At 33.8% G+C, this 120,987-nt stretch overlaps 7 protein-coding genes across 18 annotated transcripts; 5 read left to right on the plus strand and 2 right to left on the minus strand.

The window, feature by feature from the left end:
• Positions 1-257: 257 nt before the first annotated feature.
• Positions 258-50,142, plus strand: LOC108568734 (muscle calcium channel subunit alpha-1). Of its 2 annotated transcripts, XM_017929974.1 has the most exons (29): positions 259-617; positions 15,808-16,096; positions 39,244-39,349; positions 39,423-39,562; positions 39,629-39,735; positions 39,807-39,959; positions 40,014-40,207; positions 40,266-40,369; positions 40,439-40,848; positions 40,913-40,986; positions 41,049-41,200; positions 41,260-41,470; positions 41,523-41,643; positions 41,731-41,935; positions 42,195-42,328; positions 42,739-42,865; positions 43,204-43,333; positions 43,598-43,761; positions 43,960-44,050; positions 44,172-44,279; positions 45,836-45,888; positions 45,951-46,569; positions 46,628-46,711; positions 46,778-46,972; positions 47,029-47,283; positions 47,338-48,003; positions 48,134-48,456; positions 48,830-49,122; positions 49,584-50,142. In XM_017929974.1, exons 1-29 carry the CDS (start codon positions 593-595, stop codon positions 49,904-49,906), a joined length of 5,856 nt encoding a protein of 1,951 aa, XP_017785463.1. In that variant the 5' UTR covers positions 259-592; the 3' UTR covers positions 49,907-50,142. The 2 variants fall into 2 exon arrangements, with proteins under 2 accessions (XP_017785461.1, XP_017785463.1); XM_017929972.1 differs by having other exon boundaries at positions 258-617; positions 39,807-40,207.
• A 2,932-nt stretch (positions 50,143-53,074) lies between these two features.
• On the plus strand, positions 53,075-55,986 carry LOC108568736 (protein trapped in endoderm-1). Its single transcript, XM_017929978.1, has 5 exons — positions 53,075-53,472; positions 53,540-53,786; positions 54,389-54,491; positions 54,584-54,786; positions 55,362-55,986. Exons 1-5 carry the CDS (start codon positions 53,382-53,384, stop codon positions 55,747-55,749), a joined length of 1,032 nt encoding a protein of 343 aa, XP_017785467.1. The 5' UTR covers positions 53,075-53,381; the 3' UTR covers positions 55,750-55,986.
• Positions 55,987-61,705: 5,719 nt separating this feature from the next.
• On the plus strand, positions 61,706-67,993 carry LOC108568735 (RNA-binding protein 5-like). Of its 3 annotated transcripts, none has more exons than XM_017929975.1 (10): positions 61,706-62,450; positions 62,749-63,046; positions 63,185-63,308; positions 63,383-63,452; positions 63,566-63,639; positions 64,056-64,178; positions 64,235-64,349; positions 64,414-64,650; positions 66,093-66,467; positions 66,527-67,993. In XM_017929975.1, the coding sequence occupies exons 1-10, from the start codon at positions 62,309-62,311 to the stop codon at positions 67,603-67,605; spliced, it is 2,637 nt and encodes an 878-aa protein (XP_017785464.1). In that variant the 5' UTR covers positions 61,706-62,308; the 3' UTR covers positions 67,606-67,993. The 3 variants fall into 3 exon arrangements, with proteins under 3 accessions (XP_017785464.1, XP_017785465.1, XP_017785466.1); XM_017929976.1 differs by having other exon boundaries at positions 61,706-62,692; positions 66,527-67,605; XM_017929977.1 differs by lacking the exon at positions 61,706-62,450 and having other exon boundaries at positions 62,960-63,046; positions 63,099-63,308.
• A 4-nt stretch (positions 67,994-67,997) lies between these two features.
• LOC108568724 (cytosolic carboxypeptidase 6-like) lies at positions 67,998-69,990 on the minus strand. The gene is made up of 7 exons (XM_017929960.1): positions 69,769-69,990; positions 69,415-69,640; positions 69,224-69,350; positions 68,936-69,162; positions 68,781-68,872; positions 68,503-68,726; positions 67,998-68,419 (listed from the first exon to the last, which is right to left on the minus strand). The coding sequence occupies exons 1-7, from the start codon at positions 69,837-69,839 to the stop codon at positions 67,998-68,000; spliced, it is 1,389 nt and encodes a 462-aa protein (XP_017785449.1). The 5' UTR covers positions 69,840-69,990.
• A 1,203-nt stretch (positions 69,991-71,193) lies between these two features.
• LOC108568737 (ELAV-like protein 3) lies at positions 71,194-94,740 on the plus strand. 9 transcript variants are annotated; one of them, XM_017929986.1, is made up of 8 exons: positions 81,825-81,938; positions 82,039-82,222; positions 84,962-85,235; positions 87,008-87,147; positions 87,694-87,847; positions 88,672-88,710; positions 93,199-93,430; positions 93,539-94,740. In XM_017929986.1, exons 3-8 carry the CDS (start codon positions 85,034-85,036, stop codon positions 93,861-93,863), a joined length of 1,092 nt encoding a protein of 363 aa, XP_017785475.1. In that variant the 5' UTR covers positions 81,825-81,938; positions 82,039-82,222; positions 84,962-85,033; the 3' UTR covers positions 93,864-94,740. The 9 variants fall into 9 exon arrangements, with proteins under 9 accessions (XP_017785469.1, XP_017785471.1, XP_017785473.1 ...); XM_017929980.1 differs by lacking the exons at positions 81,825-81,938; positions 82,039-82,222 and adding an exon at positions 71,194-71,268 and having other exon boundaries at positions 93,211-93,430; XM_017929979.1 differs by lacking the exons at positions 81,825-81,938; positions 82,039-82,222 and adding an exon at positions 71,203-71,268.
• Positions 71,289-76,872, minus strand: LOC108568738 (cytosolic carboxypeptidase 6-like). Its single transcript, XM_017929989.1, has 2 exons — positions 76,281-76,872; positions 71,289-71,672 (listed from the first exon to the last, which is right to left on the minus strand). The coding sequence occupies exons 1-2, from the start codon at positions 76,297-76,299 to the stop codon at positions 71,416-71,418; spliced, it is 276 nt and encodes a 91-aa protein (XP_017785478.1). The 5' UTR covers positions 76,300-76,872; the 3' UTR covers positions 71,289-71,415.
• Positions 94,741-105,998: 11,258 nt separating the features above from the next.
• Positions 105,999-116,612, plus strand: LOC108568751 (nipped-B-like protein). Its single transcript, XM_017930023.1, has 16 exons — positions 105,999-106,947; positions 107,007-107,175; positions 107,237-107,715; positions 108,332-109,170; positions 109,226-109,457; positions 109,518-109,732; positions 109,798-110,049; positions 110,778-111,179; positions 111,236-111,784; positions 111,850-113,493; positions 113,561-113,872; positions 113,937-114,083; positions 114,147-114,370; positions 114,476-114,650; positions 114,750-114,932; positions 114,998-116,612. Exons 1-16 carry the CDS (start codon positions 106,884-106,886, stop codon positions 115,190-115,192), a joined length of 6,081 nt encoding a protein of 2,026 aa, XP_017785512.1. The 5' UTR covers positions 105,999-106,883; the 3' UTR covers positions 115,193-116,612.
• The last annotated feature ends 4,375 nt before the right edge of the window (positions 116,613-120,987 follow it).

Consider the following 120,987-nt stretch of genomic DNA (forward strand, 5'->3'; position numbering starts at 1 on the left):
CGAGGGCAAAGCAATAACAAATTGTAATGATGATGATAGTAATAATAAAAATAGAATGATATTTATTTTTTGAAAATTGAATGAAATTGATGAGATTTCGCTTGAATTTGAATGGTTTTTGGAGGAGTAAAGTATGTCCGCTCGGGAGGAGATCCGAAAACGGAATGGTTAAGTGCAGGAAGGCGCGGATAGATGGCGTCTCTGGCAGCGACGCGACGCCCGCGCCGTCCGCAGATTGCGATGCGGGTGGAGTATTTATTCCGATCGGGCAACCGCCTCCAACATTCCGCCACCGGCACTCTATCCGCCAACTACCGCCTCCTCGCACAATGCCTGAGTGAGACAGAGACAGACATACCGGCGAAAGGGAGTGTGAAATAGAGGGAGGGAGAGAGACGGACGCATAGGGAGCAGAGGAATCTAGAGAACCGTTCCACCGTGATCGCACTATTTTTGACTGAAAACTTTCCTGAAGAGCAACAATAACTTTACCAGTGCTTACTGTTGTGATGTCAGTGTCTAGATATGGAGAAAGAATGTGCTGCGGATGGCTTGCCCTCTCTAAAACCAACTAACTTTATTCAAGTTTATTATGGATCCAAGCCTTTACTGTCCCGGTGAGAAAAACATCGAAATTCAAACCAAATTATTTTTTGTTTTACAAAATTTTAAATAAATAAATAAACCTTATTTCCATTATAATTTAAAAGCCTAAGAAAAAAACAGTTGTTTTTAAGTATATGAGAAAACTTTTCAATTAAGTTTTATTAATTAAATAAAATATGCAATTATGCAAAATACGAAAAAAATATAATTGCAAAAATTCAAAATTGAAAAACACTGTTTTTTTTGTTTATATTTAAAATATGAATCTTTGCACTTTTCACCTTCTCGCATTCACCTGTATTTTCCTATTTTATAAAAAAAAATATTATTAGTATTTTGAATTTTTTCTATTCTTGTATATATATATATATATAAATATTTTATATTCATTGAGTAATTTCTGATGTTGTTTTTCGACCCAGTTTATCGTATTTTATTTTGGCGGTTTTTTTTTTTGTTTGAATGAAGAAAGTTGTATAAATATTTGTATTATGTGTGGGTTGTTAGATTTTTAAGTTTTTGCGAGGGTATTTCGTGTGTGCGGATGGAGAGACGCGGCGTCGCGACGCCCCCACCGCCACCCACACTGCACTCACACTCGTACCGTAACCGGCCGCCCCCTTGTCCCGCCGAGGAGCAGCGCCCCTCCCCCTCAAGAACCCATCCATTCATATTTTAATGTTTGATTGATTTGAATATATAGGACAAATCACACAAGAGTATAACCACGCCCTTGGGCGATCGATATTGTGGCATGTAGGTTACTATATGTCCTTTGAAGATACTGACTCTACTGACTATTCAGCCGTGCTCTATGCCACCCCCTTCTTTTGACAACAAAGGCATTGCCTATTTAAATCCACAAAGCACTTTAACCTTTATATCTTGCAAGGGAAGCGCACACACTCTCACACACACGCGGAGAATTCATGCCCCCCTCCTTTTCTACTAAAATGTAGTTTCACCCCCCCGAAAAATAAACAGACGGTGGTTATCACCTTCGAAGTCCTGGAAGTAGCTCCTAATTGGCGATCTTCCTTTGCTAAAAAACACGCTCTAATTGATATTTATTCAGGGACCGCACCCCCGGACACCACCTCGTGCATAAAGACTAATTACCTAGTATGTACGGCTCGTAATTATTCCTGTCTGAATCGGCAATTATTACATCGATCCGAACCACAACACAACCCCCTACGCACACCCCTTTGCATCAACAACAACCTCCGCCGCCGCCACCCCCGAAAATAAAAATGCTTAATGGCCAGATGTTGCGGAACATCGCTAATCATTTGATTGGCAACAATTTTGATGTCCATCGCCGGAAAGAAAACATAGCAAATTTCCCCCCTATTGATCCCATTTACAATTAAAAACAACACACTCATCGATTGCTCCTATCAAGTTTCTTCAGTCATCGACTTGTTTTTCTTCCAGAATTTCACCTTCGATAGTTTCATAATCTTGTTTACATTCCACTCGTATTCGTCCATCTCCACCCCAATTTTATCCAATTTTCTACAAAAATAATAATATTCTAGTTACCTTACATTTTAAATATAACTAGCATCATTTTTATAAAAAAAAATGATCATTTAAATTTAATTACTCTTAAATACATAATTCGAATACATTTCCGGGCGAATTGTGTAAATAAAATCAAGTTTTATGAATATTTTATTTTATTTTATTTATTCGTAATTTGATATCATAAAGTTTTCAAAGTTGTTAAAAGTTTTTATCAGTGAGTATAATACGCGTTAATTAACAAAGAAAGAGGATACTCCCTGAAACAACAAACTTTAAAGGGTTGTTTTTAAATAATTGAATTTCTGTAGAATATAATTAGGTTACCTTTAAAAAAACAATATCTTATTATTTCTCGATTAAAAGAGATTTCAATTCATACACTTTTCAAAGTTTATTGAAAACTTTGCTTGAGAATACAACGCACCTAATTTAATAAAGAAATATAATAAAACATTGTTGTTGCAGGAATCAATAAATTGAATATCGCAGGGAAAAACATCAGTTACATATGATGAAATAAATTGTTCAAAGTATAGTAAAATGAATACAGTAAAATCTTAAAAAAAAAATCGCACAAAAAAAAATTAAAATTTTTATTAATATAACTTTGTATACATTACATAAACTTTTTTATGCGGTGAATAGGTGGATAGATTTACGAAATAAAGGCTGCACATATGCACACTGATAGAAAACATTACAATGGTGACAATGCGGTTGGAATTGGTACGGTTTCATATACCGCACAAAAACAGATTTTAACTGTATTTAAATACGTTTATAAATTTATTTATTTAATTATGAAAAACAAATCAATTAATTGAATAAATGAATTTTATATAATTGAAATTGGATATTATTTCATTAAACATTATTGTATTATTATTAATTATATTTAGACGAAATGCAATGTTTTCATAATTTAATAAAGAAAATACAAAATTTTTCAATTTTTATTTAAAAATTGCTGAAGTAAATTGTAGAAAATTGTAATAAAAAAAAAATTGAATTACTGAAAATAGATAAGAATTACATAAGTAAATTAAAATCGTTTGATTTTTATTCGAAATATACCGAAAGTAAACGTATAAATATTTAATTTGTTAATTGCAAATCGAAATTACACTGTGTACATCATTAATTATTTCATTAATACCTAAACGAACACACAACATAATTCATTCATATTGCTTCCTGTTTCATTGATTTCCACCCAATTTTGTAACAGAAATTGTATGAAAACTAGAGTTTCTGTGATTCGTTCACTTATACTTTCTAGAGTTGTTAAAAGTTTGTTTTTTTTATTGTGAAAAAAAATGGTATAAAGGCTACGAACTTTCAAGGGTTGTTAACAAAAAAAAACTGCACTTGAAATCCTCATGCAATTTAAACCACAAAATACGAGAAAACAATATGATTTAAACAAAGCACGTATTCGGATCGCATTATTTATTTAAATGGAAATACGGAACAATATCAACCTGCAAATACACCAGATCAGTTAGAAACATACAGAACTCACGTACTTTTAAGCCCCGGGGTAAATTCAATTTATGGCGCACAATGTACACACGAAATAATATAATTTCGGAATATGCATTCACAAATTCCCCGAAATTTAATGATAATCAAATTATTGGTTCAACTATTATTTTTATTTTTTGTGATTTAATTCAATTATAATATTTTAACAACTTGATAATATTCAGATAATATTACAATTATTACGTATGCGTACATTTCATAATTACGCTTATTGAAATATAATGCGTTGTTGATAAAACAACGTAATGTACTACTAATGTAATTGATAGTTAATGTACTCGAAATGTAAACTTTCATTGTTAATGAATACAGATAATTAATGAAATTTTACGAAAAATATTAACGAAATTTAAGATAGAAATAATTTATTATTTTTTTGTAATGGTCCAATTAAGGAAACATTTGTATAAAATAATTAATTTAAAGTATTTAAATAATAATTGTATGAATGAATGGAAGTTGCAACAATTAATAAAATAGTTGGGACAAACTTGATATTAATTGAGTATAAATAGTTACAATGTATTTAATTGAAATTGAATTGGAATGCACGCATATCAGTGTTAGTTAATATACGAAATAATGAATAATGCCGTTAATGAATTGACTGTGAAAACGGAGAATTGATTCGAAGCGAACGTGAATTCGTGTATGCACATATTAATTCGCAAATCGTCCTCGGAAAATGATATAATTATTAATAGTCGTAATTATTTCAATTGCGAAATATACATGTTCTAAATTATTCAATTTTATATCAAATCCAGTATTTTCACCTTAAGTTTTACTTAATATTCACTATAAACATGATATAAAATTATAAAAAGTAAATTCTCACAATGTTAATTAAATTATTCAAATAAATATGAACAAAAATATTGATTAATTAAATTGTCCAAATAATTAGATTTTATAACAAAATCTGGATCTTAATAAATATGTTTTCCAAAAATTATGTTTTACAAACAAATATTGACAATTTTTTTTTATATAAAATTAGTATATTTATTTTCAAGTTTCAGTGCTCAAGAAATACTACACGTATGGCGCCGCGCTGCTTACTTGGGCGTAAAATGGTTTATGCTATTTGCTAAAAGGCTATGACCGAAGTGTTTCTAAATGCACTTGCATAATATTCGCTTGTTTTATTTACATCCTCTGCGGTTTATATCCGACGGCTTTGTTAATCTATAACATTGTGCCATGAAATTGCTTCATAAAATCCCTTTCGCACTTAAAACCGCGAAATATTACCGACTATATAGGGTAATGTCAGTGTCAATTCCATTACTCACGAAGACTGAAATCATGTAGCCTTTAATAAATTACAAATGCATTTCGAATTTGTACTAATAAACACGCAATTACCGACATTAAGTTTTATGGTCCTTTTATATGGATACTCTATATATATTTGTATTAACGTATTTTCTTTGTAATATACAAAGCTATTGTCGCATCCCACCCTAAAAGCACTTATTTTTCAGTAAACTCTGAGCTTTCGAAGGCAAGGTGAAACTTACCAAGGTCATTTATTTCGTAGTTCGCTTGACTGTTCTTTGATGTATTGCCTTATATTTCCTGTCTCTACTAATAAATTATCCAATATTTTTCAATATTATTCAATTACTTATAGCAATTCAGTTTATATTGGAAATTACGTAACACGAAAAAACTTAAGCCAGTATTTTATTATTATTTTCATTTACAATCATAAAATTTAATGAAGAAAAAAATTGAACCGAAATTAACCGTTATTAAAATTTCGTTCCGGTTTAGATTTTTCAATCGAGCAATTTTGCGTTCCGGTTACAGTTAAGGTTCTGTTAAAAATTCCGGTTAATTTCGATTCAACTCTGCTTACAATAGAATATAAAATAAAAAGTGTAGTTTTTAAAGACAAATACTTTCTAGTTTTCAAAATTAATTTTTGTTTCAATGTTGTCCAATTTGATGAAAATTTAAATTGTTGAAATATAATAAAATTATTTGAAAAATTAAGTTTATTCAAAATTAATAATAATAAAAATAACAAGTAATTTTTGTTGTTAATTTTACTAATTGTATTTTACGTTTAAGAACTTTATGTATTAAAATCAAATTGTTAAGAAAGTAATAATGAATACTAAAATGTTTTAAAATTTATCTATTTTTTTTTATTTTTGTAAAAGTTTTTTTTTCTTACGTTCTTTATTGAGAATTACATAAAACGTAAAAACAAAGGTGAAAATTACGTCTTATGACGTGACTCATAGCTTTTTAGCTTTGTTCCCTTTATAAGTATAAGTAAATACATTCATATTTTTTTAGCTAGAGGAAAAATCGTGTCCTTTGTTTGACGAGGCTCAAGCATGTTCGTCATTATTATTACATTTCGTTACAAAATAAAAAATATATATATAATGGAAATAGTACGTATAGACACGAAACTAACTCAATTCATTTGCACGAATGACAAAGGTAATACAAGGACCTATTGATTGTATTTCTACTTTTTGTTGAAGTTTTTTTTTGGTTATAACAATAAACTAGCGTGTATTAAAGTTTATTATTATAACCTAAGAATATTTTTTTTCATGTTTACAGTAAATATTGGTTAGTTTATTTTTATAACGCAAGAAGAAAATTCTTTGTGTAGAAATATTTCATGTTTATAATAAATATTGTTGTTGTTTTGGAATCCGTTGAAAATACGTTGAAGAAAAAGAAAATATATCACAATGTTTTCCCGGCGAATAATGTATATGTGTTTTAAAGTTTTATCGGTCGACGAAGCATGCAGTAGGAATACGCCTCGATAAATCAGGTGGATGCATCGAGAAGAAGCGATTTTTCCGCGCCAATTAATAACCGCAGATCGTCTCTTGCTCCGGCAACTTCCGGTTTTGGGCGGAAAACCGAAAGCCTCAGTGGTTGAACAGCATCAAACATTGAACGGAAACACGTCGGGCGGTTGCAGAACAGAACTTCGTTCGGATTACATTCAAATCGAATAAAATCTAATTAGACCTCAGCTAATTTTAGTTGTAAGCCTCTGCGGAAACACTAATATACGAAGTACTCGCACCAGGAATCACCAAATTAGTGGTTCTCTGTTGCTAGTCGGAAGCCAAATTATGCCGAAACTTGTGCCCTTTTAGCTTTGTTTCAACGTTTGGTTAATGCTTTTCCTTGATTACTATTGATTTTCTAAACCAATTTGCATTTACTTTATATTAGATTACGTATACACCAATACCTCGCTTCGGTTTCGAACAGTACGGATTCACTGTAGTACGGTTTAAAAATTTCAAAACAAATTACATTTTCATCGATCAAAATAAAAATAAATCTACACAAAATTATTTTTTTTATATTAAATACATTTTCCCAATAATTGAATATTATAACAAAATTTGTATTTTTTTACATTAAGCTTTTCGTTTTACTTAATCTTCACCATAAAAATGATATAAAAAGCAAAGTTAATTGAATTTTTCAAATAAATTAAAAAAAAAACATATACATAAATGACTAATAATTTTTATATGGTTTTAAAGTCCTCGATTTGTCCGGTTTCAAACAGAGAAGGATACTGGCGAAACCTATGAGAGTTACCCGCACTATGAGAGTTAGTAATAAAATAAATAAACAATAATTTTATAATTAAATTCATGGTTGTTATTTGTAAAATAATTATTTTTTTTAAATGTCGTCTAGACTCGAGACGGAATTTGTGTGTTTTACTACGTTCCATTCATTAAATTCATTGGGTATTCCTATTTACTAGAAATGCAGCCGAGACAGAATTAATATATGCAGTTTTTTGTTCCTTATCGCTATTATTTTGATAGATTATCAATAGATTATAAATTTATCAAATGTATATTTCATCAATGAATGAATGAATTTAAATTAGTTAGTCGCGTTACTTAATTTGATTAATGTAAATTAAGTTAATTACTATAATTAAATACATTAATTATTATTGATACATTTAAACTTAAAAGTTTTCTACAATAATTCGAATCTAAATTAATAATTAATGATTTCATTCTTTTTCGATAGCTTATTTCAATTTTGTAAAGGGCTATTGAATTGCTCTAAAGTCTTTGTTAAGGGCACAATGAAATATTTTATTAGTAAATTTATTTCAAATGAAAATGACCGAACGGTCGAAAGTAAATGCGTTTTGATTTATATTTTGAGCTGGCGCTCCATTTGCGGTTGAAAAATAAATGAAAAATTTCACGTTTTGGTTAGGCTCAACTGAAAACTGAAAAAAAATGTTGTTTTTGCACTCGCCAGGAATTAGTTTTATTAATTGTGCACGGATGCGATGATTCTCGTAATCGCATGTAAATAACAAAAATTGATGCACGAAAATAAAATTTGAAAAAAAAAGAATAATATAATAAAAATGAACGAGTTCAAGTAAACGCAATACGTCAGTATTAATATTGCAGTATATTGTGTTTTCCTCTTGGCTGAAATATTCAAATGTTCCGAAGCAAACTTTATTCCCCGCTGAGTTTGATACACGCAAGTTTTGCAGCCCTATCTCTGGCCTCGTAATTTCGCCCTTCCCCCAGGATGAAAAACTTCGGTGATGAAACATAATAATAAAAAAAAAATAGAGAAAATTTCAAACTAAAATATTCAATATATCGTGTTTCCGTATTGAAGTGCTTCAATTTGCAACTTCCGCTAATTATTTTTCCATTGTCGGTTCGAGAAAATGGGTTTCATAATAAATAGACGATAAAATTCAGGTAATCTATGGGCGTTTAATTGCCACTTGTCCGCTATTAAAGTCGATCGTTTCAGGCTGGAAATAATTAATAAGAGGGGTGCCATTAAAGTTGCATGCACAGGTGGAATTGATTCGTCGCAGTTCTGATTCAAGATCGATTTATGACTGCCGGAAATAGACGTTCGCAGCTATTTAGTGCAGAGAAATCACAGAAATAGCCGCAATCTAAACATATTTAACCAATGCAATCACCCTTTATTTTTATCTCAATTTTCTTTCTTTCATCACAAGTGTTCTCTAATGCATTGATAATTTTCTTTATTAATATAGATTAAACTATATCCTTACATAATTATCATTGAATTCAATGATAATTTATAGTATCTAACATTAACAAATATTGTAATTTAATCAAAAGAAAATTTAATTATAACATCTAATTATGTGAAATCTATACTGTCCAATATTCTCCATACACATCAATCCTATCTTTGTATTTCCTATATAAAGGTTTGAGAACTGACGGTTTAATATAAAGACGATTAGTTTGTTTTGGACATTATTAATTTGATTTAAAAAATAATTAATTAATTTTCAGTTAAAATAATTTAATGTTATTTCAATTTGCTCGAGTGTTTTACGTCCTTGCAGGTTAATCTGCCTCACAGTTTCATAACTAATTATCTAATTTTGAAGTTTGTTCAATATGAACATACAGTACATTACTTGTTGATTAACGATGGGCGAAAATTTACTACGCGCCGGCAACTTTCCTTCACGTGTATGTGTATATTCAAGCGTTTCAGAACTGAAGTTGCGAGCCTGTTATGCAATTAATTAATTACTTTTGCATGTACACCTTTTGTTTATGCTAGATTAGCATTTGGACTGTTTACAATAAAATAAAATAATTTCTCATTTTGTCCGTAAATTTATAAATATTTTTTATTGTTAAATACGCAATTATTTCACATGATTCCATTTTTTATTCAAATTTTAGAAGATGCACAAATAATGCTGAAAGATATTATTTTTATTTTATTTGAACATGGTAAATTGTCACAATTGAAACATCTGAAACAGATTTAATGTATTTACAGTAAAAGTTTACGTTTTTAATGTACTTATTAAACTGTTACAATTGCAGAAATTGGCATGTTGTAGGAATTAATATAAACACACAAACAGATTGAATGAGTGAATTAAAACGCGACGGACTTTAAATTGAAATAACGTTGCAGAATGCATTAGCGAAATGGCGAAAAAGTGTAATATTTACATTGCAAAAAATGCAGCGTTATTAATGGTTTAAACATACAATTTTAAACTATTTTATCCATCGTATTTTCCCTAGAAAAATATAAAAAAATTGTTAGTAAATATTTACAATAAAATTCAATTACAATTTATTTTACAAAAAGTAAAAATTTACAATAAAGAAATTTTGGAGATTTTTTTCAATAAAATTCCAAAAAAATATCTAATTCAATTTAGTTCTGTAATTTACATTTATATAAAAATTTAAAAAAAATCACAGAAATTAGTAAATAAATAATAAAACTTGAAACTTTTAGATTACTTTAGTTTTCTAATATTAATATTTATTACAACAAACATAATGCAAACTTGACAAAATTACATAATAAGAAACTTAAGGATAAGAATAGGTCTTTCTGCCCTTATTTTTCTATAATTATTTGTTAATATAAAACATAGAAATAAAAAAATGATTTATGGAATTCGATATTTCATGGATGTTATTAAAAAGAATGAAAAAAATAACGAAAAAATAAACGGTATGTTGGATTTCATAACATTTTCCATGTGCGTAGGCGTAATTTAAATAGCACAAGTAACGAACGAAAAATCGGGTAGATATGTTTTTTTTAGTTGTTATTTCTCGTTTAATTTTTTGTCTCGTTTCATTTGATACACTGCGTGGGTGAGTTTAATTAAATGCATCTGATTTCCGAATTTTACTGCCAATACTAATTGCGTTCCAAAGGTTGAAGAGGATGAAATATAATCGTATCGTTATGTTTTATAAACTGAAACGCACTGGTTTATAGTTCGGTGAAATTGCTATTTTTTCACTCTTCATTGCCAATAATAGCCATGAAAACGAATAAAGGGATGCTGTTTTTGTGCGAAAAATGTATTCCAATCATTAAAATGTACTTTTTTTTTTTATAAATGTACTAAAACAAAAATGCATTCATTAAAATGGAAAATATATTGAAAATAAAAAAAATATTTTAATTGATTATTAAATCAATGCTGCGGGAATTCAGTTGACAACAAAATTTGATAAAATACATAAATTAGTAATTATATTTTTTTATAGTTTAATATGAATTTTACGTAATAAGTATATGAGATATAGAGTAGTGATTATTTTAAAAATAATTGGGGGTCGCAGATAAATTGATAACAGACGGGACGGTATTTTTTTCTACATATATATATATAAACTAAAGAGTTTGGGGAGTCCTTTAAATTTTTTAAGTACAAAAGCGGGTCGCTTACCAAAACGTTTGAGAAACACTGGTATAGAGAAAAAAAAGTTGTTGGAAAGTGGTTTAAATTTTCAATTGAGTTGGAAATCAATTAGAATTTGCCGCGGGGACAAGCGAGTCGGACAAATGGGTTTTTGAAGAATGCGAAAGAAATGGAAGTAAGGAGAACTAGAAATAGGAAAAGACAGGGATAATTTACGAGGAGGAAGGAGCGCCGTGGATTTTTATGGCGCTTCATCTTCGGAAATTTATTTATTTTAATATGTGGGGGGATTAAGTTCGTGCCTTGGGAGATGTTATTACACGCAACTATTGATTTTCCAGTCGGATGTCTAACGAGATTCAGGATGCGAAAAGTCCTTTCGGAAAATAGGGAGTCGAGCAACGGAAAAAATAATATATAAATGTCCAAAAAGAAACACAACAAACAAAAAATATGTACGAACTCACATTAATTAAGTTTTCGTTTTCCTTGATTAAATATTGTTGCTTGTTCTGGAGTTGCTCGAGGATTATATAATATTTTTTTGCTTTGCGTAAAATGGGGAGGAAAACTGGATTTACTCCACTGAGGATGTACGATGTTAAATACAATAATGAGACTGCGATGTTTTTTTCCATTAAATAAAGCTGCTCCAATGCCATATTTATTTTGTTTTTCATCATAAGTTCAAGGGCAGAAACAATAACAGGAATGAACGAACTAAAAGAAAGATAATAAAACAAAATTTATATAAAAAAAAAATATGGAGAGTGTGGGAACGACGTGCGGCTTATTTGACAAAGCTATGTATTCCGGTTTAAAATAGATTTCGCTCGAAATCGATGAGTGTTTAGCTTCGTACACGGTTCATCCTATTTTCAAATATAATGGAATAGATTCCATGTACTCCACATTGAAGCATCCGAATGGATCCCAAAGGACCTTGCTCAAAATCAATCGCATTTTGTCCCAAATAGAATTAAACACTTCTGGAATCAGGTTTGCGCATTGATTTTCCCGCTAGTTGATGTTCACGTAATACGCGAGAAGAAGAGGAGTATAAAAAAATATGAGAAGTGAAATAAAGTGCAAATGCATGGAAAACCTTGAAGCCGCAAATCGATATTTTATATATATATATTTAAAATAAAATCCACGTCGATCTTAATTAAAGAAAGCGAAACTCCGGAAATAGTATAATTGGTAATGAAATATTTAATTATGCTGTTTTTTCGGGGAATCGATGCTGCATAGTTGGAATTATAAATGTCGAATTTCATTAAAATAATCCTTGAATGTATTTATTGAAATTTCTTTGGTTTTTGGTTGTAGATGTAAAAAGGAAATTGTTATTCAGTTGGTTTGCGTCACCGTCGAATGGTTCAAGGAATGTAAGTTTCCTTTTTATGCCGGATGACCCGTGCAAATTGAATTTTCCGATTCGATTAGTGCGAATGGAAACGTTTCGTTACCGTATAAAAGTATTGCGACTGGAATGCGGATATATATATAAAATAAGGTAATACGTTTGCTTTTCAACGAAAATAGATATATTTTCTAAAGCAATGTAAATCTAATTTTATAAATATACAGCGGAACCTCGCTTAACGAGAATTTCCTGATTTTTTCTCGTATAATGAAACAATTTTCCCCATATAAACTAATATAAAATACGATAATGCGTTAACTTCGTCTCGATTTTGGCTTTTTATTCGGAGACATACAAGAGTTATTAAATTTTCCCCAAAAAAATCACAAATAACAAAAATAAAATATCTACACAAATTTTGAAAATGATGTAGCAAGCGCACAATCTGATACTTTTCCTTTCCTCATCACTCGTTATGCGAGTCATTTTTACAATTTATTTTGCTTGTTAAGCGTGGTTCCACAGTTTAATTGAAATGTCAGGATGCATAGTTTTCTTGAAATTTAATACTGATTTTACTTGTCAAGTATATTTTATTCTTGGTATTTCAGTTGATGCAAATTAAAATAACAAACGGAATTCATAATTTTCTTTTAATGGAATTGTGACTTTACGTCTCAAAAATATTTTACACTGAAATATCAGATGATGCAAAATAAACTTTGTTTCCTTTAGATTTGAATTTTTTTTTTTCTTAACATTGAAAATAATTTGTAATTTTTATTAAAAAATAAATCTTTATACTTCTGCAAACAATTTGAATAATAAAATGCATTTGATTTTATTAAAAAGTTAGTATAAATATAAATTTGTTAATTAACTGTGATGTTTGTCACTTTTTTCCGTCTTTGCGTTTTATTTAAGATCATTGAACTTTCTTATTAAAGATAACTCAGAAATTATTAAATTAAAAGAGTTATGTTTCTTTAATTTGTTATTAATTTCAAGATGAATTAAGTAATTCAGTATACACATGTTGCGTAATGATCTTAGTAATTTGGAAAGATAAATAGGAAAATGTAAACATCGTTTGTATGATTACTAAATATACCCAAGTGATTAATTATCGGAAAATTGAACTGCATCGTAGGCTTGACGTTATTATATAATGTTGATGAAATTGATGAAAAGAATAGTACGAGAACTATAGCATTCGGCATTATCTTACACAATGAAGAAACGGAATGTCCAAACGAAAATTCGAAATTTTCTAAAGCCTTTTGTGTCAGCACAACGATGTTCATCCAAAGGGCATTTGATACACAGCCTGTACTCGACACAGTGGGAGTATTGTCTGCGAAAGCGTCAAGTGTCCTCGCGCTTAATTAAACGGAAAAGCACGGAGTGTTGCGTAACTTCTCGCCATTTGTTTTGTTGTTCGGTCGAAGAACAGGAGTCGCTTGCAGGAAAACCGGGGGCGGTGCAAACACGTAGGATAGAAGTGGGCATTCCTCTGGTGCATTTCGCAAATTCGATCCGGGACATTCGCAAGGCGGGGGCGCATCGATTTTTCTTTTTCCAGAAAACCCAGTGCGGTGGATCGTAAACTCATTCAGATCTTTCGGGAAGCTCTGTGTCTGGGTGTTGGGTATAGGTATGGGTGTGTGGTATGTGGGAGTTCGGGCGACGTAAAATGTAGGTGAATGCGAGTCGATTGAAGTTCGCGCCAGCACTAAACGCTCTGGTTTCAATCTATTTCCTGAAGAAGGAACAGCAAGACTCTGCATTATAGGAGAGCACTCAAATTTATTAAGCTTTTATTAATATTGTATCGAGGCCCGGTGTGACTATCGATTGTTGTTTTATGAACTGGGTCGGATAGATGATAGATGTATGTGTATGTACGAGAATTACTATTTCTGTTTTGCCACTTGATTGCTGTTTACTTATCCTCCTTTATATATAATTTTTTTCGTTTTTTTTTGTGTTATTTGCTTTGCTTGTTTGTGCATGTTCGATATATTTATGTGCATGGTATTTCATTAGGTGACAGTACTACAATGTAAGCCCCGGGGCCCCTCATTATCCGTTTCCTTGATCGGACGACTATTGCCTTCATATTGTTATTTGGCGAAGTAATGTCGATCGATCGGTGCGTCGGTAAATGTGTCTATTTTCGTTTTATTACAAAACCTTCAGCTAATAGTTGTATTATCGCGAACGTGACGCTCCAAAATAACAGTTTAATCCTGGCCTAAGACGATTTAGCACGGTCCTTCATTCTTCTACCACATGAATTATGCATGGCTCGACCACGGTGCGTGGGAGATGAACCATCAAAACTCATCGATATAACTTGTAGTAGGGCTTCAGGTGCGTCGAATTCGCTCTCCAAACATTCCTTTCTACAAATTTAATCTGCTGATGGATTCTACCCATATTGGCTAATTGGGTCTCTCTCTCTCTCGTTTCGGGCAAATCGTGTAACGATCGATCCATCCGACGGTGGCGTGCGTTTTAGAATACGGAGATCCCCGCAGGGACAGTGCGACCGTTCAGGCTACATCCTAACCTCGTCAGGCTCTGAACTAAGTCTTTTACGCTCTAAACTTAGTATTTTATACGTGCACCGAACTTTGGGCAATGGCAATACTGCGGCCCATCCAATTATTACCAAACTAGTTTGTTGGTGAGTAGTCTGTTGATTGCAAATCTACAAATATAACTTATCCAACCTATTACAAAGTTTCAATTAAGCTGATTCTCTGCTTCCGCATCTTTAGCTATTTTGAAATCGTATTATTAGCTTTTAAATAAAACAAGTTTCATTCCAATCAAGAAATTTAAATTACTATATATAAATGGCAATGATAGTAATCTTGACTTAACTTTCTACTATGTATACTTACTTACAATTTAGGAGTTTTCAATTAATTATTTTACAATATATTCATTGCTGATTTATATGAAAATAAACAAAGCTACAATAATTTTGTGTGATCTTAAGTATCTATTATAGTACTTTGGTAGAGTGAATCCTAGTTGTTGTTGGAAAGTAATCAAAGCTAAAAATGTTAACTAGAATAATCCTGACTTAAATATTTTATGGCAACAATTTAGGACAATCAGAAAGTTATAGTAGAAGAATCAGACACTTTAAATGGTTGAGTTATTTTAAATTTAAGAATTGATGAAAAAATTAAGACTTAGTTTAGAGTTTGGTAGGAAATGGTGTTTTGTAGCATTTTGGCTTTGTGCGAAGTTCCTGACTGGTAATGTTTCTGTCCTTTAATAAAGTTAAATTAGCAGTCGCGGTCTATTCACCTAAAGCTATGAATAAGTATAGGATCAAATGCACACCCCGTTTGCTCCATGGGCAATAAATTCGCGTCGTCGAAAGGGTGGTTCCCTGTTCTTTCGGTCAATCCCACCGCCCCCCAAAATGCTGATCGGGTGCGGTTCCTGTGCTGCAAATGCGAAGCAGTGGATTTGTCGAAGCGTGGTGTGTGATTTATTATTGTTGCAGGGTTGCAGTATGAACTTCAAGAGCAGGCCAACAACCGCCTGTTCTCTGTGCAACCGGCGTACGCGGGGTGCGCATGGCAAGGGCCTCTTAGCGCGACAGCCACCGCGATGAGCACTGTGGGGGCGGGCGTGACGAGCCCGGGACAAACGGGGGCCCGAACGCCGACAGCCCCCAAGCGGCCCGTCCGCCGCGTGGGCAAACCGCCCCCCGACCGGCCGCAACGTGCCCTCTTTTTCTTATACCTCAAGAACCCCGTTAGGAAACTATGCATTGATGTCGTCGAGTGGAAGTATCCTTTCATTAATATTACAGCATTCGTCATATCATCGTAAGGTAATGTAATACATTTTTATTATATATTTCTATTGCTCTACAAAGGAATCCCCAAAATTCAAATGTTATATTATAAATATAATCTCTATACTTCTAACTTGAATACACACAAGTATTTTTTAAAAACTCAGTTATCAAGATATTCTTGTCAATATTTTCTTTAAATATATGAATAATTTAATTTGGTAAAATATCTAATTAAACAATTACTGAAATTAATTATTTCCTCTCGATTCAGTAAAATGTCGAGTGATTCAAAATTTACAGATGATTGTCCCTTTTTATCCCTGCAAAAAAAAATACAGCAATACATTAAAAAGCTGATTTCCCTGAGGGAAGTTAATTTAAAAAGTTCGTCGTTTGCGGAACTGTCTGCCACATTGAATTGAATAATCCTCTCTTGAAAGTAAGACAAATACTAATCATTTCCATAAACTAAATTAAAAAAAAGTACTTTAAGGACAAATATAAATGATTTTTTTTTAATATCCGAAACATTTATTTCCATTTACAAAACTGTAATAAATTATGTCTTGTAATTCTTACAAAATACAAATTATTGAAGTACCGAAATAATCATATATATATAGAGTTGTCTATTGTTCTCATCGTTTTACCAGAACATTAAATATTTAGTCCAGTATAATTGTTTTGTAAAGAGCGAACACGAAAACGAATGGCCAGAGAAAAACAGGAGAAATAAATTATTTCTAACGTTCTCCCCAGCGATGACAATAAAAAAAAGTATTATACCCGTGGCAATAGCGAAATAGCGGACAAACACACATACACACACACAAAAATAATGATGTAATACAACGAACGAAAAATCAACATTCGAAACGGCGCGCAAATAATGACGCTTTTTTTCACACAAAAAAAATTATACCCAATGAAACACGGAAAGTACAATGTAAATAAATTACTACATCCTTCGTGGGATTTTATGTTTTTTTTTGCATGTGGGGGAATCGAAATGCAAAATGACATTTGTTTTTGACACATATTTTGGAGCTTTAAATTTTATTTCGATTAAAAACTATGAATTTATTTTTTAAATTTTTAGGTATTTTTCTTCACTATAGTTGTTTTTAACCAACAATAAAGAAAAATTCTTCATATTCTTAAGTTATTCTTTAAAAATATTTTGAATATTAAATTTTTGATTTTTTTTTCAAGTATTTTTCATGTTTTTAGTACAATTATTATATTTTCTGTAAAATATACAATAAATGTATTGAATTTTGAATTTCTGATGAAACAAAATTGAATTGTGTAGTAACAATTATCACAAAATTTTCGACTCTGATGAGTTGACGCATTATTTAGTGATACTTTCTGTATAGTGCTTTTATATCAACTTTGAAGGTTTGGGCTTAGGATTTCGCATGCGATTATTGTAATTTCATTGGGATTTAGTCTAACAGTTTCCGAGAATCTAATTAAACAGTATAATTAAATCACGAGTTAAAAAAAACTTGTTTCTTATATCTTAGAGAGTGACGCTAACGAAGATTACTAAGATACACATGCACATTCACAAAAGAATCTCGTTATTTACGGTAAAGCTCAAAGCTTGAATATGATATTTGCATATTCCACTCAGCATCTCGAAATAAAATAAACAGCAGCAAATTAATTTCGTTCTGAAAGTTCCAATTAAGGCTTTCTATTTGTGAGTCTACGTGAAACATGGATCCTCATTGCAAGTCGAGTAAACATCGCGTTACAAATATTATATATATATATAAATAAATATGTCTCTATAATGAGTACAGACGGGAAGTACGAAAAAATATGATTTGCAATGTTATTAATGTATTCCTTTCATGTTTTCATCCCTTTCGATTCGGATGAAAACTATATAATGAATAGTAATTGCGTGCAGCGTAAATTCAAATGAAAACGTCAAGCTTTCGTATTCGTTTTATGTAAACGTGGCAACTTAATTAACAATAGCTGAACTGAAACGAAACAGCGAAATGAAAAATGAGAACATTGTAAATAGGAGAGGAGGGAACGTGTTTCGGAGGGGATGTATCTATATAGAGCACATACACACACTTTGTGGACTAGTATGGAAGTCAAGACGCAAGACTTGGCGACTCCGTGGCGACACGCGTTTCGTGAATGGGGCTACGTCGTATCGATTAAGCATTATTTTTCAATTTTCAATCCCGTCTCGTAAAGATTACCCGTATGATGATAATGAGCTTTCACCCAAAGTAATCTACTTACGTGGGACAGACTAATTTATTAAACAGTTTACCTTATTTCATTCCATCGATTTAATTTATTTTTTAATCTTATAAAAAAATTATTCCACCCTTCGGGATTTTTACACACTATCCCTAATTGAAAAATAATAAGCATCATACATAATGATCCATTTTATAGTTGATATAATGATTGCTTTCTAATAAAACTTTTTATTGTACAAACAGTTTTACGTATTATTTAAATCCAAGTTTTCAACATAATTTCTTACTTGAACACAAGCAGAGTATAGATAATTAAAAATTAATGTATGGACAAAAGGTGAAATTATTTCATTATTAAAACAATTTTATAAACACTTTTGTGTCTAAATGAAAAATATACATTTATTTATTTGAAATTTGATATAAGAAAACTGTTTGCATGAAGCCTGTTAAGTTATGTATATTTTGTTATATATATATTTAGAGTCAAACAGAAATTAATTTAGTTCCGGTTAAAGTTAAAATTTATAATCGAACGAAAAAAACAATTTAAATTGATTAAAGTTAAAATTTCAAATCGAATCGAACATCAATTATAAATTTTAGCAATACCATCAAAGGTTTTTTTTATCGCAAAATAAAAATTTGAAAAAGTTCCGAATTCATACGAAAATTCTTCTCTCTATCCACCGTCATATTTTTTTATACCAACTGTATTATGAATAAAATTAAATGTAGCGATTAATGAATTGATTTACTGAAAAAAGCATAAATTGAACCGAAATTAACCGTTATTTAAATTTCGTACCAGTTTCGGTTTTTTAATTGAATAATTTTACGTTCAGTTTAATTTCGTTTCGATTCCGGTTCGACTCTCTGATATATATGGATATCTACTCTTGGAATTCTTGTACAAATTGTTTTATGTGCTTTTTAAATCCAAGTTTTAAATTGTTTTCAATATAATTTCTCACCTGAACACATAATTAAAATAATTTTACAAACACTTTTGTATCTAAATGAAAAACAAACTTTTATTTATATCATATAATGGTTATTAATAATTATGTTGTTGCGAAATTTTATATAAGAAAACTGTTTGTATGAAGCCTGTTATCTATATATTATATGCTACTCGTGGAATTCAATGAAAACGTGAATGGAACACGACAAATAATAAGGAAGAAAACTAGGAGGAAAACGAATTTTAGCAGCGATACATACATTCACGTCGAGTGCCATTCAAGTAAAAATATGAATGAGTCGCAATACTAACGGAAGAAATATAGTGATCGCTCACAATAGGTCACGTTCAAATTTTGTCGTATAAAATACGCACATGAATGAAAGTACAGAGCACAAAGACCTCGAAGGATATGAGCATATAGAGGAAATTTTCTGATTATATAGAAGATGTGTGAGGCGAAATGATTAATCGCAAAAATCTTAATTATCGAAAAACGGCGGATGTTTGTGTCCATTAAGGAGAGACGGAGGATTCGGTTGATGAATGGCCCTTAAAGCATTCGGGTTTGGCTTTAAAGACGATGCGACGCTTCGAACGTACTGCAATTGATCCGAGCTTTTGAACTTGCCAAGGTTAAGGGCACCGTTTAATTGAATGGTACGTTATATTCATATTTTGCGTCGTTTCTAAATCAAATCCTGTTCGATAATGCCTATCGGTTGGGAAAACAGACTAATCCTGTTGAAGCGAGGTCGACCGCATATTCCGTGCATTTATTGTTGCCCCCGTTTATTTGCGTTTATATTCAATCAACTCATCCATAAATCCATGGCAAATGAGGCGTGTGCTAGTAATGTTTAATCAAAAAATTTCCGAATATTCGGAGCGTATAAATTTTACCAAAACCTCTCTCCACTGCCTTTATTCACAGGGTGTTTACACCTGCCCACAATTGGGACACATCGGGACTAGTACATTCTGTCCTAATTAAGCGGGACGGCGCCACGAGGATTTACACACGATTGCTTTCCGGATTAAACGGAAAATTGTCCCGAAAAAGCGGAGTAAATTTGTGTTATTTCCTTAGTTTTGTATTCGTTCTTTAGGATTTGTAGCGACTGTCCCGATTAACCGGTGTCCCAATTAATCGAAATCTACTGTACATTCAGTAAATTTATATACTACTGTATTTATATACATTTAATTATATTCACATATTATATATTTAATTATATTTCATCTTTTACAAACAGTAACATTTTAATAATAAATTTATAAAAATAAATCACTTCAGTTTTATTTTTAATAATTTATAAATTTTTCATTTTAAAACAATTATTAATTCTAATTATGATTAGTAAGTGTATACATTTACCAATTTTTAAATTTCTCTGTGTCAAACTTTTATACTCGATTTCATGAGTATGAAAATAGATTAATCAAACTATCAATGGAAACAAATCTAGAAACAAACAGTGCATAGCAAACAATTGAAGTTTGCCACATCATCAAAACTTTATACATTATTAAAATCAATACCAAATGCAATAACTCATACACAAACAAAATTTATCTTTATGGATTTATGTGTAATAATCATTTTTTTCATCAGCTAAGGAAACACATTTTTAATGGTGTTACGAGTATAATAAAAATGCAAACGATTGTAGCCGTTTTATCAGATCGCACCGTATCGCAATTCGTATGGACGAACCCATCCCTGCGCATTCAATACATGCACTTTCATAATTGAAAGGTAAATACACGATATCCATATATTATATAATAACCGTGCACGCGTAAACGATGGGAATAGCATTAAAGAGAGATATGGAGTGAGACCTATATATATTATATTCATTGCTTTCATGGCAGCAAATTTATCTATTTTCGTGATTGCTTTACAAGCGTAAAATCGATGACATAAATTTAATTAATCCACTTTATGCCTTTTTATTTCATTTCATGCCCTACAGCATTATTTTTTCAATTACAATGAACCTCACATAGTACATTGGCTTGTGGTTAATTGTCACCTATGTTTATTCAAAGAGTCATATAAATTAATCCTAGTACTGGTGATACACTTGTTTCATATAAATGTATAATCTAATATAAATCAGGTGAGCTTTTATAACTTGAGATAAAGTATGCATTTTCATTTTATAAAGTAAAGTGACATAGATTAATCTTAATCTGATACATTTGTTTTCATATAAATCCTTTTTGCTGAAACAATAAAACTGATCCGTCTATATGAGGTGAGTTCCTCTGGCAACTTTCCTGGCTTTGGAGTTATTATTAGATGGGCGACTTTCCGTACACAAAAAGTTAAGCGACATTTTCATAAGCTATTCCTCTAACGGGATTAAATTTCTTTAGACCCAAAATTTCATCTCTAACATTTCCTTTATGATACACATTCTATTTCTGCTCTTACTTTAATGCAAATCAAATTTTAAACATAGAATTCCTCAACATGTTATTACTTATTTAAAAAAAAACTATTAAACATTGCATACCGAATTTTATGGAACCTAAAACCGTCGCATTCTGGTATAAATTTTATACACTTTACGTCTCGGTAAAATATTTCTATTTAAAGTTAGGAAAGTAACATTATAGTATTCTTCTCAGTGAGTAATATTTATACAGTCGACTCCGCTTAATTGGGACACCGGTTAATCGGGACAAAATGTACTAGTCCCGATTTGTCCTGATTAAACAGAATCGTACTTTTGTTTCAAAAATATTATATTGAACTGAATATTAACTATTCGCATGTTTTAATTCAGTTTATGTGAGGCAAAGTGCTCATTTATCAGTGTTTGAACATAAACAAATTAAATAAATTTTTTCTTTGCTATTCCTCTTAGAGGAATTTAATTGCATTAAGTTTACCTTTCATCCTTGAAATTTCCTCGATGCGATCCTTTGGCGCCGTAATATGCTTTCTATGTCGTATGTTGTTGGATGCTCTTACTTTAATGCATATGGAATTTTATAGCTTACACAGAGAAATATTACATCGCTGCATTTATGACTTGAAACGTCCCTCAAGATGCTTCTCTTTATACAAAAATCTATTGTTCGTTACGTGTGCGTTGCGAAACAATGCAAACTCCATAGAAATTTATCAAACTTATCATTATAATAGGGAATGATATACGATGGAAACTAGCAATTGAGGGAAGAAGAAAAAAAAAAGGGAGAAAAAAGTCCTATCCTACGCTTTGCATCCCCTTTGATCTAAGCCATTTAGTAATGTTCATAGCGAGCTACGTTTTTCTTTCTGTGTCGTCGGGGGATAAAAAATATAGATATAATAAAACAGGAGAGAGGAGAAACGTGCTTTGATGTAGCCGCGCCTTTTAACATATTTTCTGTACACTGTTAATATTGTTGGCACTTGTTTCATACCCTTCGCTTTTAATATATTAATTTACGAAAGTTAATAAAGCGAGAGCACAACACGGGTGTTATGCAAGATGCTGCTATTACACGCAGCTATCGATTTTCCGTCGGCTCTGTTACGAGATAGCCGCGCAGATTACTATTATATGTATACACACACAAAACATCTAAGTCCGCGTTACGCAACTCGAAACATTTTACCCATTCAGTCAGTCGACGTGGCACAATGAAAACTATGATAAATGGTAAAATTAAAACAAATAATATTATTTCATACCTGCAACTGTATTCCATTTAATATTGCTTTCAGTAATCTATCATAGATATGTCATAAAAGAAAATTTTCCTTTGAAAAGAAAATCATTATTACGACTTGTTTCCAGTTGAAATGTAAATTTCATAAAAACAATTCTCAAATATATTGAATTCCACCGTAATCGAAATGTAATAAGAATAATGAAATGTTTCATTTAATTACTTTATATTGGATCTAAAATTAATATTAAATATTGACATTTTGTAATAAATTAAATTTAATAGCAAAATAATTTGATGATAAAAAAAATCTAATTTAGAATCTGCATTTTTATCTTTAATATAAAAATATAAGGGCCACTAATAGCCGAATTAATGTTCTTATTTTTACTTGAAATTTGCTGAATTAAAGTAATTAAAAAATGATATTTACAAACATGATTCATGATTCGTTTTTCATTAGATAAATTATTGAGGAATTGAGAATTAGCTTCGTTTTCCCGAAATGTCTATCATTAAAATGTTGAAATTGCATATTGCTTATTATAGGTCGGTTGTTGAGATGATGGGTATTGCAATTGTATTAATTATTTGTTGGAAAAGTTCGATGGCTTCAGGATACGTCAGTCTGTATTCAATAACGTTTCATACCCGTCAATTACAGTGCACATAGCCTTTATTTCATTGCAATTGAAATATTAATCGGACGGCACAGATATTGACGCCCGGGGCCGAATGACCCGCAGGTCGTCGGTCCGCTGAACCCACCTCAACTCATCAATTTTTGTTTGTTTTGTTTTTCGATAATTTGTGCTGCATTGAATTTCAGCCTAGCCCATGTAATTCAAATGTACTCATCAATGAATTATGAATACAAAACAGGAAAAACTTTATATCATTATTTATTATTCATATGAAAAAAAAAAACAATACATTCATTGAAAAAAAAAATACTGTAATTCAATTTTATAAACTACTGAATGAAAAAATATTATCTGAATGGGATTGAAGCTTTAATATAAAATATTAATTGATTTAAAAGTGATTATGTAATTACTTTGAATGAGCAACATAAATTATGTAACAAAAATGAATTTAAACGTAATTATGTATTTTTTTTTATTTGCAACTTGAAAGTTGTAAACTGTTAATCGAATTCTGAATACGTAATGTAAAATTTGATTGGGGTTCACGCCGGTAGATATTTTCTGGTTAAATGGGGCAATTTGCGTGGATGAAAGTCAAATGCAAACAAAGTGAATTTCTTCTTCAACTTTCGCTTCGAAGTGCATGGGAGAATCACGTTTGCGGCGCATAAATCGTGATTAGAAATATTCCTGAAGTTTATTAAAAAAAAAGAAAATAGAAATACAAGGCGCAGCCAGTAAATCCTCGTTTGAAACGCGAATGAAGATCAATGATATCATCATTATTTTTGGTGCATCCAAAATTAGCTGAAAATATGTCGAAAGCTTTATTACTGTGAAATTTCAGACTTGAAAATCGCCCTTTCAGACAATAGAAAATTGCAGGATTTTTTTGCTTTGTTTTCTGTATTGGGCAGAAGGACGAAAGCAGGATAAAAAAAAACAAATCTTAATTTACTCGTGCAACCAAAATTTGCTGAAAATACATCGAAAGTTTTATTATTCTGAAATTTCAGGCTTGAAAAATTCCCTTTCAGAAGGAAACACTGTCGGATTTTTTTCTCTTTGTTTTCTTTATTGCATAAAAGGACGATGACAGGAGAAAATAAAAAAGCAAACCTTTATTTACTCGTGTTATTACATGCGACTGCTACGAAAACGCTTTGCTGGAAACATCAAACGTTTCGGCTTCCCTTGAATTGCTTCAATTTCGAAATCCGTTTTCTTCCTACATCTAACAAATGCCCAGTTTGCAAATAAAACAAGAACAACAACAAAAAAATAAGTATGGAAAAAAAAAGCGATGAGAAAAGTGATTTACGAATTGCCACCTTCAAACAAATACAGCGATTTTTTTTTTATATAATTGCGCTTAAAAAGTTTCAATTTATTTTCATATTATGCGCGATGCATGAAACTAATTACACTTTCCAAACAAATTCCATTTCAGCTCGAATTAATGCATGAAACGCTGTCATTTGAATTCATTTAACGTTCTCGTCCTTCCGACTGTTTCTCTCTGCGTACATTTTTTTTATAAACAGTTTTTACCCAATTAATCTTCTGTTTACAAATTAGCTTTGTTTTAATTACGGACAATGAAACAAACAAAAAAAATTAATATTGAAAATTAAAATAGAACTCGTATTGTTTGTTTTCGTTTTATTGTTTTGTAAATTTCAAGTTGTGCAGGGGTGAATTCAACAATTGTTGGTTGGGGTTTTTCATTTGCGAAGACGCGTGACGGACGCAGAAACAAAGGCGCTTTGGACGTGACATCGCTCGGAGTTTTCCCATTGAAAATTGTTTGAATATTATGCTTCGCATAATGCCATTGTGTTGCACTTAGTTCGAGAAGTGAAGCATATGCATTTCGCAACGTATGTGCATCAAATACGTAGCCTTTATTCGATTTATTAAAACAAATGTGTTTCGAAACTTGCAATGTAATAGAAGGTAAAGTTTCACCGAAATATAAGTTGAGGTTGTTCCGGGAATCTGGTTTATGTTCTTCGTACGTGTCGACTGGTACCCGATTCGCACGTATTGTATCAAATTTTCGGTAGTTGTTTCAATAAATATACACACACACACACATTGGGGTGGGTCAAATATCCATGTGATCAAACGTCTCTGTTGTTTGCTGAAGTATCTTCAATGCAAACGTTTCAGCAACGAGACAAAAAACATATAAGTATGTATAAAAAGCGGCAGTTCAGCGAACTTGGTTTATGCCTTTCGTACGTGTCGAAAGCCGGGACCATGAAGTTTATTTCCGTGCAAGAAATGTATCCTACTTTACATTCATATACAAAGTATAATCTTCAGAACTTTAAAACTTCCAAAGCTTTATTCAAAACTAAATTATACCAAATCCCTCATTTCAATTAACGATTAAAAATAAACATTAATTATCTCTCAAGTTTTAGTTTTCTTTCATAACTACCACAATTCAAATTACACAAGTTATCAGAATTAAAAAAAAAATAAAAACGTAATTATTTTATTGCTATTAAGCAAATTTTATTATGTTTTAAACAAAAAATATATATTTTTAAAATTTTTTTTGAGAAATTCATAAATTTTGTAACAAAAATATATATTTTTTTTAAGAGAAAAGTGAAAAGTAATGCTTTTAGTTTACTCATTAACAAATCTCATTGAAATACGCTTCTAAAGAAAATATTTATAGGTTTTTTTTAATAAACATAGTTTTTTTTGTATAGAAATTTCTTAATTAAATATTCATTTTTTATGTGAAATTATTATACTTTTTATATACTTTAAAATTTCTTAAATTAAAAGTTGTATGATTTATAGTAAAAAAATAACGCGAAACGCCGCTTATTAGGGACAAATTCTAAACAACTGAATCAAAACTAAGGAAATAACATAAATTTGCTCCGCTTTTTCTTGATAATATTCCGTTTAATCAGGACAGTGATCGTGTGTGAATCCCCGTAGCGCCGGGACAAAATATGATAGTCTTGATTACAGTTAAAAATGTTTAAATTCAGTTAAAACTTGTATGATTTGTAGTGAAAATAACGAAAAATTATTAATTGTCTATTACAATTGTAACTATTAAGTTTTAATATATTTTTTAATAATTAATCTTAGTTTATTCATCATCTGTTAAATATGTAAACATGTAATTTACTTATGTTTTGGTTCGTAACTTTGAAGTATTCAATTAGGTCTCATCCATCCTGTTTCAATTATTCCTCCGAAGTTGATGTGAGATTCATTGGGCCAGTAGTTCCCGTCTAAATTTGGGACAACATGTGTTACCGATTCATAATAATTCCGTTCTTCTGTTGAGTGTCAAGAGTGCATAAAAAGAATAAAAACAAAACGAATAAAAATAACTTGAGAGGCTTTTCAGTTGGCCGCATGAGGAAGCTGTTTGTCAGTTTGCACAAACAAGCGCCGCTCTATTTTCGTCCGCGTAAATAGCGCGTATACATTACACGCGAGAATAGAATACGGTTTGTGCAAATCGTTCTTCGAAATCTGATGAATACCGACGCAAAATTAACAAAAAAAAAGAAGCATGAATCAACTGCATGAGTCATTTGCACGAAACTTGCAATAACAATTCATTCAGTAAAATACTTAATTCGATTCTGAAATATCAAAGTAACTCGTCTATTTTTATTGATTTTAAATTGATCCAGCAATTGCTGCCAAAACGTTTTGATTGACGAGCCAATAAACCTATCGATGAATCTCTCACAATACCACCGGAAATTACATGTTTACCGTTATAAAATCCTGCGTCCGCCTTTCGCAAATTGAAACGCTATAAAAATTAAATTTACAAATTCATCATTTTCGTATTAAGCTATTACGTTAAAAGTCAAAGGTAAACAGCGATTGCTGCAAATGAGATTTTCCGGAACGTCAAATATTGGATAGAACGAAGAAAAGGCTTTGGATTCTACATCTTCTTTCCCTATATTTACCAATTTGTAAGAAGCAAACGTAGCTTCGGAAGGCTGTTTACTTCACGTGAATCTCGTTCCATCTCGAATATCTGTAATTATTTCGCTTCGCATTGACAGTTTTATTTGTCAAGTTGATATGCACGTGTTTCATTTACCATAACTAAATTAATATATTTGTGTTTCCAATGCGCTTTGGTTTTTATTCATTTATTCCAATACAATTGACAGTTTTTGCAAATTAAATTATGTCAATTAAAATCTATTTTTTTGCATGCCAACTATTTCCACGCCAAATTTGATTGCAGTTTTAGTAAATCAACGTTATTTTTTTATTCTCAGCTTCATGATTGAATTTATATAACAGAAAATCACATTTAACCTATTCTTTCGTATTATTTTTAATAAAAACGATGCAATCACACACACAAAAATTAATGAATCAATTAATTTTTAATTGAAATATTTTCATATGTATACTGTTGTATAATATAATAAAATTTATTAGGAATGAAATAATACTCGGAAATAAATGAATTAAACAAAATTTCCAAGAAAAACTTGAAATAAAAACTAGAATTTAAAGATAATATAACATAAAGAAATAAACTTTGAATGTAGTGAAAATAGTTTATTTTACAGATAAACTGAAAAACAAGTAATAAGAAAAATAAATTAAATGTTTTATAAAAAAAATATTACTTACATTTTTTTAATTAATTTATTTTTTTTCGTCTGAAAGGGTCTGAAAAGAATTATGTAACCTACAATGAAATAAGAATCTGTAAAATCGATAAAACTGTGTTTTGTTTATTATTTATTTCAGCAGTTCTGATAATCGAATATACGTCAATAAAAATCAAACATTTTTTATTGTTTCCGAGCAATTGGTTTCCACGTTGAAATTGATTTGTAATTTTAGGAAATAAACGTCAATTTTAATTTCCAACTTTACAGCTTTCATCTGCCAAAAAAAAATCCAATCGTAATTTCCTTTCAAGAAACGTTAAAATTACGTTTACTACAAATCGTAAATTTATTATTCGACTGCAATTATAATGCTTGTCTCAGGTTACGTAATCTGTTTTCTGAAATTACGTACTAATTCGATCTAATCCAGTGTAATTATGCATGTACAAGTCCAACAGTTTATTTACACAAATAAGATTAATCTTACGTAAATAAACCTTTAATTGTTTATTAGTTTTTGCTTTCAAAAAATAGATTAAAATAAACAAAATACTTACTTACAAATACTTTTCAATGTAGACATCACAATTATTTAATAAAAAAAGGACAAAAGAAATAAATGAAACAAAACAGATATAAAATCTTCCAAAACTATTATATTTTATTAAAGAAATTATCAATTTTTGTTGGGACAGTTAATTTTTTTATCACAAAATTCTAAAAGCTCTAACTTGTTACAAGTAGATACCTTGTAACAAGTTTGAGCTTTTAGAATTTTGTTCGTAAGTCGGGAAATACCTGTAAAGTGTTGTATAATAAAAAATCTTAATTTAATTATATAATTGTTAAAAGTATAATGAATACGTTGATAGATTATTAATTATTTTTTATTGCTGTAAAATTGGATTAGCTACCTTGTAACAAGTTAGAGCTTTTAGAATTTTGTTCGCAAGTCGGGAGATATCTGTAAAGTGTTGTATAATAAAAAAAATCTCAATTTAATTATATAATTGTTAAAAGTATAATGAATACGTTGATAGATTATTAACTATTTTTTATTGCTGTAAAATTGGATTAGCTACCTTGTAACAAGTTAGAGCTTTTAGAATTTTGTTCGCAAGTCGGGAGATATCTGTAAAGTGTTGTATAATAAAAAAATCTTAATTTAATTATATAATTGTTAAAATGAATACGTTGATAGATTACTAACTATTTTTTATTGCTGTAAAATTGGATACTCTGCATTCAGCGAATAGTGAATTTTCGCAGAATTTGCTTTGAACTTCAAACATAGGAATCAGATTTATCTCATGTTACATAGGACACTTATTTGATCAAAAGATGCCGAAGGTTATAAAAGCTTTAACTCTTCCTAGTCAAATAACGTCATATTCCGATTTCAATGGGCCTTTGAATATATATATTTGTAGTCGTTATTATTGTTAAGCCTAGTGGAGTAATTAGTGCAATATGTTTTCCTCGTTGATTGACGTATCGTATTACCAGAATCTATAAATCACTTAGAGAAGTGCATTTATTCAACTATCTCGTATTACATGCATCTCGTTTTGTTGATTGTTTCTATATCGGTACGAAAAGCGAACAAACTATCGGATTACAACGATCCTGATTGATGACAAAATTCCACCTGCTACTTCCATTATTCAGAGCCTTCAAAGGACTTTCTAGGAACGATGATAAAGTTTTCAAATCGCGTTTCCACTTTTCATCATGAATTCTTCAAATGCATGAGTTAACATTTTCGATTACCTTTTCACCCTTTTTGTCCCACCACCCGAAATTTGTCTTTTGATTTCGTTCCCAGCAACGGAATAACTTTATAAGATCCGAACGTCGCATTTAATCCGCATTCGAAATATTCCGCGTCACATCTGCATATTAAATAAATCCCTGAAGGAATACGGAAACGTGCATAAAGCATTCTCTCTCTGCTTTTCTCGTGAGAAATCCCTTAGCGAAAGCTCAATACAAAGCAAAGCAAATTTCCTTCCGTTGCATCTCGATGTTCTTTGATTCCCTTCGAGCTGCTCATTCTTTATTTTTATTTTATTTTTTTTTGCGTTATCGCTGTTATTATTCCTCCAAGCAAGTGATACTGATGTTTGCGCAAAGAAGCGGAAAAGAAAAATAATATTGGAGCATATCAAAGTCAGGGTCTTTCTTTCTTCCCGGATTTATTTACATTTTGCTGAAAATATTTATTTGTTCTTTTATTTTGAAACATCCACCCTCCTCGCATTATTTTTTATATTTATTTTTTGGCTTCGCCCAAATCCCCAATGCAGTTATTGTGCACAGTCGGACCACTTAACGCTGCCATTCTGGTATTAACTTTTCGACCGGAAGTCCGAGTAAAAACCCTGAAACTGCAAGGGAGTAAACCAGAAACTGAAAGAAAAATAAAGAACAAGTATATATTGAAAGAAAACAGCGTATTGCTTTCGGTTTGTATGCATTTTCTTTTTTTTCGGACTGCTTGGAAATTTCCATCTGGCGGAAAACGCCCCGAGGCCGTGTGCTTTCTGGAAATTATGTTTGCTATTAAACATGGGAATGCCCACGCGGCCGGTTCCGTGCATTATTTAATATTTGCACCTCTCCACCCCCTCTGGCGGTCCGAAGTACCACGGGACAAACATTGGGCATCGTTTCTCTGCGATTTACGTTTGTTTGACGGTAATTCCATTAGAATCATTTGTTTGTAGCGCGAAAATGTATTTTTCGTCTTCTAATTTCCCTTGGCGAATATTCATCGATGGAACAACCTCCTTTTTCCGGATGAAATCGATACATCATAATAGATCCGATCTTTCTCTATTTACATGGGAAGCTGTCTGTGACCCAGCATGCATTTATTCATTCGCACATCCAAACTCGTCCATCGGCTTCCATCTATCCACACCCTGCGGAACTTATCACTACCACCGATCTAATTGACCACCCACATTTGGTTCCAGCGATTTCCGATCCTTGCATTCAAATCGAATCATTTCCTATCTCTCATCTCATCTCATCACATCATTTTAATTACAAAGATAATGAACATTTGTTTAATCTGTATTTGACCCACTTTTAGAACAAAGCAAATCATTAAATTAAGTATTTACAAACAGCCACACACAATATCCATTTTGTTAATGCAACTTCAATAAATCACACTTAAGCCAAAAATCCTGTCACAATAATTACACATAACAAATTCAGGTATATTCCAATTGTATGCTATGTTGAAAGGATAATCTTAGTACATTATATATTGATTGAAATAGTTCTAAAAAAATAAACACAAATTATATAAATAAATCTAATTATTCGGAATTATAACATAGATAATTATAATTAATATTAGAGTTATAGAAAGAAATACAATCAATTCCACTTAATTAGGACACATTTTTATCCCAATTATCCGAACTTCTATTTGTTATTTGCTCGATTTTGCCCCTAATAAGCGTATGTCCCTATTAAGCGGAATCGCCTGTAGCTTGTATTTAAAATAAAAATTAAATATTGAATTTAATGTGAAATTACGAATGACAATAGAGATTTTAAACTTCCCGATGGACAATCATATCTCACTAAGTTCTAGGAAAAATGTCACGTCCTTCCAAGCACGTCTCAATCCGCTAACTTCCATTTATTAACTTCGGCAAAGTTTTCTTGGTCGGTCTAGTATAATTGACTCTGCATTCTTTTCAGTGATTTGTCTTCAACTAACATCTTTACTTGATAAACTTTACTAGTTACATTTAGACATATCATAGTTACTCTATTAATAATCGTCGATATACAGTCGAGTCCGCTTAATCGGGACAGTCATTTGTGGAAATGGAACTTCGGATCATTGCACCAAATATACGTGTCCCGCTCAAGCGGAATCAACTGTTTCATATAAAACATATTTCTCTCTAAACTACTCTTCATCATATTCTGCTATTAATATAATTTGTATGATTCATAAAAAAGACACAACAAAAAAAAATAATGAAGGTTAGACATTTTATTATGTATTGGATTGTCTATAAATGTTTATAGTTGTATACAAAAACTGTGGTCGTAAAGAAAAATCACTTAGATCGTATAGCAGAAGGTATCAACCTCGGAGTTGTTTGAGAAAACACTTAAATTGTTCTGGGTTGGCGTAAAATTGAGAATCAAGTACAAGTACACGCTTATACTTAGCGGCGTGATTTGACACGCTCCGACAAGTATAAACGTAGACTTTATTTACCGAAGCACGATACTCCGGATTTGTTTGCGGCGCGGTTCGTCCTGAAAATTAACTGGAGTCTACAAATTAAACAACATTAAATTCCGAGCAGCAATATTAGCCCATAATGACGATGTTTGCGTCTTCTCTTCGATTCTTTATTATTATTATTCTTCTTCTTCTCAAATGTCCAAACTCACTTATTTGCGAAGCCCAAACAAAAATATGTAAGAGCTTTATTTACTCGCTCTACGCTTTAATTGTGATTTCCGAAGAAAATATTTGTCGTTGCCGATGTCGATCGAATCGAAAATCTAGCGGAGTGTGTAATATGGGTTTAATTGCTTTTATGCAGGATCGGAAAATACCGATCGCCATATTAAAATTGCATTTGGAAGCTGCAAGCGATTTTCTGGATGTCCCATATTGCTTTTACAATATAAAATCAAAAACATACCGAAGATTCGACCTGTCTGAAACCAAAACAAAAAAAAATATATAAAAAACCTTTGTGCTCTTCATAATTAGTTTTGGCGCTCGTAATTAAAATGTCATACTTCATTTTCACCGTTTCTCTGCATCTGCCTCTCTTTAGTATTTTTTTTTTCAATTCGAAGAGAAAGAAATGAGAAAAATATATTTACCAAAAAAAAATAGAATTAACAGCCTAAGCAAAAAAAAGAAGAAACATCAATCAAATTGACGCTTGTGCTGTAATGATTTTACCGATTAACACGTTCCTGTGTCGTGTGTGTTATTTATGCATTTTTTTGCGTTACGTTGTTATTCTTGGTTGAATGTAAAAGCCCTGATTTTCATTGCGGAAAAGAGAAGGAAACTTGGTTGATTGGATGGTGAAAAAGAGGGAGAGCTTGAAGCTCAAAGCTGTGGAACGGAACCGAGCCCGGATGTTTTCAAGAGATTGTTTACTATGTAGTCGTCCAGTGGCCTGTGGACCCTTTGATTCCGTGCCACCTTATGTTCGAAGTATTCTTGTTGTTTACAAAACGAACCAGAATGTATATGTTACTAATCGACGCGTTTCATTCATTCCCAAAGGCTTGTTTACCAATTTCGATACATTCTACAACTTTGTTGATCTCGCAAACTAAACCGAGTGTCGTAACCTATTTATGTCTATTCTCATACAATATTCATATTCTAAATTATAGAGAAGCTCCAGGAAATTTTCTAATGTTTATAGATGAGAAATTACTGTAACATGTTTTAACTTAAAAAAAACATAATTTATATTTGAAAACTGCACTAATACTGTTTATTGATGTAAAGATGATATTGATTTCTATTAATAGATTTGTCCATAATGAAGAATTACCTTTGGTCAAGTATAGTTGTTTCTTATTAAATATTATAGATTATATACAAATTAAATTCATTTACTATAGTTTCTTTCATTCATAAATTTATCCAAAAGCTAAGAACCGTGTCCTTTGCAAATTCATGAAAAACGTATATAAGTTATGTACGATCTATTTTTAGATAAAATGCAAATATATATACACACATTGTTCGCTCTATTATTACGGTCCTACGGTGGAGCACGCAATGTACGAATTTAGTATATGGCCCATTAAACACCATACACAAATAAACGTACATGCTTACATCAAAAATGTATCTTTAATTCAAGTGTGTGTATTTGCGTGCAATGCACACGTAACACGCATAAAATACTATTCCACTAACTTACATTTTCCCAACCCCATCTGTTATCCCTTCAAACAATAATATTACTATCTGCACTTAAAGCCTGGTATCGCATAGATATGACTAACTATAAACCTACTATATTTAGATAACCTTCGTAGCTTTTAAATTATTCTCATTTACAAATTCCAACTTATTCACAATAATTTTACAAATTACAACATTTCTTGTAATATTTCTTTATTTTTTTTAAACAAAGACATTTTCAGTTTTCATTAAAGGTTTTAAAATTAAGCTTCTGAAGATTATTGAATTTTTCATTTTTTAATTTTTATCCAATATTTACAAATTAATTAAATAAATTATTTTTCTATTAATGTTCAAAATATGTCAAGTCTCAATTATTTATTTATTACAAAAATTAAATAATTTTATTTTGAAAAAATGTAATGAAAATAGTATTATAGTTTGTACTAAGAATTAGTAATAGTGAGTTTAATCACAGGAAATTATGATGAGCATTATTGAACTTAAAACTTGTTCATAGCTGTTCATATTTTGTACATAGAAGATATTAATAATAAACTAAATATTTCATTCAAAGTTAAGTTTAATTGTAACTTGTGATTATGTTTTTTTTCTAATTGAAGTTAATAAAAATGGTTACATTTATGTACACACCGAATTAATAGAAGTAAAATTAGTGTGTATTAAGTTTATTACAAAAATAACTTGTAATGACGATGTTTATAGTCAGCGTTTATCAGAAGTTAATAAAAATACACCTTAAGTTTAGTGCAAGAATGGCAATAGCTTGTGATAATGATGTTTGAAGTAGTTAAACTTGAATGGAGCAATTACGCGATATATTTATGTATGCCATATCCATAAGACGATTGGAGATACATTTATGTGCGGACAAAGGGAAGTCATCCAATTCCTCCGATGCGAATAGCAGACCGACGAACTTCGATTTTCAGCTTATCTCGAATACGTATATAATAATAATAATAAAGCGAATCGCAAATATTTGCATGGATTTTCATCTGCGACGGATAAATCCGCCGCAATCCGCGACTTTGAGCGCTTCATCCGCATGCAACTTAACGCCTGCCTCGCGAATCTAATTCAGACTTCTGCGGGCGGCTGCAACTCATTAAAAGTTACGAAATCCTCGCGGGCCTCCAAATTTATTAACATTTATTTGCCACCTCCCAAACTGCATTGAATCCACGAAAAACTTCGATCATCACGATGATGATTAATTCATTCATTAGTTAATTACTGTAATTGATTCATTCGGCTTCGCGTGATTTTCGCTGCCGTTTTCGTTGCATAATCGACGCTAATGGTCGGCCCTAAGGGCGAAAACTCGTTAACCGGCCGTATTTTAATTACTACTCTAAACAATGCAAGGTCACGGTTTTCTGTGAAAAACGGTACTTTCATTAATGTTGCATTAACTGTAATAAAAAAGCATAATTTCTTTGATGTGCTTCGCGGCTACAGGATGCTGAAAAACGGGATGGACAATAGGACAATGAGCGTCGAGTGCGACGGCACGGGCAGATTGTGCAGGGAGTAATTACTGCCGGTAATTAATATTTATTCATCCGCGATGGAATCGTTTTCACGAGAAACGCGTTAAATTGCACGCAATTAGGTTTTAGTTCAATCGGCGTGGCTCATTTCGTGCACCAATCGTTTAAAAATTTTAAATTTTATATTATTAATGCACCTTTAAAACGGTACACCACAACAATGATAAAATAGAACACGACAAAACCGAACAGTGACAAAACAGAACATCCCTCATTTTACACGGTACTTTTTTTACACGTTTTCGTTGAAACTGGCTATGAACAATTGTTTTGCCTTTCAATATTTTTCTGTGATTTATGTTTTTGATATAATTAATAAACAACGAAATTATGCGTTTTTTTGTGCATACTTTTCGATTTACATGGTTTTACATTCAAAAAGTTACAATTTCGATTTACACTTTTTTCCGTGCAAAACAGTTATTTTAAAGTAAATTAAATTTTTTTTATTTGAAACAAATACAAAATTATTCCATTTTTTATATTAAATTGTATATACTTTATCAATGAAAACAAGTATATTTTTGCAAACTTCTCGAGTTACACGTTTTTCTCTGAAACCTATCATGTAACCCTCCTAGTTACACGATAAGTGTAATATATATTTGTATTACACCAAAAATCTTTTCGCCCTAAAAAAATATATTTTATTGAAATTTTACATATCACTTAATTCTGATAAAATATAATAAATTTGGTTAATACAAATTTAAATTCACATTTTTAAATATATGTCAATTCTACCCATATTTATAAAAAAAAGTTATTTTAAAGGAAATTCACAAAATTTCATGTGAAACATTACAAAATTATTATATATATTATATTTATATTAAATTTTATAGACTTTATCAATTGAAAAAAGTATAAAGGATTATATAATATGCAAGTGATATTTGATTTGGCTCAATGCAAATATTGAAACTCGATTTTAATAAAAATAAATCCATATAACATGTACATACAAACGATATTGAATCTTCTGCTTTGATATATTTAATAAAATCCACGTTCCAGTGAACGTAATATATTTTGTTATTTAATAGAATTTCTTTGGAATCGAGATGATTACGTCGTGGCATTTCATCCGCAAATCTTTTATTCTATTATATACATGCTTAGTTCAATAAGAATTTGATACCGGTTAGCATGTAATTCAATACGTGTAAATATATCAACTGGGTCAGTTGTAGTCCAATCAAAGATCCAATTAATGTGGACTAATAATTGTCAGGTGATAGATTTCCCAGCTATATACTAATCATATCCAGTACACAACAACGATCAATTTGCCAATGTAAACTTTGAATTTCAATACGACGTGGGTTTATATTTCAGTAAATTCACCTTATTTTCCATTAAGTTTGACCCACCCATTTGAATATTAAGTCTTACGACAACAATGAAAGGATCTCTACGTAATATCAATCTCTGTATATAAATATATATATTTACTTATTAGAATTTCAAATTAGTACAGAAGCAACAAATCCAACCTGCAAGCAAAATAAGATTGCAAATTATCTGTTCGAGAATAACTTTGCACATATTAAGCAACTTATTTTGTTTTTTGTTACTTCTCCAACTGCATATTTCCTCCCCCACCTACGCGAGATCTCACGATAAAATACAAATGAATATTCATCCCCCCTTGGAAAAATACCGCAGCAGTGTGTTTCATGTTCGCAGCAGTACTTTTATTTTTATGTATCCTTCTACTTCGCATCCCCCTGTCGACGAAGAAGTAGCTCCAAAAACACACAGCGGAATAAATAATAATTAGCGTGTAATTAGGGGTGCAGAATGAGTTGCCGCAATTCTCTTTTTGCCAGGGGCGTTGTTATTTAATCAGGGGAAGTTTCAGCTGAAGGAGTTGAATGTTCGTCCACCACATTACGTTTATCATCCGTTTATTACCAAGCAAATGGAAACAATTTTTTTTTTTTAATTATTATGCGAAAAGGGCTTTGTTCATTTAATTACTTGCATTATTGAGGGGCGAGGATACACGCAGTTTGCAAATGCGTTTCCGTTTTTCTCTCCCTTTCGATGTTCCTGTTTCGTTTAATTAACTGCCAGAATGCATAATAATAACCGGTGTCTTTGATGCTACGCGGCATAGGGAAAATGCCTCAGAGATTAATTAAGATTTTTTTTAAAGAAACGAGTATTAATTGAATGCTTCAAGTGGTCATAGCAGGCTTCACTCCAACATGGAAAACTTATATATTGTGCTTTCGCATTTTATGGCTTGTTTTAAAGAGAAAAAAAGGGAAGAGTTGGATCTTTCGGATAATTTTCTATTGTGAACTCTAATCAGATTTGTATAAATAATCATTATAAATATAAAAACTGATATCTGAAGGATTTCTTCAGAAACGTTGTATTAATGTTTCAGTTTGCAGTATTTAAAGTAGTTAGAGTTGAATGTAAATAGGATTTCAGGATGAGATAAATAGAATTAAGTGAATTGAAAAACTGATAACGAAATCGCAATGTCTAAGGAAAAAACTAACGATAACGCAACTTAATGCAAAAAAAGTCGACGTTGAATAATTAACAAAGTAAAAATCTGATTAATTGAAAAATCCTTAACGAAGCTCGTAATTAAATGAAATCGTTCCGAAACGCCAAGCGTAGAGGCTAAGTAGGTCATTATACCCATGCTAGGGGTTATAAAACGCAATAATAATATTATGGGGGAGGAAAAAAGAAGAAAAAGAGAAGCTCTCGTTTTGATGCAATTGGCATTTGGAAAGTTCGCGTGAGGGGTTTTTGCGGTAGAGTGGAGCTATCGATTTCGCCCGATTTTTGTGTCGAATTGTATCTATTTTTAGAAACGTGAGACTTAGAAGAGGTGCGAATTGGGGGGAGGACAGTTACGCAACATTGTTCTTTAACATTTACGAAAAATCTTTGCTCTTCGCTCCGCTGATCCTTTACCGCAGAGGTTGTTATCCGCAGCAAGTCGGTATTGATTTTCTGCAAAGACTGGTTTGGTTAATTAAGGATAAGAACAAAGAAAAAAAAGTATAGAAACAAATGTATCTGCATAATGAGGAAATGACATTAATTTGGTAGCTGTAGGGAGAATAATCGAGTCTAGGCAATTATTGGAGAACTAATGTTCATAGGCAACCTGACAACCTGAGTATATAACAATTAATTTTGCACGGGATTCCATTTAAAAGCCACCTACCTACCTACCATACAGAGGCAGCCGACGCAATGGCTGCAGTGAAAAATTTAATTAACGTCTGCATGACGCAATTTATGCACAATGGGTTCCTTTGAAGCGAGCAATCGGAATAATTAAAACTAAAATGTATTCAAGCATAATAGATTCCCTTTTCGCGAGGAAAACGTTTCACTACATTCATCAAACACGCGTTTACCGCGCGCCACCTTTAACGCTCGATCGCATCGCGTCCTGGATGTTTCTTTCTTCTTCAAAGTACATTGTTCCTTAACTCTCCGCCAACTAGACCCTTCGAGTACTTGATCTTACTGACGATTTTCGCAAACTGTGTTGCCTTAGCCGTCTACACGCCATTTCCCGGTGGTGACTCAAATGCTACGAACACAATACTGGTAAGTAACTTCATCTAAAACTGCATCGAATTTATACTAATATGAACAAATCGTTGGCAATTATTGTTTGCAGGAAAAAATTGAATACGTATTTTTAGTAATATTCACGGTAGAATGCGTGATGAAGATTATTGCGTATGGTTTTATGATGCATCCTGGTGCTTACTTGAGGAATGGATGGAACTTGTTAGATTTTACAATTGTAGTTATAGGGTATGTATTGTACTTGTAGCAGGATGGATTTCACTCACTCACTTTCAATGTCTATCCTATTTTCAGAATGATCAGCACAGTGTTACAACATCTCATAAAGGACAGCTTCGATGTGAAAGCTCTGCGAGCTTTCAGAGTCCTTCGACCTTTAAGACTCGTTTCAGGTGTTCCCAGTACGTTTTTGCAGCTTAATTCCCCGTGAGACACGCGTTTCTAGCAATTTCGTTCTGTTTTCTGCTTGCAGGTCTACAAGTCGTACTCAACTCGATTCTTCGTGCCATGGTGCCTTTATTACACATTGCTCTTTTAGTATTGTTTGTCATTATTATTTACGCCATTATTGGGTTAGAATTATTCTCAGGAAAAATGCATAAAACTTGTTATAACAATATAACAAGTAAGTTGAAATCGATGCGTTCGGTGAGGGCATGTAATGATGGATTGATTTTAGATGAAATTATGGATGAACCCCATCCTTGCGGCGACACGGGTTTCAATTGCTCGGAAATCAATCCGGATATGGTTTGCAAGGATGGTTGGGAGGGGCCAAATTTTGGAATTACTAACTTTGATAACTTTGGATTATCTATGTTGACCGTTTTTCAATGTATTACTCTAGAAGGCTGGACCGATGTGCTTTACAACGTGAGAACGAGTATAAAAAAAATTATATCAATTATGAAAATGCATTTGTTTCATCCAGATTCAAGACGCGCTGGGTAGAACTTGGCAATGGTCATATTTCGTTTCCATGGTGATATTCGGGGCATTTTTTGTCATGAACCTGATTCTCGGTGTATTGAGCGGGTGAGGACCTCGGAAATGATCGCTCATTAATTTTAAAAAATACATTGAATTTTCGTTGTGCTTTCACAGAGAATTCTCCAAGGAAAGAGAAAAGGCTAAGGCCCGTGGTGATTTCCATAAGTTGCGCGAGAAGCAACAGATCGAGGAAGATTTACGCGGTTACCTCGATTGGATTACCCAGGCAGAAGACATAGAGCCCGAGGGCGAGGACCAAATCACCCAGGACACCAAGGTGAAGGTTATCAACGAGAAGGATTCGACCGATCAATTAGGTGAGGAGGACGAAATACCGCAGGAATCGTGGTTCAGCAAGAAAAAGAAGGATTTCGATCGGATAAACAGGCGAATACGACGGTCCTGCCGCAAGGCAGTCAAGTCACAGGGTTTTTACTGGCTCATTATAGTTCTCGTTTTCCTGAATACTGTTGTATTGGCGACTGAACATTACGAGCAACCCTATTGGTTAGACGATTTTCAAGGTAACTACTCCATCAAACCGAAGCCAATTACCACTAACTCACTTCAATTTCTCTTTCATTTCAGAATATACAAACATGTTTTTTATCGCACTTTTTACATTGGAGATGTTATTGAAGATGTACAGCTTAGGTTTTCAAGTATTGATCGCATTCACCTCGCAGCGGAATGCCTTTGTAATTAACGAATATTTAATTTGCAGGGTTATTTCGTTTCATTGTTTAATCGATTCGATTGTTTCGTTGTAATTGGAAGCATCACCGAGACCGTTCTTACTAGGTCCCAAATAATGCCACCTCTAGGTGTATCTGTTTTGCGCTGCGTTCGTTTGCTGAGAGTTTTCAAAGTTACCAAGTACGTCAATAGCACTAAAGTTTACCGAACCAAATGCCATTACCGTTTCCGTTTTGCAGATACTGGAGATCTCTCTCAAATTTGGTCGCATCTTTATTGAATTCTATCCAATCGATCGCATCTCTTTTGCTGCTTCTTTTTCTGTTCATAGTGATATTCGCATTGCTGGGCATGCAAGTGTTCGGTGGTCGCTTCAATTTTAATAGCACACAAAACAAACCGAGGTCCAATTTTGATAGTTTCTGGCAGAGTTTGCTCACCGTGTTCCAAGTAAGATCATTACGATGCAATGAATCGCTTAATCCCCTTTTAATTTTCATAGATATTGACCGGCGAGGATTGGAACGTAGTCATGTACGATGGTATTTTGGCTTACGGTGGTGTAGCCTCCTTCGGTATATTGGCTTGCATATACTTTATAATCCTCTTCATCTGTGGTAACTGTATCCTTTAAGTAACACTTAAAAATTAATATGTAATTAAATATAAAGAAACATCTACTTGTATCTACCTTGACTCGTTAACTTCAGATATTTTGCTAAACGTTTTCTTGGCTATCGCCGTCGACAATTTAGCCGATGCTGAGTCTTTGACTGCAATCGAGAAGGAAGAGGAGGAAGCCGAAGCAGAAAAACAGAACAAATCCAAAAGTCCGACGCCCGTGCAAGATGAAGATATGGAGGAGCATAGCGTTGAAGAGGAGGAACCAGAGGACGCGCAATACGATACGGAAAGGTAATTTGAAATGTTTGTTTTGATAAACAGTAGTACGCAGTGGGAGTGCTTTAATATGTGCATTGGTATGCAACACTACTAGCAAATTCGCACTTTCATAAACTTAGAGGAAACTGCTGACGTCAAGAAAACTTTCCCGAGACTTTCCCGATTAAGCAGTAAGACAATATTTGCGCCGAGCTGCAAATGTTATTTTCTAAGATTACTAGGAACAAACGAATTTATAAATTAGTTTTGCTTTGTTTTATTGACTGCTTAGATCTGATCACGATGATGAGGAACTGGAAGAGGAGGAGGAGGAAGAAGAGGAGGAGGAAGAAACGGAGTCACACACAAAGATCAGTTTGAACAACGGGATCAACGATTCTGAAGAGCAAATAAACAACGATCCAGGTAGGTCTAATTGTTGTTGGTTCGGTGGTAGTGCTTTTGTTAGTCATGTACAGAGCTTTGGTCAAAAGTTTGGTTGAACGTTGTTCGGAAAAGAAACCGTTGTTCGATATGATTTTCAGAGGAATTTGAAGAAATTAGGGAAACGGCGAGGCCTCGTCGTTTATCAGAGGTTAACATCGTAACCAAAGTCCGACCGATACCAGAAGGAAGTGCCTTCTTTATATTTTCGAGTACGAACAGGTAGGCCCCTTAGAACAGGGCATAGTTGCTGAAGATGGGATTTTTAATAATGTATTGGCATTTGTATTCGTTCATGATGATCATTGATCTTTCGCGTATCCCATACAGACTTCTGGCAGCTGTGTCATAACAAGATCTAGTATTAAGGTAGCCTGCACACTTAATTTCAGATATGGACGATGCCGATATTGGTGATGTCGGAGCTCGGCCGCGGCGGTTGTCTGAATTAAAAAGTAGCTCCAAGAAAGTGCCGATTCCTCCGGCGTCGTCCTTCTTCATTTTCTCCCCCACAAACAGGTGATCTCGGTAGTCCGGTGCCCTAGTAGTTGGATTGTTAGAGCTTGTGACCCCGTACGACCCGTAGTTAACCCTTCGCACGCCCCAAATATTACGTAGTAGACCCTGCGCACAATTCTCAATTTAGATTAGATTCTAAACTACCACATAAACAAAACAATACAAACACGCACGAATGGAAACGAAACAGAAATGCTAATTCCCTTAGATCTTTTTACGTATTTTCTTTTAACATTTCAGCTACAATTGAAACTCGACGAGACAAAGTTTTAATTTAGTTTACTTTATCCAAATAGCGCACATAGAAAACTAATATATTTCTTATTGATCCGGCATAGGTTTCGCGTGTTCTGCCATTGGCTATGCAATCATAGCGTATTTGGTAACATCATCCTGGTTTGCATTATGATCTCCTCCGCTCTGTTGGCCATGGAGGATCCAATAGAATCAAAATCTCGTATGAATCAGGTAAATGAAAGAAGATCAAACATCAGCTGCTCATCAATTTAGTATCATTCCAGTAATCAGTAATCTTTTAGGACTTACTCTATCAGAGTCTCTCAACTTTTACAACATCTTGCGATTGAGAGTAATTCAGGTTAAATGTTGAGAACTGTAACATCCTTAAATTGGTGATCGCCAATATTAAGATTATCCTTTAATTCATTGGCGATTACTTTATTATATTCCGTTATTTTTAATATGTTTTTTTTTTGTTTTTTTATTTGGCAGATGTTGGTTTGGTGCGATTACTTTTTCACGACCATATTCTCTACGGAACTACTACTCAAGACTATATCTGACGGTGTCTTTCTACATGATGGTGCCTTTTTACGGTCGGCCTTCAACGTTCTGGATTTGGTAGTCGTTTGCGTCTCTCTCATTTCTATATTCAAGTAAATATTTCTACTGTACTATATATTATCAATGTTGATCAAATTGATGAACTCGTATGCCGTTGCCATTTTCGTTTTGATTGTGCCGTTTTAGGTCGACGAGAATGGACTTTCTCGAAGATTTTCAAAACTTATCGTTTCGCGGATGGTCGACTTGCAAAAATTAATCTGTGCATTTGTGTCTGTGTGTGTTTGTAGTCAAGGAGGAGCGATGTCGGTGGTGAAAATCCTGAGGGTGCTGCGTGTGTTGCGTCCATTGCGTGCGATCAACAGGGCGAAAGGACTGAAGGTAACGAATCCGGCCCTGGGGCGGGTCATCTCTTTTTTTTTTGCATAATACAATAAATTTAGGTAGCGTGGTGGCGGAGGCAGGACCGCATAAATGCTCTCTTACTTATGTCTGTCCCTAGCATGTAGTCCAGTGTGTGATAGTCGCGGTTAAGACCATCGGCAACATAGTGCTGGTTACCTGCCTCCTACAGTTCATGTTCGCGGTAATTGGAGTCCAATTATTTAAGGTAGGCACCAGCAGTCCGTTGTTGTTTATGAGCAAATGCACCTATGGGTACCTAAAACTTGGCCTCTCACAGTATTAACCCCAGTCTCTCAAAGCCGGGCGCCACCAGTTGGAACCGATGGCGGACCGCCAAGTACCCCCCCAAAAAACAAAATTAACAGTACCAAACCACCACCAACCAGAACTTCACCCGCATGTCCTGCTGTGTATCCAGCTGTGCCGTGCTGTGTGCTCTTTCGCACTTGTAGTCATATCTAGGCTGGGACAGAAGGACCTGGGGGAGCGTGCCCGGAGCGCTACCCTCAGCTCCAACCCCAATACACGACAGACGCGACACCCTGGGTGCATTTGACCGTCCCGGCTGGCTGCGCGATGCCCGACCACTGTTCTACCGAAGACGCCTAGCTGTTCTGTTCTGATCTGTTCTTCCTACCAACTATTAAGAATATTATTATAATTATTATTACCATTATTATTTTGAAATTTATAATTTCTCTTTTAGTTTTGTTCCTTTTAATTATTATTTTCTTTTAGTTTATTATTTTTATTTACTTTTTTGTTTTGTTCTGTTTCTCTTTTTTGATTTCTTTTTTAAATTGACATGTTGTTGTTTCGTTTGTTTCATCCTGTCATGCCGAATCTTCTCATGGCTAGTATGTAGTGAAATGCGTGATAGTAGCCATTAAGACGATCGGCAATATCATGCTGGTTACCTACCTTCTGCAGTTCATGTTCGCTGTGATAGGAGTGCAGTTATTTAAGGTAAATTTTCCTGCTCGTGCTTCACGCTGCACCCAAGGTAGAACTCTGCATGTTCTGGAAGTAGACTTCGGAGTTGTCGAGCGGTGCCCAGCGAAAGCCACGTCCTCACCGCTCGACGGCTCACGACCTACGATTCACTCCAGATCACCAAAAAATAAACTTGTCTGTCTGTCTGCATCTGTCGGCACTGTAGTAGCTGGTAAGCTTTCGTCGGACACAGCCTGGCTCAGCTCGGCTTATTTATAAATATATTTATATACATATACATATATTTAATAGAATGGTTCTTATTATTTTCTATTTCATTCTATATATATCTATAGTGTTAAAAGCGTATACCTTATATTCTATGTCGAAAGAAACAGGGTTATGATTATTGTTAATGTTATTGTTACCATAATATTTATCATCAATTAATTTGTCTATGTCGCTGTGCGATGTGGTTGATATGCCTGTGTGTGCAAGATGCACTTAGAAACGGGCTTGTAGAGTTTGTGCAGCGATGTTAACAAATTGACGCAATAATGTATCTCGATCTATTGTTATTACAGAGTCAATTTCATATATACGTATAATATATCATTTATTTACTAGTTATGACTACAAGTGGTAGCAAGTGTTACGTCTCATTAACCGCATGCGTACATAATTCTTTAGTTGGTTCTTGTTTATCGTTCATCATCTTGCATGTTCGTTTCTCTAGATGACATTATTTTTCTTTTGCATGGAGTTTTGTTACGAATGTTGGAGCAATCCTTCGTTCGATCATTGTACTGACTAACGTATGTTCCGTAGGGAAAATTCTCGAAATGCACTGATGGCTCAAAGCTAACGGAGGAGGATTGCAAGTAAGTTCAATGCGAGACTGGGCGATGAAGACCAGAATTTCTAAACAGTTTTCGGCGTCTAGGGGGACGTACATAGTCTACGAGGACGGCGAGATCGGCAATCCCGAGATGAAGGATCGCATATGGGAAAACAACCGGTTCCACTTCGATAACGTGGCCAAGGCCATGCTGACCCTCTTCACGGTCTCCACCTTCGAGGGTTGGCCGGGTCTTCTCTACGTCTCTATAGACTCAAACGAGGAAAACAAAGGACCAATTCACAACTTCCGCCCCATTGTAGCCGCCTACTACATCATATACATCATCATCATTGCCTTCTTCATGGTGAACATTTTCGTCGGTTTCGTTATCGTTACATTCCAAAATGAAGGCGAACAGGAATATAAGAACTGCGAGCTCGACAAGAACCAGCGGAACTGTATAGAATTCGCACTAAAAGCGAAGCCTGTCCGACGTTACATTCCGAAGCATCGGATCCAGTATAAAGTCTGGTGGTTTGTAACGTCAAGGCCCTTTGAGTATACGATATTCATACTGATTCTCATCAATACCATCACGTTGGCAATGAAATTCTACAATCAACCGGAGCCCTATTCGGTGGCTCTCGACATCCTCAACATGATATTCACTGCTCTGTTTGCGCTGGAGTTTGTGTTCAAATTAGCCGCCTTTCGGTTTAAGGTATACGTCACCGGTGTAAATCGATCGATATCCCGTTTTCTAAACTCTCCTATTTCAGAACTACTTCGGAGATGCTTGGAACGTGTTCGATTTCGTCATAGTACTTGGCAGTTTCATCGACATTGTATACTCCGAAGTTAATGTAAATCAAAAACAACCCTTAACCATTAAAATACATATATAACCTTTAAAACTGTAACTATTCTAGCCCGGCTTACCTTCGACTCTGATTTCCATCAACTTCTTCCGGCTCTTCCGCGTGATGCGTCTTGTGAAGCTTCTCAGCAGAGGCGAGGGCATCAGGACACTACTATGGACCTTCATAAAGTCGTTCCAAGCTTTACCCTATGTAGCGCTGTTAATCGTGATGCTCTTCTTCATCTACGCCGTGATTGGAATGCAGGTGGGTAACTATATTTCGCGCGCGGAGAAATGTCATTAATGTTGTGATGCGTCTAGATGTTCGGTAAAATAGAAAGCATCAATTCGAATAGTTCGATAACGAGGAACAACAATTTCGCTTCGTTTCCGCAAGCGGTTCTGGTGTTGTTCCGGTCCGCAACGGGCGAGTCCTGGCAGGAAATTATGCTGGATTGCGCCGCGACCGCAGAAGTGCAGTGCGATTCAAGGATAGCCAACAGACAGAGCGAGAACTGCGGTTCCGACATCGCATATCCCTACTTTATATCCTTCTATATTTTATGCTCATTTCTGGTAAATATTTAATTACACGAAAGACTCTTTAACCTAACACGCTTCCTCTTACAGATCATTAACCTTTTCGTAGCTGTCATTATGGATAATTTCGATTATTTAACACGAGACTGGTCCATCTTGGGACCTCATCACTTAGATGAATTCATTAGGTTATGGAGTGAATACGATCCGGATGCCAAGGGCAGGATCAAACATTTGGACGTCGTCACCCTTTTGAGGAAGATTTCCCCGCCGCTGGGCTTCGGCAAGCTCTGTCCGCATCGTGTCGCCTGCAAGAGGTTGGTATCGATGAATATGCCCTTGAACAGCGACGGGACTGTACTCTTCAACGCGACCCTCTTCGCGGTGGTTCGCACCTCTTTGCGTATCAAAACCGAGGGCAACATCGACGACGCGAACGCGGAACTACGTGCCGTGATTAAGAAAATCTGGAAACGTACAAGTCCCAAGCTTCTGGACCAGGTGGTCCCGCCACCGGGTGTTGACGACGAAGTGACGGTCGGTAAATTCTACGCGACGTTCCTTATCCAGGACTACTTTAGGCGTTTCAAGAAACGCAAGGAGCAGGAGATGAAGGAAGGTGACAAGGACGCACACAACACCGTCACTCTGCAAGCAGGATTGCGCACCCTCCACGAGGCTGGACCGGAATTGAAGAGGGCCATCTCCGGGAACCTTGATGAACTGATTGATGATAATCCTGAACCAATGCACAGGGTAAATACCACTGTATTTATATGTAAACAAAATATTTAAATAATTAAGTGGAAGATATATTTTTCCTAATTGATATAATAAGTAAAATTTGTTTGTTAGTTTTGAATTGTCAATTATCATTTTGTTTCAGAGGAATCACACATTATTCGGTAGCGTTTGGTCTTCTATGCGTCGGACGCATAGCTTCAATCGGGCTAAATCGTTGAAGGTGAATTCGACCCAGATTAAGATCACACCTGCTTCCAGTATTGATTACCTTCAATGCAATTCGTTGCATAGGGCCGTCACCGAGGGGATGAACCATTTGACTTCGATGACGAAGAACGTCGTGCAGAACAGGTCAAGCGCGACTCTGCATCGACAAGACAGCAAGGACGAGGAGGCAATTCCGCTCAGGCCCTTGACCAATATGTATAACGGAGATACTGACAAGAACAACTTCCAAGTTATCGAGTAAGTACGACTACCTAGAGAATACCTAGTCAGAAGTGCAAAACACGATAATGATTAATGATAATTCGAGTATGAACGGGGGGGAAATGTGCTGATGTTCTTAAATAATAATAATAATATAAATGAGGATGATGATGATAATAATAATAAATATAATAATAATTGAAAAAAAAAAGAGAAAATGTAAAAACATATAAATATATCTGACGGAGGAGCCAGTAACGTAGTAACTTGATCATTTGGTTTCGCTTTCAGTAAATCTGGCTTCCTACACCCTCACTACAACGGTAAGCGTTTGGGGTGTGAGTGTGTGCCTGAGATTTGGTTTGATTTGGTTTGAAGTGATGTGATGGTGATGTTGTGTTTGTGCCAGTCTGCAGGGCGACCACACTGAGCTGATGCCTCCGACGCCGCCGCCGCGACGCGTTCTTCTTGGTCTGGGGGGCGGTTGCATGACGGCTACGCCATCGCCTGTGCAACACGCACCCAGCTTTAGTCGCATTGCAAGCGGCCTGAAACTTGCACAAGCACAAGCTATGGCAGTTGCAGGCTTCTTGCCGGAGCCTTCCGACTGGCCCGGCGCGCTCCAGCCCTCGGACACGGAAGGGAACGCCCGGCATGCGCGTTGCTCCCTTCTTAATCACAGGGCTTCCTTCCATGGCAGAGGTTAGCTCCTAATGCTCACAGCTAGCAGTCCAGCATGTCCCCAATACTCTACTTCTTCTTCACCACTCCTAAGACACGATCCCAACACATACACAAGCTTTAGCAATTTACTATAACTGTTGTAATGTACTACCTCTTGAAAAACTAATTTGGAGATTTCAACGCCTGATGTAACTGAAAATAAAATACTTTTAAATTAACGTGTATTAAATCAGGTATTGCAATTTCCGAAGACAGATCCTACACTTCACAACTATCTTCTTCTCTATCTCTGTACCTTTATCTATCTGTAATTCTTAAGTTATTGTTTGTGTTTGTTTTTAATTACTTTTTTCTTTCGTTCGTTTTCTTTGTAACTCTCTCATTTGATTTCTTCTTCTCCGATACACGATGTAGATGTCCTTGTAGTTGTTGTGTGTTAGACGAGATAGCGGCTCGCTGCTGCATGAAATTTCCTTCAGTTTCAGCATCGGCCGAGCCGAACGGACACGTGGCAATCGAGAGGCTGAGCCACTCACTGCCGGGAAGCCCCGCGGATCGCAGACCTGCCTCCTTCGAGGTGGTCGGATCCGCGGAGAGCCTGGTCGGACGGATCCTGGCCGAGCAAGGTCTCGGCAAATACTGCGACCCGGACTTCGTGCGGTACACGTCGCGCGAGATGCAGGAAGCCCTAGACATGACCCAGGAGGAAATGGATCGCGCGGCCCACCACCTGCTTCAGCAGGAGCGTCGCAAGCTCTCCCAGGCGCCGCCGCCCTTCGACGGCCTGCAGCCGCAGTTATAGCATCTCCAAACCCTCGGCCCAAACCAAACCCACGGCCAAATAACCCTCGGCCAAGCCATCTCGGTCTCCTAACCCTCCCAACATTCTACCAAGTGCCTAATACATTTCTTCTGGTCCAAAGAAGACTAAATATAATAATAACGTGTAGTTTTTTAACCTGGTTTTTATTTTAAGAAAGGATTGTTTCTCCAGTTACAAAATCCCAATGTACAGGGTGTAAGAAAAAAAAAATATATATGGAAATAAAATTATTCAATACTTAAAAAAAAAATAAAACAAAACAAAAAAATACAAGTAAATAACAAATTTTGAACCGAATGAACAAATACAACATAAAAAAATAAATAAGAATTAAAGAGAAGATGACGCTAAAGTAATTGAAAATCTCGATTAAAGCCCGTTCTAGAATTGCGATCGTTAATCGAACATTTGATGAGAAATCGGTATCTCCGTTAATCGGCATGCGTTCCCGCACGCATGACCGTTACGACAGGGGTTCTTAATTTGTGACCCTTAAATTTCAGTGAATAATTCATCCTCTCACTGAAATTTAACATCCCATTCAATACCTACGCAACAACGTAATGAATGGCCTCCAAAATATTTGTTTGTTTTTTTTCTTTCTTTACTTAATTATTAAATCTCACTATCTAGAATTATATAGTCTTAATAAATGGGTTAAACACTTAACGCGAAAGGGTTTTCACTCGAAAGTTACGAACCCCTGCTCCGCGTATCCTATTATAGAACAGGCTCGAGCAGGACAAAAAAAAAACATGATGATGAAAAAAAAAATGAAGCAAACTGTATTTGCGAAAATTTTGTAATATCAAATGTGTCAAAAAAAAATCTATAATAATAATATATTAATAATAATTAATTACTTAATTAATGATAAATAAAAATAAATCCTACATCTACGATTCTTTTTGGGGTAGGGGCGGGGGAAATCTTCAGCAGCGACATCACGTTTTTTCTCTCTCATCTCTCGATTATAAATATATATATATATTATACATACATATATTATATATTACATAAGAGTATTGTTTAATTGTACATACAGGGTTGGTCAGATGTACGGAACGTAGTTGCGTTACATTGTCGACATTATCAAAATAATAATAATAATAATAATATTTATTGCTTATCCAAGGAAACGTGGCAATTTATTGAATGCAGCACTCAGTTCAGGAACACAAAAATTCGGCAGGCGAAAGGAAAATTTAAAGTATATACACTTTAGTTATGGAATTGTAAATATATTGATGTAATTGAATAGGTATTTAAATTTATTTCTATATTACTAATGATTGGATATATACATTTATGGAATTTATGAGGCACCGACGAAAATTATTAATTTCAATGATATTCGTTTCATTTATTACTTTATATCTGAGTAGACACTTTTTTTTATATATACATATATATAATTCTATTTTTTTCTTATAAGCATAATTATTTTGTTTATATATTGTGAGGACCAATAAATATTGTTGTTATTATTAAATATTTATCGGTTTCCCAATGGCCATCCTCTAACGATATTTTCAGAAGTGTCCAATTGTTTCACATTTCGATTACGAGCTACAATCGATATTTACCTAATCGTCAATTTCAGGAGTTCTGCGTTGGAATCTTGGGTACGTTTCCATAAACACAACACATAAATGATATTCCAAAAAAAGAAAATACAAACTTTTAACATTACATAATTGAGAAAAAACAAACACATTTTTTATTTATTTTAAAAATGTAATAAATACACTACAAATACACAAAAAATAACACTTCCATTAATTATTTAAGAAAATCAAATTAATAAAATTTATTACAGGAATTTAATTAAAATCTACATTTAATATAAACATTAGAAAAATTTAAATTAATTTATGAGAAGTCAACAATTTCATAAGAAAATTGCAAAAACAACAAAATATTGATATTTTTCTAAATATAATTAACTATTGTAGTATCATCATTTCAAACGTCAACTATAAATATTGCAATTTAGATTTGAAATCTAAACAAATTGATTTGGGTTTCAAATTGAACTTTTAAATTGTGATTAAAAATATTAAAAAAAAATAACTGTGTAATAATATGTATATAATTAAATATTGAAATAGGTTACAGCAAAATTTAAGTATAATTATTGACTTTCACATAAGATATATATTTTTCGTTTTAAAATAATTATATTTACATATTGATTGTTGTAGTTGCACGTTGCTTTTTATTTGTTAAAAGTCAATACACTTTATATTGAATGTTTGCGAATCTTGACGTTAAAATATCAATTTTTATTAAATAAAATTTACCGTTGAATATTTTTATTTATTTACTTTTTTTTCAAAGTAATGGAAGGTCTTTCAACCGAACGACCAAAAATCAATAAACGCATTACCACAGTTTGCGCTCAAATCACACAAATTCATACTTCAAGTTATGATTATCAAAATATTATTACAAAGTTTCAGGTTTTAACAAAAATATTATATAGAAATTTATTACAATTTACGTCATTATTTATTATTATCAATGTACCAAATGGGTCTAAAGCGATAATCTCATATGGAGATTAGTTAATATTTGACAACTTACGAAAGTTAAGCACTTGAATTGGTGATCAGTACTTTTTAACGCACTCACTACGGCTGACAAATAGAGATAAATATATTTATCTTCTTGCAAGGTGGAGATAATTTCATTTATTTTCAATATTATTCAAATTTGGTGCAAAATTTAAAGTTATGTTATTTTAAAAGTGTGAAATAAAAACTTAATTATTAAAAAATATAATTATTTGTTATTTTTGTTAAGATAGTTAAAATACATGATTTTATTATTATTATGTTTTTTGTAATATTTTTAAGTGGGAAAACAATTAAATGTTGTTATAAAAATTTGTCCAACTCAATATATAAATATTTATTTTAAACTCTAAAATGATATTTTAGTTAATACTTGCTTGTCTTCATTGTCTCTGAAAATGATATATAAGGTAAAGTATAATTATCCTTTAATTCAGTAAATTACAATTTCTGGAATGTGTAGACTCATTTATATATAAACACCAATTCGTGAATAATTGGTTTTTATTCGATAAAGCGCTTTTATCTTATCTTGTAGGTAAGTAAAATAAAACGTCTCGATTTTTTTTTGAGAAATTGTATTTATATGTGAGTGTATTGCATACATGTAGAGAAATACATCATCTGATTGCAAGACTCTGGAGTATGCCGTCCCCTCCACAATCTGAAAGTGTCTTCGGGTTTAATCAGAACAGCGTGAGAATCAGTCGCCTATTGGTGGTTGGACGAGACTTGTATCCTGAACGAACGACTGTGTGTTTTGTATATATATATTAAATGTGTTCGTGTTGGTGTTGGACAGCAGTCGGATAGGATCAAAACAACGCGAAGAGTTTATTTATTTTTTTTTCTGTTCTGTTGCAAATTTATCCAAAATTATGGAGACGGAGGATGAAGTGATCTATCCTCGCGCTGTCACGATTTTCGCATCGGTTTGTGCGATCATCTTCTGCGTTGTGGGTGTAGCGGGTATAAATCAGATTCACTAGCATCCGCAAACACCCAACTTTAAACTATTGTTTTGATTAACTTTTAGGTAACTTGATTACGATACTGGCCTTAACCAGGTGCCCGAAATTGCGCACACATCCGACCACATATTTCGTCCTGTCCCTGTGCATCTCGGACTTCATCTTCTGCTTGATCAACATGCCAATCACAGCCACCAGGTACATCCAGGAGGAGTGGACACTCGGAGAGGATCTTTGCAAACTGTTTCCGGTCCTGTTCTATGGGAACGTTACGCTTTCGGTTTTGAATATGGTTGCAATCACAATAAATAGGTGCGTATTTTCATACATACATCTAAACCATAAACTCGCGACAACTTCCTCTCGAGCCCTCTTCATATTCATCATCAATCGCTTCCTTGTAACACGAAACACATGTTACCAAATGAATAAAGTGTCTGTCAAAGTATTTTATATCAGCTGGGGCGATGTACTTCAATTAATCAGAGATGTATGCGCGCCGTTTTCTTCGTCCGCACGATTTTTCACTGCGCTCCATTTACCCGCAGATAAAATAATTTCATTTGAAACGATGTAATATGACTGTAATGAATGCGTGGATCCATTGTTCTTGATTGTATGACTGCCATAGGTCAGAAGTTAACTAAGCCGGGCTTAATTATGACCGATTCCCATTTAATTTTTTCGCACGAGCTTATGCGTTTCGAAACTTTATAAACAACATAATCGTCGGCGTTTTGTCATTATCATCATTATTGATAGAAAAAAAAAATATATATATAAAGAAATAAAAATACACATGAGACCAACCCATCCCCTGGTAATTTCGTTAATTGCACCGGCATCGGATTACAAATACAATTCGAATGATTGTCTACCTTTCGAACAATTTTATTTCTGTCTCTTTCCCGCAGGTACGTTTTAATTTCGTGCAACCAATACTATAGTAGGCTGTACTCGAAGATCTCCATATACGCGCAGCTGGCCTTTATTTGGACCATTTCCTTTGTAATACTGGTAAGATTTGAAATCCCACAAATATATAACAAAACGAGTGAAAAGAGGGAGAGGTAGATGAGAATACACAAATAAATACAATTCATCGACAGTTACCCCCATTGTTGGGTGTATGGGGTGACCTGGGCCTAAACAAAACCACGTTTTCCTGTACAATATTGAAAAACGAGAACGGCTCCCCCAAGGACGCCATCTTCATAGTCGGCTTCGTTTTGCCATGCGTCGTCATCATCACCTCGTACAGCTGCATCTTCTGGAAGGTCAGGGCTTCCCGCAAGAACCTCGAAGCTCACAGGTACAAACACTCAATTTACTGTCATCACATTAGACTCTTTACTCAATAATTTAGTAGACAACAAAAAAAAAAATACTTACCATTTCATTAAAAAAAATATTTTGATTGCAGATTATTTTTAACATTTTTAAATTTCTATATAAATTAAAAATTTAATTGATTAATGAAAAATAAATTTAAACTTTTCAATTTGTTTTGCATTTATATTTTAATTTCAAATTATTTAATAATTTTACAAAGAATCAACGATATTGACCGCAGTCAATTCAATTACATAATAATTATTATTTTCAATTAAAAAAAATTACAAAAAAAAATGTTATGACTAAAGTAAAATAATAATTTTTCCAATTAAAATCTAATTATATATAAATTACTAAGAATGTTTAATATTCTCAAATTATTTTTAGTTAATTACAAACATTTAATAAATTATTGAGGAAAGATAATATTAATATTTTATAATAATTTTCGAAGATTTAATTCGATTTGAAATTTTAAGTTTTAAATTAAGTAAATGAATGAAGTTATAATCATTAGTATTTGTAATTATTATAAACTAAACTCTTTCATAGGAAGCCAAGTGACAAAAGGAGTATGAGGAAGGAACGGGATGATCGCCGCTTAACGAATCTGATGGTCATCATCTTCATCTGCTTCCTGTCATGTTTCCTTCCGCTGATGATCGTAAACGTTTCGGTGGACGAAATGAACTTCCCTACGCTGCATGTTTTAGCATCAATTCTGGCATGGTTCTCCAGCGTGATCAACCCCTTCATCTACGCCGGAAGCAACCGGCAGTACCGTGAAGCGTACGCGAAGCTACTGCACCTGGTGAAGAACACGGTCAGCTTTTCCGAGTCCAGACACCTCTCCGACGTGACAAATCCTACGCACAAAACGCCAAATAGTAGTAACCAGAACTACGCACCTGTACCTGTTAAAACGACTGCGAACATTTAGCCCACCCAAGAGCAACCTTTAACCCTGATCGCACATTCCTAATCTTAAGCACACACGAGTTATTGACATATCTTCTTCGAAAACAAATAGTAAACAAGAAAAAAAAAAGACTGATAACTTATTTGTGCCATAGGATAATATACAGCATTATATTATGTTCATTTAGATAAGCTCAAAGAAAAAGAAACAACATACTTCGGCAGGCTGAGTCGTAATTTTAGTTACCAATTGTTATGTGATCACTTTATTATTAATATATTTTTTCTTTTTATATATATATACATAATATATAATGCCTATATATAAGAACGTATTATAAATATATAAATAACGTAATTTCTTTTTGAACTTTCCATTCTGGCCAATTTGAATATTTTTACTGCTCATAAATCCCGTCGTAATAGCCCATCAGTGTCATAAAACAGAAGAAAAAAAATATGAAACCTTATCGTGCTTAGATAACGATTCGAAATGCTTTCGAGAATACGAAAATAAAAATAAACATCATTGAATGAGGCGGCGTCCGAAGAAAAGAGATCCATTGAACCCGCGAAGAACCCGCGTCGATTAAGTAACAGCTTCCCGTTTCCACAGTAGATGGCACGCGACTGGTAACAGCCATAAGGAAGGATACGTGGTTCCTCTTCCATCTATTTTTAGATCCCTAACTAAGTGCCCTTTTGACTTCCGCGGAAGATAAATGCACTTCAAGATGACGGCTCTCCCAATATAGATTCACTGAAAAGAAACAAAAGCTGTAATGGAAATCCATTAAGGTATATCGTTGATTTTTGTGCTGCTCTTTTTCTTTAGAGCAATTTTTAGTATATGATGATTGCTAGATGATACTTTCTTGATGACATACAAAAATATAAGAATATCAAAGTTCAAACAACTTTGGAACAGATTTAATGACAATTTTAATCAACAATTAGTATTTATTATTAATTTAATAATAATAATATTTACAGAAAAAACGATTGGAATTTATTTATTTACTTTTAATTCAGAAGAAAACAATTCCTAGCACTAAACAAGATCTTACTATATAAAGGTACCTACACACTACCTATTTTTTATTCACACTTTACATATACAGTAAAACTTGTTTTTATGCGGTAGATAGAGAAAAAAACACACAAAAAAAAATATTCAAAATTTTCATAAATTCGAATAAAAAAGATTTACGAAATACATGAGAAAATGCATCCAAACTAAATATATAATTAAATTACACATGGAATCATTTTAATAACATTTAATTTCTCATTGTACATATCGAGAAAAATGCACATACATAATTCACAGCTACACATGTTAATAAAAAACGCGCATCTTCTTGTGATAAATTGGTTCAAAATCGACTAAGAGAATCGTTTGTGCAGGTTGTATATATATATATACACACTCATAGAAAACATTACAATGGTGCCAACGCCATTGAAATTGGTTGGATTTCATATACCGCACAAAGAAAATCGCATAAAAACAAGTTCTGCTGTATATTACTTTACTTGACACGTAGTGCGTAGAACACATTTTTAAAATACCCTTTCGAAAGTTCATTTCTCAAAATATCTATAAATATCTAGTACATTCTTCACAAGAATTCCATTAATAATACAATCATTAGTATCAGAGTATGTGAAAACAAGTTGAAAAAAAAGTGTTTTTCCATAATTCATGGTAAAATATTAACACCAAAACAATCAAAATTATGAATTTATAATATGTATAAAACACTCCATTTTCAAATTAAACTACAATAAAAACGTATTCGATAATCATATCGCAACAAAGAATAACAGAGTTGTGTGCAGTCAATCACTTCAATAAAAATATTACATTTATTCATGTATATTTCCAGCAATAAATTCTTCTTTTATAAGAATAAATAAGAACGGCAATCAATAATCTACATATCACTAACAACTGCAATTATACGAAAATAAACGATGGAATTGTAACTTAAATATTATTTTTCAAATATTGTATTCATTATTGATAAAACAAATCTATTTTTTGGTAACAACCGGGAAGTGGTTCCATTGCTGCGGCTTTTTATATCAAAATACGTATTTATAAATAAAATCATACTAATATTAAAAAAAATCATTTCAAAAGTTCAAATATATATTTTTATATTTATATATTTTTCTCATTGCAAAGCACCTTTCTTTTCTTGGAATTATGAAACGCAAGGGTTCAGCACTACCTGAGTAAAGCAGGTAAAATCTGTTTTTTTTTTGGTCCATCGAAAATTTGCAGACTGGAAGATTTCAATGAATAACTCTGGCGTGAGTCACAAAGGTTTCAACAGTTGATGTTAAATAAGAACATCATCTCAGTTTTTGAATGTTGTATTCGTGGAATTAAATAAGCAAAATAATATAAATGGTAGAAACAAAATAATTGAGAGAAGAAAACAGGATGTATTCGATTTCATAAGACTGCAGCCTGTGACACATTAGAAAATTCTCAGTTTTATCAAGATTCGAACTGAAATTTGAAGCACTTCATTTAATAAACTAATCCGTTTATACTTTTCACAGCCGTATCTTATCAATGCGTTACGCAACGCCGATCCGATTAAGAAAAATTAACGTTATGAAATGATTTTTGATAAGTAAAAATATTTTAAACATAAGCGTAATTATCTGTGTGGTCCGATGGAAAAGGAAATCAAAAAATAAATATTGTGAGAGGTTTCAAATAGCAAGAATGTATAAACAAGTTGTTTCATTTATTTATTTTAATTAATTCTTAGCTTAAACGCCATGTAATAAAACAATTTTTGATTATTTACAAAGAATAAATGTTTATTTATTTACGAAAATTGCAAAGGAAATAACTTAAAGAAGATCTTTGTCACCGCTGCATTGTAATATGTAAACACTTGAGTGGATACAATGACTAACGTTTAAAGTTGCGGTAATTCTAAAATGGATTAACTAAACAAACAATCTATACTAAAATATCTAGTACAGTCAATTCCGCTTAATCGGGACTAGTACATTTTGTCACAATTAAGCCCAATTATCCGGAGTTCCACAATACAGGATTAGTGCTTTTTAATATTTTATTTAATAATTTGCACAAAATAAAACAAGTCACAAATCTGTACGTATGCATATGTACATATTGAAAAAATGTATACGTACTACATAATAAAATATTATATACATTCTGAAACATTAAATATGTATGTATAAGGCGCGGTCCGTCCATGGATGCCGCTCAAACACAGGCGCCGCATACACAACATCAATGGGTGTGTGAATCCCCGTCGATTACTGTCCCGATTAAACGGAATATTGTCCCGAAAAACAGAGTAAATTTGTGTTATTTACTTAGTTTTCCTTCCGTTCTTTAGGATTTGTCCCTCACAACCGGCTGCCCTATTAACCGGTGTCCCAAATAAGCGGAATCAACTGTACTTCGATTTAAATATTAAAATGATCAAATTTGTACAGTAATTTTCACAAAAAATAATATATATAATGAATGGATTTCTGTATTAAAAAAAAAATTTACAATTATTTATGTACAAAAACTACATATAATACAATAAATCTAATTAATTGTCTTGCTTGTGCGAACATTTCTTTTCGAAGATAAATATAAAATTTTAGCACTAATTTATATGAAATCAAGTATATTTAGAAACAACATTAATAAACATTTTACTTCTACAAAATTCTTATATTTAAGGAAATTGGTTTTAGAAATTTATAAATAATATAATTCAATCATTTATTTACTTATAGTTTCAATATTAAAGTTTTGTTTACTAATAAAATATTGATATTTGTTTATGTACAAAAAAAACTACAAATAATCCAATAAATCTAATTAATTCTCTAATATATTTAGAAACAACATAAATAAATACGTTACTTTTACAAAATTAGTTTTTTAAATGAAAATGTTTATGTATATTTTGTGTTTATTAATATTATTTAAGATTTTTTTTTTAACTTTAACACAGATTCAAAATATTTACAAATTCTACTTAATTTTAATATATTTATCTGTTAAATGCAGTTTTGATGTATATATTTGTATTTATTACACAATTCTCAAATTTAAGGAAATTGCTTTTCGAAATTTATAAATAATATATTTCGATCATTTATTTTCTTATAGTTTCAATATAAAAATTTTCTAAACTAAAAAAATATTAACAATTATTTATGTACAAAAAAACTACAAATAATCCAATAAATCTAATTAATTCTCTAATATATTTAGAAACAACATAAATAAACACGTTACTTTTACAAAATTAGTTTTTTAAATAAAAATGGATATTTTATGTATATTTTGTGTTTATTAATTTTATTTAAGATTTTATTTTAAACTTTAACACAGATTCAAAATATTTACAAATTCTACTTACTTAAAGTATATTTAGATGTTAAATGCAGTTTTTGATGTATATATTTGTATTTATTACGAAATTCTTAAATTTAAGGAAATTGCTTTTCGAAATTTATAAATAATATAATTATAATTTTTTTTTAAATTTTAGCACAGATTCAAAATATTTACAAATTCTACTTACTTTTAGTATATTTAGATGTTAAATGCTGTTTTTAATATATATATTTGTATTTATTAAGAAATTCTCAAATTTAAGAAAATTGCTTTTCGAAATTTATAATATAATTCAATCATTTATTTACTTGTAGTTTCAATATTGAAATTTTCATAAGTTTATATTTTGTCTATAAAAATAAGTTAGATGTAGAATTTTGCACTTAGAACATTTATGTTTTACAAAATTTTATAGTAATTTACACAATAATTACTAAAATATTAAAATAATCACAGATAATTATTTTATTTATATATTTTTAGCTTGAATCTGCATATACAGTTGTCTACATATCAACACTAGCTGCGGATATTTTTTTTTTCATCCCTTTTCATGGCTGCTTCTTTTCAAATAAATCAGTGATGTTTCAAATAGTAGATTTACTAATATTCTAATAAATATATTTTATTCTTTCAGCTTTAATATAATAATTTTCAGTTTTTTATTTGATTACAAATAAATTCAATTAAAATCTATTCAATTATCAAAAAAATACGTTTATATAAATCATTTTACAATAAATATAATTTATTAATTTTATTTTCTGCATAAATCTAAAAACATATACAAATTTAATAAATTTGCAAAACAAACAATTGGTTAATTTTATTTATTTCAATAATTTTCCTAATAATACTAATAAAATTATTTTATTTGTAAAATATTTTCTTAGTAAAAGTAGTAATTATTTGTATAAATAATATAGTATTGAATGTATTAAGGTTAATCAACATAGTTTGTTTCAAGTTTGGTTATGTATTTATTTCATGGTAATATGTTATAGTTTATTATAAATACATCCTGGGACAAATTGTTTATTATTACTATAAACATGTTGTCTTTCTTTTATTTATTGTTTGATTGTTTCGAATGAATATAATTTAATTAATAAATATCTGTTTCTTTATAGAAATGAGAAGTAATTGTTATTGTAACATAATATTTCTGCCATCTTGTTAATGCAAAATGAACATTTTTATCTTCCGAACAGAGATGTCAGCAGTGGTAACTGGAAACCATTGTCATGTTTACATTAATGACGTATGTTTGTTTATTCTTGGATAGAATTGTTGTTTTATTATACAAACAACCGATTATATACGAATAAATACAAATTTGCAAATTCTTTGTCGATTCAGTCATTGTGAGAAACAATACTTCGACTAGAATGACGTGCGATTACTAAAATTAAACGTAGGCAGTCATGAAGGATATGGTTTATGCGTAATTATTAAACAATATAAAATATAAAAACAGCAACAATTTACTAAAAGAGCGGGAAACAAAATTTCTCTCGCGAGTATGCGCAAATCCGGAAATGCCTCCTGCTCTTGAGGATACGTAATTAGATTCCTTGTTGTGGCAACGTTGTAAGGATGATCGTTTATAGTCGTGCTGCACATTACACAAACAAGACAGTGTCGTGTTCCCAAAATCGAAATGTGTTTTAAATACCAACGCGGTGTAGTGTGTGTGAGGGAGAGAAGAGCAGCACGGTTTCAGTAAAAAGTTCTCTAAACTAATGATTACTGATCCACCGTGACGTTTAAATATCAAATAATATTAAACTTATTCATTCATCGGCTGAGAATATCGAAGATAAAAACAGGTTGTTTCCAATAAAAAATTAGCAAATAAAAATATAGGCACGTATCCTCTCACACACATTACAAGGACGCCATATTGATTGGAACTTCGCTTTATATATATATATTTTTAGACAATTTTTATTATTTTCTTGTTTTTATATGCTAAGAATTATAACAAATAATTGTAGTTTTATTATTTCGTTAATACGTTTGATCCAGCAAACAATTGTACTGCAAGAAGAAGCTTGAAACGATTTTTTTTCTGTACATCATATATTTTCTTCTATACGTTCTTATCTTGTTTCTGTTATCAATTTTTGTAAAATATACATTGTCGTTTGATATTTGGTCTTAATATAGTGTTGGCTATATTATGAGCAACATGAGGGGTAAAGAACATTCGCCATATCGAATATCAAGAAGCAGATCTAATTCTCGATCGCGTCGTAATCAATCTCGTTCAAAATCAAGATCACATTCTCCCCAATACCGAAGGCACGCCAGAAACCATAAATGTGAGTTACACCCAGAATTTTGGTACAATCCGTTTGGTTGAATTTGCTTTGCCAACCCTTTGTGTTTGTGTGTTTTTGTTTTTACCCCTGCAATGGGTGTGTGCTCATAGTGTACATTTATCATAGATAAGTAAAGGAATAGTGGTTTATTAATAGAAATTCTGTAGAAAGTTTTTATAACTATCTGCTGGATTTTAGCATTGCTTGTGGTGGAGGTATTTTTATGGATATTGGTGGGGGCAGTAAAACCCTTAAATATTTGTATTTAGGTGTTTGAATTAATATATTTTAATTTCAGATCATAAATATGATCATGAGAGATCTCCATTGAATGATGAAAATAATAAAGAATATAATAATAGACGGGAGAGAGAATCGTCGTATGATGATGATAGAAGAAGCAGAAGTACTAGTCGCGAAAGAGAGTACCGAGATAGGGACAGAGATAGTAGATATTATAAAAATTCGCATAAAGACTATAGAAGGAGCAGAAGCTCCGGTAGCGGTTCCAGGTGGGATTACAAAGATGAACGAAGTAGGGATAGGGATCGATACCGCGATAGGGATAGGGATAATGAAAGAGATAGCGATGATAGGTAATATGACTTGGAAATATTACTTGAAGTAACTATTGACATCACTTTTAAGGGAGAAGACGTTAATAGATTGCACAACAACAATATATATATAATAGTATAAAAACAAAAGCTTATTATTCCTCGTTGTTTTTCCAGCGAGAGAAGTTCAAACGGAGGAGTACTCGGGGCGAGTGGCTCTGAGATCATTGGATACAAAAGCCAACCGCCCAATAATACCATTATGATTCGGGGCCTGGCTCAGCATATTACCGAAAATGACGTAATTTTATCAAGATCACAGTTGACGAACAGAATCGCAGGAATTGCTAAACACGAGGCTTTTATGATTTACAGATTCGACAGGACATTATACATTGTGGATTGATGCCCAAAGACATTAGACTGATACGGAAAAAAGACACAGGTAATGAGAAGTTGCATTGTTTTGCATTATCTTTTTGACTCATAGTTCACCGTGAATATAGATGTGATTTTGGCTGAGGTAATATTGCCATTGGTGTGTATTGTGCTGTTTAGGTGCATCACGCGGTTTTGCCTTTGTCGAGTTTACAACACTATCGGAAGCCACCCGCTGGATGGATATGAAGCAGGTATCTTAGATTACGAAGGGTTTTTAACTACTGCTACAATTCCAACTTTTATATCGATTCTGTAAAAATATATACAAGTAACATCTTTTTTTATTATTATTTATATTATATTTATTTAGTTACATTATTTTTACTTTCTTGAATCAATTTTTATTTAAAATTTTTATATTTATTTATATGCGTATATCTTTATTTGCATAATGTTTATTTTTATTAATTTTTTTTTCTACTTTTATTCTATTCTTTATTATATTTATTTTTGTTTTGAGCATTACGTTCTCAGTTTCAAATTTCAACATAAAAAAGTTGTAAACTTCAGTGCAAAATGCTGCCTGGCAGCTGGTCTCTTTAGAAAGAGGGGTGGGTGACTTAAAAAGTGGATCAGTATGTCTAATAGCACCCTTTTGCTATTGCAGGGCATATTAATGCTTCAGGATCAATATAGAGCTATTATGCAATATAGCATGCCCAAGGAACTATGTCCGCAATCTGAGAAGGCCCCCACACACAAAGCATCAGCAGATTGGTTTTGCATTAAGGTATACAAATCTTAATATTTCTCAAATAAACTTACCCACGATTTGTTCATTTTCAGTGCGGAGCCCAAAACTTCAAAAGACGTGAGCTATGCTTCAAATGCCATGCATCCAGGATGGAGAGCGAGGAAGGAGGCAGCGGCAGCGACGAAATCTGTTCCTATACGACTAAGAGTAATGACTGACAAATAGTTTGACTTTGACTGAATGTGACTTACGTTTTTTGGGTGAATTATAGCAATCATGCTACGCAATTTGGACGCCTTGACTACTGAAGACACAGTGATGAACGTTTTGATCGTGGTCATTCCGGACTTGGTTAAAAAAATATCAGCTGTCGCGATCGGTCGGGATTCACTAACATCCACATCCAGAGGCATATGTTACTTAGGCACAGAAACTACTATTGATGCCCTAAGCTTGTACGGCGCACTGAACAATCTACCAACGCCGCTCAGCATTGATGGAAAGACAGGTACTGTATGAATGGCAGCACAATCACAGTGTCGTCGAAATGCACTTCGTTTGTTTATTTCTTTGTTTACGAAACGCGATCTCTGCGTTTCATTAAATCCGATTATTCATCGACTACTCATTGTTCATTTATGCGATATATATTAAATAAACAAACAAAATGCATTATCTCATTAGAATAAATAAACAACTCTCATTTCATCATACGTTGAAAAATAAGTACTTGGATGAGTGAAATATAATTGGCCGATCCGAGTGCTAAACGACGTCAATTTTCTTCAACTTTTATTTAAAACATAAACGAATCAATACGTTACTTAACGCTAATTTACAAAATACTTAATTCGTATAATATTTTAAGATAATAATTAAATTTAAAAAGTATTAAACTGATAAATAAAATGAATCTTTTCAAAAAGACCGATTAATTAATAATACTAATATATAAATAAACTAATTTAAACATAAAAAACACAAAATCAATTACACAATTTAACAGTGCAGTTGATTATATTATTTGAATCATTTCATACGTGCTGAATTCGAATGTTGAATTTTTCAAAAAAAAAGTTGAATCAATAATTGATTTTAAGTAAGAAAAAAGCGTCATGTCATAAATGTATTTCATATAGTTTTAAGTGTACCTTACTACTACGAAATTAGATAAGGTCGAAAATTGATGAAATCGCACTTAACCCTTGTTACCGCGTTCACCAAACGGTTTTTTAAGCGATGGTTATTACACAAGTTGCTTCATGCAACTAATAAAACTAACTAAATAATTTTGTATGTGGAATAGAGAAATAGTATGAGTTAAAAAAAACGTTGGTTGCTAATAATTAAAGTACCAGTGTTAATCGACTTAATGATTATGTCCATGGAAAGAACAAACAAATAATTTTAAAGCGCATTTTGGGGGTGAACTTGCTTTGTGTGTGTGTTTGTGTAGTTGGGGTGAAATATACGTGGCCTGGGGTTAAGATCGATTTCAGAACAAGAATTAATGATGTGCGCGGAATAAAATTACATGGTTACGTTTGTCGAGGTAATTTTCCTTCTGTAGAATGACAACAGTTCAATCTTCTATTTAAGTTAGTCGTGTGTGTAGCGAAAAGCACATCCTTGGTTTCTTAAAAAAAAGCTTTTTGTTGAAATCGTTTTTTCAGTTTTTGTTTCTTCTTGTTTTAAAGGTGATTGACGTTTTAAAATGCGGTCGTGTATTGAGCACGGTCGCCCTCACAAGAGCACTCACTACTTGCCCCCCGTGAAAAATACGGGCAAATATCGTCAGCACGAAACAATGTGCATGTTATTATTCTTGGACTTGTATATTATAGATAGCATACTGGTAATGGCGACACTGAACGTTTCGACTCATCCGAATATCAAATTAACACCTATTTTTTTAGCTAATTATAATTATGGTTTATTTACATTTTGCAGTTATTTTATCTTACTGTAAATATAACATGGGAGATACAAAACATGTATATGCAGAACCGGAATCGACGTTCGCAACACCATCAGTTCCTACCACCTATAATCTTAGCGACGTCGATAGCCTCGCTGATTATTCGGCCAATAAGTTTGCGAAGAACAGTGTCGATTATCAGCACTATTTCTTGTACTATAAGAACTATTTTACACAACAAATTAATGCCGGAAATTCGATCACTTTGCATCAAGAGAATCAAATGGATGCGGCTAACGCTGCAGCGGCAGTAGCGCAATCGGCCATCCAACAGATGCAAGCCAATAAGACGTTTTTCGATACAACCCACATGTCAGTTCCGAACGGCACCGACGGCAAGAGATATCGTAAGTTTCTATTTATTGTTTCATACCAAAATTTTATACTAAATTTTATTGATTTACAGCTATACCGGACATTACCAAATATACATTTGATAAAAATAGTGGATATTATTACGATCAGCTAACTGGGTTATATTACGATCAATCTTCTCAGTACTATTGGAACAGTGTTATTCAAAAGTACTTATATTGGGACAGAGAAAAACTCACTTATGTTCTTGCACCGACGAATTACGAAACGTTTGGTAACAACCAGCAAACTCCAGAGGAAGCGTTGCAAGGACCTACAAAGAAGACGAAGGTAGAGAAACAAGATAAAGTAAAAGTTGCAAAGAAAATCGCGAAAGATATGGAGAGATGGGCGAAGACGCTGAATCAAAAGAAAGAGGTACAACCGTCCAGGTTTAACGATTCAGGACCAGGGGGAATTGGCTCAGCCGCTGCTGATATTGGCTTTTCTGTCTTAGAGAAAAAAGCAATGCCTATGAATAATGGATACGTGGAGGCAGACATGTCCAATCATGCCCCTCTCGTCGCTGCATATGGTGGCGAGAGCGACAGTTCGGAGGACGAGGAACCCAAAATCAATGATTTAGACTTTTTAGATTTCAACACTCTCATCTGCAATTTATGCAAAAGGATGCTTCCGAATGCGGAAGCATTATCTAAGCATGCTCAATTTTCTTCTATTCACAAACAGAATTTGGAGAATCTTAGAAATAAGAAGCGCAAGGAGAATTCTGCAAACGCAGCAGAGAAAATTGTTTATAGGGACAGAGCTAAAGAAAGGAGACTAAAGTACGGAGATCCAGATGAGCCACAGCCGAGTAAATTGAAGGAAAAATATTTGAAGTCCAGAGAGATCGAAATCCCTGTGGCAGCAGCGTCGGTTTCCGAACCGATAGGTGCTGAGAATGTGGGCAACAGGTTGTTACAAAAAATGGGTTGGACTGAGGGCCAGGGCCTTGGAAAATCAAATCAAGGAAGGACGACCATTATTCAAGCGGAGCAAAGGGCTAGCACCGTCGGATTGGGCAACAAATCGGGTTCGTACCAGGCATTGGCAGGTGAATCCTATAAGGATTGTGTGAAAAAAATGATGTACGCAAGATATCAAGAACTATCTGAAAAGGACAACTGAGAATTAGTTCCGTTGTTTTCTGTGCCAAAAGAACGTATATATATATTTTGGCCCTATTCGGGGAAAACACACTTAATAAGCCTTAAACGAAAAATAATTTGCTTTTGTAGAATAATTAATTATTACTCATTAACTATGCATTATGTTAATATCGTACGATATATGATTAATTTTGAAACACGTCTTTCTGTACAGTACATTAGGTTTAGAGAAATAGCGACTAGTTTAAATATAATTGGTGATTCGGATGAACGTTTCAATGATTTGTACAAATTTAATCCAGCTTATTGCGATTCATATACTTCTGAATGTATCATTTCAAAGCAAATTGGTATTAAAATATTTTTTTTATTACGAAATAAAGATAAGTTTACATTTTCAACATTAAGACATTACGTTTCATTCAAGACTTTTCCATCTTTCTGCGATTTTCTAGTGGCATTCTCGAAATCCGCTTTGGTGATTATGTTGAAGTCTATAATCGAAAGGCTGGGCTCCGGCAGAACTACGATTGTCTGTGGAGGCGGCGACGACGACCGATGATCCCTGAAAATTGATTTTCTCGGGCTCAATTTATACCTGAATGTTGGCTCATCCGCGTCCGATTCGCTCTCGTAATAAATATTAATGTCCTTGTAATGGATGGGCGCTTGGATTCGCGTCGTATTTGGTCTAGTTCTGTTCGAACTTGAAGGGGATCGGTGTCTCCTAGGTCGTTTCTTTTTCAATTCCTGAGTTGGGCTTATTGGAATCACGCCAGTTACTTGGTAGTATTCCAAAAATGCTTTAATCAAGTTTCGACCGCATCTCTTATCTAATTGGTTTTAAGGAAATATATATTATTTTTTTAAACTTATTCCTAAAATATTTTTTTATATTTTGTTTTTGTAAAGATACAGCTATCCTCGGTATAAGGAATTATGGTGTCGGAGCCTTTGAGTTTATAGCCGAAAAGGGAAACTTCGAAGGTGTAGGTGTTTATTTTGTCGTTGAGATTGGCGCAAAAGAATCGGCGGGCGGAGCCGATCTTGCTGCTATCCGAATTATACATGCAATTGTTAGGTTGGTAATCATCCGCCAGGTTTGCGAAAAGTTTGGGAAACACTATATGTCGCTCATATCTAGCAGGCAAAGAGACTTCTGTTATCGAAGACAGGAAACGTGTATAGAGTTACCTGTACACGTCGTCGTAGGTGTTTCCGTAAACGAACGATCCCAGCAGAGTAGATTGTGCGTGTATATCTACAATGAAATCCAATTGGTAGTCCTGAAATTAAGGGTTGGGGGAATTTATTTATAGTTTTGATGTGATTGGAACTGCTGGTCCTACCTTACTTTTATCGATTGCCGTTAGCAATTCGATGACTGCTGTTAGAGTCGGGTGTGCGAAGGGTGAAGCGCGGTGCCAAGATCGATTCAAATCGAAACCCATCAGGGAGCTGCGATAGTTCCCCAAGAACACCCCATCCGGATTCAGCATCGGAATTATTTTGAAAACGACATTGTCCCTGAGAGTGTTGGCGATCGCGTGCGAACTCACCAATAATTCGATTAGACCTAGTCAAATCGTAAATGGGGTGGGTTCAGAGCTTAAAGGTATTTCATTTTTATTCGCTACCTTGGCATACAAAGCTTGACGGAGACTCGCCTGGGTGTACTCTCGCTATAATAACGACCACCCTCCGCTTCTCAGCCGCCCTTTTTGGCACGCTCCCTATTGTCAACACATCCGCTCTCCGCTTTTGCTGAAAAACACACACACAACCACACATACAAACATTGATTTCCGCTTTGTCGTTTTCTATTTACAATGCTATTAGCGAGGAGCTCTCTGCAGAAGTTGCCTTCCAAATGCTCGGCCCTCGATTCGAGCACCTTCAAATATCCCTGGCAGCGGGTGTAGCTGTAGGGGAACGTCAGTGCAAATTGGTACACCTCATCCTCCCTGTCGAAGTTAAAGGCGAAACTCAGGACGAAATGGCCCCGGTGCATCGGCGATTTGTGATAAAACACGTTTCTCTTCGGGATGCGCTGCCTTCAACCCCCCAAAGAAAAAAAACAATAAAATACTACAAAAAACACAATACATAGAATAGAATTTAACGTGAATGTGCATAAGAAATATCTCCCGCTGCATGCGACTCGCTATTCTTCCCCTCTTACCATTTAGGCCTTGTTGATGATTTTACTATTGGGGTCATACTCGCATTGAACAAATTCCTCCCTTTGCTCATGTTCACTATATTAAAAATGACCCTCTGTAACGAAACAAGCCTTCTGGTGAGCTTGGGGTGACAAATCAACCCCTTTTCTATTCAATTCACATATACATATATATAATTTTTCTAGTGTGTCATGTTCGTGTTTTATATTCTATTTATAAAAAAAAATACGTAGAGATGTTAAAAAACAAAATAAGCAAACCGTTTCATGAAAATCATCAAAATGAAACACCTCGTAGCGCGTTTAAAGCAAGCACGAAATAGGGGAGCGTGCAAAAAAAAAGATGAAGGAAGAAGAGAAACCAGGACTTCATCCTTTCCGATCGATACTTAATACGGCGCATGTTAAAATTCGCTCATGGAACTGGGGAAAATGCCTCTCGCTACGATATTTCTGGATAATTATTGTAACATTCCTCTCTAATTTTCCAGCGAATTCTCTCCCATTAATTAGTTCTATTTCGAGATTAGTGACGTGCTGAACGTTTCATTAACACAAATATTTCATTATTTTCTTTGTACTCGAGCACCGGTTGCTAATTGGAAATCGCGTACTACGCATTCACTCATGAATGAAATTAGGACAGGACTCACGTTTTGCTGAATATAGATCGCTTTAAAGGGAATACCTGCATCTATATCTATACATCCATCTATGCGTCGAACCGGATAAAGAGGGGTTCCTCCTTAATCTGAAAATTTATGCGTTACGTTTTTATTTTTTTTTCTCTCTCGATGTTTTGTTCCTGCACCCAAAAAAATTCATGCACGAGAGGGTTAAAAACCCTAACTGTTATTTGTTAGGGTCATATGGTCCCTATCCCAAGGAATATCCGTTATAGCCTTCGAGCTATACTTATTTTTAATGCACGCCAATAAGGTGATGTATACTTTGAAATTTGAGTAAACAACTCAATTTTGACAATTTTATTGAAAGAGGCTTTCTTATTCCATAAGCGAACTTTAACGTAATTGATCATTCATACATTTTCATCATCATGAATTAGAATTTAGTTTTAGTTATGAATTGTAATATCGCAGCTTTTCCACTATTTAAATCTATTACAACCAAATATATCTTTGCATATTTTATTTGAAATAAATATACTAAGAAAATTTTGAGAAAAAAACTACCTTCTTTCAGAAAAATTATAATAATAAATATTGTATCAACTATTGATCAAAAATATATTTGAGTCATGTAACAATAAGATTTAAAATCAATGTTCTAATTATTGTGATGATAATTGTTTAAAATGTAAGTGATGCGATAATTCAATTTTTAGCTTTGATGTATTTGCAAATGAGGTGATGAGATCACAAATTTGAAATTGTAGATATAGATCAGCGCAAAAGGAGATTGAAAGGAGATTTCTGAACAAAAATTGGGTAAAAACAAACACCAACCAAAATGGAAGTGGTGGACAAAATAATCACACTTGTAAGTAGCACCTCTAATATTACGTTCATGTTTCGGTGTGTGTAACTCTGTCTCACTCTCTGTCTCTTTATATATACATTTATATATATATATATATATGTCCTTCTTTATCTCTCTTTGCGTGTGTGTTTGTGTATGCCTCTATACCTAATCTACCTGATCTTGGCGGACATTGTCGACTGTGAAGTTGAACCAAAACCTGATTTTTGGGTTGCATGTGTCCGGCCTGATGAATAAGTCATACTCGTACTCGTTAATGAGATCAACTCGACCCAGGTTTCCGGTTTCGAAGGAAGCGTCGAAGCACAAATGTCCACGCTTGGCTTTACCGCTGTGTCCAGGTGGTCTCATAATCACCCTGTTTACATTCCCCAGGCCACCCTCGCCATCACTATCGTCGCTATCTGTGGAACCAACAACAAAAAAAAAGAACAATAATATATATGTAAGCACATTGCATAAACGTTACAGACGCACACGCACACAAATACACACATTCAACAGCAAACCGAAAATCTCTTAAATTCTTATTAAAAAATTCATGCGTGACCGATCACGGGACCGGCAATTATCAAACATCTGGTACCGCATGCAGTGTAATTAAAATTGTACCCTCGATGCGCTGGTAAATGCTGGTGTGCTGCAATGGATCGCATCCCATGTCCATTGCTAACCGGAGGATAACGAACTTTCGGCTGCGGAGCTTTCGTCGCTACTAAAGCCCTCCTTCGAAATGTCCAAAGGTACTCCGTGCGAAATGTTATCATATGATTCGGATCTGATAAATGCACGGAAACCGCAGAGCCTAATAATGTACAACGCGATACTAGCAACTTCACACCAGGCACGCAGCCCATCACCTTCGGCCCATTAACGGTAATTATTGCAAAAGAGCTCCCCGATAACAGAGCCAACCTCGAACGCGATTCGTATCCGGAAATAAAGCATATTCACACGATACACAAAACTTTGATTCCATTCCGAAACATCACGTCACCGCTTGTACAGAACCACGGAAGCTTTCCGTCATCTGCTTACATAATTAACAGCAACCAAACAAGAAATAAAAAAAAAATAAGAAACGTATTTGTAGAATGCTTAAATATATGAATGTAATAAACATACTGCTTTTCATTTCTTCACCCAAGTAGTATCCAATGAAACAGGGTTGTAGTTGTAGCTTTTGTAAATGTGCTTATTTATATCTCAACAAAACTAATTCGAAAATTAATTTGAAAATAATTAATAAAACACTTTAATCACAGTCATTATCAGATCAGCTTCTTGATAGTTTATTTAAACATATTTGTTTACAATAAAATATCAATAAATTTAAATAATACAAATTTACTGAGCAATTCCATTTACTTACAAAGATACTTTTTATACTTCCAATTACTTTCATCCTTGATTCAAAGACACTATACTTAGTATATTTGTACAATTTACCATATTAGTGCTAGCTTTATTATAATACTAAATTTAAGAAATAATTGAATTAGTCAGAAGGTAAGTTCAAAGGGACTCTGGGACCCTAATGTTGATGGTATTCTTTTCTGCATTGGCACCCTTTGCTTGTTCAAATGTGGAGATCAATGACTTGTCAGATTATGTAAATATCATCAAATGCAAGCACAATATATTTAGGTGGAGCGTGTACGATATAAAGAAAAGAGCTAGAATATATGGAAAAAAAATATATGGATGCATCTGAAGGACATTTGCATGCGAAACTTGTTTTCTACTTAAAAAGTAGATACAACACGGGGGGACAATCCTTGTCCTCTCTTTTTCTCGACTGTCGTTGGAACGTGGCCAGACATCTGAATCCACGTGAGTTAATTTGTAAAGAAAAAAGCATCATTCGATTTAGTACAAATATACAATAGAAAATGTTCCACGTGGCATTTCTTGTACAGCTTTATCTTTATATGCTTAAGGTATGTATAAGTATAAAATGAAAATTTATAAATTTAATTAACATTTTCTCACAAATATTATGACCGATTTATCGAAGTTTTTTTCTATAATGGCATTTTTTTTTTAAATTTCAAACTTGATCAATACATTTAATTTTCAAGGTTTCTCATACTTTATACTTATAACAAATAAAATTGTTATTTCTTTTCCTCTTACTGTAAAGTATGTTAGTTTAAAATGTAAGGGTAGAATTCCCTCGAGGGATTAAGTTAGTACATGCGAAACCTGGTCTTTCGTTAACGGTAACACGTTGCAGTTGTCACCAATAGGTATACAATTAAACTATAAGCTATTGTTGATTTTTAACGATTGGCACCTTTCACCTATCATTTTATATCTTACAAAGGTAACTTTATACTCAACATAAAGTTAAGCACATGTCGATAAATCAATGAATGCAAAGAAACTTTACAACGGATAAACAAACCAAAAATCACACATCGATTTTATAAAATTATGTACTTGGCAATGCGTGATGTGAACAGTGGCCATGGCAACAATTAAAATCAAATTATCGTGTGTTCAGCATTGATTATACAATGTAAAACAGACATTTGTGACAAAGCGAAGGTAGAGCACGAATCCAATTAAACGCCATTACAGGCGGGCTTAATTAAATGTTCGTTCAATTGAATAATAGTCGAATTATTAGTAAATTGAGTTTTAGGCAAAAACAATTACGTTATTACATTTTTGTTGCGCTTTCAATTAAAGTTGAAATTCAGTCGACGCTTGGGACAACTCAAGCCGATGCCAGGCGTGCATTTTCAACCCTCCTAATAATGTCTTGCTCGAAGGCAGCTGCACACTTTTTGGTCTATACATATGCTGTCTCCGAATAGTGTTTTTTTTTATATAGCTTTACACATATGACAATCAAGAAACATATATGTACCTCCATCTGTATTTTAAAAAGGTTTGAAGTATCTCTAAATATTTTTGTATACACTTAGAAAATTTGTAAATGTATATAATTTAATAATATTAGTAATTGTATTTAATATGATAATTATTTGGAAAAAAAAATTGGTGAAATTCGTTGCAACCCTACTAAATAAATGTTCTCCTTGCTCCATCGACTGGAACGCCGCGCATATCATTCGTTAGAAAAACCGAAAACCCGTTTTGTCATGTTGAATATACTATTTAGTTTCCACATTTACATAAAAAGCGTGCAACAAAAGAAAGCGAACGCAGGGTGGACGTGCCTAGGGTTAATAGCCCTTTGCAGCTTTCACGGGTGAAGAATTGTAGGTTGGCGACCTCGACTCTATCTATCGTCCCTTAATTCCTTATTTAAGTGAACTAAGCCTAATTTCGGCAAACCATTCTTACCTTATGCTGCTTATAAATAAAGCAAGTGTTTCTATTTTGTTTGTAAAAATATTGATTGAGGAAAAATATTAAATCTCAGAACAAAAAAATATTTCTCGATATTTATATGTGAATTCACATAAATCTTATTGGATTCATGATATTTATTTTGACAGTTAATATTAGGATACTGTAGAATTCTAATTATTCTGGATATTAAAACACTCCCCCTTGGGGGACGATCTTTTAGATGAAATTCCGAATATTGCTTTAATTTCAAATTACTCAATCAAAGGTATTGTATACTGCAATGAAATTCTTTTATTGGTATTGTAAACATTCTTGTTTTTTTTTCTCTGTATGAAAAGTATCAATGTTCAAATATTTAATTAATTCCATTTAAAAAAACTCCACTTCTTAATAAAAAAAAAGAGATTTTACAATGAAAATGCGATTCGGCATTCCGGGTTACTCAAACGATTTATTTTCAAGATATTTACTTCAACAGTATTACAAGCTTCTGGAAGCGCTTTGAAGATATGAAATACATTTCTGGAGGGTGTAAAAATCCTTACACGGAAGCAATTTGCGAGTAATGCGATTTTATGTATTAAAAAATAAATATATTCTTTTCGACTTACAACGAATTAAAATTAAATCCAAATTCATACAAGGAAATAATAAAATTAAGAAATATGTACACAAATTAAAAGCTTTTATTTCTTAATTATTAACTACAAATAAGTTAATAATTGTGAATTTACTGTAGAAGATTTTATTCCGTTAAAATAGATTTAGTTACAATTTGATTGGGTTTTAAGTGTGTAGTTATATTATTTAAGTAATTACTGATAATGTTTTTTTTTTAATTTTTGTAAACCGATTTTTTTATATTTCTAACTAAAAAATACAATTTTTGTAGCGCACCACACGTCGGCGCAATTCCTTCTAGTCCTGAGGTTTTAATCACCTGAAGGATTTCGATTTCCGGGTGGAGGCTTTCACTGAAAATTCGCGTCGGACTTTGTTGAATGCATAATTAAAAAAAACCGGAAAGTGGATTTTAAATACTCAAGTGATTAAATGACTATAGTTAAGTGAAAGCTTTTCTACGAAGACAAACCTGAACATTGCTAAAATAAAATTTGAAATGAACTTCATACTTTTATTTACATCATGAATATAATGTTGATTTGTTTTATAAACTTTTCGATAAATCACCATATGTGTGTATGCAAATTAATGAAAGCCTGGCGCGCGTAGAATTCGTAGTAATTCCTCGTAGTCGTTCTCGCTAATAACCAACACAACACATATGCCGATTTATATTTATATAACGGGCGCGCGTTTCTGTTTGTGCATACTTATATAATAGTAAATACGCAATTGCGCGTATTTATTGAAGCGATTATTCAACATTTCCATTTAATTGCGGCGTAAGCGTTCGTACAATTCGGGCATCGATTCGGGAGGGTGACCACAATTAAATTCTAGATATATCCGCCGTCCAGGAATATTAGTTTTGCTAATTGGACGGTCGTATTGTTTCGGTCGGGCGTGCTAAGGCCAGGGCTGGCGGTTGACGGTGGGCGCTCCTGTGGGGAACGCAAGGGGGGATACGGCGGCGGCGGTGGCGGCCGGTTAGTCCGTGTGGGTGGTCGCACCACCACCACCATGGGGGTTGGGTGTTTTGTGCAATTAAAATCAATACAACAAACCTTCACCGAAGTCACCCATTCGGAGCTTTTGCGGAAGACGTGCTCGTCGGCCGCAGTACGGAAGTTGACTGTTTGACAACCACCGCCTATGACAAATATGTCCGCCTAGCTGTAGTCCCGTTCCTTATTATTCTTCCTTTCTTTTTTGCACTTCCTCTCGTCCCGTTCGTTTCCCTTCCTTTTCCACCTTCGTTCCTTCTCATTTTCTGCCCCCATCTCCGCTTAATAACGTCTCCTAAGTCTATTTTTAAGTTTGATCGATACAGGCTTGGTTTCGCTTTCAGGCCCTGTCCCCCTGTGACTACATCAACTTTTCAATGGCGCTTTGTTCTCGCAGGGAAAACTGCGGACGCCCCAGTTTGCGTAATACATCCACATCGCTCCGTTATTATAATTGTTGAATAGTTCACGTATGCTGGTAAATATAGAAAACTGGGGCGGCGATGCACTCGGAAAATAGGTGTCCCGGTGCAATCACCTTTCGCCACTTCGATTCCTGCTTTGATTCAAATAGTACATCCCCACCAAGACTCATATAGAATCTATCATCTGAAACAATAATAGAATATCCTTATATACTTAACCAACCTTGAATATATTAAATGACATCAAATTACTTCGCAATTACTATTTAGATTTAATTATGATTCATTTATTTATATATCCTTAAATATCGTTTTACATGCTAAAACTGTATATTTGTTTTTATAAAAACGTTTCAATATCTATTAATGGTTATATAGTAGATATCATTTTAGCCACTCCTTTCAAGGCTTCTAATGCATATGATGGACGGAAATGTAACCATATAAAGAGTTCGCTATAAATACTGCTTGCCTATTGGCTGACAGTCTATTTCAGGGCGTTTCAATGTCTAATACACTACATTGGATAACAGATGGCGTATCAAAATGAACGAAAGCAAATCTCTGACTGTGACCTTCACAATGACAATGTAGCATAATATATGTGCACACACGAAATTGTCACAGGTTCAATTCTCATTAATAACAACAAATTTTCAAATACACAAAACAAGTAAATTAACGCAGGAACAATTTTACTTAAAAACATTTTTAATGACACAAATATAAAAGATACACAGTCATTCCATAGTGTATAAAAAAGATACGAGCGCATTAAAAGTACATGAATCCTACTCTTTTCATTTACGGTTGTCAATATGTGTACCTTGTATATTTGTAGCATTGTTTTTCTCTATTAAGTGATGATAGTTTCTAAAAAAACTGCATCAATTCAGTAAAATTCGTTGTGTCTTCTTCATATACTGTAACATTGGAATTTCATCCGATAGAAATAATTGATTTCTAATATCATTTGCGAAACTTAATCAAAGTTTTCTCATCAAGAAACTAATTACAAAAGAATTTTATATAATAGATCCTACCCACCTATCTTCCAAACTAATTTGGAATATAGATATTAATCTTCTCCCTACACATTACTTACACTTTTGTTACAAATTTAGCACATTGCTAATGAAATGGCTAATTATATGTTTATTATCAATGCCACAAAGCTACTTAAAAACGTATCAAACCGTATATAAACATAACTCACAACACCTGTGTTATAGGAGTTTCCCTCTGTTCGCATCCACGCCCAGCTAAAACCGATAAACGATGAATTATAAATAGGCTCATTGAAAATTTCATAACCCAAGCAACGGTAGGAACATTGTAGGCCTTGCGGTTTTTCCAAGTACAAGGTCTCAGTCATAGAATATCCGATGTGCTCGTAAAGTATTCTTCGTGTAATAATGGTTAGTTGGCGTAGGCCAATTGTACATCGAACTTCAGACGTGAATTATTCATGATGTTGATTGGTAAATTAGAACGTCCGCTGAAGAGCTGTAAAACATGGATGATGAATGACATTTCGATGAAAAGCAGCAATTATTATGAGAGCAGCAATTATATGTCGATGAGCTGCATGTGATTCGAAGAAAAGCCTCGAGTACGAAGTAAATCCAATCGTTATTGGAAACCAAGTGTTTGTTGAAGAGAATTGAACCCTAAGCGACTGAGGGTTTCGCTTTGATTAATCGAAATCCAATACGTGAAATATTAACGATCCTATTCCGACTGCAATTCACAACAAAATACAGTACGAAAGAGCGAACGAAAAAAAAGTACAACAACTTGTTTCTGTTACGCCCTCAACTGTGCACGAATCGATACTGGTTAAACCTACCAGGAAGGACTCGTTTTTCATAGCTTCCAACGCGATCCTGGCTGCATGGATAATGCAATTAAATTACTCAATTACGTTAAATTATTCATATACTAAATTAATATTAACTCTCAACCACTCTAAATAGATGCATTTATTATGCAACTGGACTGATGTCTGATCAAACCCCTTAATCTTTGATGATTTCGACGGCCACGAATCAATAAATAACTGTTGCGCAAATTTGTACAAATCTTTTACAATCGCCTAAAGAGTAACAAATTCATCAAATGCTTAACACAAGATAAGATGTTACGTTCTCCCGAATCATCAATCATAGTGAACTAGATAAAACTACGTAAGACACGTTTCGTCAATCAAGCGCAAAGTTTATTTAGTCTCTTCTAAGCAATTTTTTTTCTCCACACATTTATTTTCCAATTCCCGAATCATTGTGTTTGCAATTCTGACCATATTTGAACTTGTTTTATTATTTAATAAAAAAAACTGTCTGGCTTGGAGCAAAGAATAAATAAATCACGAAGAATAAACCTTCTATGCATAAGTAAGAAAAATAAGATAAACACCAGAAACGATAAACATTTGAGAAATACATGCTTTTATATTATTTCTTTTTCCAACAGTTCACATTTTAACATTTAATACATGAAATCATTTTAATTATAAAATCAATAGTTATTACAGAAATCATACAATTATTACATATAAAAGAGTGAAATAAAAATTATAGAATTTATTTAATGAAAAAAAAAATAATAAAATTAGTCGATAAATGTTGTCGATTTTTGCGAAAATATAAAAATTATGCATTGGAAAATCTATTAGTGAACTCTAGTTAAGATGAGAATATCTAGTTAGTGGGCGAATTCGATATGCCTACTAGGGGATTGAATGGTCTATTTGCACCACGAAACAATTGTTTGCTTAAAGCCAACACTTTTAGATTTACACAGATGATGAAAGTTTCCAGATTCATATTTGCACTTTCTCTTTATTCCTTGAAGAGATTCGCTAAAAATGCAAACCAACTTTAGGACTTATCATTATTTATATTTTGGAAAATATATTTTTTTTAACAGAATACAATTGTTTGTTATTTTTTAATATAAATATTATTTGAATATAAAATTTTCACTTATTTTTATTTTCATTAAAATTTTTCAAAAATATTTGTCTCTTGGGATATATGCGAAATACGTACTGTACTTTTTGTGTGTGCAAACCACACCCTTACGGGATGGATATATTACTTTATACTCTTGGAAGGGAAAGCTACATCCTTTTTGGCACAGCATACATTCTGCATGAAATGTATTGATTCCGAGTACATTTTTTGTCCAGTTTGAATCCAACAAGATTGTTAATTATGTTCCAGTTCCTACAGTATAAACTTGATTTGTTAAATTATGGATTCTGTAAGTAAGGAGAAAAGAAAACGCCTTTAATTAACGGAAGAAAAAAGTTAAAGTTATAGGAAAGTTTGCACGCTTCGGGGAGTTTCGTGAGCGTAAAATCTAGCAACTCCTAGACATGTATGTATATCAAATGTTTGCAGATCGATATGCAAATTACCTAAGCTCTCCGCAAAGTTCCACACCTTGCTAAAAGCTTTCATTTTGAGCTGTATTATAATACTACGACAAATCGATTCAAGTATACACATTTATAATAGTTTAACAAATGTAAGCTTTATTTCAAGCAATTTTGCGAGTTACAACTTCTTTTTGGAATTAAGTTATTAGCAGATCGATAACTATATTAATTAAGCTCGATACCATATCTTTATGCTGTAACATTAAATTTTCAATTAAGCTGTTGTTTTATTTTTTTGCATCTTCAACAATTCTAAATATTGAATTAACTGTTTCCTATGCGCTTTTAACTCAGATTAAATTTAGTAGTAAATGAAAGTTTGAGTTAATATAACAATCTATTAATAAGCGTTTTAATAAAAGTTGTTCTGACTGAAACAATAAATATTTTTCAACGCCCATTGCGGCCTTTGAATTTAATATGAGATCCATTCAAAAACTTTGTACCTAGTTCAATGACTCAGTCATCCAAGCGGATTAGCTAAATTGATACCCGTATCGAAACGAGAATAACGGCGAAGCAAAGACAAACCAAAACGGATTTCGCAAAAATAAAACAGAATGAAACAAAGAGGATAAAATAGAGCTATAGCATCGATCGGGGGTTGCTGGGTGATGATTAAATTTCCGAACCGATGGCCTGATAATGTATCTCTGTAGCGTGTGTAATTCGGCCGATGCAAATTGCGTGTGGTGTGACCGAGCCCTGCAGAGGCGGGCCCTTTTTTGGGTGGTTAAATCGGGATAGGACAGGATAGGGATGGCGGCGACGGTGGCGGCGCAACCCGGAACTCTCGGTGTCAGAGCACAAAAATGAAATAGAAATCGAAATGAATAAAACGCGTATTTCCTATATACAGCTTCAGATTCGGATTTAATTTGAAGGAGTATTTGGGGTTGCAAATGTAGGTCAATGGATGGATATAGTTCTAGCTGTTACAACGTCTAAGATGAAGGACAACGACGGAATCAATGTTGGGTATTTTGGGTACTCTTAATTTTTGCGGTGAGATTTTCGGGAATTTTCTGAACTGACAACGAGATGTTTGCGATTGGGGGCGGCGCGCTGCGGAAGCTGCGAGGAGAGGTGAAAAATCGTGTGGATGAGATTGTGGTAAAGAGGAGAGAAGAGAAAGGAGAGAGGAAAAAAATGTATATGGTGAAGGAAGAGTGAAGAGGCGAACGGGCTGAGAGGGCCCAGCATGAATGGGGGGCGGCTTTGCCCGTGCCCCGGGCCAGGGGTGCACAGTTCGGAACGCGTGCGCAGGCTATCGACCGCACGGGCAACCCCTAGCCGACACCCTCCGCGCCATGCAACACCATTTAGTTATTGCACTCTCTGAATAACACTTGTGTTACGTTTGGTAGTGTACGTTATGTAATAATATCATTCCTTGCATAATTTCTTATTACTAATAATTCCTATAACTATTCTCTATTTAATCTATAGTATTCATATATTAATTGTTTATTTTATTTTTTTTAAGAAGTTACAAGGAAAAAGGAAGATACGATTTTCTTAAAGCTAAGTTATTAAATTTACTGTACCATTAGGTTGCTTGATCGTTTAGATATTGTTTGTTGTATAATTAACAAAGTAAGAAAAGAAAAGAAATAACAAGAACGAAGAAACGAAAGAAAGTACGTGCAATCTATTTATCGTGATCAATTTTTATAATATAACATAACGTATATATTTATATATATATATTATACTTATATATATATATAAAAAAAGTAACAGATAACACCAGCGTTTTTCACTGAGCAACTAAGTCATATTTTTATCTGCATTTCTCATCATCGTCATTATCTTTCGCGAGTGATAAAGCAGCAGTGGAGACCGAAACAAGTAATAAGTACATAGATATATAGATAGATAAATTTATATAAAAATATATTTAAAAAAAAAAGATTTGAACGAAAAATCTAATAATAAGAATATTGTAAAGAAATAAACAAGAAAAATCCGAAAGAAGATAAACGAAAGGAGACGCAAATCGTCTTAATATTTCACCGTAAAAAGTTCCGAGTTCATCCACCAACACGTTTAACAAAAACGCATTCAGTTTTGACTATAATTCGTACCTAAGATCATTGGGCGAAGCAGAAACACCAAGTGATACAGCCGAAAGGGTAAGCAATACAAAAATACTATTTACTACTTATATACGCATTTGTCGCCGCCACCGGTAAAAATATTCCTTCGTTCGTTTTTTGCGGACACGGGTACTTATAGTTTGTTGTTCTAATTGGAAATGATGGACTATTATGGGCCTATAAAGAACACACATTTTATTTGCATTTGTTGTTTGTTGATTGGTGATATTTCATTTAGTCCTTTGTTTTATTACTAAATATATAAAGCTAAGAGTGTAATGATTTGTGTGTGTGTGTGTGTGTGTGTGTGTGTTGCCGGTAGCAGAAACGCGGGGGTTGCGAGAAGGGAGTTGGCGTGGGCGATCAATACTATAGTCAGCCAGGCCAAAGAGCTTCCCGCCTCGGTAGTCGATTCAGACCGAGGCGATCTAAGAAGAAGTCTTTTCGCCAATCAGACTTGGAGCGGGGGCGGGCGTTGGACAAAACTACGGACACTAATTAGCAGTACTGTATGGTAGTACCGCAATAAAACGCGCAGCTGAAAAAATTGGTCGCCCTGGGTTAACGTCCTCACCATGGGGCACTTAACTAGTCTGGCCTAGGCAAAACTATCAGGGGTGGAAAAAAAGAGGGCCTTTTGTGAGACATCAGCTGTTCTCCACGCAATGCACCCTTCTACAACGGGATTCGGAATCGGGAAAAAAAAAATGATATAATAGACCTATCTCTCTCTCATTCTCTGTTTATATCTTTCTTTCACACGCATAATGTACATGTATTTTCAACTCTCCTTCTCTCTGATATTTATTGCCGAGGGTGGCTAGCCACCCCAATACAAAAATTGACCATATGCCACGTGCGAATGATAGATAGTCGAAAGAACAATAGCGCTACGAAGAACCAGTTTTCCGAAGATTGTTTCTATTTCTGGTTTGTAGCTGTAAGTCTGATTATTGATCCTTGCGATTTAGCTATCGGAGTATAGAGGTCTCGCTGGAGACTGCGTGATGGTTGGGGCAGCGGATCCGCAGATCTGGATGAGATCAACAGTACGCTAATCTGAACAACCAAGGACCCAGGGAGCGTAAATGCGAGCGAGTGAGATAGAAATGGAGGTTCAGGGAGAGGAAGGATTGGAAAAAGGAGGAAATAATCAATGGACGCCGGAGCGTCGGAGGGTCTGGCGCAGACGCGGTTTATTTGGGACCCCATGTAGCAGGAGTTGAACTGGTCTATGAACAGCAGTATGAGTTTAGTTAGTGAGCGTGGAGGCTGCCGTCGCCCCACTTTTATTTTTTAGTTTTCACAAATCTACATATATTATTTTCGTCGTTTTTTTATATACCATCATATAAATACACAACACTCTCGAATATAAATATATATACATATATTTATTGGTATAGATATAGACATATCGCGTGTACGTACGTGTATCTATGTACCTGGGTGTAGATCTGTATTTATATTTCGGCAAATAGATACGGACGCATGTGTGCGTTTGATTAAATTAATTTAACCAGTTTAGCGAACGAAAAGAACTCAAAATCGAACCGTATTTGTACCGGCTTCTCAGATATATATTTCTGTATACAGCAACAAATACCGCAACATAATTGTAGTAGTGTGCTCCGTGAGTGCGACGTGATCTATAATCGGGAACTTAATACTATAAACCGTGTTAGTTGCATACTTAGGTACGTATAATATTGTTTATAAAAATGTCATGTCACATAAGGCGTCATTGGATGGCGTTTTTTTTTTTGCTGTCGCTCGATCCAATTGGTTCCTGTTGTTATCAACCATCATAAATGTGCGCTACTCGCTCCCTAAGTTCTCCCTCCCATCGACGCAGCAGCGAACAATAGCCGCCCATGCAAATCGAATCTACCCTCTATCCACCCTAAATTTTCGAGGCACCACCCCTCCTGTAACTACTACTACTACTGCTGCAGCTACTATTAGTACTACAGTACCGACCAAAAATACAGCACGCACAGAAAAACCGAGCCTCCGTCAACGAACCCACGCCGCTCGCTCACGTACAATCGATACGAGACCATCCGGTTTTCGGTTCTAAACATTTTTTCCTCTTCAAGAGTTTGTGTGTGTTTTTTTTTTGTTTATCCGACCACGTGCATACTTTTATAAATAGACTGTATTGTATAGCGACCAGTCGAATAAAACTGTAACGTGAATATTATTATATTGCGCAAATATATTGGCATTCTGCACGGATCGAAACCCATGTGCGTGTTGCGGTGAGTTTTTAGCTCTTCTTATTCTTCTTCATCTTCCGCCCGGTTGACTTTTTTGCTGTGCACTGTCCATCCGAAAGCTTAGATTTTTAGGGATTTGTATATGCTTCTTTGTCCCGAAATAGATCACAGCAACTAAAAATAAACAGAATTTCATATTGATGTGTCGCGACGCACACACACTCCTAAATCTCTTACAAGCATATATACTTCTATCTCTGTGTATATATATATATATTTATGTACGCATACACTAGGAAGTAACCGACATAATACGAAAGGAAAGAGCGGGCGAATTTAATTGGTGAAGAAGAGAGCTTCTATTCCGGGTCGCGTGTGGGAGGGGTTTCGATTGCGCTTCCGGTTTTAGGTAACTTCCTGTTTGAAACGGAGCCAGATCCAAAGATTACCTCAACGACAACTAAATAAATAATGAATTACCTAACATGTGCCTAATAACATTAAGTGATTTTGTGTATTTTCCGTTGCGTTTGCTTCATGCGCTTTTGGTTTGCAGGAGAAAGAATCATTGAAGGTCTTCGTCGACAGTATTTATTTAAAAGAATCCAAACTGAAGCTTGACGGCAGTATGATGTCCAACGGGTTAGACGCCGGCGTTGTGGGACAACAGAATGGCAGCACCAACGTCCAGGGTGGTGGCCAGGAGGAGTCAAAGACGAATCTCATCGTCAACTATTTGCCCCAAACCATGACACAAGAAGAAATCCGATCGCTCTTCTCGAGCATCGGTGACGTAGAGAGCTGCAAACTCATCAGAGATAAAGTCACAGGTAAGCACCAGCAAAGATCAGCGCTTTTTGCTCACTTCTTTCTAAGCATTGCCGTCCCATACAAACATGAATCGCCAATACTAAAACCTTCTGCTTTCATCTTCGCTTTCAATTGTATATCTAACTCAATTGTTTGAAATTTACAATCGAAGAAGAAAGCGGCAGGTCTAGGAATTACTTGTGTCGTCAATATTCTAACATTAAACTATTTAAATAGTTAACAACTTGTTTTAAAAAAAATTACTATACATTTAATTTATTCTACACTAATTGAATGAAATCATTTAAGTAAAGTATTTCTAATAAGTAACTATAATAAGTAACAAGAATGTGAAGTACTAATCTTTCATTTGATTCTTTAGTTCATCATTGTGATAACTTTTGTACATATAGAAATGCAAGCTAATGTTGAAGACCTATAGCGTTCATGTGAATATGGGACGAACGAATCATATCGTATTTCTCCTATCTTTTAACATTTCTTTGCGTTATAAAACATTAAACATATTTCGTTGCCTTATTTTATTATTTTCATTTTACTCTCTGTCTTCCCCCCTCTTTTGTACGTATCACTCGGCGAGAAGTCTAAAAATATAGAATAATATTAGCTAATACTAGTTATAAATTTAATCAAGCGGTATAACAAATTAGGGGACGTCTGAGATACAAATTGGGAGGATAAAAAGATGTAGGTAGTAGGCGTTTGCCTAGTCTGCGAAACCAAAAGAAACATACCATAAGCGATTCTTTCGGGGAAACACCCGAATACTTGTTTTTAAAGCCCTTTAGTTGCCAGCAGCTAGCGGCTATCCAAGTCGGTACTACAACTATGATTTGCATTATTACGTTTGAGATGTGCTTTAATTTATACCGGCACGGCAGTTATTTAGAGACACTCCGTGCTATTCTGATGCGGTGCCAAGAAAGAAATATTGTAATTGATTTCTCCGGGTTGTCCATACCAAAATGCGGCCCGCATTCCATCCAACATTCCTCTTATCTCGCCTTCGGTTTGTTTAACTGCTAGTACGGATGTTGATACAAATATTTAATCTATTTTTAATACGCACAACACACATATTCTTCGGATCTCTTGGTGGAAATTAGTTATTTGGTCCGCCTCGAAGTGCGTAATTGCGTGTTCTGTTATTATGAATACTATTTGATTGGTTTTCGTGTCTAGCCAGTTAGCGGCATCCTGCGTTTAGCGGGTGTCAAATCGCGGTGGGACATTTAAATTCGCCATTTTGTCCTTGTCCCATTCAGTCGGAATGAGTCACGGGCACGTGTTATAACACATATATATATACATCGTGTATATATGTCTGTATATGCATGCGTGTTCGTGTGTATGTATATACTCACTCATTCACGTTCAGTTGGGGGAGTCTCCCCTAATCAAAGCACCCGAAAAGTATCGACTATCATAATGGTAAAATAAAATAAAGCACATTGAGAGCGAGCGTCTGCATTATCGCGCTTAGTAGATGTAGGATGACGCATGTTTCCGTTAAATAATCGAGAGCAAATGCGGGAGAGAATACGCAACGCCAGGCATACCATACCTACTACATACTACGATGACGACGAGACACGGAGGAAACAGTAATAATGATAATAGCAATAAATAATGAAGAAGTAACAGCAGTAAAAAAGAAACAGTATGTTCAATGTTTTATGATCGCGAAACATGTTGGCCTCTTCTCTTTTTCGTTTTCCTTTTTTTTTTATTAATAGTTCGTTTTTTTTTTTGCAATTTTTATTGCCTGCAGTTCCGGTCGGAGAATTGAGTAGTCCGTTGGTTGCAGGGCAAAGTTTGGGGTACGGATTTGTAAACTACCACCGGCCAGAAGATGCAGAAAAGGCCATAAACACCCTAAATGGTCTGCGACTGCAAAACAAAACAATCAAGGTATGGAATAGTTAGAACGAGTTCTCCTGACGATCCGCCAACAAACAAAAAAAGAAATATAATAATAATAGAATACTATACAGATACTATAAAAATAAAATAAAAAATATAAAACTGAAAACAAAACAAAGACAAAATAAATTAGAAATGAATGTAATAGTGTAACTAGTTAAAAGACATGCCGGTCTCGACCGCACAAATTGTTTGGCCGATCTCCATTTGACGAGATGCGCATTCCGCAATTCCTCACTTCTGTTCTGTACTTGTTCTTTTGTTATTTCGTTTTTCAGTTCTATTATTTATTATGTTTTTTGATTTTGTTTTGTTTAGTTGTCCTCTCTCTCTCTTTCTTTATATATACATATATATAATTGCTTATATATATATATATTTGTATATAACACAATGTCTCTTTGTGTCTCTATCTCTCTGTTTCACTACTCACCACTTTCAGATTTGTATGTGCGTGCGTGTGTATGTATTCTGTCTATCTTGTTTTATTTTGTTTCCTTCCATTATTCTTTCATTCTTTATTTCGCCCCCCAGGTGTCGTACGCAAGGCCAAGTTCAGAAGCAATCAAAGGTGCCAATTTATACGTGTCTGGTTTACCTAAAAACATGACACAACAGGATCTTGAATCTCTCTTCAGCCCTTATGGCCGAATCATCACATCAAGAATCTTATGCGATAACATCACCGGTAAGAAAACCACGACCACTTTGTATATGACAATATATTCATATATATTAATATCTATATATATATATACTACGTAAATATGAGAAGTATATATAACATATTTTTTGTTTTGTGACCATTTTTTGAAATGCTCAGAAATTCGATGGACCAAGTAACGAAAAAGATAAAGAAAAGAAAAAGAAAAACCGAACGACTGTAACAGAAATAGATCACGAAAGTAAGCGAAAGAACATGACGAGGTCGGAAACAAGGGTTGTTTCACGAGCGGCGACCTTATCATTTGTTGTTGTTATATTTTTGATTATTTTTTTGAATTATATTCTTTAGTTCGTTTTACCTTTATTTGTTTGTTTTTTGGAGGTATGCAATACGAAAAAACGAGACGACGAGTGGTTCCTTTTATCAATGTTTTTTTTTTTACTTTGTCGTTCTTATTATTGATAACAGTTCTGTTGCTGCCTTTTCTGCAATTTTTTTGTTGATGCCACAGTCACAGTACCATACATACAGAATACATCAACATACAATTGCAGTTGTTTATTATATATTTACATTGATTTTATTTTTTTAATTAAATATTAATTCGATTATATATATTTTTTTTTACGTTCGAGTTTATTAATTTTACTGGATGTTCGAATTTTTTTCTCTTTTGTTTTTCTTTTTTGTTCAGTTATGATTTCGTAGTTTTGAGTTCGATTGGTTTCATTAATTTCAGTTAATTCAGTCTTAAAAGTTTTTTGATAATATTTTTAGCTTCAATTATTATTATTATATTTGTCTTACTGTACCTATATTTTGCGTTTTTTTCTTCTCTTCCCTAGTACGTCAATTTGTCACGGGGGCCGGAGAGAATTTGCCTGGTACGTACTATACCTCCTCTCTCTTTTTTACACCCCACTAACACCACCTACAGTCACCAGCCCACTCTTTGGTTGTTCTGTTCGGGTTCGCGAAAAAATTAAATAATTTTTTGTTTAACTCAAATCGTTTCTAATGGTCGAGATACAAATTTATACTGCATTCATTATCGATCCGGAATTTGGTAAAATTAAAATAGTACGAATATAATTAAAATAAATAAATAAAAAAAATTAAATTATTAACAATAAGTAAATAAACGATGCTAATGGTATGAGAGAATAAAAAAATGGGTACACCACGAAACCACCTAGAGAGATTTTTTCCTTCCAATTACGTGTATGTGTTTCATACTTTTTTTTTATTTGATTTTCTGTTTCTGTTACTACACCCTCCCCTCGTGCCGCAGTTTATTTCTGTTTGGGAACGAAGGAAGGGAAGGTCTCCCTTTTCGCGCCGACACCTTCGGCCTGGATGGGGGACAACGCGATTTTTTTTCTCTAAAATTACAATACCATCCAGAAAACTAACCCCCCTTTCAATTGACGAATTCCATGATATTAATTGTATTTTTTTTTTACTTTGATTTTGTTGACTCCACTTCGCTTATATCCATTTTATATGTTTATATTATATATATGTTATTTGTGCATCGTGGCATGGAAGATATTATTTGCTGGTTATATTATATATAATTTTTTATTTATTTATTTTATATTATTATTATTATTTTAATTGACAAGCAGAGCAACTCTGAACACAACACACCAAGTATACTCGTTGAATTCTGGCGTTTTTTCAGACCCTACAACATTTATACTCACTCCTCTTTACATCTTCTATCTATCTATAGACGTATTATGTGTATTTCTATATCCATCCATCTATATATATATATAGGCGACACCGTCTATTACATAACAATACACATAGACCATCAACTAACTGACGAATAATAGCAGACCAGATCCAAACCACTAATGCTGTTTATGAATATGAAACTTTTTCACATCAATAATCACGACGAGCTAATCGAGGGAAATTCCCTTTCCCCATCAATCGCAGTACACGCACACCTAACATACACCCACACACATCAAACACGATCGCTCTTGCGCCTCAATTTTCTACGTTAAACAACTTCAAATATACTATAAATGTGGTCCGTTTTCCTCGCAGAGGAAACGCTTAATTGTTTTCGTTCTGTTTTCTTTCTTGCGCAACGCCAATCTGGCTCTGTTCTGTTTTTTTTTTCAATTGCATCCGTTTATTGCGAGCAAATGAGTAATGTTATCCATCCATTCAATGATCCGTAAAATTACGATTGATTATTAATGCAATTACTCGATAAGTATTTTATCACGTTTAAATGTTGTCGATAGACATAAATTCTGTCGTATAAAACACAAGTTATTAATTCTTATTGATATAGCAAAATTATGTTCTATGTTATAAGATTTGTGACAAATTAGAAATATTGTTACAAGCTATTGAGCTTATGCAGTAATGGCTGAAATGTTCATGTATTTATAGTTAGTTGATTCACCACGATAAATTTAGGATGCTTAAGTTAATCCTAAAATAGTTGAAGTTCTATTGAAAATAATGTTTGTATCTAAATCGCAATAATAGCCAAATGCATACAATTATTTTTTATCTACTAACTAATTTATATAAAGCAGTCCAGATATCGATTACATATAACCAAAATAACCTTGATACTTGAACAAAAAATATCAATAATAAAATGAATATAAATATAATTCTAACAAAAAACAGGTAATTTTAATCTTAAAGTAGTTGATAAATCATCTAGATTCATTTTTTCTTTTACAAATTAGCGATACAAACGCGTAGCAACATGTATTGAAGCATGGATGTTTGTATCCAGAAATAATTAAATGCCATGGAAATTTATTTATAGACTCGCAACTCGTATCAAACATGAAATTACGACTATTTCGCTTCGCCACATATGCCTTTATAGGTAATCAATGGTCATTGAAGTTCATGAAATTTTGATGAGTCGAATAACTAAAATAACTTGCCTTTGTCGGAATACTACAATATAACCAAAAGTAAACATCTATAAACGAACTAATAAAACTGGCTAAATGTAAATAAAGAATTTGTCACATTTGCTGTAAACATACAGTGGCAAATTTATTGTTTTGTCAATACAAACACTATTGTGTTGTCCATACTTTGTTCTTTAGATTCTTTCGGTCGATGATCCCAATTTCTAAATACATAATATTGCATAAAGGTTATTAACCAATTAAGTGTGGCATAATCGTAAATCACTAAACGTTATAAAATTGTATAGTGTATTAAATATATATTCGATATATATTTCAACTTAATGGTTATTATTGAATGAAAATCGATACGAGAATGAAGGAATTATTTAGTTGAGCATCGCGTTGCTTGGCATTTTAATGGTATTTCAGTTTAAATGTCAAAAATGATTATTTAGCAGTGCAAATTGCGTTTCCGCATTTCGCCTATTTTTAGGCATTCTCAGTATTTGGTAATTCGATAGTACACAATGCTTTGATTTGCTTCGAAAAACATTGACTAGAAATGTTTTTAGGAATTCGTGTGTATGTCGTGACGTTGTTTTCATTCAACTCTGAGACAAGGTCATGTATATTTTGTAATGTTTACTAACATCAACAAATAAGAAAATACATCAAACCGGTAGATTAGTTCACTTTCTTATCTTAAGTACTGAATACAATAATTATATCATCATCATAAGCACCATTAAAAAGTACTTAATGTTTTGAATGTGATTGTTTTATCAGCATGATGACAAATCACATTGAATTATTTTTATAGTGTACTTTTAACCAGCTTATGAACATAAATAAAATTAACGATTACAATGAAATACTATTTACCCATTGTTACTTTGTTTCATTCAATAAATTGTAAATATCAATAACATAAAACAAATGTTTAGTTTAAAAAAAAAACAATAAAATTTTACGATCATTTATTGATAGTTTTCACTAATTATAGTAAGCGCTGCAGTAGAATTATTTAATATTTGTATTTTCAAATTTAAACTTTATGTAATGGAATATGAGTCATGTTTAATCTGATTTCCATCCAGACCACAGCGAGAAGAGCTGCCGCATACCGACACCCAAAAAAAGGGGAGAATACAATGGGGTGCAGGCAAAGGGATTATTGCAGATTACCCTAGTTTAAAAAGTGCATTTACTCAGGGGGACGAACCCCAAGTTTTGTTAGTGGAAAACCCTGCATCCGTAGGGCTTATCTACATGAATGCTATTTTTGAATTTAAAATTTATACAGTATATTCATAAAGTCTTTTTACGAATCATTTCCAGTTGTATTCAGTACAAAACTTATCAAATTTACATTACTGGTATAGCTCTTAAAAGCTGCATATAATCGATTTTATAATAACTTGGGTGAGTTCCATGGAAATAATTAAATTGTTTATACATCATGATATACGATGGGTATAAAAATTCTAAAAAAAGAAATAAGTGTTTTGTATCAATTTGTAAATTATAAAAACTCATGTATTTCTAAATCATGTAGATAGAAAAACTTATCGCAATATGCATGATGTCGAATACACGTTCATCGGAATACAAAGCAAATCAAATAAACTCTCAGGAATAAATCCAAAACGATCGTATTGCAAGTTTCAATATTTTATATTTACAAATGAATTAATTTTCTTAAACACGTTTTAAAGTTGAATATATTGGGATAACATTGTTCCATAACTCGAAATGGCATTCTTGAAACCAAAACATGTAAGTCATGTACATGCAAAGTGTATATATCAAATCTGAAATAACTTTATTTTTTAATGTTTTCTTTATATATAATTAAGTGTTTTTTTAAATATTCTGTTTTTTATATGATGTTTGTGATTGAATATTTCAAAATTAGAAATAAACTTAGTAATTAATATGCAGAGAGCAAATTGTACTGAGTGTTTTCTAATTCAATGGTTTTCTTTTTAAACAAAATAATTAAGGGATGTGTGTTTATCTAAAGAGAACAGAACAAATGAGTGTTTATGGTTAATGAAGTATAGTGACTTAGAAGTGGCTTCGATGAGCTATGAGGTTCTATCATAAAGTGTGAGAAAAAAAAATCGAAATAAAATGTGTTGTGGAAAATATGGCGATGCCTAAAACTGGTTTATCCGAGGTCGAGCCCCGTAACGGCATTTTTGAGCCGGGGGTATATGCAACTCTGTGGTTGCATTATTTGTTTCTCCAATAAAAAGTCTCGTTTCTTTGATTTCTTAATGATGAGATGAGTCCGAAATTGATCGACGTTATATGGTTACGAAAGTTGGGAGGTGATTATTTATAAACAGCTAAGGTGCGCACGTTTTGCTTAAACCAGAAAACGTAATTGGGTGCAATTCAAAGTTTGCGTTATTTTTACGTTGGCGGAGGGAAATTAGAATGTCTATTACAATTTTGCCCGTGTAGGCCTTTCGAAAGGAGTGGGATTTATCAGATTCGATCAAAGAATGGAAGCTGAAAGAGCCATCCAGGAGTTGAACGGAACTATCCCGAAAGGATCTACGGAGCCCATCACCGTGAAGTTCGCGAACAACCCCAGCAACAACAACAAAGCGATTCCGCCCTTGGCCGCGTACTTGGCTCCACAGGCGACGCGTCGCTTCGCTGGACCAATCCATCATCCGACTGGTCGATTCAGGTAAGCTGCGATATGATGGAATGTGAAATGACGGAGGTGGAATGAGGAGATATGGTTATATGTTTGTTAGGTTAATATGTTGCTAATTGAACCTGTTCGTTGTTCTAGGTACTCTCCGCTGGCCGGAGACCTGTTGGCCAACTCGATGTTGCCTGGAAACGCAATGAACGGATCCGGATGGTGCATATTTGTTTACAACCTGGCGCCGGAGACCGAGGAGAACGTCCTGTGGCAGCTGTTCGGGCCCTTCGGAGCAGTACAAAGCGTGAAAGTGATTAGGGACCTGCAAACAAACAAATGCAAAGGGTTCGGCTTCGTCACGATGACAAACTATGACGAGGCTGTGGTTGCCATCCAGTCCTTGAATGGTTACACACTAGGCAACCGTGTGTTGCAAGTAAGCTTCAAAACTAACAAGAGCAAGACAACATAGAGCGCGCTATCGCCTCCCCTTCCCATCGGATCCCGCCCAGTTCGCCCTTCAACCCTCTAGTATTTAATTTATTAATTTATTACTGCATCACTTGAGTCATGTGATCTGTTAGATATTTAATGCGAAAGGGCTAGCAGGGCGGGATGCGATTCGATTCCCCACGACCACCAAAACCCCACACCGTACACTCCCCCACACCCCTCGAGGGATCCCCCGCAAATGAATTAAACTAAGAAAATGAGAAAAAAAACATAAAATGAAACACGATGCAAGAAGTATTGAAAACAGACAAGAAAGAGATATATATATATATACCCCTCCTAATGAGGTTTCTAACGAATCTCGCTGTACTTAAAAAAAAATAATTAAAAAATACGATGCTAGTCAGAAGTGCGAGCGCGCATTTCCCATAGCAAATTATGAGATCTGTATTTGTTGAAGGAAGAATGAATGAAAAATTTCGTGCCATCTCTCTGCGATTTGAGATTGTTGGGAGTCACCCCAAAGATACAGATTATGCATAGTAAATTATTAATCATATAGTATTTATTGATTTTTTTCCGTATTGTAACTCTTATGATTTGACTTTTAGTAATTAATTTACGTTACATTGTATTTATATGTATGTGTTTTGTGTATTTATATATGCATATATCCCTAGTCTCAAGAGCGGCGTCTCCGGGGTTGCTACGCGCGAACGACCATCTGATGGTCGTACCTGGGGGACGTTTGCCTATAAAATATTTGTGTTTGAAGAAATGATAGAGGTTGGAAAAGTAATAATAATAATTGGGGCCGGATCGGCGGTCTGCCCAGAACAAAAAAAAAACTAATGAACTTCGTTCAAGAAGTTTAGAAATATATATATAAATAAAAACATTTGAAAATAGAAGATTAAAAACATTCTATTAAATTTTCGCAGCAGATTATGAAGCAGCAGGAACGAAGCCGCCCGCCGAGCCGCGCCACTCTTATTTCTGTGTGTTTGTGTTTGTTTAGTTACACGATTATTAAAAAAAAAGAAACAAGTGTTACTTTAACTTTTATTTTATTTTTTCGTTTCCAAAGCCGAAACGATTCAAAATTTTATATCAATATATATCCGCGTATATATATATTATTATATTATTTAATTACAGTGGTTTTGCTTACCAGAGAGTACATTAATTAATTGCAAAAGTAAATAACTCGAGAGAATTGAACTCGGTTTTTATTTTTCTTCTAATTATTTTTCGATTCGATTTGTATTTCATTATTATTGTATTCGATTATTAAGAATATCAGAATGATTCAAAGATTTTTTTTTGTGAAAAACAATTAAGATTAAGAGAGAGAGATGTAAGCGCAAAACGGCAACGGCAATGCTTCCGCGAGGCCACAACACTAAACAAAGGTATAAAACAATTATACCAAAAAAAAAAAAAATAATTTGTAACGCTATGAGAGAGTTACATGAGAATTTCAGATTTCCGTTAATTTGTGAGTTATATATTATTCAATTTCGTTTATTGATTTTTGTTTCACACACACACACACACATACACACACGCGCCCTTACCCCCAATTTAATTAATTTATTAATTTGTTTCGATTACTATTATTATGATTTATTTTTTTTCTACTTAACATTATTTTTCTCTGAACTTTAGTTTATAATTTCCTTTTTATTTCTTTATTATTTTTTTTTATTAATTATTATTTAATTATCATTTGGTTTGGTTTCAATAAATTTAACATTCGATAATAATTTTATCTTTTTATTTTTATTTATTTACTTTCTTAATCTTTATGCAATTGTTTTATTATTTCAGATTTATTTATTGTTTATTTTATTTATTTTTTTGATTTTTTTTTACTTTATTCTTTGATTTACTTTATGTGTTTGTTTTTCTCTTTTTTCCTGGTTGTGCTGTCTCGTATGGGGTATTAGCTGGCGTCCATGCAACCAAGCACAAGCCTCGCGTTTTGTTCCTGTGCATATGCAAATCTTTTCGATTGAAATCATTGTAGGGAACGGAACGCGTTGCCTACCCTTAACCACCCAAGAACTAACCAACCACTTCCACTGATCTAGAAACGTGCAGAACAAAGATATTTTTGTAAAAAGTCGTTAAGCCGAAGGGAGGAGAAAAACTGGGTATATTCGTATCCGTATCGCGAGTCGGTTTGGTTAGTCGAATGAAAGAAAGAAAGATGATGACGATGATGATGAATTGATGTTAGGTGATTAGTTGTTTATCTGGGATAACTGAGAAAAGAAACGCACACGGCCGCCCGGCAGCGCAGATACGAACATGTACATAGCATTTAAGTGACCGAACTAAGTACAATTTAAGACTTTAAGCTTTACACGCTCAGCGGTCTTGGTCTGGCTGGTATCGTGTGAAAGGCAACGAAACTCTTCACACTCCACCAGCTCCGGCACCGCAACGCAACCGACGCCAAAAACGCCGTTCGAAACACGCCATAAACCTCGTCCGAAGTCAATGCGGTCGCGCCTTTGACACATCTAGGTACCAAAACATGTAGCATCCACCCGAGGACGCCCAGCACCTAGGTACAGCAACCTTGGAGTCGTAGTTACACTTGCCGCGTCGACGCCGATTTGCGGGGCGACCCCTCGTCCTGATCCTGTGGTTTCGCAGGAAAGGAGATCACCGTTCATCAATGCCCGTGTGTGCATAGACCAGTAATCAGTGATTAACATACAACAAGTGCGTGTGTAACATGTAGCTGCGACGTCAAGATGACTAGGTGCACCATGTAACTTGTAATATCGATCGCGTACCTTCGAACTGGAGGTAGAACGGAGTTGGAGGCGAGAACCGCGCGGACCGTTAGTTAACATCTTCGGATCGGACCAGAGCATACAAAAGCATATATCAATCAGATGGCAATAAATGTTACGAAAATAATAATCGGACCCCGTGAGCTCTCGCGATGGCTGTGTTTCTTCAAAATAAATAAAAGACGTGGACCGACGGTCCACCGGAATCGTGCAATCCGGTTTACTGTGCAAACCAAAAAAAAAAACAAACTGTGCAGCCAAACGTAAACTACAGTGATTAAAAAAAAGCAAAATAGATATAGACTAGTTAATGTTAAAGGATTAAGACGACGGAAAGGAAAAAAACATAGTTAAGACAATCATAATCGAAACGTGTTTATTGCTTTCTATTCTCGTTAAATTTTCTTTTGAATCGATGTCCCGTGTAAATTTGCGGAATGCCGCTTCTACTTCCGGAATCATCCAAAAATTTCCACCACAAATGGGAAGCAAATGCGAAAACGAATACGGGTATTTAAATGTCTACAAAGAAGGAAAGTTAAAAAAGAAGGAGGTAACTCAGAAGCTCAAGTAAACGTACGCGTATATCAAAAACTAAGTAAATGTTAAGCGTTTAAAAGCGCATCCGTTTAATAAAAAGTAATTAAAAAAATAAAATAAAAATAAAACCTTATTATCGTTCAAAAAAATCTTAAAAATATGAAAATCAAAGAAAAAAAAAGTCGGCGTCGTCGGATGACGGCGACGTCGACCTCTAGGTGTGTAACTTTAAGTATTCGCCAAGTGCTCGCAGGATGTTTATTGTTTCCTGCGGGCCGCCGTGAATTTGATGTCGTTTTCATGTTCGCCGATCGATTCGCGCAATTCGTGTTAGCTTTAAGGACGTTATTATTATCCCAAAAAACGCGCATTTCGTTTGTTTTGTTTCCTTTATCCCACTTACCGGGGAAACCTTACTAGGCCAACATGCTGCTGATTTTCGGCTTCCACTTGCCGTGACGTCGTGTGCTCTCTGGTGTGGAGGACATTTGAATCTAGTACGGAACTAGACACTAGGATGTGATCATGTTTTGGTTTTGGTGTGCGTGGACTTTGGTGGCGACCGCGAGGTTCCGGACTGGTGCCCGTCGCGAACGACCTGATTGTGATAGAAACCGCGGGTCCTGATCGGGATACTGCCATAGGAAGGCAGATCTAATTTATATACAATATTATAAACTTATAAGGACGAAAATGAATCATTACGTGCGGGAAGCGATATATGCGACGGCGACTTTACCGGAAGAAAAAGATATATATATAATATACATATACACACATTTATTAAGAATTAAGGAAGCGATCGGCCACGGAGTGCTGAGACACAGACAGTGAGCCCTCCCCCAACCTTCGAATAGTCGGCATTCTTTATATAGGATAATAACTAATAATTAGTCAAAACGTGAATGAGACGGTTGAAATAAATAAATAATATGAGACTTATATATTATAAAAAAAAAATAATGACAAATATATATTATATATATATATAAACAAATATATGAGAGAAAAATCTAAGGCAATTTTGTTGAAATTTTATTGTACACTCTTGTAAATTTTAAGATGTTGACTTGGTGACTTTTTCGTCGATGGGGCGCGGGCCTTGTCGAGAATCGAGGACTGCGCCGATATTCAGCCTATATGATTAATTACAAAAGAGAATATATAAGGATTAAAAAATAAAAACAAGGAACAAGTTTAATTTTTTCGCGTATAGACGTTCTCATGCACAATCTAGTGACGTCAGAGGATATTAATAATAATAATAATTAATGAACATTTTAAGAATGAATGAAAAAAGAAGATAATTAAAAACTGTGTTGTTAGGATTATACGTATTGGTTATATTCTGGCCTAAATTGAAACTCGTGTAGACTAATCCACATACAGAACAACGATCTATTGCAAATGATTATAGCGAATATTATATGTCTGTCGGCAGTGCTTGTTTACCTTAGCTTCTATTTGCTACATATACCTTTTTGCTTACCTTTTTGTATTATTAAATATGAAGGACGGGAGGAACGATAGGCGATGCGCGTGATAGGGAAGAAAAAGTGAAAGGAGGAAATTGACGGCGGAGGAAAAGAAACGGAAAAAGCTAATGATTATTACGTATCACTATCTCTACATGGGAGTTATTCTCTTTGTGTGTTGTGTAGACCTCTAGCATAGGTGTATATTATATAGTCATATTCCTACTGATTACTTTCTCTATGTGTGTAGCTGTTGTGTTGCGGGGGGACGTCCCGGCGCCCGTGTTTTTCGTTTTCTTTTTCGGAAAATATTGCAGAAAAAAGTACGAAAAACTGAGCAGATTTGCGTTCGCATTGATTTATATATTCCCGCGTTTGCACGCGTTATTTTATGTATCCCTTCGGTTCCGTGCGTCCTCAGGACGGCCGCCCCCCTCCGGCCGCGGTCATGCGTCCCGCCCGGCGCCCGTAAGGGCCATAGCTCAAATATTGTTGTGACGAGATGCATTCCATTATTTAAAAAAAAAACACAAAAAAAATGCAAAAAAAAACCACTGATTATTTACATATAAATATATATATATATATATAAAAAAAAACAAAACAAAAATTATATATTATATTATATACTCATACCTATATTCTATCTGTTTTTCATAAATGATAATGGTGGTTATTATTATATATAAACGAGTGCAAAAGTTATATGTACAGAGGTTATATTATTAGGAAGTGCAGTACCTCATAAACTGTAATTCATGCAATAACTTATTATAAGAAAGTTCTTATTACAATATATTTAGCTTTAGGATAGGAGAGGCGAGGTTTGTACGATCTACTAAAGAAATGATAAACAAATGTTAACAAGAAATAAGTGAATGAGAAAATACAATAATGATTTACGAAAACCGAAGGAGAAGATGTAGTTTACCAGAACACACCCATGGGCGGATGGAAGGACGGCCGCCAATTTTGCATATTTTGATTAATATTTTTAATTCTTGTTGATTCGTTCATTTCCCTCCTGATATAATAAATAATGTGAAAAAAAAGAAGTTTATATATATATATACACATACATTTCTATCTACTTTATATAAAAGCCATGTCCTCATCCAAAGACACATTTTTTAATATACATGTTACGGTGGAAATGGATGGTGCAGCGAACATAAAATATTAATGGTGAATGTACAACTTTACTAAGTAATCAACGAATGCGGTTGAGGAAGGTCACGAATCGATTTTGATCGTTATGACCAATTGTAGTATGGGCATAGTTCAACTCATCAAAATTCCTCGACAAAGTACTAGTACATTTTGAAGAAAGTTCATCTGTCGAAGTGTATAAGTTTACAAAGTACTATACATTCAATAATTCTTTTGGTTTCCAAGTGCATTCACAAATATTAGTTTATTTTCATTGTACAATCCATGTTTACACTGACAATACAACAATTATATTATATATAAATATTCTAAAATTACGGTTTGGCGCCTGTGCGTTCATCCGCCCTCGCTCGAGACGCGCCGCGACGCCTCCTCCAAACCCCCACATAAAACATAAGCAATTCCACCACCCAACCCACATAAAATAATGAGATAAATGATGAGCTAAAGAATTGGAGAGATGAATTTATTAAGCGATAAGATGGGAAGCAAATAAGAAAAACAAAATAGAATTATCCTGGCGCCGCGACGCTTGACGAGCCGGGCTAGGAAGGAAGGAAGTGACATATCAGCAGACCGACGCCGACGCGGCACACCCCCTTCCCACCTCCTCAGCTGATGGAACTGAACTGATCAGATCTCTGTGTTTCCGACTCTACTGTACTACTAGCATATTTAGTTTTATCTCTATATATATTATTATTATTATTCGATTATTACTTAATTAATTATATTAACGTGAATCTGATGCTATAAATGCAAAAGATAATTATATTATTGGATGAAAAGATCGCGGAGTTTATGAAGAAGTGTTTACTGTCATTCTTTCTTGCTTATTGTCCAGTGTCACTAGCCGCATTTGTGTGTATATTTATTGTCATTTGATGGTTATTTGTAATCTATATATTTATTGTACCAGTAATTGATATTAATTAGATAATATTAGTTAAGTATACACTGTAGAGATTCGGACTTGGAACGCTAGGCGATGATGGTTCGTCCATGGTGCAAAACTGTTTCCTGCTGTTCTAGGCCAAAAACAAACAAAACAAAAAAAATACAAATATATATTCAATTTTCATTTCGCGATTTGGTTTCGCCGGACGCGCCGTGGTTCGTGGGAGGACCGGCGATAGGTCGTCCAGTCCTGTACCAGACCCGCAAGATAACCTACGGGCAACAGGAGGATAGGCGTCCCCAACCGTAGCCTGTCACGAAACCACGGCGTCGTTATACTAACCGCTTCCGTAATAGCATTACGAACTTCGGTTAACTTTCAACGAGATCAACTTTGAACGTCTGTACAAGTTTAAGTTAACGGAGGTTCGGAATGCACGTTGGCGCAGACCAAATTGAACTTGGGATTAAAAAAAAAAAGAAGAAGCTAAGATCTAAGATTCGAAGGGCAATGTCCCATGCGCGCGCTAAGTATAACGTTTTTTTTTTTGGTCCCGGCTTTGGATTGATTAGATTCGGTTGATTCGTTGGGTTTCGTTCTACAGATGGCTGTGTCATAGCTGGGAACCAGGTTGTCGGACTAGAGAGGATCTAAAATGAAACTATAAGCAGAATACTAATATAAACGTATGCTGCTGGCGCTGGGCGCAATTACAGTGCGTTCGATTTTTTGAAAATTATTATTATTCCACGGCAATGCCTTTATTTCATTGCCACCCATCTGTGCCCGTGCAGAAGGGCCCTTTTTGGAGACTGCACGGGATCGCACTGTAATTGTCCGCACTCCAGGCCAGCCGGTCGAATGTAATGCAATATTTGTACTTTTCCATGTTGACAAAACTCAATACAATAAATTATAAAAAAAATTAAACCCCTTTGAAAAAAAAGAGAAAAATGAAGAAAAAAAAACAATTAAATAACGTTTATGCATTCAAAGATAACCCATCCAAAAATAAAAAAGCATGATGCAAGGTGTATCTGGATAGACCCGATAACTATGGTACGTGTCATCCCGATGCACCTAGCTTGAACATGTTATATAACAAATCTTTATATACACATAATCAAATTTTTATACGAAAGTAAATGTTATGAAAATACATGGTAAGGTACGTATATTGGCCAAAAACCACAAAAACGAAACCATATTTAATCCCAAAGTCAAAGCTCTTAGCCAAATATTGTTGTTTGCTGGAAAAAGTTAAATCGAACAAAAAGAAAATGAACAAATAAATATATATATATATTAGAGAGTATTTAAAATGAACAGCTGTTACCGTTCTCCGGATGAAAGAAAACGTGCATCCATTTCCTACACTACCTACATTGTTTATCTATTATGGAGCCTCCATTATATTTTCTGTTTAAATACGAAATGAAACCACCGTCGCCTACCAAAGAGTTATTCTCTTGGGAGGCACTTTGACCAAAAGCAAAAATTTAAAAAAAAATCGACGATTTAAAGCAATCTTAATTAAACTAAACGTTGATTAAGTCAAGTGAAATTCAAATGGATACTATAGTTTATAATTCATATTATTTAATAAACTCTTCTCATTATACATTATTATAATTCTTCACCTACTGTTATAACTGCATTTTTATTTCTTACACTCTACTTGTTGCTAATCCAAGTTCAAAACAGGAGTCTTATCCTTGATCCATGTATTACAATAACCTAATGTTCTATTTTAAAGAGCTATTTCCATATTCGTTAGTATAGCGCTAGCTAACAAAAAAAAAATTGACTGAGAATTGTACTTAAATTTATATTTAAAAAAAAATAACTATCGAAATTAACTTCGTATTTTCAAAATGTGCTTCCCCAGGAAAACCATATGATTATTTCGCGTAGATGTTAACCACTGACTGAACTAAATATAAAGATTCAGTCATGTTGTAACCTGAAAATGGAAATTCTCTATTGATACTATTGTAATAAGTTTAAAGTAAGGTACATATCAGCTCGTTCAGCGATAAACTTTTTTTTTTAGTAAGTATGTAACCCAGACAAAGTTTAACATCTTTACAATTTCCTAAATTGTAGTTAACCTTACAAATGGAAATACGTATCCATGATTATTCTATTCTTGACCTGTAGTTATAAACGAAATATATATATATATGATATTAAGCAAAAAAAAATTTGTAGGAGCCAAAAAAAATGGCGTTTCTCTATTATTAGCATTACTTATTTTTTTTGGTGTATCGAAGGTGGGGACTGCGATCCCTTAGAAATGGAATATAAAAATGAAGAGGATGATTAATAAAATGGCAAAGAAAATAATAATTGTTTATAATTATGATTTAATGTAATTTAGTAGTATTCATTTATGTGAACACTTGAGAAACGTTTTGGCTTCAATGAAATAATGGTAGTCATTGATGTAGTATAAGTGAAACATAATTGCCAATTGAATCAGCGGCAATTGGACTTAACCAGATTGTACTTAAGTTACTACGATAAATGCAGTTAAGCATTGCTGAGAAACAAGAAAACTTAGGACCTTACCCGATAGAGGCCTCCGTTGTAGACTATTTATCTTTCTCTCTCTCTTTATCTCTCTCATCCATCCATTCAAAGACAAATGGTTGTCTGCCAGCGTTTAAAGATTTATCGATTGCAAGATATAAAGCTTACTTGTATTAATCGTAGCCAAGAACTGACCAGAATGTGATTGACGAAAGCAATAAATCTTTCAATTTAATCATTAAAAAAAAATTGTTACCTGGTACCAACGCTATCCGCCATTTTGTATTCAGTCATTGATTTTACAAGAGGGGAACATTTAATGGCGGGAAGTTTAAATGTATTATTATTTTCAAAAATATTTAAACACAAAAATAATGATATTAAACGATCTTGTAATTTTCCTTTAATTACTATATACAAATTGTAATATAAATTTCCAAAAGTAACTTTTATAATAGGAGTCCACCTTACAAGACTACATTCCTTATATGTGATAGATTTTCTAGTATTTCATGTACCATGTTCGCAATAGCAATATAATTAAGCAATATCTATTTATAACGCGATTTTATGTATTTTTGTCTGTTACTGTTATAGAATTATGATAATTTTTAAGTCTCTTCAAATAAATAATTTTAAAACCTTAGAAGAATCGATTTTATTTTTACGTTCCATTTTTTTTGTAATTCTGTTTAATTATAATTAAATATAGTAAATTTAAAAAAATATATATATTTATTAAATCTACTTTCGCTCGATTGGTCGATCGAATACACTGATTGACCTTGAACCTAGGCTCGACGTTGAATTAAACAATAACTTGTGTGATTCAACACTAGTTCCGAATATATAAATATTGCGTTGATAATACTGTGTACACTAGACTCTAATCTAATAATTTTGTAGATAAACGTAATCCTCTACTCTGTTGTAAATAGAGTATGTACAATTTTGTAATATTAAAAAATAAACTTTTTATAGGATGCAAAAATGTGTTACATATCAACGTCAAATCAAGCAAATGTGATAAATTCACGAAAAAAATATCATTTATCTTATATACATTAATTAAAATGAATTACATATTTCTCAGGTATAACTGATAATTCATGTTTCAATAATGATACCAAATTATAATTTGTAGGACTATATTTTTAAGTCATTTTTATATGAATTTTGGTTGATTCAATTGTCAGTAAAATGCAACCAAATATACAAATTACTGAAATGGGTGTGACACAGTATTTTCAAAATTATCTACATAATTTATTTTACGTTTTTTTTTTGAAGGATAACAATTAAATTTTACTGATAATTATTAAATACTATTGTTTTTTAGTCCAAATTGTTACAAGCTTGGGCGTTTCATCTACCTGTAAACGTTTATCTACAGGTTGTGATTGAAACGCAATAGAAATCTGTTGCAGTGACAGCCGGCATACGGGTAATTCTTTGAATATAGAATGCACCTGTTATTAGTTAAATAAATGAGATACTTGAATACGTATCTTATATGTTGTAGGACATTGAAATGTGTTGATTTTGCAAGGACATTATTACTTTAAGGTAATTAGTTCTAATGATTGTTTTTATTTTGTTAATATTATATTTATAGAAAACTAAGAGATAAAACGATTGGTTTAATTTTGTTTAATCTTTATAAGAATATGAAAGGATTTAGATAAACTATTTGCTTTGGTACGTCGAAATAAATCTTGTTTTTTTAAGTAGTTCTATTGTCTTGCTACAGGTAACTTGGAGGGTTTGAACTACCAAGCGTGGTTACGTGGAACATATTTACAAACAAAGCATTGACTATGCAACCATAAGGACATCGGTGTAAGAGGTTTGGAACAAAAAAATTCCACGCGCGTTACATGTGGCAATGACCCGGAAGAGAGGAAGATGATGCGAGAAAGAGTGACAGAGAGAGGGAAAAAGCGACGCCGATTAGTAGCTATCCACCACTAGATGGAGTAGCAGATTGTTGCGAATTGTTTATATAAAGCAATATTGCAAGACTAAAGATGTCCGAACAACGAAGAAAGAAACGCTGCGCTTTTGGGTGGCGTGGGCTGTGCAACAATAAATTGTTAATGCGTCATATGCATTTTTGGTTATTACAATTCGAAAACAAACCGAACGAATAGAAGAGGCGGCAAAGTAATGAAATACACCAATATAAAGATGCAATTACTTATGTGGAATAAAAGAAGACAACGGGAAAGGATGAGGTGACAAGAGTATGGGCGAACGCACGTTACGTGCGTTCGCAAAATAAATTATTAGCAGTTTAGGTTTCTTCTTCTTCCTCCTCCTTCTCTTCCTCCTCCATCTACGTTCATCTCTTCTTCTTCTCTCCTCTCATATTTTTTTTGTGTTCTTTTTTTTGTTCACTTTGTTTGTTGTTGTTGTTTGTCTCGTTGGGGCTACGGAACGTTCAGCGCGTTCGGCGTTTGCGAGTGCAGTCGAATTTTTGGCGGTCTGACGGTTTTTTTTGTCGGTACGGACTACGCGCTTCTGGAGGACTTCGAGGTCCGTTGCGTCACCGTAGTTCCCTCTGACGGTAAGTTGTTGTGTACATTAGAGTGAATAAGAAGAAACTGGTTAACTGGAGTTTGCCTCCCATGAACTGTGTTTAGAACGTCGCCATTCGATTGCATTTTATATATATATATACACACATATATAGATATAGATAGATATATATGTGTATATATGTATGTATGCGTTTGTATATATATGTGTGTGTATATATAGATGTATATATATGTTATAAATAATAATAAGAAAAAGAATAGTGAAACAATTAGTGATGTTTATCCAATGTTCTGGTGCGTTCATGTGCATGGGGTATCTGTAGAAACGCCAGAAACGACTGAAGCGAGTCACCACACTGCAAACCCAATGCGTTTCACTACATACGGGACCGATCAAATCTCGACTGAGGAGGAAAACAAACTTATTTACCTCGGAGGATGCATTATCTGTGCACCTGAAGGAAATAGCGGAAGGCATCGATCGGAAAGTTTTCGAGGGCCAAGATCTAACCTTCCCCAGCATCGGTCCAACGGAATTCGCTGCATTCCGAGTGGTTTTTAAAGTTTGTTAGCTGTGTCAAATGTCACCTATAACTGTGTTGACAGTTATGTCACTTAGCCATTAGCTTATTCTGATTGTTAACGAAAATGTGACCGTCTAACCATCAAAAAAAAATAAATATTAATACATTCATTGAGAAGAGCAAGCAAAGCCTCAACACTAAGCCCCCCACCCCGCCCTAGCAAGAGCAGAACACAGCCACCGCAACACTGACCATCGCAGAATGCTGAGCAGACCACTACAACAGAGACCCCCCAAATTAATCATCACTAAACAACTGTGAATGTGCTCAATTTAAACACAAAACAGTGATCTAGTGTAATGCTACAGCTATAATCATTATAGTATTCTGTGATAGTTATTGGTGAGCCGATGCTTCTGTTATATTTGCAGCACCGATGCTCTGCAACAAGTCTCAGGCTTCTGCTCCTATATAGCAGACGTTTGAATATACTTTTTTCATTGATTATCACTACGTCATGGTATTTGGGTGATCGACTTTAACATTTGTGGAGATGGATCGGGACGTTCCCAGTGTACCCATCACCACACTGGCTGGGGTAGCAAGTCTCACAGACTGTAAGTAGCAATCTCTGTAAATCTCCTACAAATATAATCATAACTCTCAACATTTTTAGTGTTACCTGAAATGCCATTGCCAACACCATTACCGCAAACTCTGAGCAACAAATCATTGTTGTTTCACCCAAGAGTTGCTGAGGAGGCTCAAAATTTGCTTAGAGCCAGAGATGATACACTTGTTCCACAGCTAGTACACTCACTGAGCCAAACTTCTGCCGATCATATGTATGTTTAATCCCTTGATGCACCTGCATAAGAAAAGATATTTAACTAATGTGTTTTTCAGTGATGTTAAGGACAATTTCATTTGCACAGAGACGTCTGTTGTTCAGCAGAAGGATATACCAGAGTTATTGCAAGCAATGATTGCAAAAAACCCAAATGTTTTCAGAGGGAATATGGAGCTAAATAACATACCAGCTATAGAAAAGGAAGTTGAGCCTCCTCTGCCTGTGCTGGAGTTGAAGACACCCAAAAAGCATGTGGATACTAATGAAGTTAAACTGAATTGCACACCAATACTGGACGTTGTGCCGCCTCCACTAGAAAATTTATTTAAAGATGACATTTTCAACGAGCGGATTAATAGCGACAACACAACAAACAAAATCGACAACATCAACGATAACGCACTAAACGCTGATGGAATCCCAAATGAACTGCAACCTATTGTTTCTTGTAATGATAATGAGATGGAAGCTATTGAAACAACAGAATCTAATGCAGAACTCGATTTCAAAAAACAGCACTTCAATTCCGTTAAAGGTATTTCAAATTTTTTTCTATCGTATATATTTTGTTTATATTTTTTGCGGTTATGTTCTATTTTTGAAATTACGGTTGGTAATATAGTACATTCGGCCGGCCGTTATTCCGTGAAGATATTTTTAAGAAAGTTGTGTCGTGAATAGAAAATGTATGTATTTTACATATTTAACTAATTATAATAAATAACTCAAATGGGAACTCATCTCATAGCAAAACTATACATAGTAAACCAATTGTTATATACATTTGCAATTTTAATAACATTAATTGTTTTAAAACTTTACAAACAATTTGAATTGGGTTCATAAAAATTTCAAGAATACTAAATTCATTAATACTATCAGAATATATAACAGAATTGTATTTATGATAATATTTATTAGTTGCAAGTTATCTTTGTTAGTTATTGAAATCAGGCATTGTTGAGTCGATGTGGTTACAGATATTGTTGTGAATTTAGCTTACAAAGATATTTGCATAGTAGTAGAAGCATTTGATTAATTCGTAACAAGTCAATTGTACTAATTACAAACAATCAATGAATTACATGCAGATATTTATGTTTGTGTTTAATAATTCAGTAAATTTGAATGTCATGTATATTAGACTGTAGTTTTAGAAGAACTGCTGTCAGTGGAGGACGTGGTGGCAGCTGTTAAGGTTAAGCAGGATCATGTAAAACATCAACAACTTCGGTGTGAACAAGACCAACTGCCCCAGCAATTAAAACAGCAACAGGTGGTCCAAGAGGAGGACGGTATGGATAAATCAATACATGTATTGCAGCCAATCGTGAGACTGCAGCGAATATCAAGCGAGGACCAAATCCTGATACAGAAGAGCGTGTCTAGCTTCATAGAAAATAAGCCGAAATTGGCGAAGGAACTTGGGATAGTAAATAATTCGACGAAGGATGCTCGTGTATCTAGAAGTTACAAGGAGCAATCAAACTCAGATGAAGAAGAAGAGGAGGACTTCACTAAGAAGAAGCGAAAAAACAAAAAGAATTATATTGCTGATGAGGAGGATGATTACGTGCCAGATACATTTTCTGCTCTAGTTGGAAAAAAGCGAAGGCACGATGTGGAGAAGATAGACACGCCCGTTATAAAACCAAAACTTCGGAAGGTTGAGAAGAAGTTTGGACCAGTTATGCAAAAGTTATCTATAGAAGAGCTGATGGAAACCAACACGTACGGCAGATTCAATAAGAATGTGGAGCATGTTCTCAAATTTTACAGTGAAATCGATGTATCAGAAATCGGGGAGGACGGGCTTGTGCCGGACGAACATCTGCTGAATAGGCATGTTGTGCAGGAGCTTTGCACAGAAGCTGCGAAACTGAAGATATCTTCTGCCATGGAAATGATACCGTCGGACAAGCTGGTGAAACTACTTAACGCCTTGGAAATCACAATCCGGGGAGCGGACCGTGTGACACCGATTACGGACGTTGGTTTGCAACATCAAACCCGCTAAACAGCTTCTTAATTCTTCATTTTTGCAGGAGGATAATGAGAGTATGCGACAAATCTGGATCGAAACAGCAATGGAGCGAGTGATGGGCGCCGCCGACGCCTCATTAACTTGTATGCATATCTTGACATCACGCAATATGCCTAAAAGGGTTTATATTGAGGATGTTATAGATAGAATTGTTTTGTATATTAAATACCAAATGTATAATACCATATTTCCATCTTACGACGTTACTTACCGACTAGATAATAAGAAGAAAGGTGAGGAGATAGACAATTAAGACGTCTATTAGACCTGTAGTTGTAATATGTTTGTTTTAGATGGGAGACGAAAGAAGTCCGCGCATGTATTGGAGAAGAGCATTCAAACACTGTATAATAAGATTTCCGAGCTGGTTACGTTACTTTCGGATCTGTTGGACATCCAGATCTTAACGGATACATCGGTGTTGCATGCGTCTTCAATGGGCGTCTCACCTTTCTTCACGGAAAATGTCAGCGAACTGCAGCTTTCATGCCTAAAACTAGTTACAACGGTACGTCTACCGATGATCCACGGTTTTTTTTAGCTTACTATTCTTACCATTCTTATGTTCAATAGATTTTCACCAAATACGAGAAGCATCGAAGATTACTCCTAGACGATATCCTGGCATCTATTGCACGTCTTCCAAGTACAAAACGCAGCCTAAGATCGTATAAACTTAATAGTGATGAAAACATACAAATGCTAACGGCTTTAGTTCTGCAACTGATTCAGTGCGTCGTCGTCTTACCGGAAAATCTGTGCTCCTCAAAAAAAGAAAGGGATAAAGATCGAGATAAAGACCCAAACGCGGACAATTTAAAAAACGTTAGTATAATATTGTTAAAAACACTTAATTTAGTAATATATACATATATATATATATATATATATTTATAGATATATGTATATATGTATAACTTTTACTTAATCATATACATATATTTATTAAACAATAAGTAATGTAATGTCTCAAACTCTCTGCTCGATAAAACTAACATAATGTATCGCTAATGTCATATTTAATAATTAGTCATACCCTTGTTTTCGTGCAGAAATTTCGAGATGTTGGATCTAATATCCAACTGAAATCTCTGGAAATGTAATTTACTGTGCACATCATTATTTATATAGAATTTGTTCATAACTGCTTATTGCATGTATGAATTGTTAAAAAGAAGATACAAAATTTTTATTTGTTATTTGATTGTTACGAATTGATTAGACTCCTGGTTGTTTACCTCATTGGCGTTCGACCAACTCCGGGTCGGATCGTAATAAATATTTATGCATATGTTACTCATAATTGACTTTGCGCAGTATGTATGTGTGTGTGTGTGTGTATATATGTAATTATATATATAAACATGCGTATGTATGTTCTATCGATTTATATCCAGAGAAATATTTGTTGTATATTTTATACATGTGCACAATTTATTATTTTACTGTGATCGTTTTACCATTGTTTACTTACTGCATTAAAGAAGTAAACAGAAATTCGAAACCATGGTTCATGTTATTATATTCTTGTTCTTTTTTCTTTTATATTTTAGGTGGATAAGGATGTTTTGATTTGCAATAAAAGCAGAGAGGCACTGTCCACGGCAGCAACATTCCTGTCTGCGTTTTTAAACAAAGTCGGAAACAAAACTGAGGAGATTGATTACAGGCCTCTCTTTGAAAACTTCGTTCAGGATTTACTGGCTACCGTTAATAAACCAGAATGGCCTGCCACCGAGTTAGTGTTGGACTTGTTGGGGAAACTCTTGGTATCGAATTTTTCCAACAAAGGCACAGACATGTCCTTGCGTGTAGCTAGTTTAGATTATTTGGGAGTTGTTGCCGCCAGACTTAGGAGGGACAGTGTATTCTCCAGGTGCAAGCTGAACACCATCGATCAAATGATAAAAGAAATTAAGTCAGAAGAGATGAAAGAAAACGACGAGGAGATCAATGTAAGTGTTACGAATATTATTTTTGCCTCTGTAGTAGTACAAGTAAGAGATTTCAGAAACAAAAATTGGAGGTGAAGAACGACGAGGAGAGGATACAGTTTCTGCAGAGGGTTTTGCTAGATTTTTTGGCTGTCAATGCTCAAAACGACGAGGCCTACCGATTCGCCAGACATTTTTATATAGTCCAATGGTACAAAGAATGTAACACTGAGAAGTCTTCAATTTCCAACAATGAAAAAGATGGCAAGCACAACTCCAAGGATAACCACAGAAATAGAAAAAGTAATGAACGTCGAATATCCCAAAGGGCAGCGAGACTTAACAATCACCTTTCAGGTATTAATGATGATTCTGACTCTGAGAGCGATGAAGCAATAGAAAATCACAAGGGAGAAGATCAGCAGAATTCTGAGAAGATTAAGGATTTGGATGAGAGGAAGAAGTTCTTAATATCTAAAATACGTCCATTTAAAGAAACCGTCAGTGCCGGCAATATGGTCAAAGTTTTTGAGACTTATATCGATTACAACAGTGCGGAATTAATAGCACAATACTTGGCTTCCAAACGTCATTTTTCTCAATGCTTTGACCGATACTTAAAAGCGGTAAGTCATTATACTTGATAATTTTATATATTATTCTTTTTTACTAATGATCGATATTCAACTAGATTCTGATCGTGTTAAAAGAATCTTCAATTGCTATCCGTACAAAAGCAATGAAATGTCTAACTATGATTGTGGAAGCTGATCCTTCGGTGCTCGGTAGGCACGACATGCAAATGGGCGTGAACTTATCGTTTTTGGATCACTCCACATCCGTGAGGGAGGCGGCTGTGGACCTGGTTGGAAAGTTTGTGTTGAACCGGCCTGAACTGATTAATAAGTATTACGAGATGTTGTCAGCTAGGATACTGGATACCGGTGTAAGTGTGAGGAAGCGAGTCATAAAAATTCTAAAGGATATTTGCATCGAGTGTCCTGAATTTCCGAAAATACCAGAGATATGTGTGAAAATGATACGGAGGGTCAATGACGAAGAAGGTATTCGGAAACTCGTTATGGAAGTCTTCCAAAACATGTGGTTCACGCCGTCCCCAAAAGACACCGGTCTTCTGCGAAAAGTGATGAATATCACCGATGTAGTTGCTTCTTGCAAGGACATCGGGTTTGAGTGGTTCGAACAGCTGCTGCTCAGTTTGTTCAAGCCGAAAGAGGATAAAGAGGATTCTACTAAAATCAATACGGAACCGCCAAAGGCTTTGCTTCTGGCATGTCGACAGATAGTGGACTGTTTGATTGAAAACGTCCTGAAATTCGAGGAAACTAGCGACAATGGCGGAACATCAGATAGATTGATCGCATGTTTAACTACATTATTTTTATTTGCTAAGATTCGTCCGCAACTGCTTGTAGAACATGCAATAACTCTGCAGCCGTACCTTAGTTTGAAGTGCGAGACGAGTGCGGATTCGTTGATAATAATGCGGGTATCCAAAATGCTGGAACTGGTCGTGCCGTTAATGGAGCATCCTAGCGATTCGTTTCTGGCCCAATTGGAGGAAGATAATATGAAATTAATTCTAAAGCACGACAGACACATAGTCGCGAGTTGCATTTCATGTTTAGGTTCGATCATTAACCGAGTCACTAGGAATTTCAAACTAATTCGTGATTGCTTTACCAGATACTACTCGTATCTGGAGAGATTCCAAAATTGGTTACAAAATTCTGAGGAGCATCAGCTCTCCCTGAGAGAAGTTAAATGCCGACAATATTTCCGACGGTCTCTGTTCATCGTTGGTCTTATATTGAGGTACTTTGATTTTAAAAATGTTGAAGTCACGGGAGAGAAGTTACTCGATATTAAAGATAAAATATACAGTATGTTTATTTATTTTTTACAACAAGACGACGATGATATTCAAGGCAATACCCTGAAGGCAATGGGATCCATATGCATCAGGCACTACGAGTTTATGCTTGAGGACGAGCTTAAGTGCTTCTATCATCGGATGCTTACTTCGGACGAAGTTCCATTAAAAATGAAAAGTGAGGTTCTATATAATATTGAAAGCTACCTGACCGAGGAGGAAAGTCGCATGATCCAACAAGATTTAGAGTGGTCCAAAAGATCTAAAGAAGAAAATCTCAAAGAAATGGGTGACGTTTCATCCGGTATGGCTAGTACAATCATTCAGTTGTATCTGAAGGAAATATTACAATCGTATTTGCATCCAGATGTGCAAGTCAGATCACCGGCCTTAAAAGTGATTCAATTGGTGCTGCAACAAGGATTGGTTCATCCTGTTCAAGTAACTATGCATTATAATTATTGTACTTCTCGATATCTAATATCTGTTTTATTTTTCTCGCATCCAGATTGTTCCTTATTTAATATGCATGAGTACGGATCAAGAGGTTTTCATTTCGCATACAGCTGACAAACAGTTGCAGGAGATCGAAAAGAAATATCCAGGCTTTATTCATGCAAAATCATCTTTAGGTATAAGTCTGTCGTATAAATTGCAAAGAATATTGCAAGAAGTTTCAATTGTTAGGGGGTTTAAAATTAAGGAGCAGGGAGAGTACCCAAGTGCATTAAATGGATATCTGTATTCTCTACTTAGGAGTTCTAGACAACAGAGACGTGCCTTAGTTTTAAATATATTAAAGCAATTTGATGATCAAGCTGTAAGTATTATAATTATGACTAACTTCGTAAAATCGTTCTACTTTGGTTTCTTTCTCTTTACAGCGAGCAAGTTTATCGTATATGTTGTACCTGGCTGACAATTTAGCATATTTTCCATACCAAGTACAAGATGAACCATTATTTATAGTGCATCATATAGATGTTATGATCTCAGTGTCCGGAACGAATTTATTGCAAACTTTTCGAGAGGTATTGTACGCTTGCTGCCATTAAGAATATTGACCATTAACGCCAATCCGTATTTCTTCACAGGGTCTTCTGATAACTGATGCTCAGAAAATGGCGAACGAATCGTCCGGCAAGAGTGGTGAGCAAATCTCCGCTTTGGATGAGGACGACGATGACGAGGATACTTTAGCAGAACGAGTGCCTGAGGATGTGTCTCAATTACAAGCTTGCATTACGGCCGCACAGGGATGTCTACTATTGCTTGTCTTGAAGCAGCATATCAAAGATACCTACGGTCTTAGCGATAGGTACACATACAAATTACAATGAACTATTACTATATACATTGTTTCTCATACAGTTGTCTTGTTTATTATTTTTTATTTTTTTTAAATTTCCTTTCTTGTTATCAGCAAAATCCAGCAATACTCACCGTCAGAACCCGCAAAGGTATATGAAAAAACAGCAAATCGAAAAAGCAATACACATTTCAATCCGAAAGCGACGGTCAATAGGATAAAACAGGGCATGCCGCCGGACTTCTTGGACTTCGATGGCCGAAAAGAACTAATAAAGCAATACTTAGATGTAAGTGAACAACAGACATCTACCCCCTATTCCCAAATTATTCTATTTCCTTGATTTATTTGTAATTTATAATTAATTGCTAATAATGTCTGTACACAGTTCAAGCAATTAATGTTGCAATTGGACCCGGACGACTTGGATGACGATGAAAACCAAAAGAACTCCTCAACGACAAATGCCAGTCTGACGATGAATTCGAGCTCAACTAACGCAACTGGACCGGCGCCGTCGAGCACATCTATATTAACCGAAGCTGACCAAGTAGTTCTAACAAATTACAAGGTATTTTAAACCAAAATTCAACGCGTTGATCTTCATTACTAATCGCCAAATTTTTTAATTCTCAGGATAATCCACCACCAAAAGTGCCGAAACTTGTTATATCCAATCGACGATTGGATAGTGATACGAAACAGAACGCTAGAAAGCGGACTACTGAAAAAAGTAAAAAACACAGACACAAGAAAAAACGAAGGAAATTCGTGAGTTCTTCGGGTGATGAAAGTGAGAACGACTTTAGTGACCCGGACTTCATGGCTTAGCATGATTAAAACAAATGATATAAAAAGAACTTCTAAATTTAGTGTACAGTGTAGTGAAGTAGCGGCTAAATTTTACAATATAAATACAGAAACGAGAAAGAGAGATTGATAAAAGGAAAATCAACAAATCAAAATGGATTTATATGAGTCTAAAGCACTACAAAAAAAAAAATACCACATAACAGCAAAATCATAAGCAAAAAAGTTTCTTCATGGCATACAGAGTGTATCATTACAGTCATTATTCGCCGTTTGCATATTATAATTTCTATATATTAAGAAAAAAATAATCATGTTTTCCATTTATTTTCCTTTTTCTGTCGGATCATTTCAAATTCCACTCTGTATGTGTTATGATAAATTATTGTCAGAGTCAAACCAAAATGTACAAAGCATAGTATGAGATAATTAATCCTTAGTTTATTTAACAAAAACAAACATTTTTTATTGTTTGTACGGATATCTAAAATCCGCGTGAAAAAAAGAAAATTATTTATCCTTTTTTTTTTCTTTTGGTGTATTTACTCTTAATAATTTTATATTTATTGATAGTTTCTTTTCGTTCAGCAAAATGTTTCTTAGTTCGAAATTTTCTCGATTTGGTTCAATTTTTATATATATATAGAATAAATATATATAAACATGAAACCTTTCATCCAGAATTCAGGGGCAATTAATTACACAATTCCACATCAATTTCCACCACACTAATTAATGTATATATATTGTAAGAAGGAAATTCAATATTTTGAGTAAAACCCGCTAACCTCGTATGCATTTTATGAAATCTCCTTAGTACGCTAACTCCGGGTGGAAATTTATGTGGAAGGAGTCGAACTAACCTGTGTATTAAAGAGAGTACATCTTACAATTCGTCGAATGAAATTGTTAACATGTACTTTCCTTATAAATAAATTAAATATAATAGGTTTAGCAGCTTTTGTATTTTAGATTATAAAAGAAAGGAATATTTTTCAAGATTTTGTATGCTACTTATTGTTTAAAAGAGATAAAAGTTTTAAAAAAAATAACAAAAAAAAAACACCAAATACAACTTACAAATGAGTTTTCTTAGTTCATTGTTCAATACAATATCTTTTGTATTTTGTTTGTGATTAGCCTGCGCGATCGTCTTCAGGTCATTATTACCTGATTAAGAATAAAACAAAACATAATTAAATAAAATTATACACTATATTATATATATATAATATTGTAATACAAAAACAACAACATAACATACCTTGTCCAGGCTAATCGTCGTAACAAGAACAAAACGAGAAAGCAATTATTAATAATAATAAAAAGTTGTTATTTTTTTCTTCTAATATTTTTTTTAATATGTACAGAAAGAAATTTGAATTGAACGAATACAAATATTATTCTGTAAATTGACCGAAATAAAGACTGTTTGTTATTAGCCAAGAATTTTTAAATAGAATATTTCTATAATGTATAAATATATAAATGAGAAGACAGAAAATATATAAGTACGCTGAAGTAATAATATTAAATATAATAAAATGAAAATTGGCTGTTAACTGCACGATTTATTTTAGGTATTTTCAGTTGTAAAAGTCCCAATTTGTAATTAAATAAATTTATATTTCTAAACCGTTTTCGTTTTGGGGTTGCACACAGATACATTTTGGTTGTCTTTCAGATATAGCTGACAGATTTCTGTCTAAATGATGGTGTAATTGTAGGTACGTAACAGAGGCGCAACTGTGGCCAAGGCCTCCATGCATTCCCATAATCTCACTTAGGGATTATGGGATTTGATCACTTGGAGCCTCTGAACTGAAGTTACACCTCTGCTAGAGAAGTGCCTTTCTTTGCTCCACATAAAAACAATATAGTATAATTGTGAAGTCGAGTAAAATGTTATAAATTTTTTTTTTTTCGATAGTTTCGTCGTTTATTGACTGATTGCTCAATTAATCTAACACATTACACAACAATTGGCTGTTGCATAGTTTGTATACGAAGAGAAACATATTTTATAAATAAATATATTTTTTTAATCTTTACAATCTTAAAACAGTTTATGGAATTAAAATGAAAAGTTGCATTTTCTTTATTGTCTTATCAATGAATGTTACATCTGCACGAAATATTTAAGAAATGCAAAATTACATACAAAATTGCTGATTCAGACGTGATATGTCGTTTGCGTTTAACTCAATAGCCAAATGTTAAATCGCAGTTCTGATGCTAATTCTGTATCAACAATCACACTATTGTTTTATTTTTCACTGAGATGTTAAATCATGTAATTTATATATTTAATAACTTCGAACTGTATTCTATATTATTATTTTATCATTAGGATCCTCAGGATCACATCCATCTCATCAATACCAAATTGTCTCTTTTCTATTGATTATTAACAACCTTTTCCAGGAATCCTTTCTAAGTCCTGTGTTTTTTCTCGTTATTGAATTAGGTTAACTGATTTATTGTAAGCAATACAATAAACCAATATTTAAGGGCTAATTACATTTCCATATTGAATTTAAGGTTATGCTATGTAGATTTCAATGAAAATATTATTATTATTCCTTAGTTATACTATTTTTAAAGGATTCCTCAATATAAATTATACTTTCAGAATGAAATATTCATCATTGAATAAACAATTAAATTTGTTATAGATTAAAGCAAACAGGTTGTCTGGAAATTCTGGATAAACAATTAACATAACAGTAAAGCTAAATAGAAAAATATTAAATCAGAAATAATTGTTTTTTTGTCATGTTAACAGTTTATTTACTTTTTAAATAGATCAGTAAAAGGATGTTGACAATTTGTTATTTATACATTTTAAAAAGAAGAAAGTTTTATTGCAAAGTTAAAATTGGTAGTGTAATTATTTCACGTTAGAACGTGTAAGTCTATAAGGATCATATTCCTTTTTCCTAAAATTATGCTATCGATTGAGTATATAATAGAAAGCAACAAGCTGCGCAAATGCTGAAGTGATGGGGAGTGTAATTATTACCACAGCCAATGGAAGCGCATCACAATGCTCAACTATAAACCAATAATACTGCACTCGAAAGCAGGTAGAAATATGTATTAATATATAGTAGGGGTGGCCAAACTGTGGCTCGCGAGCCGCATGCGGCTCTTCAAGAGACAAATAGTATATATATTTTATATTATGATTATTTTTTTCTTTAAATTATTATACCAAAAAGTTTAGTTGCGGCTCTTGTTGCAAAAAGTCTAGCCACCCTTGATATATAGCTATATACAGGAGCGGCTTCAAAGAAATACTAAAATTCCAGATTATTTTTATATGAATACATTAAATTAAATAATAATAATATTTATTGAAACAGAAAATTACAAAATAAAAATATCATAAACCAAAAAAAAAGTCAACTGGTTCAAAGGGATATTGACCATAGGTCTTTCTGCCCTGTTAGATAATATTGTTACATATTTTTCAGTATCTTCAATGTTGTCTTCTATTTGTTACAAGTCCTCAACATAGATTTCTTTCAAGGCGTCATTCAGTTCTTGAATATATTTTTTTTAAATAAAGAGTATCTGCAAAAAAAGATAATATTACTAAAAAAAAATCAAACATGCAAAATGTTTACAAATTTCTTGCATCTGAAAGCCTCTACCTTCTGTTAATAGAGTTATTTCAGATAAATGATCCAGTGTCATATTGTCCACTTTTATAAAATTAAAACAAAAATCATTAGTTACCAATTCCATTTTCATTTACGAAGAAATCAAATGCACAGAAGTGTTTTGACCAACGAGAGAATTCCACGATAATACCAACTGAAGAAAACTAAGGAGACGGGTCATAAAAATATAAATAACGTCTAATATTTGTACTTTACAAAAGATTTGTTTGGTTTAAATTCAGAGAAACATGAATGTGTTGTCTTGTATAATATAATGATTGTCATAAAAACTTGCAATAAATCCGTTGCAATTGTAAATTCAAATATTAAGTTGGTATTTTACCGGACATGAATCTTATTGGTTGAAAATACGTTCAACAATGTAAAGTGGTTCTCATCGCCGTCGTCATTAAAATATACCGGTGTCTAGAAAGTACTTTTCTTAAACTATTGTCTGATAAGTTTGAATAGTTTTAGAGATAATTAATATTCATTATGGACGAATCTGAAAACAGACTGCGGAACGAGTGTAAGTTATATGTTAAATAAACGTAGTTTGACAGAATATCCATTCGTCGGCCATATAATCAATGGTCTTCCATTTTCCACTTAAATTTTTAATCGCTTATATGTAGGGCGAAATTGGTGGATATTGTCCTGGGACGCTAGTCTTTTGGGCTTCCCGTCCCATGCATTTTCTTATGAAGAGTGACGCATTATTCTTAGCAGCCCATGGGCGCCAAATACCTTAGAAAGGCCCTGGTTATATGTATATTTAATTTAAAAAAAATACAATGAATTCTTGTTTTGTGTTTTTATTTGTAGATGTTACCAAGATGAGAAAGTTGAGGAGTGACTATAAAAAATATTTGTCAGAGCTCCAGGTCAGTGCAACGGAGGTAAAATATTGGTTGGTCGATAAACGTAAGACTCTACAGAATCTGGAACCTACTAAGAACCGTAGATGTGTACGTATAATTAATAATTATAAGACCATCATTTATGAAGGGGATGTATATTTTTACCGAATGGTAAATGTCTCACGTTATGATTAAAATAAAGTAATTTAATTGACATTTTTTATTATAGATGATGAATCTTTCTTGTTTCGAGAAGAAACTTACATACCTGAAAGCTACCTACATAGAATTGTCTGAAGATGACCCAGCATACTCATTCCAGATCCTGTATGAATCATACAAAAAACTGGAGACAATTCATCAAAAGACACGTAGATCCGTTGATAGCTTTAAAGATATTAAAACTAAAATGCGTATATTTAACCAAATATTATTTTAACTCTGTTTATACTATATAAAATAAAATATTATACTTTTCAAAATTGTATTCTTTAATTAAAAATAATAACATACATTCAAAATATAATTTAAAAACGTTTGCATCTGTGTTTACTAAAGTAAAACAGGGCCGTGTGGTAGATTTTCTCAGTATCATGCAAGTTTTGACATGCTAATTAAATTTATTAAAAACAATTAGAGGATCATAAAATATTATTAAATAAAAATTGTATGGACTTTTCCTTTGCAAAAAATTTAAATACGTTAGGAAATTTATAAAGCTTGGGTCGGGGAAACCTCTGAACTCACCTTACGCCGGCCCTGAAAATCTGAATAATGTGTGAATCAAGTTAAAACTGATAGAGTAAACAAAATTTACTGGTTTTATATAAAGAATAGCTTTGTTGGAAACAGATTACTACCATATAAAACCATTTACATTCTTATAGTTTTTTTTGTGCTTAATATTAACAGTATTATAGATACTCCAAAATAAAATCATATTCTGAATAGGGAACAAATAATAATAAAGTTTACTACTTGTTATGTGCAAAATAAAGGTAACAAAAATGGTCAATGTACCAATATCAATGGAAACGCTTATTAATGTGCTAATAAAAAGAGAGATAGTTGTACTCCAAACCAGGTAAAAATACTTTAGGCTGCAAACAACCGGATTCAGAATAGTTAGATATCCCGGTATAATTATAATGGTCATATTACGCTCCTGTCTATAAGGATTATATAAATGTATGTAATCGAATAAGTAGGTTGTAACAATACAACAAATGCTAAACTGATGGGGAGTTTAATTATAGTAGTCAATGAAAAAGCGTCACAATGCTCAACGATA

The sequence above is a fragment of the Nicrophorus vespilloides genome, unplaced genomic scaffold (assembly GCF_001412225.1).
Source record: "Nicrophorus vespilloides isolate i.1.1-1 unplaced genomic scaffold, Nicve_v1.0, whole genome shotgun sequence".
NCBI classification, from domain to species: domain Eukaryota; kingdom Metazoa; phylum Arthropoda; class Insecta; order Coleoptera; family Silphidae; genus Nicrophorus; species Nicrophorus vespilloides.

What these genes read in the sequence shown, in the direction of transcription:
- LOC108568734 (XM_017929972.1), top strand. Translation starts at nt 593, where the DNA reads ATGGATCCAAGCCTTTACTGTCCCG. An exon ending in ATGCTACGAACACAATACTG is followed by an intron (nt 39,350 to 39,422) that starts GTAAGTAACTTC and finishes TATTGTTTGCAG; the next exon opens with GAAAAAATTGAATACGTATT. An exon ending in AGAGTTTTCAAAGTTACCAA is followed by an intron (nt 41,201 to 41,259) that starts GTACGTCAATAG and finishes TCCGTTTTGCAG; the next exon opens with ATACTGGAGATCTCTCTCAA.
- LOC108568736 (XM_017929978.1), top strand. Translation starts at nt 53,382, where the DNA reads ATGGAGACGGAGGATGAAGTGATCTATCCTCGCGCTGTCACGATTTTC. An exon ending in CTGCGTTGTGGGTGTAGCGG is followed by an intron (nt 53,473 to 53,539) that starts GTATAAATCAGA and finishes ATTAACTTTTAG; the next exon opens with GTAACTTGATTACGATACTG. An exon ending in CCATTTCCTTTGTAATACTG is followed by an intron (nt 54,492 to 54,583) that starts GTAAGATTTGAA and finishes ATTCATCGACAG; the next exon opens with TTACCCCCATTGTTGGGTGT.
- LOC108568735 (XM_017929975.1), top strand. Translation starts at nt 62,309, where the DNA reads ATGAGCAACATGAGGGGTAAAGAACATTCGCCATATCGAATATCAAGA. An exon ending in GAAAGAGATAGCGATGATAG is followed by an intron (nt 63,047 to 63,184) that starts GTAATATGACTT and finishes TTGTTTTTCCAG; the next exon opens with CGAGAGAAGTTCAAACGGAG. An exon ending in GATACGGAAAAAAGACACAG is followed by an intron (nt 63,453 to 63,565) that starts GTAATGAGAAGT and finishes TGTGCTGTTTAG; the next exon opens with GTGCATCACGCGGTTTTGCC.
- LOC108568724 (XM_017929960.1), bottom strand. Translation starts at nt 69,839, where the DNA reads ATGAGCAAAGGGAGGAATTTGTTCAATGCGAGTATGACCCCAATAGTA. An exon ending in TCATCAACAAGGCCTAAATG is followed by an intron (nt 69,641 to 69,768) that starts GTAAGAGGGGAA and finishes GGGGGGTTGAAG; the next exon opens with GCAGCGCATCCCGAAGAGAA. An exon ending in GTCAAGCTTTGTATGCCAAG is followed by an intron (nt 69,163 to 69,223) that starts GTAGCGAATAAA and finishes CGATTTGACTAG; the next exon opens with GTCTAATCGAATTATTGGTG.
- LOC108568737 (XM_017929979.1), top strand. Translation starts at nt 71,239, where the DNA reads ATGGAAGTGGTGGACAAAATAATCACACTT. An exon ending in CATCAGAGATAAAGTCACAG is followed by an intron (nt 85,236 to 87,007) that starts GTAAGCACCAGC and finishes TATTGCCTGCAG; the next exon opens with TTCCGGTCGGAGAATTGAGT. An exon ending in TGCAAAACAAAACAATCAAG is followed by an intron (nt 87,148 to 87,693) that starts GTATGGAATAGT and finishes TTCGCCCCCCAG; the next exon opens with GTGTCGTACGCAAGGCCAAG.
- LOC108568751 (XM_017930023.1), top strand. Translation starts at nt 106,884, where the DNA reads ATGGATCGGGACGTTCCCAGTGTACCCATCACCACACTGGCTGGGGTA. An exon ending in CAAACTTCTGCCGATCATAT is followed by an intron (nt 107,176 to 107,236) that starts GTATGTTTAATC and finishes TGTGTTTTTCAG; the next exon opens with TGATGTTAAGGACAATTTCA. An exon ending in AAAACGACGAGGAGATCAAT is followed by an intron (nt 111,180 to 111,235) that starts GTAAGTGTTACG and finishes AAGAGATTTCAG; the next exon opens with AAACAAAAATTGGAGGTGAA.